This window comes from Carcharodon carcharias, chromosome 19, assembly GCF_017639515.1.
Source record: "Carcharodon carcharias isolate sCarCar2 chromosome 19, sCarCar2.pri, whole genome shotgun sequence".
NCBI classification, from domain to species: Eukaryota; Metazoa; Chordata; class Chondrichthyes; order Lamniformes; family Lamnidae; genus Carcharodon; species Carcharodon carcharias.
The window spans coordinates 17,310,020-17,432,030 of record NC_054485.1 but is presented as its reverse complement, the minus strand read 5'-3'; the positions used below and the strand labels follow the sequence as shown (position 1 = coordinate 17,432,030).

The 122,011-nt window shown below is 43.0% G+C and overlaps 1 protein-coding gene across 1 annotated transcript; it reads right to left on the bottom strand.

The window, feature by feature from the left end:
- Positions 1-349: 349 nt before the first annotated feature.
- mfsd2ab (major facilitator superfamily domain containing 2ab) lies at positions 350-60,114 on the bottom strand. Its single transcript, XM_041212090.1, has 14 exons — positions 59,938-60,114; positions 56,864-56,989; positions 55,594-55,718; positions 25,088-25,220; positions 22,733-22,811; positions 21,890-22,056; positions 17,473-17,563; positions 13,728-13,849; positions 12,000-12,083; positions 8,897-8,980; positions 5,889-6,001; positions 4,192-4,335; positions 2,484-2,660; positions 350-711 (listed from the first exon to the last, which is right to left on the bottom strand). The coding sequence occupies exons 1-14, from the start codon at positions 60,028-60,030 to the stop codon at positions 657-659; spliced, it is 1,593 nt and encodes a 530-aa protein (XP_041068024.1). The 5' UTR covers positions 60,031-60,114; the 3' UTR covers positions 350-656.
- Positions 60,115-122,011: the final 61,897 nt, after the last annotated feature.

The following is a 122,011-nucleotide window of genomic DNA, read 5'->3' as shown; positions in this document are numbered from 1 at the left end:
CAGTTTCAGCCTAAATTTTCCACAAACATGTCAAAACTGAGGAATTTCCTTGCATCAGAACGAAAGCAATTGGAGTAGGAATAGGACATTGGGCCCCGCGAGCCTGCTCTGCCATTCCATAGGATCATGGTTGATTTTCTACACCAACTTCAATTTCCCAAGCTTAACTGTATATAGAAACCCAAGTGTCACCCAACTGTGCTTCCTTACTGGCTTTCAGTGCTCTTACCTTGGATCTGCCGCCTACCTTCACCACTGGGAGAAAAAAAATCCAAAGGACTGCTAGAAGTTGCAGTCTTAGAATGAGCAGCAAGTCTAGAATAATTGGATAGCTGCCTGCCATTTAATGTTTTATTGACAACTAATATTTTAATTCAAATATATACAGTACATTAGGATTTCAACATAAATGTACATTATACTAAGTTATCTGTACACCTTTCTTTTTCTCTAAATCAGTACATACACAATGTACACTGTACAAATCCTGTGTTCAGTAAGAACAGAATGTAAACGTGTTATACAAAAGTAGGAAATTAGCTCGAACCTATTTTAGTTTTTCTTGGTCGATGTGTCGCTTTCACATTTTAAAGTAATGTACACTGTACACAAATCTCAAGCTGAAATTTTTATGTGCGTAAACATTTGGCCAGTTGTTATACAATACTGCAGAGCTCATTTGAATTTGTTTCTGTGTCTTGACCGTTGTCTCTGCAAAGGAGCAAATGAAAGAGCAATGATAAAAAGTATTCATTCAGGGCAAGGAATTGCATTGCAAGAGAGCCACACAGTGTAAACCAGCATTGCGGCCTCTCAACTGTGACTAAACCATTTCAAGAAGGTGCAGTTCTCCAATAACCAGGTCCTTTGGCCGCTGTGGAATTGTCCCTTCCCTTATCCCTATTTAGGTTGTCTATTAGATCCTACATCAGTTGGTATGGCCAAACATTGTTTTTACAAACATGCTCAGTTCTCCGAAATGTGTAATTCAATGACTGGTAAAGTCCAGTGGTCAAGTCAAGCTACTGGATGCAGTGTTTATTTGGTATTTTTGTTTTCCGTGGTTGTGATGACATCAGTGAAAACCACCTCTTCAATTAGGCTCAGGTGACTCTGGTTAACAAGACCATTGCAAAGGTCAGGCTCGCAACATTATGCGAATCACAGCAAACCTACAGTTTTGTGACTTAGTGGTATCAAAACAACATGTGTTTCCTTGTCCTTGAAGTCACCATCACATGACAAAGACTGATCTAAGGTCAAGTGGAAGCGTTATCCCAATCACAGTGAAATCCAATTGTGATCAGCGCCTCGCTCTCTACAAATGATCTGATGTATTTGGATTACGTCTTGTGTTACCTGTTAGGAGTAGGACAGTTCTTTGCTGAGCCACTGGGCAGGTCTACTTATAAAAGTAGGTGTCACATTGCATATTCCCCTGAAATTCATTGATTTGTGGTAGAATTTTCAGGTGAAGAATATCCCCTCTTTTTATGTGTCTACAGTGGAACGTTATTATTTTTTTAAAAAACAATTACTTTTATTTTTATATATTCCAGTGTGTAGACTGTCGAATTTTTACTTTAGAAATAATTGGCCTGGCATTTGCGATCAGTGGTGAGCGAACAGCATTCAATGTTCATTGCACATCTGCTTGCCTTTACAACATAACTCGCGATCAGTAAGAGTCAAAACAGCATGGCACCTTCTCCAGGAGATCCTGGACCTGTGTGAACAGGGCACACAAAGTGTGTCTTCTTAACCAATAGGACTGAAGAATCCTTACTGAGATACACAGGGTCTAAACCAGTAAATATTAATTAGAATAGCTAATTCAAAGTCAAAATAGGTACAGAAAATGAAATAAAGAGAGAGGGAAAGGGATGGGATTGAGAGAAAGATAGAAGAGACAAAAAATAGTTTTTTTTATATCTCCAAAAATAATTAAAATTTGTAGGAATGATACCGCACCATTACAAAAGTTAATTTTCAGTGTCAGAGGTGTTACTTGGCAGTAATTAAGGCTTATCACGCCGTTAAAAATTTACTTACTCCTAAATAGGCAAGCCTACTTTTTCTGGTGTGTTTACTGGAAATTTATTGTGCAAGTACCACTACTTCACGTCATTCCGCGTGTTTGAATGTCAAATCTCTCAGTGAAATACAGTTACAGAGGGCGCTTTTGGGGGGGGCCAGGGCAACTTGAATAGCAACTTCCCAAGTTCCACATTTAAACTGCAAACGTGCAAGTGGCCAGAGGCTTCTGATAAATTTACTCTTGAATAACGGTGAATGCAGATAGCCTCAACATTATTTTTGCCACAAAACCCAGGCTACAGTCGACTGCTGGCGTTTATAGAGGCATTGGTGTCAGAAACCCAAGGCTTTTTCTGTTGTCCTCAGCCAAGGGGGTATGGAAGACGTCAGCCCAACAGAAAGGGGAAAAAGCAAGAAATGCGCTTGAAATACCTTCGTAAACTCACCGTAAATCTTCAAGGGCTTTCTTGTTCTTCATTCTAATCTCTTCGTCAATTGGGTATAATTTAAAAATAATCAGTCCAAGTATAATAAGGAAAATGGGTGCCGGAGCGACCAACATCTTCAGGGTTAGATGCACTGCATCGGGCTGAGCACATCCCCGGGTCTGATAACCTGCAAAACTGAGAGAGAAAAAGGAAATGAGAAGATAGTTTTGCATTAACTGCTCCGGGTAACCAGTTGGGCCTTGCTAACCATGTTGTAGTTTTGAGAAAAAAAATCTAGGTCATTAAAAAGAAAATACAATTGCCACGCATTCAAGAATTGCCCAGTTTTGCTGTAAAGCACTTAACTTTCCATTGAATTGTCCAATAGGGGTGGACAGGTTTTAACCTTCCATTGAATTGTCCAATAGGGGTGGACAGGTTTTAACCTTCCATTGAATTGTCCAATAGGGGTGGACAGGTTTTAACCTTCCATTGAATTGTCCAATAGGGCTGGATAGGTTTTTGCCTGCAACAGGGCACAAGCAGGTTTTGAGAAAATGCAATCCTTTTTAACACAACATAAATCAGAATAGACACAGCCAGTTCCCTGAGCAATAAATTGAAATTAAAGGTGGTGTGTCAGACATGAAGGTAATGAGGAAGGTTCTGGAGAAGGGTCACACAGACTCGAAATATTAACTCTTGTTTCTCTCTCCACTGACGCTGTCAGACCTGCTGAGTTTTTCCAGCATTTTCTGTTTTTATTTTATAAAGGAAGATAATAAGAATGGTCAAAAGAAAATTACCTGACTCCATATAATACATTATTTACTAATAATTACCAGCAAGCATGATTTTAATTGATATGGGATATGGCAAGTTTATCTCTATCATTTATCTCATAAACATGATATAATGGAAAGACACAAAAGTAATAATTTGATACAGGGCGATTTTGAAACAACTGGGCAATCTACAGATTAATATAACGCGCATTTAAAATGTATTACTTCCAGCTAATCTTATTTAATTAGCCCAAATTTAATACACGTACAGGCCACATGGTGGCGCAGTGGTTAGTGCTCTGCTGCTTCACAGCTCCAGAGACCCAGGTTTGATCCTGACCTTGGGTGTCAGTGTGGGTGGAGTTTGCATGTTGTCCCAGTGTCTGCGTGGAGTTTGCATGTTGTCCCAGTGTCTGCGTGGAGTTTGCATGTTGTCCCAGTGTCTGCGTGGAGTTTCTGCCCGGTCCTCCGGTTTCCTCCCATTGTCCAAAGACATGCTGGTTAAGTGGATTGGCTACAGCAAATTGTCCCCCTGTGTGTGTGTGTGAGAGAGAGAGCGTGCGCCCTGTGAAGGACTGACGTCCAGTCCTGGGTGTACCCCGATTAGCGCCCATCCCCTGTTGGGATAGGCCCTGACTCCTCGCCACCCTGAATTGGATGAAGCGGTTCTGGAAAAGTGGGTGAGTGAAGACAAGTGGAACTGCGGGTTAAGACCTAAATCCATTCCTGCTGCTAACTCTAGCTTTGCTTTGGAGCCGACAGGTCAGCCCCCCTGAAGTGTCTTTTTAAATTTGCCTTTGGGGTATGGTTGAAACTGTCTAAGCTGCATTTATTATCCAGTTCCCTCTCTCAGGTCCAACTGCATTTATTGCCCAGCTCCAGTTTCCCCCTCACTCTCCTCATCATGTACTTAATTGCGAAAGCCAATCAAAGTTACTGACTCAAGGCTCAAAGTGGAGATTCCAAGGGACACTCCAGATGCAAACTTGGTGAAGAAGACGTAGAAAGAGTAAAAAATTGCTTCATGTCCCACCGACTCTGGGTTCTTCAGCTTGAAATCATCAATAACATCAGGTAACATAGACCTGTTAAGAGAGTAAACAGGAAGTCTGCTTAGTGTTGAAGAACTAGAACATTTAGAGAGAAGACACAAGTTTTAATTGCAATTTTGAAGCAGCAAACTATCCTGATGTATTTGCAAATGGTAAAATCATCCTGCAAAATGACACCAGGATCATTTTTTTTTCATTTTTCATTCACTACGAATTAAGTATAATGATTATGAACTTCAAACAGCGCCGTGATCATTTGCATACTGAAACCCTGATCTATAAAATCTGCACTGCAGAAACTGGTACATTTCACTACTATCCGGGCCACTCCATTCATTGTTCACCATGCGCCAGTCATTTAGCAATCAAAAAGAATAAAGGCTTTTATTTGTGGAGGTTTAAATAACAATTACCCTGAGCAATAGCGCTTTCCATATTTTATTTTCTATTTTATGGGCAAGAATTGTAATCAATCTTCACCCAGTTTATTCTTTCATGGGATATGGGCATCGCTGGCAAGGCCAGCATTTGTTGCCCATCCCTAACTGCCCTTGGACTGAGTGACTTGCTCAGCCATTTCAGAGGGCAGTTAAGAGAATGGGCCCGTTAAGAGACCAAATCAGTAATTTCCACACGGCTTCTTGCAATCTCCTGTTCTAACTCTGGGAAATCAGCCAAAACTGTGGGAGAAGTGGTCTTTTACGCAACTTATTGCTGTGGGGTCCAGAGTCACATGTAGGTCAGACCAGGTAAGGATGGCAGATTTCCTTCCCTCAAGGGCATGAGTGAACCAGGTGGCTTTTTAGGACAATCATAATCACCGAGATTAGCGTTTAATTCTAGATTTTATTTTGTTGAATTTAAATGGTGGGATTTGAACCCTGTGTACCCAGAGAATTCAGCTGGGCCTCTGGGTTAGTAGTCTAGTGACATTAGCGCTACGCCACCAAACCACTAATATAGAATTAAGGCTCTGATTTTGAAACAAAATCTGATTGATGACCAGGTATATTAATGATTCAGTTCCTTGTTGAGAGGGAGGGATCAATACCACTTAATGAAACCAGCATATTTAACGATGCAATGCAGGAGCTCTTAAACTTAGGGAAAGTAACAAGGGATAGAATTAGGAAGATTCTCTGATCTCCTGCTGTAACTTCAGCGGTGGGTACTTTGGGGAAGTTGCGTAAAAGACCACTTATACTACTTCTCCCCAGTTTTGGCTGATTTCCAGAGTTAGGGCAGGAGATTGTGAGAAGCCGTGTGGAGATTACTGATATGGATCCCTAACGGACCCATTCTGTTGCACGGCTGGGTCCTCATCACACTGTTGCTCTGGCAGCTGAATTATTGGGGCAAAGGTGTGGTTGAAGAAAGTAGATGATGACACATTGTTTGTGAAGATGCGATGTGCTTCATATGGTGGCTTCATAGGTCATGCTGCATATTTGTCACCAGGCCAACGCAAAAATCGCAATATAACCGGGCCATTGGCTTCGAAAGTAAGTTCCTCAGTTAGTTGGGGGTTCCTTCATATACCTGCTCGAGCAGGATTACAAAGCCAGTGAGTGCAAAACGTCACTTACCATGGCAACAGGAAAGCAGCAGCAACGCTGACCCCAGAAGCAAACGACACAATGTATGCCACGACCAGATTTCTCTGCACCAGAACGTTCAGGATAAGGAATGGGACAGCTGACTGCGAAGGGGGTGAAAGAAGATGTGCACACATTAAAACATGGAGGCTCTCGAGACACTGCTCAAATGGCTCTGTAAAAATGCACCGAGATTGCATGAAAGAGGAGCAATCTAAAAATAACTGCTCTAGAATTCTACAACTCCTTTGTGTTTTTGACCATACGTGGGCACACTAGCTGTAGTCTCCCCACTCCTAGGGCTCACAGGCCTTGATTTTTCCATCCATTAAAGTGAACGGGCATGAAATTGCCAAGTACCTGGAAAGCCCGGGCGACCACCTAGAGTTAGAGGAATAAATAGGACCCATTCTCTACCTCACACGAGTGTGCCCAGTAAACTGACCCATCCTGCACCGGATCAGGAGAACCATAAAAATAACTCTCTCTAAAGTTGATACTTCCTGGGGTTCCATTGACTGGAAACTTGCGTTTCCTCTGTCCAGCATAACGAAGTCCTAAGTACAAATATAATCAGATTCAGATCATTTGTCAGATTCAAAAATGTAGCTGGGATTGGCCGGGTGGTCAGACAAAAACGGCCCAGCTTTCAGTCAACTGATATGGCTGGGGTTGCCACCCCAATGACGTTAGCTCCAACAACATGTGTGGCCAGATCAACTTCAGTCACTGTGGCATGATGTAATCAGAACACTTTAGAACAAGCAATGTGACCTAGCAAAGTTCTGAAATATGGAAATCAGTGCATTCTAAAACATTACTAGCTTCCACGTAGACAACTGGAGATGGTGACACAGTGTCACACAATTCAGGTCATTGTGATCCAGAGTACAGCCATTGAGTACAACATCGGTGTGTTTTTTTTTGGGCTATGAAGTTTCTTCTTATCTTTATAGATTACAGGTTGTACATTATCTCCCTGTGCCACTATTTTTTTGGATGACCACACTGTGATGTTAAGACTGGAATCACATACTTGTTCAAAGTATGTTTACAAAGATATCGACTTTACTTCTCTGAAAACTCCCCGTTTTACACCCGATTGCTTCACCTGCTTGGCACAGAACACAGGAGGCCAGCGGAACACGGGTTTCAAATAAATCTTTCCTAAACGGGAACGCCATGCAGTTTCCTGAAACAGTCTGTGCGGTGCTAAGATTTAGAGGAAAATTAAAACCTGAATTGTGGTCAGATTTGAAAAGCTTGTGGCCCATTAAAGATAACTGGCCCCACGTGAATCTGTTTGTGTTATATATGGGAGCTAGATTTTGATGCTGGATTTGAAAGCACAACTTCACCTAGCATGTCATTGACCCTGAGAACGTTTGAACAGATTTTTGAACCACTAGGTAAATTTTGTTTAAAATTTAAAGCTAGCTTTCTTTCCAAACAGGGCTGAATGGGGGCGCAGTGATGCAAGGACAGCATCTAGGGATCAGAATTTCGGTTGCCTTCACTGATGCAGGCTGTGGGAAATGGAAGAAACTGTCACACCAGTTTGGGGCGGAGGTGAGGAGTCAAACAGAGCCACTGGAGAGGAAACCCAGTTAACTTTGTGTGATTTACAAAACAACTGATTATCTTGAAAAAGATTGAGGCTGACAGGAACCTAATTATAGGCTGGAGGCTCACGTGCTATCAGGCTTCAGGCCCTCATTTATCTGGACCGCTGCTGAGGTGCTGACACCTGCTGGGCGGACCCCAGAGGACCCGCTGCATTATTGGCACAGGCTCTCTTTGGTAGATCTTACAAGGCGGGGTGGTTGGGTGGGGTGTTGAATTGCGAGGGACCAGGAGGGGGATTGAGGGAACTATCAGGTGGGATAGGTAAAGAGGGTAGGGTCGAGTGGTAGCCAGGAGAGGCACATGGATTTAACGTGGGGTCAGGAGGAGCACTCCTATTTTTGGCAGCATTCAGTGCCCTTAAGCGTGCTGGTAGACCTGGTTTTCCTGAAGAAAGCTGGTCCAGCACCAACTGTGATCAGGACAAATGGTTCCTGCCCGCTGACTGGAGAGGCGTCAGGAACGGTGGGTGCACACACTAGGCCCGCGGTGCAGCTGCCGGCCTAGCCGGTAGCATCAGTCTTCTGAAGCACGTTGGGAAGGCTTTGTGGAAGTAATCCCTGGCTACTTCAGTTGATAGTTGGGGCTTTTTAAACTCAGAGTCACGGTTTCAAACCCCCCCATATTGGATGATTTTTTAAAAAATTGAATATTGTTTATCTATTAACCAAAGAACACATAACATTTATAGAAAGTTAACAAATAATGCAGGAAACACATACATTTTGACAAAGTCTTTTTGAGAAAGTCCTACTAAAAAAGCAACATCCTGATGCGTTTCTGATGAGAATTTGAATAATACTGACTGAAAAATGAACAGAACATTTTGGGCAACGATCAATCCTAACATGATTCTATTTCAATTTACCCCTAAAAAAAAAGCAGGTTTCGGTTTGCATCTCAAATCTTAACTTGGGATGTCTTGCCTAGTTGCAAATGATAAAGTCACAAACTGCGCCGGACACTGTAGCTGCACGTGTGCCCTAGTGTTGCAGCACAAATAAATGCAACTGCTTAACAGAGGGAAGATAAAACAGGCTCCAGCGGCCACTTGTTGTATGAGAAAAGAGCGCTGTTGACCTGTTTCGATCACGGGATCTGGATGCTGCTTTTACTGCCCAAACCACTTCCAGCTTGGAATGTGCAGGCGGGCTTGCTGGCTATTAACTGGCCACTTAAGGGCGTCAATTGGCCCACAGGCAGGTTCCCCTGCCAATGGTATAATTGTGACTGGGGCCGGAGCAAGCAAATAGGTGACGGGCACAGTACCCATGGCATTTTATGGGCACCTGCCAATCTACCACTGGGGAAACCATAAAATCCAGCCCAATACCTCACTGGCCAGTTCTACATTTTCAGAGTGCTGCCATACTTACCAAAATGCCAACATACACAGCCGTTTTCTTGCCAAATCTGGTCAAAAACCATTGCCAAAACGGGACCGTTAATGTTGCGGATAGCTGGAAAAGAGTGGAGATATTTCCCATTACATACCAGGATTGCACATGCTGTGTTCAGCTTCCATACAGGTGACTCCACCGTAGGATTTTTGTCTTTATTATAACTTACCACACATTCATTTACAAAATAATGCTCAAATTTCTAAAAGACCCGTCCGGTATAAGAACGTGCTCGTTAGAGAGTGTCCTTTTATTCATAAAAATCGTAATGTGCAGTGTACAGTCAGGCCAGGGCCAAATTATGCTGACAGTCACAAGCTTATAGTCACTTCAAAATTGGGAGCGATTACATCCAGTTCCACATACAGTTCACTGAAGAATTTCCAATTTTGATAAAACTACGATGGGATGAAAAGTAACAGTATTAATAAATGTAAAATTTCAACTCTGGCGATATAGAAGGTTGCTCTCCAGCAAGGGTGTTGGATACATTCAGTGGCACTGCTTCCTTATTGTACATCTGTCAGTGAAACATCTTAACCTTCAGCCCGCCAAATCATGAAGGCAAATTCATTCCTAACAGGGTCTGTCACATGAAGCAAAAATGTGCAGCGTCATCTCCAGGCAACTTGTGTGTGCATTTCAGAGGGTATCCAGAACTAGATTATTTAATTGACTTCAGGAAGGTGAACAGGTTTTACTTATAGCAAATTGTTATAAGTTCACCTATAAAATGTGGCTGCCCAAATAAAATTTGACATAGCTTTAAAAAAAGAAAATCAATTTTCCCTTCACTGTGTGAATGTTGGCGACCGTTTGAAAGGCAAACAACTTCCTTTTCTTCCCATGACCTCAGTCTATACCACACCTCTTAGAACGGTTCACTGCCTGCATTCCACCCTTTAGTTTCAATGCAATGCTTTTAGCAGGAACTAATTCAAAGGTAGGCACAACCTCCCCCATGTCTATAAGCACACAAGCTAACGCTGAAAGGTACAAATATAAATCTAACCAAACGCACTTCCCCTGGGAAGGTGGCTTTTTGAGAAGTGGTTTTCTTTCCAAAAACCCTGCGGGTGACATGACCATTGTAAAGCTATTACTGTTGAGAAGCGATAATGGAGATCAGAATACTGGAGGAGGGCTAAACTGTAAAGGTCTCCAACTTTGTTCCAAGGGGCTAATGCGCAAGTGTTCATGCACTTCAGCAGCCAGCTCCCTCTGTCTCAGTGTCCCTTACCCTGAGTTTGAATGATTGCTGGGGACCTTTATTCAATTTTCAATTCCACCAGCCACTTTTGAAACTTTTATTTTTACTGAAGGATCTGTCTATCACTCAGTGAAGTTTGCATAAAAGAATACACATGCACTTCTCCATATTGCGATGCCTGGGAAACAGCAAAACAAAGGCATTACTGTTCAGCTCAAGGACACCCACACTCTATTCACATTTCACTATCTTCCCAGTACAAATGCTTCTAGTTACAATAGAAAGAAATGCTGTTTGCCATGCAAAGTTGCTCATTATAATCTTAAAATTACTTAAGCAGCTTTTGAAATTATAGAAATGTCGGGACTTATAGAGACAAAAAAGCTAATTAAGCCGTGCTCTCCAATTCTGTGAACCTTCTCTGCCGTGTCAAATAATGCTTGTGTTTAGCCAGCAGCTGCATTTTTCTTAATCACTGGATAAAGCTGCACTTCTGTGTTCAACTTTAGATGCACCTTTTGAGGAGCATTATACTCTGTGTCTGGCTATAGAACCCCAGTGTACACTAGGAAGCAATTCTGATTAACAGAAAAAAAGGATTAGCAAAGCAGGCTCAGTTTCTCTGGATGGTGTTTCTGGTGAACACATTCAAAACCCACATGCTATTTGAAACTCTCTCATCTCCCTAACTGGTGATTGCGCTCTGCCTCTTCCCACAGGAGTGCTGTTTCCACCAACAGAGGCTTCAGGCAGTACCCTGCTTCCACTAGTGTCGGTAGCGCTCACACTCTGCCTCTACACAGTTTCAATGTTTCTAAGGACAATGTCTGTAGCTTTCACAAAAAAGAAAAACGTGCTTTTCCCCCCTCATACGGAACACTCACTATCTCAACAAATACAAACAGTGAAGTAGGAAACCTCAGACCAATGTACTCCACGAGCAAAAGGGTCTTTGGTCCCAGAAATGTTGTAAAGGCTTTTCAAACTAGAGTTTGGCAACTTCATGGCTGAAGCTGCACACAAGGAGCAGTTTCCTTTTTCTTGCCAAAATACATACACAACCTCAGTATTGTTCCCTTCCAGGACCTCTCCCACACTGCTGGACAGTGTCCACATCCATCTGTTAGCAAATTCTTCTTTTACTGCCAACGACAACATTTATCATTCTCAATTGTAACTAACTTCTCAAAAAAGGGATTGTACCCATAATATGATCAGTCTTTTCTCCTTTTAGTTGCTGATTGCTCTGCTGTATAATTTCTTTCATTTTATTGATGCTTCTGTGGTCAGGCCTACTTTGAATATTTTCCATTATTTTGCTCTAAATACTCCAACTTTCACACCCTCTTCTTCCTGCTTACAGCTCCAAAATTTCATTCTCTAATTTGAAGAAGAGTCATATAGACTCGAAACGTTAGCTTTTTTTTTCTCACCACAGATGCTGTTAGACATGCTGAGTTTTTCCAGCATTTGCTGTTTTTGTCTTAGATTTCCAGCATCCGCAGTATTTTGCTTTTATCGTTCTCTAATTTGTTCTTCCCCGCAACTTCTGAAGCTCTGGAATTTTTTGTTTTTATCTCCTTCAGCCTTTCCTTTTACCTACAATCTTCTGTAAAACTGAAGCGCGGGTTGACCTAGTTCCTGATTTGCTTCACCTCCTATTTCACTTTTTCAATCCTTATTCCTCAATAAAAGCGATTATGAGAAATGATAAGGGGAATCTCACTGACAAGGCAGGACTAACCTGCGAAGGTCTTCAATTCTGCTGCAAAGAACTAATGTTCACCCCATTGCAACAGCAAACTCGCCACAGCACAAGTCAAATGTGAAGTTGTTACTCCTGTACAAGAATGTGGCTTACATCCTTACCATGATAACCAGCAGTATATTCTGGAAGTCACTGGGGAAGCCCAGTGTGTAGGAGCAGTACAGGGCGTAATTCCCTTCCAGCAGCTAAAGGAAGAGATCATATTTTTCAGAATAATTTAAAATACAAAATCATGAATATACAATACAGGATAACAAGTATCTGAACCCATGAATCTCAAGCAGTACATTTCTTCACAGAAGAGTCAGGTGTATAGCTAAATAAATTTATATTATAAATATATAAATTTAAGGTTGCCCAATTCTCCTTCCATCTTTCTCCTCCCACTTCCTCATTTTAAAACTTGGAAATAATTTGATAGACATATTTTAAACAAATCCCCCCCTCCTTTTTTTTTTACTGCAGTAATCTCTTTACAGATTCACCTGTAACTCGTGCAGTGTTGTTTGAGGATCTGGCCAGTCAGTTAACTCTTCACAGTTTCAACAGTTACGCACCTGAACTTAAGACTTACTGCAACTATTGATTAACTAAAAACGTGAATTCCTAACAATGTCACTAGCACAGGGGAGTCAGCATACAAATGACTATGGGATTATTTGTGGCGAATGCTTTAATTTATTTGTGAGATATTCCCACACCTGACGTTCTGAAAAAAAAATAGGGAAGTGCCTAAAATACTGCCCCATCTCCAACTTGCCTTTCCCCTCCTTGAGCGTGGCATTGCTGCCCAGATCCATGCTCATTCTCTCACAAGTCTCTGCCTGAATTGCTAAAAACAGGTTTCCACCCCCAGCAGACCACTAAAACGGTTTGAATTCAAGTCAAAAATAACATTCACTATGACTGTGACCATGATGCTTTATTCCTCCTAAGCTTCTTCGACCTTTCAGCAGTCTTCAACTTGATTAAATGCATCCGGAGTTAGTTCTTGATCAGCCATGATCTGACTGAATGGCAGAACAGGCTCAAGGGGCTAAATGGCCTCCTCCTGTTCCTACCTTGTCTTTGTTTAACACTTCAACATCCGGATCTGTGGGACAGCCCTCACTTACCAATCCAATTGTAGCCAAACCATCGCTAACAATTCCCTTCCAGCAGCACTGTGGATGTACCAAACCACATAGACTGCAGCGGTTCAAGAAGGCAGCTCACCATTGCCTTCTCAAGGGCAGATAGGGATGGGCAATAAATGCTGGCCTAGCCAGCAAGGGCCACATCCTGTGAATGAATAAAAAAAAACAGTAGCTTGTCTTTCTACACTGTCACCTCAGAAATCCTGCATGGACTCATCCTTGGCCTTGTCCTCATCTACATGCTGTCCCTTGACGACATCATCACAGGCCTGCTTACAACGTATACTGATGACACCAGTTCATCATCTCTCTCAACCCCTCCATTGCCTCTATGCTATCAGACTTTTTGTCCAACGCATTGCCTTGGACGAACTGTAATTGCCTCCAGCTAGATATTGGATAGCCCTGAGCTCTGGTTTTTGACCCTTTGACATAAATGTCGTACCTTCTCCGTCCCACTTCTTGGTCACTGTAACAGATGGGCGCAGACTGTTCACATTATCAGCATCCCGTTTGACATGGAATTGAGTGTTCACCCTATGTTTCTCAATCACAAATACTGCACCAGCATTCCTTCTACACTTCACTTACGTGCCTCAACCCAGATCAAGACTGTTTAACAAATAAATTACATTTAGCAAGAACAATTTGAGATTTTTTTTGGACATTCTGTTCAGAAATATTATATCTTACCATAAAAGCCAATGATGTAAACAGGAAACCAATGATCAACTTCACATAAGGCCCATGGCTCATTACAAGTTTCAGTCCTTTCCAAAAGGAGTATGATTTCTGGGCCTTTCTGTTGCGTGGTTCTCGAAACAAAAATAAAGGCATATAACTAAAAAGATTTTTAAACCAGTTGTACGATGAAATTCTTAAAGTAATGATACATAATTTCCTTCTGTGCTATTTTAAAGCAGGTGTTAACCCTAAAGCTCACAAAATAAATTAGCACATGTTAAACATTCATATGAACAGCTTTGATTGTAATTTCTAATACAACTCACTTGTGCTTGTATTCAAATAGTACCCTTTCTTAGAAATTACTGCATTAGATCCTGAAAACCATTTCTCTAATTCTATGATATTAACAGCATTCTATTGAGGGCATAGAACAGAGTTAAAGTTATGCAGAGAGGGATTGACATTTGAGTACTGTAGTGATGATGGCCACTTTGAAATGAGTTCTATAATGAGATGAAGTATAAAGCAAGTTCTACTGCCCTGTATTATTCTTTATCACAGGAATTTCTAATCTTGAACGGTTAGTAGCATTAGAAAGGAAGCTGTTTGTCTTCTTGCTTTTTTCTCCTCTCCTTTGTAGAATCCTCAGTTTATCAGTCGCATGTTCAGGCGACTGTGAGATTGTCTAAGTATGATATTGTGGTCTAGAAGCAGCAAACACTCTCGGATCAGCTTGCCAATCGCCACACAATAACACACATTATGGGGAAATGCATCAAATTACTTGCTAGCAGTGTCATGTTGCGAAGAAATTGCTTGGTTGTGATTCTACTCCTGGCCGCCACACCTCCCACCCCCACCAAACAAAGTTTGCCAAACACGTTCTCATGAAGACAGTGCTATTTTGTAACAGTACTTTTTAATCACCAAACTTTATGTTCAAACAGAAGGGAAGTGGTTGCATTCTACTGGTTGTAGTGCTGCCAAGGCAGCCTAGGGGGAAAAAAAATCAGCCATGAGGTGCATTAACATTTTAGACCGAGAAAACAGTTTCTTATATGTAACAGAGCAGCACCTATAGCCTATACTTACTGTGGGTTAACAAAGTATTTGACTCGGCCTTTATTCATTAGATTGAATAAACACTCAATTAAATATACACTTGATTTGGTAGCGCAGTACTTGAGTATTGCTGAAAACACATTTTGTCAAAATTTTTTGTCTTGCACTCATCAGGGGAAGCAACAACTTTATACTGTATGAGAACAGAGTGCTGATTGGTTGGCAAGTGAACTCTGATTGGTAGAGGCATTGCCATGGAAAATGCACCAGTTAATGATGACTGCCAGTTATGTGCCAAACATTGTTTGAAATTTAAAATGGGCTGATTGGTCAAACCATTGCCCTGAGGAATGAACCAGCGAATGGCTATCACTTAATTTGTTTGGCTGACACAGACACAATGTGTGACATTGGTATTTTTGCGATTGTCCTGATGAGTGCAAGACAAAAAGCTTCGACAAAATGTCTTTTTTCAGCAATGTTCAATTTGGTTAGCATAATAAAACCAAAGCAATCTTGGAGCTGATTACAATAATTGCTCTTTTTGAATCAAATCCATTATGGATACAAATTCAGTCATTTCTCAAGTTGCCTGAGGCAAACCCACATTTGATAAAATGGGTGCTATTGTGCAACTGTTTATTACCAATGCCTCTTTTTTTCACACACTCAGATCAGTTTTGCACCACCTGATCCTGGATGAAAATAGCAGCTAGAGTAAGTAGGAGGAAACCAGCCGTGAGGAACTGCGAGCAAAATCGAAGACAGAAAAGCAGGACCCATAATATTTTCCTTGCTAGCCCCAAACAAAGAAAGTTCATCTACTTTAATAATGATTTAGACACAAAGGAGGAATTGAAGCGAATTGACCCCGGGAGGGGACTTTACTAAAAATGAGGGAATGATGTGTGAAGTTGCACATGCTCCTTTGGCCTGCTTGTTTTTTTCTCAATCCTTTTCTTTCCATAAGTGGTTCCTATTTCTGATGGAGTCAAGCGCATTGCCTGTTTATTTAATCTTTTGTACCAAGTGGTTGTTACTTTTTTAAACAAGCATTAGCTTTATGATTTCCCTTGTAAGGTAATGTCAGCTGACCAATTGGAAACCACAAGAAATTATAAAAAGCCATGTGAGGAGAAAGGTTTTATGCTTCCCTGATCCAATACAGCTCAGGTATCAGACGGCGAACAGTTTGTGTTTGTTTTGGGAGGTTATCAGATTGCGTGTACTTTTCCAAAGAATTCAAAAGGACCGTCTCATCCCAGTCCTGTGTACAGCAACTGAAAGGCTATTGACTGCAAGCTAACGAGGAGTTTCTTTTTTTGAAGTGCTCAACCTTGCAAAACATTGCACTCTGACACCGATTGTCACAACTGGCATTATGCAGGAGTTAGATAAGTGACCATGGCGGGGAGATTTTTCATGGCCACAGGGAAACAGCAGAGGAGTGGGACTAATTCGTTAGCTCTTTCACAGACCTGGCACAGGCATGATGGGCTGAATGACCGCTCTGCTGTATCGTTCTATTATTGTATGAGTATAAGCTGCCACAAGATAGTCCGTGCGAATGGATTACTGAATATGCCGGTCTGCAGCAGAACGCAGTAACATTCCTAAGAGCTCCATCACAGCGATCATAAATGACCAATCTTTGCTTTTTCTGTAATAGGGATAACTTCAGCACAAGGTAAAGCCGAACAGTAAAACCGTCCACATTAGAATAATCTGCACCCTGATATATTTATGCCTTATCCTTCATTTATTACCATCACTGGATATTTTTAGAATATCTTACTTCTTACAGTAAAGAGTTTAAAACTAACAATAGCAGCCATTAGCAGAACAAGAGACAGTCAGTGAGAGCTGGTTGATCTGGTTCCTTGGCCCCAATGCACTGAATTCAAAGTTCTTGTCCTTATTTATAAATCCCTCTAAAGCCTAACTGTGTCCTCTCTCAATAACCTCCTCTAGCCTATGTCCCAGCCTGCCCTTCTAACTCCGGCCTCTATTTTATTGCTCCTTCCCCTTCTGCTCCACCCCTGATTTGGCGCTGTGCTCAAATTCACAACCTAAAGCCCCTTAATTTGCTGTCATTCACTCTACGTTCAAAAGCCTCTTTAAAATCTGCGCCTGTGTGACGATGCCCCCAGGCAGTTCCACTAAACCTACGAAACCTTGGCATCTCTGGGCGGCTTTGTGAAGCACTTTGCATGTCACTGACTTATCCAAAGGTGCTGACATTGTTACCGGACTGTTTCTGTGCAATGTTTAATGCCTCGGTCACATTTGGAGCAGGGGTTGGGAGGGGCAAAAGGAAGAAAAATAGAACGTGAAAGAAAGATGGAGAGGAGAAAGAGAAAAAATGAAAGACAATGAAAAGTCCTGAATTTACTTTGGAAGCGTATCACTCTTGAAAACGGCATAATATTGGTCTCACTGAACTATTCCTGGAAGCTTTCTTCAAACAAGGAAACATCAGATAAACTATTGCAAACTATTGACTAGTAACCATTTATAAAATGGTCACAGTGATGGATGAGTTTTATTTATGAACTGGGAATATAAAGTGTTTGTTGCTATTAAAAGCAGCGCAATTTCACCTTGGTACATAAATGCAAAAATCCACACGTATATTTTTGAACATAGCTTCACCACTATATCAACATATTTAAAAACAGACAGTACTTACCATCTCTTTCCTGGACTCCAGCAAACAAAATTATGGTGCACAGAATATACACCCCGCCAATAACTCCTGCTGCCATCATGTATGCACTTTTCTGTAAAAGAGAAAAGAAAGATACCATTGGTCATCTGTGGTTTTCCAGGAAAGAAGTAAAAAATCACAAATGATAAATTTCTCTTTTACACACTTGGAAATCCAACTTTTAGTATGGACTGGCCTTTAAGAATATAGCTGGGACACACCAGTCCCAATTTTAACCACCCCCTGCCTGATGGAAACCAGCCAGGGACAGTTAAAATTAGGACAGAAACTTATCTCTTCTCGTCCTGCTGCCCTTCCTACCATGCTCCTTCCCTAAGTTTGCCTCTTCTCAGCACATGAGGGACAACTGCAAAAAGGAAGAGCAATATGCAGATCAGGGGCTTCATTGGAACCTGATCTGCAATTTTCAATGGCAGCCTGAGCAGCGATGACTTCCCATCACCTGAAACTTACTGGGTGAGGGACTATGGCTGCTCCCATCACCCAACCCAATGACACTTCCCCTCGATCATGTCCAGAACGCCCACCCTCTCATTTGACTGGTGGGGACTGAACCTCCTGCCGAATCCCTGTTCCTGCCTGCCGGTCAGCTAGTGGATCTGGCTGGGTTCGGGTAGGTAGCCATGGAAACGTATAGAAATGAGACCTGGCTTTTAAGATTGGCCAGGCCCCCACGACATTGGGCTCCCCCACCATTCCAATGCTCGCACGCACCATATCCACTTCTTCCCCCATTACAGCTGGGCCATTTCTTGAGATGAGCTCTGGACAGATGGAGATACACTCAAGGGTCATATTCTCTCACAGTGGTTTTCAAACTTTTCTATCCAGGCACATCACATAGGAATAACATGCTCACTCCTGGAAAGTAATTATCAACTATTCAGAGGAAAACAGCAACATCACTGTACTAAACCAAAACTGTACTGTCAGACAAAAAAAAACTCAATTTGCTGATGTTCAGCAACAGAAACATCATAATATTCCAACACGGTTTGATTACAGCAGGGGTCCAGAATCTACACAGTTCGAAAACCTATGCTACATAAGAACATAAGAAATAGGACCAGAAGACCATACGGTTTTTAGAACCTGCTCCACCATTCAAACAACTATGGCTGATCTTGGGCTTCAACTCCACTTTCCTATCTGCTCTTTGTATCCCATTACTCCCTGAGACACCAAAGATCTATCTACCCCAGGCTTACATATATTCAACAGTGGCACACCCACATCCCTCTGAGGTAGAAAATTCCAAAGATTGACAACCCTGTGAGTGAAGAAATTTCTCCTCATCTCAGTCCTAAGTAATCGGCCCCTTATCCTGAGACTACGCCCCCGTGTTCTAGATTCACCAGCCAGGGGACACAACCTCTGTTTCTACCCTGTCAAGTTCTTTCAGTGACTATTTCAATGAGATCACCTATCATTCTTCTAAACTCCAGGGAATATAAACTTTCTTTTTTATTCTTTTGCAGTATATGGGCATCGCTGGCTAGGCTATCATTTATTGCCCATCCCTAATTGCCCTTGAGAAGGTGGTGGTGAGCCACCTTCTTGAACCGCTGCAGTCCCATGTGGTGTGGGTATACCCACAGTGCTGTTCCAGGGGTTCCAGGATTTTGACCCAACGAAAGTGATGGAATGGCAATATAGTTCCAAGCCAGGACAGTCTGTGACTTGGAGGAGAATTTGCAGGTGCTGGCGTTCCCAAACACCCTGGTGTTCCCTGTTCTGTTGAAGAGTCATGTGGACTCGAAACATTAACTGTGTTCCTCTCCACAGATGCTGCCAGACCTGCTGAGTTTTTCCAGGTATTTTTGTTTTTGTTTTGGATTTCCAGCATCTGCAGTCTTTTGCTTTTATCTGCTGCCCTTCTTCTCCTAGATGGTTGAGGTCACAGGTTTGGAAGGTGCATCTTGTAGATGGTACACACTGCTGCCACTGCTCACCACTGGTGGAGGAAGTGAATGTTTGTGGATGTGGTGCCAATCAAGCTGGCTGCTTTGTCCTGGATGGTGTCAAACTTCTTGCTGGAGCTCCACTCATCCAGGCAAGTGGGGAGTATTCCATCACACTCCTGACTTGTGCCTTGTAGATGGTGAACAGGCTTTGGGGAGTCAGGAGGTGAGGAATGCACCTTAGCATTCCCACCCTCTGACCTGCTCTTGTTGCCACAGTATTTATATAGCTAGTCCCGTTCAGTTTCTGGTCAAGGATAACCCCCAGGATGCTTATAGTGCGGCATTCAGAGATGGTAATGCTATTGAATGTCATGGGAAGATGGTTGGATTTTCTCTTGTTGGAAATGGTCATTGCCTGATACGTGTGTAGTGCGAATGTTACTTGCCACTTGTCAGCCCAAGACCAGTTATTGTCCAGGTCTTGCTGAATTTGGACATGGACTGGTTCAGTATCTGAGTCGTTGTGAATGGAGCTGAACATTGTGCAATCATTAGCAAACATCCCCATATCTGACCTCACGGTGGAGGGGAGGTTATTGATGAAGCAACTGAAGATGGTTGGGCCTAGGACACTACCCTGAGGAACTCCTGCAGCGATGACCTGGGATTGGAATGATTGACCTCCAACAGCCACAACCATCTTCCTTTGTGTTAGGTGTGACTCCAACCAGTGGAGAGTTTTCTCCCATTCCTGTTGACTCCAGTTTTGCTAGGGCTTTTTGATGCTGCACTTGGTCAAATGCGGCCTTGAGTCTAGGCCAATGACTCTCACCTTACTGCTTGAGTTCAGCTCTTTTATCCATATTTGGATTGAGGCTGTAATGAGGTCAGGAGCTGAGTGGCTCTGGCGGAACCCAAACTAAACGTCAGTGGGCAGGTTATTTGAGCAAGTGCCACTTGACAGCACTGTCGATGACACCTTCCATCACTTTGAGTAAATCAGCAATCTCTTATCATAGGATAACCCTCTCAACCCAGGGGTCAATCTAGTGCACCTTTGCTTTACCACCTCTGTTGCAAATAAATTCTTCCTCGAATACAGAGACCAAAATTTCGCACTGTACTCTAGGTGTGGTCTCACCAAAGCCATGTACAAATGATTTTTATTTTTGTATTCCTAATGCCATTTGCTTTCTTAATTGTTTGCTCTACCTCCATGCTAATGTTTTGTGTTTCTTGTACGAGTACTCCCAGGTCTCTCTGAACATCAACATTCACAAGTTTCACATCTTTGGAAAAATATTCTGCTTTTCTATTCTTAAGACCAAAGTAAATTACCTCACCCTTCTGCACATTATACTCCATCGGCCACTCACTTAACCTGTCTTTATCGCTTTGCAGCCTCATTGTGTCCTCCTCATTGCTCACATTTCCACCTAGCTTTGTATTGTCAGCAAACTTAGATACATTACACTTTGTTTCTTCAGTTAAACCATCAATATAAATCGTAAATAGCTGAGGACCCAAGAATGATTTTTGCGGCACGCCACTAGTCATAGCTTGCCAACTTGAAAATATCCCATTAATCCCTACTTTCTACTTCCTCTCCATTGACCAATCCTCTATCCATGCTAACATATCACCCTCAACTCCACGAGCCCTTATCTTGTGTATTAACCTTTTGTGTGACACCTTAATGAATGCCTTTTGAAAATCCAAGTATACTACATCTACTGTTACCCTTTATCTACCCTAATTTATCAAATTGGATTCCCCTTTCACAAAACAATGTTGACTTGTACTCTAGTATTTCTAAGTGCATTGCTAAGATTCCAGTACTTTACCATGACTGATGTCAGGCTAACTGGCCTGTAGTTCCCAGTTTTCTCTCCCGTCCTTTCTTGAATAGCAGTAATTACTCACATATTCTAATTTTTATCCTTTTTATCAATATTTGGTGGCCCTTTGTTGGTTTCTAAAACATTCCCTATCCTGGGATTTACTACTAACCTTTGCAGCATTATAAGCCTCTTCTTTGAACCTCATACCATTCTTAACCTCCTTAGCAAGCCATGGAAGGACCTTTCTTGTTGAGCTTTTGTTTTTTAGTGGAATGTATTTTTGTTGAACATCTTGAATTGTTTCTTTAAATGCTTTCCACTTTTTATTTATCGCCATACCTTTTAGTTTATTTACCCAATCAACCTTAGCCAGCTCTCCCCCTCATACCTATGTGATTGGCTTCGTTGAAGTTTAAGATTCTTGTTTGTGATTGGCGTATGTCGTTTTCAAACTTAATGTGGAAATCAATTATATTATGATTACTATTTCCCAATGGATCTTTTACAATGACATTACTAATTAACCCTGCCTATGCTGTAACAAACCGTTACCAAACCTCCCCTCAAATTTTTAAAACATCTAATTGGATTTTGATATTTCTACCCTTAAGACCGGGAGACATGAATACGTACCAGCTGGCTGATTGACGTGTTGGGATTGTATTGTGTAGTGTTGACATCAATTGTGGATATTGAAGCGTTAATGCCATTTTCATGAATGCAAGGGGAATCAGCCCCACCTACAATCTGACCTTGTATTGCTGTTCCTAACACTGTTCCCAGCACCTCCACAGTCATACCTGTAAAAGAAAGTGGAAAAGTCAGTAACTCTACAGGAACCCATCTTCAAATACCTAGAAATTGTGAAACTAATAGGTTATCAGTTCAAAGTTCCCTCAGGATCATGTAGCCTTTGGATAAAGAGTGACCTGGAGGTATCTGAGGATCAATGTCAGTCTGGAGAGCTCCAATGTTAATCATCAGAAATATAAAGATTTTTCTGTTCACATTCACTGAATTTTCTTTCTAATCCAGGATTATATTTTAATATAATGGACACTCAGCTTTGGAGTTCAATGGCATTAAAAACCACAGAAACTATCAAGTTGAGTAATTGTTAAATCAGTTTACATTCTACATGTACTGTAAGTGAAAATAGCCTTACGCAGAATTCAAACCAACTGAGAACTGAGAGAACAAACCAGGTATTAAAAAAAAAGTTCATTCATAGAACCAGAAAACACCTAGAAATATTCTGCTCACTTGAGCTTCTTTAGTTTTACTTATAAGTTCAATTTTCCCAATTTTCATCAACAACTGAAGAAAAAACCCTGGCAGTCATTCAAACTTAATTTAAAAAAAATTAATTAAAATAGTGGACATTAATAGTCGTAGCAAAGCAGATGCTCCAATAAATCCGAATGGCTAAAATCACTGTTTGAAAACCTATTGATAAAATAGAAAAGGCTTACTCACGATAAGCTGTTGCAGAATCTCTTTCCTTTTGGTCTGTGCTTATGAACATTGTAAGTGCAGAGTAGGGTACATGGAAGCACTAAAGAAAAGATGGAAAATTTTATTTTTGAACAGAGCCATTTTAAAAAAAACACTAAGTTTGAATTTACCCTGCAGCATCTACACCACAAGAGGGGTAAGGAACAAAAGGTTAACGACAGTAATTTGAGAACCACAGCACAGAATTACATAACAATAAAAGGTTCAAATACAGGCGTAAGGTGAAAACACTTAAGGTAACATTGGATTAATCTAGAGTATTATCAAAATTTGAGTCAGATTTTCACGCAGTCATCCAGCCTCCGGAGAGCTTTAAAAATGGCAAGCCAGACCTAGGTATGGAAGTCCAGCTCCCGTTTCTGGTAAAGGGATATGAGGGGGGATGAGGGCTAGGGGGCCTAACAGCCTTTTACACAACTGGGCTGAAGCCTCAGAGAATGGAGCTGCCTCACCATTTGCCCACCTCCGTGGCTGCCAACAAACTGTCTCCAGAGGCAGCAGACCCGCATCCAGATCCGGATCCATCCCCCCCCCAATCCCACCCCATCCCCATCCCACCCCCCCACCCCAATCCCAACCTCCCCCCCAATCCCACCCCACCCCATCCCACCCCCCCAAACCTCCCTCCACCTACCTGGAACAGAAATATGGTGGCTGGGGCCCTTTTAAAGGAGACGGAGCTGCCAAGTCGGGAGATTTCCCAACTTGAGCTTCCCAACTCGATGGCGCAAATCCGGCCCCATTTAAACTAAGGCGAAGTATTGTTCTGTGCGTCTCAACAAGAGAACCAACAAGAGGCCTAGTCAGGTCCGATTAGTGATTTATTTTAAATGTTATTTTTCTCTATCTATTTTTGCATTGCTGACAATGGGTATTCACTGCCCGTGCCTAAGTGCCCTTGAGCAGTGGTGGTGGTGGTGAGCAGGTAGGTGAGTCACCTACAACTGCGTGGCTTGCTCAGCCATTTCAGAAGGCAGTGAGAAGTCAGCCATGTTACTGTGGCTCTGGGGTCACACTGGGGTTTGCCAGACCGAGTAAGGATGGCAGATTTACTCCCCTGAAGGACATTTGTGAACCAGAGGGATTTTTATGACAATCTGATAGACTGATGATCATTATTAATGAGCTTAGCATTTTATCCCAGATTTATTAATTAACTGACGTTAAATTCCTCTGGCTGCAGTAGTAGGATTCAAGCTTCTGAACTTGTATCTCCAGAGCATTTGTCCGTGCGTCTCAATTACTGGTCCAGTAACATTACACTAGGGTGCCGGCCCTCATAAGGAGTCAAGTGACAAGAACTTCTACATGCCGGAAACATTACATTTCATGCTGGTGCTGCACTCCGTGGCCCTTTCTAATTGGGGTGTTGGCCCATAGTCAGGAATAGCACATGTGCATTTATATACTGGGTTTAGCAGGGCAGAATAGAGGGATTGGTATGATGGAAATTGCAGGCTTCATCTAGTCCCAGCTATCAGTGGAGTATCATATTAACTCAGATCCTGAACGGAGAATCTATTCTCCATTTGGGAAGAGTTGGGGAAAAGACAGATGAACTAAAATTACAAGTGCTGAGACAGGCACTAACTTTGCATTCACCAAAGGTGTTCGCATTGTTCTGAAATCACTGGCAGGAGCTTCTTGCAAGTCAAAGCAGCGCAGACAGCCTGTCTATATAGACCCGTCATTGGAAAACACAGAATAACAGGGCGTCTGCACCATTGGCAAAATGTATTTTGGACCTTCCAACTTCAGGACATTAGAATAATTGGAAACATTATTCACACATCTGAAGTACTGAGTTTTATGTATTTCCATCAAGAAGTGTCACTTTCCCAAAAATCACAAGGTGCCCAACCAAAAGTAACACACAATGAGCCAAGGCAAGCAGGTGAAAAGGAATGTTTACAGACAAATATCTATGGATACAAATGATGTTACAGTGGGTTCATCTTGTTGAGTCAACTCCGAGAACTAGGTTAGTGCTTCTGGCATTGGTTATGGAATAACTCTGCTGCTGAATGCTGTATTGGACTGGATCAATTTCAGAGTCAGAAATGTCAAACTTTGGACGCCTAGAAATGGAAGCCAATCAAAACCCCACAAAGTAAATAGACATCACTATGTGCTGAGTTACCTTTACTGAATTGGATGAAAGCTGGATGGAAGCATATTTTTCAATTAAAAATAAATCATATCCAGGCCTGGTAGCAAAAGAACCTGGAAATAATTAATTAAAAAATGTGCTTTCTATCCTTTGTGTTGTTCAATCACTAAATGCATTAAAGACAACATCCCTTGATAAGTACTTACAGTTTGCAGCGTTTGGAACGAACAGTAGAAGAGCAAGTACCAAAGGAGTTTTCCAATCTCGGATATATTTCCATTTGGTACATACCATAAGAGAAAGTAAGTGGCGACTGCGAATGGTGAAGAGCAAATAATCCTGGAAAAATCAAGAGGTAATGCCAATATCAGAGCTTTTGAGATGTTCTATTGTACTTGTCATTCCCAATGCTGGCCCCATTTTTGTATTCACAATGCATTGTCCAAACTTGGCTTAGGTATGATCATCTTACACCAGATACAGGCAACATCAAATGCTTTTGACTGCAGAAAGCAAGATTAAGCTCACAAGGGTTTGACATTCAGTTAAGCTCTAGATGTCTACAATGCATTGTGGTGCCACAGTTTTTAAACAGAAAGATTTGCATTTATACAGCACTTTTCATGACCATATGACGTCGCAAAAAGTGCTTTACAGCCATTGAATTACGTTTTAAGTGTAGTCATTGTTGTAATGTAGGAAACAAGACAGCCAAGTTGTGCACAGCAAGCTCCCACAAACAGTAATGTGATAGTGACCAGAAAATCAGTTTATTGTGATGCTGATTGAGGGTTAAATATTGGCCAGATGACTAGGGATAGCTCCCCTGTGCTGCTTCAAAATAGTGCCATGGGATACTTGACATTCACCTGAGCAGGCTAATGGTGCCTCAGTTTAACATCTCATCTAAAAGATGGCACCTCTGACAGTGTAGCAGTCCCCCAGTGTTTCACTGGAGCGTCAGCTTGATGTTTGTGCTCAAGCCCTGAAGTGGGACTTGAACCAGGAGCCTTGTGACTTGGACCCCAATCCTGTATTGGACAAATGATCTATTGTGCCTCAGCTCAGTCCGTCTAATTCATTCCACATTTAGTCAGAGTAACAGCGGACGCGATAATGAACAGATCATTTTTGCCTTAGTATCAAGTGCCGTCTGGTTAGTGGGTTTAAGGTTCCATGTGGGTGTTTCATTACAATATAATGTTTCATTCAAAAGAGAAAATAGAGACTAGTCAGCAGGCCAGGCAGTGTCTGTGGAGAGAGAAAGGTCAGGTTAATGTATCAGGGCAGTGAGAGATGGGAGATGTTACAAATGGAACGAAGAGGAGGGGTTGGGTTACAGTGCATGATGGAATGACAGAAGTGATAGTGGGGTGACTAAAGGAAGCAATAGTGAGAGGAATGATTGGCTAACTTTTAAAAAAAATACTATTTAGGTCACACAAACTGCAAATATCTTCAGGGATGACTACACTTGGTCAGGAATAGGCAAACAAATCTAAAAAAAGAAATGCATAACTTTACAGGACATGGTGGTTACTTTGAGTCCAGTAATTATGTTTAAATATATCCTTTGCCTTTGGCCCTCCCCATCAGGTGACTGATGATAGCCCTCAGTATCGCCACCATTACACCCATCAGGTGATGCAGCCTTTGCTCCAATTTTTAAGACAGTCACAGCAAGCGCTGGAACAACTGATAAACCCCAAAATAGATGTCACTATGACAGCTGTTCTGGGCAGAGTTACAGCCTGTAACAGAATTGCTGAGTCTAGGAGGGTTTACATTAACAGCTCAAGTTTATTTGAAATGTGTCTGGCACATGCACCAATCCAACAGTTACTCTATATTTAGAAAATAAATGTTACGCTGTTTCAAGAATCTCATCTCAAAACCTATGCATGTTTCAAATCTTGCTCTCATTTCCTTACAGCCTATTTCAACAGCAAATCCAGCTTCGCAACTGCCACAGCTCCGAATATACTCGAGTACTGGTCAATCTCTTGTAAAAGTCGATCCCCAACTTTGGCCAAAAATAAATCATTCATTTTTCATTTTATTCATTTTTCATATATCTTGCGCATAAGTTGTAGCCCAAAATCCAAACTCTCTCTACTTACCACCCACCTGCCAAAGCCAAACTCGCCTTAGTGCAAACCTACTCATTGATTGAATTGTAGACTAGCACACCAGCGAAGATGGCCTGTAACGATTGTAAATTAAACCATTTCTTACTGCTATGGGAGTCATGGGACTGTATAGATGAATTAGTCCTAAGCGTGGGGAATCTTAGGGGTGGAGCTTTGTAGCCTTGGTCTTGGAACAAGCAGGTAGACTCATCTGGAGTCTGTAAATAAATTTTACTATTTCATACAAGAAGCTAGTCCTGCATTCCAAGTTTATTACACAGCTGTTCAGCCCCTCACGTTTGCGCACATCAACATGGGATTCACACCTCACTGGTGTGCACTGCGCTCCCACCAACCCCACCCTCTAATATGGCAACATGGTATTGCGAAGGAACAGTAGATACACACTCAGTTCAGACTTATAGTTATTGAAATTGCAGAGCAGACAACTAATTGCATCACAGCTAGAGAATCAAGATGTCAGAGAAGAACATTAGAGATTAGCGGAAGCTTTCTACATAACTGAGGCAGATAACCAAGAATAAATATGTAAACAGATTAAAGCCTAGCATGTGGCTGTAGTTAGAAAATAACGTCAATCAAAATCGCCTGAATGGATTCTTAGTTTCTCAAGGATCTGTCCGAATCTTCATCCTGAAACAAGGAAGAAAATTAGGCATTGCAGACTTTAAAGCCAGCCCTGGATGGTGTCCTGGGCTTATGAAGTGGAACAATTTTGACCTGTGACTGAAGACCAAGATTTCACAGCAGAACTTGATAACAGGCTTATCACATTTCAGCAGTTTTAATCAAACATCGACACAAGAATGGACACAGAATGGCCTGTTTTGTGAACGTGGATGAGATTTTGAAATGCCAGCCAGTCAAACAGTGAGCAAAGTTGGAGAGAAAGCTGCATTAGTGACACAACTGGCCATAAGAATAGTAGATTCACCGTTGTCCTGTTGTGCATGTCCAACAGGACGAAACTTAAGCCAATGGTGATACAGTGATCCTGCACGTTGAATAACATTTTGAGGAAGCACTGAGTGTGGCCAGGGCCCAAAATGTACTTTAGGTGGGCGACTTCAATGTCTACACCAAGAGTGGCTCGGTAGCACCGCCACAGACCGAGCTGGTCAAGTCCTGAAGGACATAGCTGCTAGACTGGGTCTGCGGCAGGTGATGAGGGAACCAAGAAGGAAAAACATACTTGACCTCATCCTCACCAACCTGCCTGCCGCAGATGCATCTGTCTTAGACAGTATTGGTAGGAGATGAAGTCCCACCTTCATGTTGAGGATACCCTCCATCATGTTGTGTGGCACCACCATCATGCTAAATGGGATAGATTACAAACAGATCTAACAACTCAAAACTGGGCATCTATGAAACGCGCTATGGGCCATCAGCAAAAGCAGAATCATACTCAATCACAATTTGTAAACTCATGGCCCGGCATATTCCCCACTCTACCATTACCATCAAGCCAAGGGATCAACCCTGGTTCAATGAAGAGTGCAGGAGAACATGCCAGGAGCAGCATCAGGCATACTTAAAAATGAGCTGTCAGCCTGGTGAAGCTATAATACAGGACTACTTGCATGACAAACAGCAAAAGCAGTGTACGATAGGCAAAGCCAAGTGATTTCATAACCAATGGATCAGATCTAAGCTCTGCTGTCCTGCCATATCCAGTCGTGAATGGTGGAGGACAATTAAACAACTCACTGGAGGAGGAGGGTCCACAAAAATCCCCATCCTCAATGATGGGGGAGCCCAGCATGTTAGTACAAAACATAAGGCTGAAGCACTTGCTACAATCTTCAGCCAGAAGTGCCGAGTGGATGACCCATCTCGGCCTCACCCGGAGGTCCCCAGCATCACAGATGCCAGTCTTCGGTGATATCACATATCATCAAGAAACGGCTGAAGGCACTGGATACTGCAAAGGCTTAGGACCCTGACAATATTCCGGCGATAGTACTGAAGGTTGGTGCTCCAGAACTTGCCGCACCCCTAGTCAAGCTGTTCCAATACAGCTACAACACTGGCATCTGCCTGGCAATGTGGAAAATTTCCACGAACGTCCTGTACACAAAAAGCAGGACAAATCCAACCTGGCCAATTACTGCCCCAAACTATCCTCAAACATCAGTAAAGTGATGGAAGGGGCCATCAACAGTGCTATCAAGTGGCACTGGCTTAGCAATAACCTGCTCACTGATACTCAATTCGGGTTCTGCCAGGGCCACTCAGCTCCTGGCCTCACTACAGCCTTGGTTCAAACATGGACAAAAGAGTTGAATTTGAGCAGTGAGGCAAGGGTGACAGCACTTGACATCAAGGCAGCAGTTGACCGAGTCTGGCATCAAGGAGCCCGAGCAAAATTGGAGTCAATGGGAATCAGGCAGAAAACTCTCTGCTGGTTGGAGTCATACGTGGCACAAAGGCAGATGGTTATGGTTGTTGGGGACCAATCATCTCAGTTCCAGGACATCACTGCAGGAGCTCCTGAGGATGACTTGGCCAAGTCATCTTCAGCTGCTTCATCAATGACCTTCCTTCCATCATAAGGTCAGAAGTGGGGATTTTCGCTGCTGAATGGACAATGTTTAGTACCATTCGCTACTCCTCAGATACTGAAGCAGTCCATGTCCAAACGTGGCAAGGCCTGGACAATATCCAGGCTTGGGTTGACAAGTGGCAAGTAACATTCGCACCAGGCAATGACCATCTCCAACAAGAGAGAATCTAACCATCGCCCCTTGACATCCAATGGCATTACCATCGCTGAGTGTCCTACTTTCAACATCCTGAGGCTTACCATTGACCAGAAACTGAACTAGGCTAGCCATACAAATACTGTAACCACAACAGCAGGTCAGAAGCTAGGAATCTTCCTGACTCCCCAAAGCCTGTCCGCCATCGACAAGACACAAGTCGAGAATGTGATGGAATACTATCTATTTGCCTGGATGAGTGCAGTTCCAACAACACTCAAGAAGCTTGACACCATCCAGGGCAAAACAGGCCACTTGATTGGCACCCCATCCACAAACATTCACTCCCTCCACTACTGATGCACAGTAATAGCAGTGTGTACCATCTACAAGATGCACTCCAGCAATTCACCGAAGATCCTTAGTATCTTCCAAACCCGTGACTACTACCATTTAGAAGGGCAAAGGCAGCTGACACATGGGAACACCGCCTCTTGGAAATTCCCCTCCAAGCCACTCAACATCCTGACTTGGAAATATATTGCCATTCCTTCGCTGTCGCTAGATCAATATCCTGGAACCCCTTCCCCAACAGCGCTGTGGGTGTACCTACACCACATGGACTGCAGCGGTTCAAGGCGGCAACTCACCACCACCTTCTCAAGAGCAACTAGAATGGGCAATAAATGCTGGCCCAGCCAGCGACGCCAGCGACGCCCACATCCCATAAGTGAGGAAAACCTTCGCAAAACAGCAATTACCAAAAGGAGTCGCCATCCATGTTCATGATAAAGAATGGAAGGATGTAGGTGGCTTGAAAACATCGCTGAGAGTTTCTGACCGTAAAGAAAAAGTCTTCTCATCTGGAGCGTGTTCAGCGTTGTTGTTGCTGAACTAGATCACAAAACAGTGATATTGCAATGATCCCTGGCAGTCTAACCAGCCTTGTTCAACTATTGGATGTCTCTCTAAACAAGACCTTCAAGGATAGCATGAGAAAAAAAGTGGAAGGAAAGGAGACATTCACCAAGAGAGGCAGCATAGGGGCTACAACATTTTAAAAAATTATTCATTCATGGGATATGGGCGTCGCTGGCTAGGCCAGCATTTATTGCCCATCCCTAATTGCCTGTCTTCAGAGGGCAATTAAGAGTCAACCAGCTGTGTTTTTACAACAATCGACAATGGTTACATGGTCATCAAGTTTCACCATCTGCCATGATGGGATTTGAACCCAGGTCCCCAGAGCATTACCCTGGGTCTCTGGAATACCAGCCTAGTGACAATACCACTATGCCACTGCCTCGCTAAACATTAGCAACCCTGTCTGAATGGATTGTAGAGGCCTGGGATGAAATCAGAATGGAGGCTGTCATCAAATCATTCAAGAAATGTGGGATGTCAAATGCACTTGATGGCACAGAACTTAATTATTTGTGGAAGGATGTGACCAATGACGGTACGATTGCTGATGAACATGATGTTGATGATCTATAGGATGATGCCATTCAAGAAGCAGATTGGGACATGTTATTTGGCCCTGAAGATGAGGCAGAGGAGGAGGAGGATTTTTATGGTCTTTAACACACATTAGGGCATGCCTTGCTACAAAGTAATACCCTTTTCTGTACCGTGAGAAAACTGAATGAAATTGTATAAATTTGTACGTATGGCTTTCATTTTTGATAAATGATTAATTTAGTGTACACAAATTAATGTCTGTCTCCATGAAGGTTATTGTTTATTTATACATTAAGAAAAGTCAATTAAGAAATACTTTCTGGCTCATGTGCACTACTTTTGGGGGTGGGGTTGGCAGGAGCAGTCTCAGACTTGGCAACTCTTGCGATAGTGAGACAACAGGAGAGGGTGGATTCCAACCCCTCAAAAATATTACTTCTGTAAAAGGCGACTCCCTGCTTTTTGGCTAAAAGTTTAGTCTTAGAAGCTCAACTTTTGCACAAGTATATATGGTAACTGAATGCTCACTCCAGACTGGAAACAGTATTAAATACACTGGGCAGAATTTTGCTATCCGCGAGCGGGGGGGGGCGGGGCCTGCTTGCCGATGCGTAAAATGATGCGGGGTGACGTTGGGCGGAACCCCCTGACATCACGCCGCCCTATTTAAATTTTCAGGAAGGTGGGGGCGCAGCAAAATCATCTGCGGGCCCGCCGACCTGTCAATGGCCAATTGAGGCCGTTGACAGGATCAGTTAACCAATTAAAGGACCTGCCCATCCAACCTTAAGGTTAGCGGGCAGGCCAGGAGCCCCGGCGGCTAATAGATAAAACATGAAACCTCATCCACCAGCGGGATGAGGCTTCATGCAGGGTTTTAAAAAGTTTAATGAAGTTATAATGTAAATTATGAACATGTCCCACCTCATGCGACATTGTCACATGAAGGGGACATGTTAGGGAATTATTTTTTTTCTACTTTTAATATTTTTCCAAGTGTCAGCGATCTCCCTGAGGCAGCACTTAGCCTCAGGGAGATGTGCGTTCTTTTGTGTGCATGCGCGAAAGAGCTCACTCTCATTCTGGGGAATCCCCCCCTACCCCCCCCCCCCCTCCCCCCGCACAGGAAGTGCATAGCGCTTCCGCCGGACGTCACATTGGGTGGGCCTTAATTGGCCTGCCCATGTAAAATGGCGGCGGGACCCGCTTCTCTGGCAGGGATCGGTTCCCCACCCACCAGAGATTGGGTCAGGCCTGCCCACCGGAGAGGCAGGAAATTCTGCCCACTGGCAGTAACTGTTGACAATAATGTTGTGCGTTAAAATTTAATGTGGGTGAGGCACCAATAAATTTATAACAGGTTAATTTAAAGAAGTCAATTTATGAGTAAGAATCAAACCTTTATAGATTGGCAGATTGCCACTTTTTTGCCCCCCCTCCCCCCCCATCCTTAACGTTTTCTTCCCATTCACCTCTCCCTAAGGCACAACTAACAGATCACTGATACCTTGTCCAAAGCTGCTATTCTTCACCAAGTTATTCAACTACGAATGGCACCACAGTCAAACCTGTGGTGTTCAGGTCAGAACTGGAAAAGGCACAAGCTTTTTCGCTGGGGCAAGTGAGATCAGTAGCACAGAAACCACCGCCTCTGCTAACTGACAGTGAAAATCCAAACCTGCGATTTTCAGGTCTGGTCCAGTGCTATACTGGGTTGGCGTTTGGACCCAGCAGACCGGCGCAGGGCCCGTTTTTATGGCAATGAAATAAACTCACTTGGTTCAGATGGGGGACAGGTCGTTAGAAAGTGTTTAATAAAAAAAATTAAAAGGCGTTTCATGCAGGAATTTATGGATCAAAATATAAGGCTTGACATTTCTGAACGGTTAACATAAAAAAGTGGTCAATGGAGGGTAGTATATTTTATGGTGGCTACATTCTAATTTAATGCAGACTGTACGATCAATCATAAAATCTAATGGCTGGGTTTTGACATTTTTTATTGCTCCCCCACCTCAAAGGTGAAACTTGGACATCAAGCTCTTTGTTTAGAACATGCTGTGATTCATCGCAATGGAGTGAGTTTAGTTGGTGAATGTGTAGCGTTGTAAACTCGCAATCTATTTCTTACCATAGTATAGAGGAGCCAGGGATTGGTAATAGGATGGGAAAGCTTGAGACAACAGGGAAACCGACAACAGAAATGGTATTAGCCAAAATTGATGTGCTTTTATATCACTGTTGATAATAAACTCAACAGCCAGGGCTGAGGGACTGAAGGGAACAGCGAGGAAAAGCCTAACTCTTAGGATCCCTGGCCTTTAGGAGCCAAATGAGAGAAATCCCAATTCTCAGTGTCATGGAATGACAGATTATCTTCCCTGTGTGCAGGATATCTTTGACATCTAGTCGGCTCCAAGATGACATGCCGGGCAGAGGAAGATGAATCACACCATCAGCATTAACAGTTCTGCAGTGCTCCAGGGTATTGTTCAGTTAGACTGTAGCTGGCCCGCCCAGAAAAACTTAGCTGGGAGATCTACACACCCTATAAGTTACCCTGTAGATAGAATAGGCAGATGTTTACTAGACAAGAAATGGCTGACAGTCAGTACACCGTGTTGGTTATGTCTATGTAGTGTGCACAGTCCTTAAAAGAAATGATCCTATTTCACCAGAATAACTCTGCATCTTCCTCTGATCAGCCCGTGTACCTACTTCTATATAACATTCTGAATGGTGCTGGGGTAGGAATCTGGGCTTGACCATATGTCGTCCCTGTAGTGGTGAAATGTTATATTTTTGTCTAATGCATTTCAAGAATGAAGAGCACAGCATTCCTGATTTACCAAACAGAACCTTTGTTTTAAAACTTCTTCATCATCTTTTCATAAAAAAAGAGGTTTAGGGGCCACCAGACTGAATCAATTAGGAAAGCAGCTGTCAGGTGAAAAAAAAAGCAAAGTAAAGTTTAAAGCAGTGTGTTGAAAGTGTTACCATATGAGCCCACGCTGCTTTCATGCTGAGGCACAATTAAACAGACCTGCTGCCGAAGGGCAGTTTAATCCTTACAAGTAATGACAGCTCTTTCCGTAGGCATTAAAATTTTAATTTTCCTGGGATCTTGTCACTGTTGGCAGCTACTTGGAAAATGTGCTCCTCCCAAAAGTCACGGTAGCTGTCTGCATTCCAGTTCAATGTAATTACATGGAACATACAGCACAGAAGCACAGGCCCAGCCAGTCCATGCTGGAGTCTCCCCACATTCTTCTTCATCCAACTCTCAGTATAACCGGCTATTCCCCTACTCTCTGATAAGCTTATCCAGCTTCCCCTTAAAGCCATCAGTGCTAAAGTGCTAATTTACCTCAGTAGCGAGTTCCCCATTCTCTTGATAAAGAGGTTTGCTAGAACCTTTGCTGAGGCAGGTCAATCTAGAATGTCGTATTATTCTCAGTTTTTGACCGGGATTATAGTGGGATGGCAGCCAATCTCTCCATTTTGTTTTTACGCAGAGTATTATTAAAATATGGAACGCTTTACCAGATGTCATTGCTGAGGTAGAGATCATAACATCACTTAAAACTCAGTTGGATTTAGTGAGAGAGAAGGAAAATTGGACGATATATAATGGCTCCAGTTGAAGTGCTAGCACCATCACAGGTGCGGTGGGCTGTAATTTCAATGCCCAATGCTATTGTGAGTTAACACATAGTACCAGAGCTGCTCATTGAACAGATAGCATGCATTGAATCCATTGCACAAGCGGGAGGAGACTTGGATTTACAGGCCAGTACCTCATGCACCTCGGATCCAACCCTTCTGGTATTTAGTGTACCAATTGGATTAGTCTCGCCATTCAAGAAGTAAATTGGACATGAAGAGAGTTCCTTTTATAATAAAGATTATTTTCTTCCTTGTCTCATGGCATGGAGGCATTATTTATCAAGAGTTTGTGAACTTTCTTCGTAAGAAAAAATTCAGCTCAAATCAGGATCACACTCCAATCTCACCCTCTGATTTTGAAAACAATGGCAGCCTTGACGGTATCCAGTGTCAATACATTGCACAACGTCTGGTAAAGTTAGACTCGGTGAATGATTTGTTTATATTCCCCACTAGATGGACAGCAAGTGGATATATCATAGTCACAAGCAATTAATACACAGGGAACCATGAAATGTCACAGCACATTCGGGGGAGAAATGGTGGCATCTTGGTAATGTCACTATTCTGGTAATCCAGAGGCCCAGGCTAATGGTCTGGGAACATAGGGTCAAATCCCACCATGGCAACTGGCTGAATTTAAATTCAGTTAATAAACTCTAGAATTGAAAGCTAGTCTCAGTAATAGTGACCACGATACTATTATTGACTGCCGTTAAAAACCCACCTGATTTCACTTCAGAAAAGGAAATCTGCCACCCTTACCCGGTCTGGCTGACAAGAGACTCCAGATTCGCAGCAATGTGGTTGACTTTTAACTGCCTTCTGAAATGGCCCAGCAAGCCACTCAGTTCAAGGGCAACAAGCTGATGAGCAACAAACCCTGGCCTGCCAGCAACACCCATGAATGGATTTTAAAAACACAAATGGGATTATTTTGGTAATATTTTTCACTACTCCAGCCACTTAGTCTAATACTGCTCTCCTGCTCACCATATTCTTCAACATTCATGTTTTTCAACCAACTATTTAATTCGCTTCTGAAAGAATTTATGAGTTCTGCTTCAGTTAATGGATTTGTGGAAGAGAATTCCATGCTGAACACCCAGTGGGTGAAGAAATATTTTCTAAGCTCCCATTCAATTACTTTTCTAGCCTCCCATTTAATTCTTTGTGGTTATATTAAATAATTTGACTGTTTACATTGACTGTAAGACAATAGTCACTACATATCATAATCTTTCATAACTTTGAGTACCTCTATCGCCAACTTTTGAACCTCTCAACTCCAGCTAAAAATGTCCTAACTTCTCAACTTTCATAACTGCAACCCTTCCCTTGATAATATTTTGGTGAATCTATGTTGTGTCACGACTCATTGGCGATAGTGCGCTGGAATGTCAAGCCCCACTGCTCCCTGAGCTGTGACAAATGTGAAAAAGTTTGATCGAATCACCAGATTGCCCCAATTCTACCTATCTGTTTAATTTAGGTTAACAGGATACAAGCACCAGGTTTGTAAACTTAATAAATAAATAACTGTTTATTGAACAAATTGTCTTTAACCAGTGGCAAAAGAAAGAAATATGAATTGCTAACTTCTAACACTATAACTTAAACTCTACCCCCTTCTTAAATCCCCATATAGACACACACACACACACAAACAAACACACGCACACACACACAGGGATTTAAGGATGGGATAGAACAGTTCAATAGCACCAATCTGGAGTACAGAATTCGAGGGGTTGCTTTTGGTTGATGTCTTCCAATTGCCTTTCAGTTCTTGTTGATGACACGAGGTGGTCTTCCAGGACTTTCAGTATTTAGGTTCACTGGTTCAGTAATTGCCTTTCAATGTCTCCAACAGTGATTTTCCCCTTTGCCTCATGATATGGGTTTTCAGAGAAAGAGAGCAGGTTATAGAAATATGAGAAAAGAGATTTTAGATGTTTTCTCTTTGCAGGCCAGGAGCTTTCTGTAGGATTACTGGAATCTTCCACACAGGAGAGAGAGGTTTTAGATCTTGTTCCTTTCAGGCTAGGAGCTATTCAGCTGCACTGCTCTTCACACAAACCCTAGTCACCTGGTCAGGAGCCAATTAAAATGCTGTTGTCAGGCAGGTCCCTTGGTCTAAGACTCCTTTCTGGCACCGTCCTTTTTTTCCATGGGGCACTCTGTTCCAGGACTGCAACATTGTATATATCTCTCATTCTGTTCCAGTGGACATGTACCTTCAGCCATTGCAATTTTACCACAGTCCGACAGAAAATAAGAGGATATGTTCTTCACAGTTGCTAATTGTAGATCAATTGTGTTTAATGTGTGCAAGTGGTGGGAGTTAACTGGGGCTTCACTTGTGGCCCTATAAGTCGATACATACTGAAACTGTGGTTGCTGGGTTAGGAGGTGCATGCATGTAATCTGTAACTCTGTAAATAAATGCTTGCAAAGTGTAAAAATTGGCTCCTGTTGTATCCTTCACCAACTTGCTTTCTGGAGCATAACATATGCTACAGTTTTTCCATTGTTTTTAAAGGTTTTTGTAATGGGATGATGATTGTATAAGGTAAGCCCTTCTGTTTACAAGTTAGCTGTGATGAAGACAAGTCTCCAAATTATTGGGCTGCAGTTATTTACTTGATGTTTCATTGCACAAGTTGACATTTATACACTGAAGTCACCCAAGCCAGATTCACTGGTCAGCTGTGGGGAAACAAAGAGTGCTGCTGCTGAGTGGCAATCCCCGCTGCCAACTGAAAACCTTCACTGATGTAAATATTTGATGGTACCTTTTTCTGCTTGCAAAACGTGGTTGCTTAATCTGGATGCAATAAATTTCAAGCCTACTAGCTTTGTATGTTTTACATTAACATCAGCATCTCTGGGGCAGTATCCATGTATCCACGTTTGTGGAAAACAGGATTAAAATCAGTCTTGGCTCCTCTCACCACCACCCCCCAAGCTCTGCTTCAGTATTACTCCCAGCAGCTTTTGTCAACGTTCCAAAGAATTGTGTGCAGCTGTGTGCTGCAGGCAAGAACTCTCCTGATATCAAGGGCCCTGACAGCAGCAGCGATCAATGCCCTTAAGGAGCGGCAACAACAGAATATAGAAGCCAGAATTGTAGCTTGGGGAGGAGGCAGAGGTTGGGAAGGAAAACGTAGTGAGGAGTATGCTAATTGAGGCATTGTGAACATACTCAGATCAATCCAAGCAATCAATTCAAGAGCAATTAGAGATGGGCTGGTCCAGCCAGCGAAGCCCACATCCCGTGAATGAATTAAAAAAACACACACACTCAATGTGCCAATAGTTTGCTCAGTTATGACTCTGCTAGCAAGGACCTTACCAATGTTGACATCAACTCAAGGCCTGGGACCTGGCATATGTGTCATTAATCTTGGGGGAGGAAGATATCCTCAACTCCCTTGGGCTACCTTAAGACCTCTCTTTGAGAGTCAAAGTTAAATGTGAAATTAAACGGTAAAGACCTGGCAATTTATGGGCTAACTCCAGAAAAGTAAATCATGTCAGTTGCTGGATTGAAGTAAAAACCCAACTGATTCACAAATGTCCTTCAGGTAAGGAGAGCTGCTGCCTTTATTTTGTCTAGCCTACATGTGACTGCAGTCCCACAAAACATGGTCGGTGCTTAATACCTTGTTATCTAGGGATAGGCAATAAGTGTCACTTCGGTAATGTTGCCCAGATTCGAAGAACAACTTTAAAAAAAAATAAGACTGGACCTGCCTTAAAATGATTGCATTGAGGAAGATGAGGAAGAGGAAAGCGAAACCAGTGCTGAAAGTTGCACGAGAATCTACTTGTTGAGAATGGAATCCTTTCCTGCTGATGTCGGCAATGTCATTGATCAGGGTGCCATGCATACCCACATGGGTGTAACCCCTGATGCCCTGGACCTTCAGAGATCCCATTTTCTCGAAACTTGTAAAGCCCTCTCAGACTAGCTCCGCTGTCCTTGGGAAATGGATGAAATTGCTTGTTCTGGCAAACAATCATCCTTGGCCTGCTTAATATATTTGTGCGTCACGATAATCCCAGCGATAACCTGAATGACTCCAAAGCATAAGAGCTCAGGGTTGTTGTGGTCTTCACAGTCACTGGCAAATCCACAAAGGTAGATGTAAAATTAGCATGCAGTGGTAGGAAAACCAACCAAACAATTCAACTTGAGTCATAAGTAAAATTACTGCAAGCCCTAACACTCTTGGTGCGGCCTCTTCCAATTGTCTTCTATCCTTTCTCCTGTTTACAGCAACCAATCGCAGCTTTTTTTTAAATAATGCTCAGAGCATGACTTGATACTAAATGATATGGAAATGGAAAATAATAAGAGAAATCAAAGTGGATGGCGTTCCAGCAGAAAAGCGCTCTTGCCCAATTTGCACTGCTCTGATTGCTTGTTGTACCAGCATCAGTCAGTAGGCCCAAACGCAGGCCCCGGCCTCAATCCTTGCCCATGCCCACTGCTGACTGGAGGCCCAGGAACAGAACAAGTTCATAAATCCATTGAGAGCTGCTCACTCATCAAATAAGGTCTGGAAAGCAAAATTGAGCTGCTATAAGCGAAATGATGGAGACATCCTTCACACCAGCAGTATTTGAGTCCATTCCTTTCCAGCCAAAATAGAGTTCAAACAGGGTGGCCAAATTACAGAGGAAGATTGCATTTTTTTTGTGATGGAAGAGGAGAATGAAGATAAATCTCCATATAAATAATACGTATTAAAAACATATATACACACAACACACCTTTGTTACCAGCAACAGAAAGCCAAGGATCACCTTTAGAAGACAACACTACCCCTTCACTAAGCTTGTGAAATCAGATCCACATCCACACTATAACTCTCAAGGTCACAGCTAGTTAACAAACAAGGCTTAGTAAAACAGCCTAATTCACATTCCGTTCTGGAAGAACGTGGAATTTGTATAAAATCTATAGAATGAGGGAAACCTTAGCCCAAACCCACTCATCGAGAAGCTGACAGGTTCGGGTGCAATGCTGGTCAATAAATAAATAATTTTGGGCGGATGTAAAATCATGTTGATTCTGATCCTGTTTATTTCTTATAACTACAGATCAGCTACAAAAGATTTAAAATGTCATACAAAGCGTTAAACTGAAAAAAATCTATTCCACTTCAGAGTTTGAAGTGAGAAGGAAGCTAGAGAGTTGACCGAATGAAGTATCGCTTCAAGCTACAGCAATGATGTGCGAAGTGCAGGAAAGGGAAAAGCCGAGTACAACTTTAAATAGAATTATCATTCCCAAGTGCCCTTTTCTTTCTCAGACCCTGGCTATAATGTTCAGTGTCAGCCCTAGACACCAAAACCAGCTCCACAATGGTTTTGGCAAGTTGTGCTTCTTATTTTGTAGAATATTGAATCCTTTGAAATTACTGATTTTCAAATACAATTATGTCCACAGGTTCTTTTTCTCTTGAAAAAAAAAGACCTGTAATCCAATTAAAATTGTAAAAATAAGTAACCACAGATGGTGGGAATCTGAAATAAAAGCAGAAAATATGAAAAGTATACACAAGAGATCCATTAGTGCCTGTGAAGAGAATGAGGGTGTAGATTTAAGACTGGAAGGGAGCGGTTTGATGGGAATGGACAAGGGGTTGGGGAGGGCGGGGTGGGGGGGGTGTCGCGGTTTAGGGAGAAAGCAAAAGTAGGAAGGATGCCAAACTTTTTTTTTTTGAAAAGCTGAGGTGAAAACTTGTAATAATATCTAATTGAGACAATTATCATACGTTAAAGGGAATAGGTGGTGAGAGTAGCTAAGTGAGGCAGTATAACAAAAGGTAAAAACTGTTTGAAAGGCTGGTGGAGGAAAATTCAATAATAACATTCAAAAGGGAATTAGATAAATATCTGAAATGAAAAATAATACAGGATTATGGGGAAAGTGCAGGGCGGTGGGACTAATTGGATAACTCTTTCAAAGCACTGACAAAGGCACCAGGAGCCTTTTTCTAGACTGTATCATTTTTGTTTGTTGATGCATGTCATCTTTCCAAAAGGTTCACTGCCATGGATCTCCACCTGTCTAATTACACATTCCACATAGGTCAACTGCATCCAGTCCATTATATCCACCATCCAATTTCTCCTCTGCTTCCTTTTCTGATGTTTACTGTCAATCTTTCCTTTCAAAAACTGTCTGCTCTAATGATGTGACCAAAGTATTTGTTATGCACTAATCTCCTCTCATCTCCGGTCATTTCCAGCCAATTCCTCATTAGTCTTTGATCTGTGTAGGATATGCAGAATGTCCTCCTATATGTTCACATCTGGAATGCATTCAACTTCTGAATAGTCCCTGTTTGATGTTCATGTCTCCAAGGTATGTATCATAAATGACAAAATGCAGCGCCTTGGAGTTCTTTTCCTGAGATTCAGGTTCAGAGTCTTTGATGTTAACACCTTATGTATCATTTTATGATTTTTTTTGTGGTCTGTACTTGCTGCCTCCTCTACATGATGGAAATCAAAGGCAGAGTGGGTGATCACTTTGCTGAAAGCCTTTGTTCTTTTTTCATTCGTTGGATGTGGATGTCACTGGCTAGGTGAGCATTTATTGCCCACCCCTAATTGCCCTTCAGAAGGTGATGGTGAGCTGCTTTCTTGAACAGCTGCTGTTAGGGAGGGAGTTACAGGGTTTTGACCCAGTGACAGTGAAGGTGATATATTTCCAAGTCAGGATGGTGAGTGGCTTGGAGGAGAACTTCCAGGCAGTGGTATTCCCATGTGTCTGCTGCCCTTGTCTAGATGGTAGTGGTCGTGGGTTTGGAAGGTGCTGTCTAAGAAGCCTTGGTGAGCTGCAGTGCATCTTGTGGATGGTACACACTGCTGGCAATGTACGTCAGTGGTGGAGGGGGTGAATGTTTGTGGATGAGGTGCCAATCAAGTGGGCTGCTTTGTCCTGGATGGTGCCAAGCTTCTTGAGTGTTGTGGGAGCTGCATTCATCCAGGCAAGTGGGGAGTATTCCATCACACTCCTGACTTTTGCCTTGTAGATGGTGGACAGGCTTTGGGGAGTCAGGAGGTGAGTTACTCGCCACAGGATTCCTAGCCTCTGACCTGTTCTTGTAGCCACAGTATTTATATGGCTAGTCAGCTCAGTTTCTGGTTAATGGTAACCTCCAGGATGTTGATTGTGATGATAATGCCATTGAATGTCATGGGGCAATGGTTAGATTATCTCTTGTTGGAGCTGGTCATTGCCTGGCACTTGTGTGGCGTGAATGTTACTTGCCAGTCCAAGCGTGGATATTGTCCAGGTCTTGCTGCATTTGGACATGGACTGCTTTAGTATCTGGGGAGTCGCGAATGGTGCTGAAGATTGTGGAATCATCAGCGAACATCCTTATGATGGAAGGAAGGTCATTGATGAAGCAGCTGAAGATGGTTGGGCCTAGGACACTACCCTGAGGAACTCCTGCAGTGATGTCCTGGAGCTGAGATGATTGACCTCCGACAACCACAATCATCTTGCTTTGTGCTAGGTATGTTGGCTTGATGTTGCTGGTGACATGGAGCAGAGAAAAATATTGGCAGGGTGGGGGAGGGAGGAGATGATTTGACATGGGTTGGCATTGTGACTGTGAACTCCAGCAGAACACGGGTTGTGATGGATGCCTGATGGTGGGTTTGCTGTTCGCTCTTCACTGCCTTTTGACATTTTAATATCTTTTGATTGTTTCAGCTATGCTGCGTCCACCAGTTTTTAAGCTTCTATTGGGTAACTAATCTTCCCCTGTCCCCAGACCTTGCTTTACTGAGTTCTCTTGAAGGGTTCACTTTCTGATGAAGGGACAGTGCCCAAAATGTCTTCCGTTGTTATTTTAAATGTAATAAAACGGTCAAAGGGTAACTCTGCAGAAAACGTACCAAGCATCAATAAAACTCCTGCTTTTCCATGCTGCACTGTGCTATGCTCCCTCAGGTTGTCCTATAACAAAGTCTCTGCAATGCATCTTTTTAGTTGCAGTCACACACCATCAGTTTTCAAATAAGTCAATTAAAGCGAAGCACATGGAGGCCACAAAAAGCAGATGCAGTTATAATACTATTGCTTAATTCCATTAGTCATTTCCTAATTTTCCCCTTTTATGTGGGTATGGTTTTCAAGTTATTTAATCACACTAATGGCCTTCAAAGTCATACTTATTAAACAGTTTTTTTTTAAAAGGTTTCAGGCATTAAAACCCTAATATCCTGAAAGTAGCAACTCTCTTCAGCTGATACAGAAATGTTGTTAAGAATACTACAGTTTTTTTTTTTAAATAGGATTAAATCTTTAAAAGTACCATCAAGGTATATTTATGGTAACCTAGCTAGCGAGAATACATGTTCAAATTCAACTCATGAACGTCACAGCTGCTGCAGGCTTGTAATGTTTGACCGAATGTAACCTTTGGCTGCTGCTATACATTCCGTGAACACTCCACTGCCGAGGGTCCTCCTTATTGGCTGATACTGATAGTGTGTTTCTTCATTTAGTCACATCCCCTTTCTCCTCCCCCCTCTTCTCAGCTTTCTCCTCTCACCGTTGCCGTACTGGAGGTCAAACTCAAGAACAAACCATATAGAGGGTCGGGGGCCTATGGAAAATGGCTCCCTTGCTAGACCTGCTGATGCAAAACATTTAATAAATCAAGCTGGGTGGAGTAGATTAATAAGTGTTATGCACAGTTGGACACTGCTAATTGAAGACTAACAAGTCAAGTGTCACTATGAACTGCCGCAGTAACAGATTTTGTGTTGCACACTACATTGACTGCAGGCAGAGAGAGTGCAGTGCTATTAACTCATCGTATCATGAGATTATTGAGCTACTTTAAAAAAAACCTATGGAAAAAGTTTATGTTGGACCAGAAGAATTATCAGAACTGGTTGCACATATTAAACATTAGAATACGCATTGCATTTCCCAGACCACACTATAAACGCAAGAGTTACTAAAACAGAGTTCCCAATGTCATTAAAAGAACTGAATGGCTGATATTTAGCCCGCATGAGTAGGCACTCAACGAAATTTTTTACAGCTTGGATCCGTTTCAGATTGTGGATGAAGCCAATTAGCTGGCAAAAGCATGCAGTTTGTTCTTTAAGCCAATAGCACTTTCCAAACCAGCGACCGATCAACGACAAAGGCAGCAGGCACAAGGGAACACCACCACCTGTAAATTCCCCTCCAAGCCGCACATATCCTGACTAGGAAATATATCGCTGTTCCTTCACTGTCGCTGGGTCAAAATGCTGGAACTCGCTCCCTACACCACAAGGAACTCAGCAGATCAAGAAGGCAGCTCACCACCACCTTCTCAAGGGCCATTAGGGATGGGCAATAAATGCTGGCTTAGCCAGCGACGGCCACACGGCAAGAACAAATAATTTTTAAAAATCCCAAATCCTCTCAATTTCTAATAGCAAACTTCAGGTCCCAGGTGCACATACGCTGCATGCTGTACCTGTGTCCCAGTTTCCAGCATCATATTCACCTGCTGAGGTGAGTTTCGGGTTCCAGAAATAATTGTTCCTTTGTGGAAGTCAAACTCAATCTACCCAAGTAGCTTGTGCACTTAGAAGACCATTTCTTTTAAAGCTTGCTGTGATTAGGTGCACTGGCAAGTATACAGTTAGTGCTTTACAAGCTAAAGATCAACTGGTGGATTTCAAATTCTCACTTCCACCACAGTGCAGTCATATCGGGAACTAGGTGCTTCCTTAAGATTGCCAAGGACCTGGAATCCAGTCTTACTGAATTGCAAAGCTGTAATTTAGGAATTAAAGAAGTAATTGTAACTCATTATTTAGCTTAACTGCACCTTCTTGAGTCTGTTACGGTGCCTTGAGTTTTAACAAGGCTCCAAATCAAAACTGATTTTTTTTTTAAACAGACATGTTCCAAATTTCACTGAGTTTTTGGGAGCCATATTTCCCCCCAACTTTATATTGGTTTTTGATGCTAAAAATGTAATTTGAAAAAACACCCATGTTTTGAAAACCAACAATTAAAAATGACTTTAAAGGAAATACTCTTTAAAAAAAAAAACTAATAGCATAACATAAAAGTTCTGTTTTTTGAGTGTTTAAATCAGAGCTTAAAGACTAAAATGAAAATTTACTTCCTTGTTTTATTCTTGACAAGCATCATATGAACCCCCTTGCCTCTTAATTTTATCTCCGAATATGCTTGGAGCAGTATTTTTTTGGGTCGAATCGGTTTCCAAAAATCTGCAAGTCTGTTAGTTCCCTGCAGTTAACATGTGCAGAAGCTAAACTAGATACTGACCCAGCCCCCACTATTCCGACATAACCCAATCCTCATGTACCACATAAGCTGAAATGTATACTGAAACATGACATTTGACTTAAACTGTGCATGAGGTTTGTTTAATTTCAGAATTGAAACACAACAAGTCTCTCAAGAAGAAAAAAGGGGTCCTGCATTTGTGTCATATGTTACTAATTAGACTGTGAGGTTACCCTGGTGTCTGAATAAACTCAAAACTATGTTGGTTGTATGACCCATTTTGAAACAGATACTCGTACTGCGTCTCTGGTCAAACCCTCGGAAACTGAGAGGACTATTGGGGATTGACGTGTCAGCTCTGGAAGAGTTGGATTCAACACATCATAAAAACTTGGCCTGATTATTCAGACAGATGTGACTCTTGCCACCCCTCTCTTTACCCACTGATACAGTAAACTCAAACCACTCATTGATTTGTGTCCACGGGATAAAATTAGCTGCACAGACTTAGTTAACACTTGGGCATTCCTCTGAAAGTCATGATTTGACTGCACTTGTATCTATTTGCAGCTCTGTGTGATACCTTTTCTGTGGGAAACTGGAGGTTCAGTGACAACTAACCGTAACTGCGGTATCAGTGAGGTCGCCTTATCTACTGTGCCGCATCTCAAGAAACTTGACTCATTGTGAATTCAAATAGAGCAGCAGCATATCTATGCGGACTTCGATGAGAAATATTAGACTGCTGTTTTTGTTAATTAATGTGTAACATAGCAAAACTTTTTTTGTTTTGGCTAAGAGAGTTCCCTCAATCAGACAGTACAAATATCACAGGCCATTCCAAGAAAAAAATGATGTTTCCCAGGCTTGTGATCATTGAAGTCAAAACTGAGGAAGAACAATGGCAGAATTCTTGGCTCATTGGGTGGGCACCCGGCCGACCTGAACGAGCGTAAAATGACGGGGGGTTGCCCCGATGTCACCGTGCACTGGCGCGATGGCGGGTGGGAGTCGGCAGCGCCCCCGCCCACAATGAAGTGGCCTATTAAGGCCCTTAATCAACCAATTGATATGAACGTTTTGCTGCCTGTAGAACTGTTCGGTCGGCGGGGCAGGTGAAAAGGCCAAGCAGCCTTTGCATTTTTGGCGAAACCTCACTCACGGGCGGGATGAAGTTTCGTCCGGTGATTGGCAAAAGAACTCTTTGCGCTCACGTTCCGGCTCAAGTGACAGAGTCACACGAGGGAACATGTTTTCATTATTTTAAAATTCTTTATTTTTATTGATTAAAAAATCATCAGCTCCCTGAGGCAGCTCTGTGCCGCAGGGAGCTGTAACTGTGCGCACCTCCCCCCCCACCCACCCACCCACCCACCCGCACACACACACATACAGGTTTCAGCGCTCGCACTCCTCCTGCCCCTACCCCAGCCGAGCGCGCCTTTCACGCTGGCCGGCCGGCTGTTAATTGGCCAGCCAGTGTGAAATTGCAGTCAGCGCCAAATCATGGGAGCTGGTCCATTTCGCGGCTGATTTGAATTTAAACCAGAATCTGTTTTTGGATCTGTGTGTGTGTGTGTGTGTGTGTGTGTGTAGGCAGGGAGTATAAATGGATTTTTTTTTTGATCTCTTGCATGTCCTACTGCTTTTCCAAAACTCCGTTGCCGGTAACACTCCTTCAATTGTTTCTCAGAGACGAGTTCCAGCAGTGCAAATTTCTTGAGCTGCGAAAGCAGCCACTGGAAACGCCAAGCACATCTCAGACACCCAATCAGGAAGCTGGAAACAAATAACCATCTGAAGCCCAGCCAAAGCCTCAAAATACATTTTTCATGCGTTGTTGATTATGGTAAATGGAGTCTTCTGTGTGACACCCAGCCCCAAATCGAGCAATGGTGCACTCTTGGTCTAGCATCATGTCTTCTTTCGAAAAATATTTCTACCTTATGTTTTGTTCCTGTGAAATTGTTGCTGGTCCAGTGCTCTGGAAGTTTTAAATGGAACTCGAGTAGTGAGGGTTTCCTTCGCTTGGAGTCTGTGGATAGATGGAAAATGCAATACTGGAAAGGGGCAGATGAGAGTTAATTTCCACTGGTCACAACTATTGAAGGGCACATCAGAACAAACGTCAGGTAGAAATGAGAGCGAGAGCGAGTGAGGGAGCTGGGGACAGTGAGACAGCCTGGCCTGAGGAACCTTACAGAGTTTGAACCAAGCCTGTGCAGATGGAGGGGTCGGCAGGCAGCCTCCATTCAGTAAGGATCCATGCATAATGTACTCACATAGAAAGGGTCATGCATTCCACCATGATGGAGGCAGCTAATGCAATGACTCATTCTTTCCTTTCTCACTTACAGATGCCAGCAGGAAGAGGGGAAGGCCAGAAGAGGAAGCTCTCCAGCTTACACAGAGGACCAAGGACATTGCGGAGGAGGAAGAAAGTCCAGCTGTAGAGCTGTCACAGCAGACAGCTGCACTCTGCATCAGCACAGAGACACACATCCTGGTGGGTATTAGACCTCGTTCAGGCAGGATCTCACTTCTGGTGATCACTACATGGTCACGCATCTGCAGTGGGAGGAGGCAGGGTCAGCCAAGCTCACCAGCACTCAGAGGACTGCTGGGGAAGAGGCATCTGCCTTGTCTAATTCGGATGATGAGTCTCTGGGATCAGACTTGCCCGAGATGCTGGGAATGCTGCGAGAGGCAGGGCAACATCAGGCAGAGGTGGTGGAGACTCCCCCTCCCCCCCTCCCCCGAGTGGAATGTGTGGTGGAGGCTCATCCGATGACATGGTCCCAATCTGTGCCCACATGGAGGTCTCCATGGGGAGGATGGCGAATGCCACGGAGAACCTCGTCCAAGTTTCTATCGGAGATGCACACGGACCTTCACTCCATCGCTGTGGCTATGCGAGGGGGGGTGATGGGGCACCTCGACATCCCCTCCAAGTGCCCCTTCTGCTCAAGGAGTCAGGCAGGGGCTCTTGGGCACCCAGAGAGAGGAGGAGCAGCTGTTAACACCTCTGGGACCGCCATTCAGGACTCTGAGGGTGCCTGGCCCTTCTGAATCCCCCTTTGCCTGTGACCCTTTCAGCTTCGTCCTCTATGACTGTAGAAGGAGCACCTGCCCACTGCAGGGCAGCCAGAGTAAGCCGTGGCCCTCCAGGTCTCGGGGCTCCAGAGGATGCCTGCCAAGGTCATCCAAGACAACTGGGCAAACTGGTCAGCAGGCTGTCTCCCCCGGTATCTGCGGCAGATACTGGGGGAGCACCTAGAAGGAGTGGTAGGGAATGGAAGGTTAAGAAGATATGATTTGACATGTGGTTGCACTATGATTGTTAACGTTCTTACACTTTTGTAAATAAACTACAGTTGCACTTCAATGAGGTCTAATGTGGTTTAGTTGCTATTCATAGTCCTTAACCTGTGAGGCACCCCCCCAACCCCCGACCAAACAACTTCAGGTGGACACTCCAGGCTGGATCCATGTCCCCCAGAAACATGCATGTGCAGGAAGGCAAGGATCTTTTCCAGGGCCCTTGCGAGCCATGTGCAAGAAGCCTCCCGTGCACGATGAGCCTTCGCCCTACACGTGCCCATCCGTTGAGACACCTTAGCATTGTCAGTGCCCCATACTGGGGTTTCTCTTCAGTTGTCCAGTTGAGCTGACCCGCTGCTCTGCCCACCCCTGCTGACCCGCCGCTCTGCCCACCCCTGCTGACTCAATTCCAATGCAGCATCTTGAGATCGCCTCCTCGAGGCTCTAGATAGTTGCGAGTGGCCGTGGCGAGTGAGATGTTTCAGGTTGAGTCCAACACCTTCCAACTTCCCCCTCACCACTCTGTGACCCACACTCTTCCCCCCCCCCTCCATAACCATTGGCCATCCTGGTGTGACCTTTGATCTCCCCACAACCCTCCTCCTTCACCTCCATCCTGTGCAGGAAAATGTCCGCATCTCCTACCTTCCCGAGGAGTCCAGCCCCGTGACAACATGCGTGACCCCCTCATCCTGCCTTCCCCCCCCAGAATTACTTCTCTATCCCCTCCAACAACCCTCAGCGTCCCAACACCCATCATCACAGGACCCTCCCCCCTCCCACTGCCTCTTCCCCATAAACTGGGCCCGTTGCTGGGAAAAAGCTCCGAGCTGTGAAGGCAGGATGCGGAAGTTGTAATCCGGAATTGCGGCCTTCAAGTGGATCAGAAGACTCCCTTCCCTCTCCATCCTGCTCCCTGGAAACCGTGGGGAGGCTGCGCTTCGACTGCTCGCCCACTGTGGGGCTCAGAAACTGGATGAATGGCTTCAAGGTCCAAACAAAACCCAACCGGCACTGCACGTCTCTCCTGCAAATGATGTCATTGCTTTTCTGCGCATGTGCAGACTGGTATTGGTGGCCACCTTGCGTGGCCATCTTGCATTGGCAGGAGACACAATGTTGGATTTATTTTTGTGTCAGTGTCAACTTATATATTGTAATAAATTAATCCATTAGTCTTAGCTTGAACTATATGATCTGTCAGCAAGGTGCTTTCCTGCCTATCAAAGAGAATTGGAATGCATGATGGGCTACCCACATATAAAAGTAGGGATGTTTTGTTACAGTTGTACAAGGCATTGGTGAGACCGCATCTGGAGTACTGTGATACAGTTTTGGTCTGCTTATTTAAGGATATAAATGCATTAGAAGCAATTCAGAGAAGGTTCACTTAATTGATACCTGGGATGGTTGGGGGTTGTTATATTATGAGGAAAGGTTGGACGAGTTTGACCTGTATCCATTGGGTTCAGGAGAATGAGAGGTGATCTTATTGAAACATATAAGACCCTGAGGAGACTTGGCAGGGAGGATGCTGCAAGGATGTTTTGCCTTGTGGGAGAAACTAGGGGACACAGTTTAAAAGTAAGGGGGGGGGTCTCGTTTAAGATGGAGATGAAGAGAATTTTTTTTCTCTTAGTGGGTCATGAGTCTTTGGAACTCTCTTCCTCAGAGATCAGTGGAGGCAGAGCCTTTGAATATTTTTAAGGCTGAGTGAGGTAGATTCTTGATGAACAAGGTTACCGGGGCTGGGAATGTGGAGTTGAGGCCACAATCAGATCAGCCATGATCTTATTGAACAGCAGAGCTGGCTCGAGGGGCCAAATGGCCTACTCCTGCTCCTAATTCGCATGTTTGTATGTCCAGAACAAAAGAGAGAGTGGTTGTTTTTCCTGCAGGACACAAGCTCCACATGTAAGGTTAGAAATTTCACATCATAAGATGCACTTGCTACCTATTGAAACTGCCTTTGGTATGACTGTAAACAAAAAAAAGAGTGCTGGGAGAAAGCCAGTATTACAGTTTTAGCTAACCACTAAATAAATTTTAATTTGGAAGGGAGGGACAGAATGGGAGGTCTTGTGGCACAGTGGGTAGTAGCTCTGCCTCTGAGCCAGAAGCTTCAGGTTCAAGTGCTATTCCAGGACTTCACAGCCATGGAAGGTGCATCCATAACATGACCAAACGGGTTGACGATCAACCTGCAAATCCTTCCAATATGCCTATGGCAGACGGTAAGAGCGGGAGAGACTCCTGGTTGATGCAGAGTGACACCCCTCAATCTATAGCCTCCAGCTTCAGGCTAGCGACCTGTTCCAGGAGAAACAAGCTACAGAAACAGACATGAGCACATGCATCATCTGACTTCATGTGTCTCTAGACACAGTAACCCCTCTCAGTCTAAGGGGGGAAAGAATGAGAGAGGAGATTTTCATGCCCAGCGTTTGTCTGAAAGCTGATTGAAACTATTTTTACCATGTGTGAGTGCAGTCAATTGCACTTGTGAATATAAAGTGGGGGAACCCCCGAGACAGGATAACATGGAGGCTTACGTTACGTACATCTCCTGAGGATCCACCGGTCAATTTATCTTTTATAGGCAAGGTTTGTTTTTGAGGAAGATGGCACCGGCCAATATAAATAGTAGAGAACAACAAACAGAGGTTGTAAGGCTCTGCTAGAATGCTGCTCTCCAAGGGCTGTATGTAAAAATGGAAAAAATGGCTTTAGAGACTTGGGAAGTTGCTGAATGGAATGAATCTTCAGACATTTAAATGCAAGCAGCTACTGGTCAGTCAGCAGGTACAACACTTCCATCGTTGTACCTTCAGCAGCTCAGCTCCTCCTGACCCTGAGACCATGCATCCAGAAGCAAACAAATAGTATTTTATTTCAACATAACAATTGTAAAATTGATGCAAAAACAAAATACAATTAAAAAAAAAAACATTGATTTCGGCACAATCCCAGTACAAGTAAACTAGAGGCAGGGCTGACATGTGGAAGGCCGGTTCAGAATTTCTGGCAAAGTTTCAGTTACTTTCAACATATCAAACAGTCGTCCACAATTTCAGATAAACTATGGTATTTCCTTCCAAATACAAATCTTTGAACTGTTGTGTGATCATTTACTTCAATAATAGTTTGCCATTTCAAGATTAAACTATCATGCTCAAATCAAATTGGAGATCAAGGTATGTGCGGAATAGTGCTCTTGTGGACGAAGTTCCCTCATTTTGTGGGGTTAGCAGTGAGGCATTGTTCCCTTCCAAACCGGCATCCCAAAGAAAGAAGTAGTCAAACTTTCGCAAGGGGATTCAATCCCAGCTGATAACCTTCCAGCCCATAATCTAGCACTCCACCAAAAGAAATGTCAAACTCCCTACAAACCTCCTTGCATTTCTATCGTAACTCACCTTTCTGAGGTGCTCCTCATGTAACAGAATTCTTAAAACACTTTTGGCAAAAGATGAACATCAAGCAATAAAATGGAGGCATTCTAGTGGAAAACCAAAGGCATGTTCAGATGGATGGAGTTTTATAAGGTTTTGAAGAGCAGAGCAAAAGATAACAAGGCAGAATGGTTTTGAAACAGACGTGCAGAGAGTAGGCTTGTAATAACTTAATGATCAGCCTCCAACAGGGAAGTGGACAAGTCTGGGTGGTGAACTCAAGAGTCAGAGGAACGTAAGGAATGCCAAAACAAAAATAAAAATACCTGGAAAAACTCAGCAGGTCTGGCAGCATCTGTGGAGAGGAACACGGTTAACGCTTCGAGTCCGTATGACTCTTCAACAGAACTAAGTAAAGGAATAATAATAATAATAATAAGGAATGCCAGTTGGATTAATGGCCGGAGAATCTTAGTCAAATAGGTTGGAATGAGACTATGGATATTGATGTTGATCTTAAAAGCAGCCCAGAATTCTGAATTAGGTGAAGAGTGGAGATGGGGGAAAACAGAGAAGGCAAATTGGAGAGCATTAGAATAAGAATTCGTCAAATGAATGAGGGTTTCAGTAGGGAGGTGAATGAGGTACGGATGTAATTGAGCAAAGTTCTGGTGGTTGAAGAAAATAGTGATAGCAACCAAGCTGATGAGAGGTTGAACAATGATGTGGACAACTGGGCTCAGCTTGTCCCAGGTACATGAATGCTCATCTTTACAAAGTCCTCCAGAAGCTCTGGGGAGAGGAGGGGGAGGCAGGGACTTGGTTAATTCCAGGTATCAGGCTACTTTGTGACCTTTCTGCTGCAGTCTGATTATTGAAATCTTAGCAATAATGCGTCATGTCAATTAATTTAACATCTCTCCAGGCTCTGTTAAGGGTTAAATCTCTCGAAGATATTTTATAACTGTGGTTCCTATTCATATGTTGCCAAATAAAATTCTGGATGGATGACAGAAGATTCTAATATGATGCATTTATTTTATTAATAAATGTACCAAATGTGATCATTATATAAGTGACTAAAAGCATTCACAGTTCCACAAGCTTACGTGGATCTGAGGAGAGTTTTAATAGTTTCGTAGGAATGAGTGAAGTGTATTTACTGAAGTAAAACTGCTGTTGTTTTGTCTTGCCAAAAAAGAGGGAACCATTGACTAAGCTTCACATTGAGGCACTGAGGGATGAGGCACAGACACGCCAATCAAAAAATTGAGTTGCCAATTTATTTCAGTCCGACTCCAGGGAAGAGGCCATGTTAGAGGCAATGTAACTGCATCATGTGACTGGTCTTTCGTGTTTGAACAACAAACATGTGCCAGGAATTAAATCCTGTTGTCAAATGTGCCAAGGTTTTGCTGGCAGTTGTGCAGTTTGCAGATAAAGCTCCTCTACAGCAATCCTAGTTGAGCAGGGGTTAGGCAGAAGAAATAACCACGTTGATATCCTGGCAGCATCCATTTTTATACCTTGCTACCATTAATTTTCAGGAAGAATTTGTAAAGGAGTGTTTACCTATTCCTCAGCCTGTGTGCATGCCAACGCTACCAAAAGGTACTGTAAACTCTTTTTACTGCTGACACATCGGACTGAATTTTCCCTCCAGGCCTGGGAAACAGAGGCCGGAATTGTTTCTGGGTCCCAAAACCGCCCCAAGTCGTTCCTTTCAGGATGCTGCAGCATGCTTTCATTTATTAATCCTTCATTCTAGTTTTTGAAGTATATGTTGTTCCTCAAACTTCTATAAAACACTTCTCTTTCTGTAATTTTGCCCAATCGCATCCTAACAACAACTCACAGTTATGTAGTGCCTTGAACATAGAGATCAGCAGGGGCTAGGCCATGGAGGGATTTAAACACAGAGGAGAATGTTAAATTTGAGTCGTTGTTGGACTGTGAGGCAACATAACTCAGTGGGCACAGGAGCAATGGGTGAATGGGACTTGGTGCGAGCTAAGATGAGTAGCAATTTTTTTGGATCTTTAACATTTCCACCATCACCAGACTAGTAGTGAGACCTGATGATAGTCAGCCTGTTGCATTAAGTCCATGGCTTTACTTAATATCAGACTGCTGCTTGGTATTTCTAACTATCAAAAGGATGATAGGATCATGATATTAGTGGCTCCAAGGCCAAACTGTTGTTGCCACCTAAAGACTAGTGCTCCATTAATATTAATTTTACAATTGAGTGCATCTGCTTAGAATTCAACTGCACTAAATGGAGTGACCCCAAGACTAGATCAAAGGGAAAAAAATTGCTGTTATCACAGTTGCAAAGTTAGAATAATGGTGAACAGGTTAATACCATGTCTGATGCATTGATCAGTCTTGACGTCTTAAGCAGAATGATTCACAACACCCACACACTGACTTGCAACCATGGAATCGCCTCAAGAGGAGAGATTACAAAGCTTTAGAAGCAAGTTAAAAAACTTTGTTTTTGAAGAAATGGCTCAACCATGAAGACAGCATTCTGATTCAAAACATATCTAGGGAGTAATTTTGCGCCCCTTCCCCTGCATGGAGAGCATAATATCAGCATAGTTGTGACGTACACTGTAGTTTAGAGTGGAACCCAGACCTGTCATGTTTCTAAACCATTTAAGTCAAGTTAGAATTCTGGTCTGGGCACAGGCCCACCCATGTTGGAGTGCCTCTTGGAATATTTTTGATCCACTCAAGAGAATTCCACTCAACATTCCCTTCTTCTGCATTTTCTCACCCACCTGGTTGGCCCAGACAAGTGTAATCAATCATTGTGGGGCTGGGCGAGGCATCAATTATCTTTAGAAGGTAGCTCCTCCATTTCCTGCAGGGAGTCTCAATTCTTTGAATATTTTAGTTTTGGGCCTCAAAACAGCCCTTAGTCTTCCCCTCATTTGAAGGGCCAGTGTGCCACTACCATTCTCCGACAGCAAAGCTGGGCATCTGCCTCTGTTGTGTCCCATTGGCACAGAATATCTTCACTGACATCTGGGGCAGAGTCACAAAGAGGTCAAACCTTGTCGAGTAGAAGTTTCATTCCATTGTAGTCTGGGTGGTTTAGGCTGTCATTGAGTAGAAAATTCTTTGTGTTTGCAAAAACAGAACTTTCTAACATTACCACTGAATTCAAATTATGAGTTCAGGGACATTGTAAGAGTCAGCTTGTTTCAAATACGGGGAGCAAGACAATATAAACCATTTATAGACCATATAACTAAATCCATAGACTATGACCTTAGTCACACCTCTTGCCCATATGCAAAATAAGACATTTTAAATCTGTTATAGTTACCCAGATTCTTACTGCAAACTTCTTCTCACTATTGAAAGACATTCTGTGGTTGCAACAGTAGCTTCATTATAGTCAGTCACAGAGCTGAAACTCTGAAGGTAAACCCCTGATAATCAGCACTTTTGTCAGTTCCCAGACATTTATAAGAATGAGGTTAGACTCTGATCTGCCACATTTATAGCATAACATTACGATCTGCATTGAAATGCAGACAATGCGACAACATTAAATAAGAAATGCATGGTCCATGCAAAAATGCAGATATAAGCTTGTATGGTCCCTTGTTTTGCATTTAGTGAATAACGGCACAGATAAAGGTTTTTCCACACCCTGCTGATTCTCATCAGTAATATACAATGTGAAACCCTCAATCACAAAAACCTTCTTACCATGGCAACAGTCTCCCGAATCTTGTCCATTTACTTCTGCTTATGAGAAAACCGACAGTTGGATCAGTGATGGCATCCCAAGCTCGGCCAATGAAGAGGATCAAGGATGCAGATGATGGATGAAGCTGTGTTAAGAAAATGTGGGACACAGCTAAGCAGAATAAAATAATTCATTTGTGCAGTAAAAAGTACATTGGCCTGCAGCAGAAGATAAATGTACTACACTGAACAGCACAAACGTTTGTATGTAGAAGACGTTCCATGACAGTCTAAATGTTATCTGTGACATTCAATTCATGGGTTAACTTACGATCTTAGTGAGCTTCTATAGGTGAACTTGGCTGACAAGATTGCTTTAGTTATTTTTCACTTTCCCACCAATATTCTCCCTTCCCCTAATGGAATTAGTTCCATGCTGAGATAGTGGTCTTTAAGTACTGGGTATCCTCTGGAACCTCAAGGACACAGCCATTATTCATGTGAGCCTTGAAAATGCGTGTTGCCAAGCTGTTTGATAATAGAAGCCTCACAGCCCAGTCTGATCCTGTCTCTAGTTGACCGGCATACATATTCATTCCCAGCAGGGATTCTTGGATAGCAATCAGGAGCAGGAACCTCAATTTCTCTCTTGCTAACCTAGGCCCCGAGGCTAACTGTAACAACCCCAGCACTGGCCAGCTAAAAACAAACTGCAGATTAAATCTAGCACATAATTCATCAAATGGCATAGTTACTCTTTGTATTGAAGATGGGGGTGGAGGAAGTGCTTAATACATATTATGTTATAAGGGCTAATAATATTTGAGAATTCCTCATTTAATTGAAATATCTTTTTCTCCCCCATGCAGAAATAACTCCACTCCGCGATCATAGTTGAAGATATTTCTCAGTTCTAAAAAAATTTTTCCGCAATACCTAAATGATGGGATTGCAAGTATTGATTCTGTAGTCTTTTGATTCACATAAACTTCAGCTTTACAAGACAGAGGTCACAGCATTTTGGGTGGTAAATAATGTATTGGTGCAAGCTTGTGGGGAATTCCATGCACAAGATTTGCAAATCCTAATAATCAACAAAATCCATCAGGTGTTTGAGATAAAAATCACCTTTTGATCTGTCTTGCACTATTTCCCTCGTGATAACTGATATTAGAAATGTGAACACTTACTATTTTACATCGCACTCTCATTTCAGTCAGTAATCATTAACCCGGCCTAATTCTTTGGCAAAAACGATGCATATCAATATTACTGAATCAGCAGGGCTTACTTGTGCTACATCCAACAGGTAAATTTGTAGGAAGAATCCAATGGCACATCCTGTTATCTGGTAGGGTGCTCCACCAATAGCATAACATAGCTTATTGCATACTGATAGATTCTTTCTCACTTCCCTCTGAAAGGAAAGAGTAAAATATGTTTAAAAAAATGAGCCATCACTTTTTGGGCTAAGTTTTCATCCCATTTACTGACAATATACAAACTGTTGATACGAGTTTAGATGTCAATTTGAATCAGTAACAGCTACTAATTCCACATTCTAATCAGCACTGACATATATGAGAACTATTACACTTAAAATGCCTGGTTTCACCTATGTTCCCCAAAATAATTTATTAGTCTATTATGTATGTTCTATTTTAGGGAACACAGGACATCTTTGGTACAATAATCCTCAATAACAAGCTCCACTTGGTAATGCCAACATCTGATTAAACCATACAAACCAAAAGTCCAGGTTTAACACCCAATGTGTGTTGAGTTAGGTGATGTCAGCCAGCACATTAAGTATTGTAGACTATTTGTAGAGTACCTTGCACTCGCTCTGTCCACATACTTACCAGTAATTAGATAATAATTATGTGATGTATTCACTATATTATAAACTCCTCCTGTCATTAACATGTCAAGCCATAAAATAAAAAGGCAAGTAATATACAGAATTTCACAATTATCCGAATCCAGAGATGACATACGGTATTTAGCATTCTCCAAGAGCAGAATCTTCAGCACTGTACTTGCACTGAGTTACATAGGCCTGAACGTCCCTGATTCAACTGTCAGTTTGTCTTGCGTGTCGGAGATTCAATGAAAATGGATAGCAAGGAGCAAATGATATTGGTGCGGGGGTGGGTGGGAATAGCAAGGATTCCTGCTCCTGCTTGCTATTCAGTAATGCGTGCTGTAAAATTGTAATGCCAGGCAAGAATGGGATGGGATACCCACCTCTGTCAAATACCCTGCCAACAATCGTAGATGAAGAATTGCCACTTGGATAAGATGTTGGCGATAGGTGCTTTGCATAATTATGGTGGGGGGGGGATGTTAAATTACTAAGAATCGCAGTTAGAATACAATCCTCTGCTATAATGCTCTATTTTCAGTATGATAGCAGACATACTTCTTTCTGGTGCTCAAAGTTGCAGCATGCTGGAGGCAGCATTCTTAATTCAGTTATAGACAGAGTCGAGAGCACAGAAAAAGGCCCTTCAGCCCATTGAGTCTGCACCAGTCAAACAAGTACCTAACTATTCTAATCCCATTTTCCAGCACCAGGCCTTGTATGCCATGGCATCGCAAGTGGACATCCAAATATTTCTTAAATGTTATGTTATGAAACTTAATGTTTCAGCATTTTTTTTTTAAAGGAAGTGGGCATGGATTATGTCAGAAAACACATATACCAGTTTAATTGCTCCAGGATTATACACACCCGACAACCTTGCGCTTTGCTTTGGTTCTAACCAGTTTTTTTTTGGGGGGGGGGGAGCGGGAGGAAATCTCGAAAGGAGGGTAGGGTCTAAAAGTGTAATATTGCCAGGGGTAATATTGGCAGGGGAATCTTGAATTCTTGGCTGCCCTGTGATAAAAGGGCTGCATCATTTACCAGAACTTCTCCGAAATCCTATACGTCTTACAAGAGCAAATGGATGGTTTGAAAAGTAACAGAATGGTCCTGGGGTGCAAGATCGCTACTTTGGATCCAGAAATAGATCAGCCATTGATTTGTAAACTGAGATATTCGGTGGCTCCCCTCCCCTTGCACTTTTTAAAATTATTGAGCTGTCTCTTGAGGTTTCCTCCCCGGAAATAAATCCGAAGAAAGGGGTTTTCTCAGATCTCCCTGAGTTTTATCTAAAGCAGTTGGTTAATTCCGCTCGCACTTCCTGCAGAGGGTGTTGGAGACCTCTGTGGTGCTTGGATCATGTACATGTTAAAAGGGCTTCCCTCTCTCTCTTTAGGGTCGCCTGGCACTTTACATGTGTCACCGCCTGCAAAATAAGGCTGATCCCCGCATGTCGAGGTGCAGTAGCTCCCGGGACTAACTTTGAAAAGTGCACTCACTACAAAAAAACACAAAAATGTAGAAATAGTTTAACTCCCTACACGGAGCTACAGGCGGATTCGTTTACAAACAGAGGGCATAAAACGTGTTTACTGGCAAGGCACACAGGAACGAAGGAATTGTTTGCAATGACCGGGGTGGTTTGGTTTCTCACTTTCCGAACAGTTTGCGAGTGAGGTTGGTCTGTCGGGGGATGAATGGCCAGAGACAGAGACAGACACACCTCTAAATAACAGGCCAATCAAACAGCCAAATACAGATTTCACAACTAACACATGGCAGCGCCAGTCACGAGACCATTAGTTCTCATTCCCTTATATGAATCGTTAAATTAACCCCCCATAATTCCTGAACAACCCCCCACACCACCACCCCCCCCAAAAAACTCCCTCTTTAATAATTAGGAGAGAATATTTCAACCAGTTTTTCTCCACTTGCTAAGTACAGCATTGGCGAAAGTTTCATTTCGTATACTTCATTTCACCCCTCCCTCTCTCCCTAGACAATTTCCAATTGACATTCAGAACTTTGAATTCGCTTATCACACAAATTGACATTGAGAGTCTGCCAGTTCATTGTGACTTCCAATGAGAGAGGCAATAAAATGTGTGTGTGTCTGTCTCTCTCTCCACAAATCGATCTGACAAACTGACCAGTTTTAAATCTAATTCGGATTATAAACCGAACAGCTGGTTGACTGGTGTTTTAAAGGTAAAAGCAATTTGGAGTCGAGACGCCTGGAAACCGAACCCAGTGACTTTCAAGTAACAATTCTGCCTCTTTAACTGGCTGCCTTTGAACACACACACACACACAAATCCCACACAAAAGATTGTCTGATTTTTTTTTCATTAAGAGTGTTCAGTAAATGCCGTCCCGTATTCCGGGCCAGTACTTTGTCGGTGATTATAACTTAGTTTTTTTTTTGGAATCCTGTGAAGTTTGGTGAGGGGAGAGCCCGAGGACGCGACCCCCTTGTCCCCCCGCCCCACTTTTACCTGTTTCAGTCTCCGCTCCTCCGGCGTTATTGTCTGGGGCTGAAGGAAACTGGCCGCGGCGCTGTAAGTCTCTCCACCTTGTCCCTTAGCCATAGTCCATGCGAGTGTGTTTAGCTACAATTCGTCATCGTAGATTTAGTTGAATGGACCCAGCTGTCTTTCTTTTCCCGCCCATTGCTGCGCTACCACGTAAGCAACAAAGGGTGTGATCCTTTTCCCTAATCCACCACATCGGCTGATGGCGTGATCGGGAATTGCTCGGGTTCCCTAGCTTTGTAGGTCAGGGAACGTTCATTCATTCATCCAGGGATGTGGAAAACATCCTTTCGCTGGGAAGTAAAACGTGTTGGAAAATTGCACATAGGTTCTGTCAAGCTTCGGGGTGGGGTGGGGGGGGGGGCCTTGATGGCCCTGCAGATGTCTCAATTCAAAAGGTCATTCAGTCTCATGCAGGCTTATATTTGCCGATTTGCCTCGTTTTTCTTTTGCATCTTTTGAGCCTAGAAGTTTGGAAAAGGGCCCACCCTTAGCAGTGTTGCATCTTAAATTGTAAGATCTGGTAGCATTACTCAGTGATTTTCAAACTGGAGTCCATTGAGACCTTACCGTGTAGGGTTGCCAACTGGTGATTAAATGTAAACACTCGGTCTGTCTGCAAGCATGACCCAGACCTCCCTGTCGCTTGCCATTTCAACACTCCACCCTGCTCTCATGCCCACATGTTCATCCTTGGCTTGCTGCATTGTTCCAGTGAAGCTCAACGCAAACTGGAGAAACAGCACCTCATCTTCCGACTAGGCACTTTACAGCCCTCCGACTTAACATTGAGTTCAATAACTTCAGATCATGAACCCTCTCCTCCTTCCCCACCACCTTTCCAAACCCCCTTTTTTCTAATAATTTATGTATATATTTTTTTAAAATACATTTTTCTTTTCCCACCTATTTCTATTATTATTTTTAAATTTATTTCCATCCATTGTTTTATCTCCAACTTTTAGCCCATTTCGATCCCTTCCCCCTACCCCACCCCCACTAGGACCATCTGTCACTTGCTAAACCTGCTTTCTACCCTTAATGTCACCATTAGCACATCCTTTAGCCAATATCACCACCGTCAACACCCCTTTGTCCTTTTGTCTATGACATCTTTGGCAATCTCTTCTTTGCCTCCACCTATCACTGGTCCTCTATCCAGCTCCACCTGTCGCACCCCCCTCAAACAGCTTATATTTCACCTCATTTCTAGTTTTCTTTAGTTCTGATGAAGAGTCATACAGACTTGAAACGTTAACTGTGTTCCTCTCCGCAGATGCTGTCAGACTTGCTGAGCTTTTCCAGCTATTTTTGTTTTTATTTCAGATTTCCAGTATCCGCAGTATTTTGCTTTTATCTGAGTGATTAAATGTATTTCTGGAGGTTTCATCACATGACTTGCCCCACACACCAGCCATTAGTCAGCCAACACATCCACCTCTGTGAGTACTGTCTTCCTACGCCAATTGGAAAGCAAAAAGACTCATTACCCAAGATGCTTGATGTCAACCAAACAGTCTTTTTTTCAATATCTTTATATCTGGAAGAGAAATGTTTTTTTAAAAAGAATCTTTTTTTTAAATGTCCCTAAGATATTTCTCCAGGGCTGAACATAAGAAATAGGAGTAGGAGTAGGCCATTCAGCCCCTCAAGCCTGCCCCACCATTCAATAAGATTATGGCTGATCTGCCCCAGGCCTCAACTCCTCTTTCGTGCCAGCTCCTCATAGTCCTCAACTCCCCGATTCATCAAAAATCTATCTACCTCCTCTTTAAATACTTTCAGTGATCTAGCCTCCACAATTCTCTGGGGTACAGAATTCCAGACATTCACTACCCTCTGAGAGAAATTCCTCACGTCACAGTTTTAAATGTGTATCCCCTTATTCTGTAATAATGTCCCTTAGTTCGAGATTCCCCCACCTGTGGAAACATCTACCCTGTCAAGCCCCCTCAGAATCTTGTACGTTCAATAAGATTATCCTTCATTCTTCTAAACTCTAATGAATAAAGGCCTAAACTGTTTAGCCGTTATTGATAAGTCAACCCTTTCATCCCAGAAATCAGCCAAGTGAATCTCTTTTGAACTGCCTCCAACGCCGGTATATCCTTTCTTAAATACAGGGACCAAAACTGTACACAGTACTCCAGGTGTGGCCTCACAAACACCCTGTACAGTTGTAACAAGACTTCCCTATTTTTAAACTCCAACCCCTAGCAATACAGGCCAAAATTCCATTTGCCTTCTTAATTACTTGAAGCACCTGCATGCTAACTTTTTGTGTTTCATGCACAAGAACACCCAGATCCCTCTCTGTTGCACTTTTTTGGAGGATCTCTCCATTTAAATAAGTCTGCCTTTTGATTCTTCCCACCAAAGTGCATGACCTCACACTCTCCTACATTAAACTCCATCTGCCAAGTTTTTTCCCACTCACTCAACCTGTCTATATCCCCTTGCAGATTCCTTATGTCCTCATAACAATATGCCCTCCCACCAATTTTTTGTATCATCAGCAAATTTGGATACATTACACTCTGCCCCCTTCCCCAAGTCATTAATATAGATATTAAATAATTGAGGCCATAAGACTAATCTTTGTGACACTCCAATAATTATATCTTTCCAACCTGACTAATCCCGACTCTCTGTCTTCTGTATTAACCAATCCTCAATCCATGCCAATATATTACCCCCAATACCATGAGTACCTATCTTGTGCAATAACCTTTTATGTGGCACTTTATCAAATGCCTTCTGGAAATCCAAATACGCTACATCTACTGGTTCCCCTTTATCAACTCTGCATGTTATATATTCAAAGAACTCTAGCAAATTTGACAAACATGATTTCCCTTTCACAAAACCATGTTGACTCGGTTTGATCGTGTTCAGCTTTACCAAATGTCCTGCTACTTCTTCCTTACTAATAGCAGTGTCTTCGAGATTGATCTTCAAATCTGGAGACTCCAGGCCAACCCTGGAGGGTTGGCAACCCTATCCAGGAGGATAAAATAATTCAATGATGAGTTTGTTGTGAGCTAGGAGCCGGGAGTGGAGTGCAGCCACCTGGGGACCTTGTCCAAGTGAGTGGGTTTTGAGTGAGTTAAAACTGGGTGCAACGTGTGAGGCAGAATGGGATAACATGTCTCACTTCAGAAAGGACCATACATGGATGAGTACTGAGAGTAGCACAAAGATCACCAGGCAGAATTAAGGGTGGATGGTGGTATAGTCGTAATGTCACTGGACTAGTAATACAAAGGCTTGGGTTAATGCTCTGGGGACCATGGGTTCAAACCCAAATGGTAGCTGGTGGAGTTTGAATCCAATTAAGTTTAAAAAAAATCTGGAATTGGTTCAGTAATGGTGACAATGAAACCATCGCTGATTGTTATAAAAAACCCACCTAGTTCACTAATGTCCTTTCGGGAAGGAAACCTGCTGTACTTACCTGGTCTGGCCTACATTTGACTCCAGGCACACAGCAATGAACATTAGAAATAGGAACAGGAGTAGATCTTTGGCCCCTCGAGCCTGCTCCGCCATTCAATGAGATCATGGCTGAACTTCTTGTGTTTCAATTTCCATGTTCCCATCTAACCCCGATAATCATTGATTCCCTTGCCTAACAAGAATCTATCTATCTCTACGTTAAAAATATTCAATGGCCCCGCCTCCACCATCTTCTGAGGCAGAGAGTTCCAAAGTCACACAACCTTCTGAGAGAAAAAAATTCTCATTTGTGTCCTAAAAGGGCAACACCTAATTTTAAAACTGTGCCCCCTAGTTCTGGATCACCCAGAAGGGGAAAAATCCTTTCCATGTCCATCTTGTCAAGGCCGTTCAGTATCTTGTATACTTCAATCAAATCACCCCTTACTCCTCTAAACTCCAGTGGAAACAAGCCCAGTCTGTCCAACCATTCCTCATAATACAACTCCCTCATTTCAGGTATCAATCTAGTAAAACTCCTTTGAACCGACTCCAGTGCATTTACATCCTTTCTTAAATAAGGAGACCAGAACTGCACCCAGTATTCGAGATGCGGTCTCACTGATGCCCTGTATAACTGAAGCATAACATCCTTACTTTTATGTTCAATCCCTCTCATAAATAAAGGATAGCATTCCATTGACTCCTCACTGCCCTCTGAAATGGCTGAGCAAACAGCTCAGTTAGGAATGGGCATCAAAGGCTGGCCTTGCCAGCAATGTCTACATCCCCAAGAAGGAATAGAAAAAAACCTACAGGTAGAAAGGCTGGTGGTGTGCACCAGGTGAGTTTAACTTTGTTCAAGAGAGCTGTTTATGTGCCACACACTGTGCAGTGAGAGGCAGGCACATCAAATCCCTGATATCTGTAAGTAAACACCCTGTTTTCTTAAAAGCATTACTGAAGCACTCCTTACATGCAGCAGTTTCATATTGTGAGTATTATGTAATTACATTTAGATGGGGGTCCATGATTATTAATCCATTTGAAAAGTGGTCCTTCAACCAAAAAATATTTGAGTCAAACTGGTGTAAGTAATTAGAGATTTATGTAAACTAATTATTAAATTTTTATTTGTTGTACTGGAGGCTCGATATTCATAAAACATTTTTAAAAATTTTGGACAGCCTTTTGCTTAAAAAAATGTCCTTTATTTCCAAATGCTTAATTTCAGATTTTCAATGTTTGCAGTTTTACAACGAATCACCAGATAACCATGCTTGCCTTATTTATTTCTGGCTCTTATAGTCATTTTTTTCAGTTGTAAAATACACTTATGCATCAAAAAATTAAACCATTTGTCATACAGCTTAAACAACATCTAAATAATGGGAATTGTAGTAATTTGGCAGCTTTTTGGATTAATAAAACAGCCTCACTATTGAAGATAAAGATAGACCAATGTGTATCTATCGGGGTTCACACTTCAAATGCCACTTTGCACAGAAATCTTTTCTGTTTAAACAATGATAGTTACTAGTGTTAATTAGCTGTTAAAGGAAGGGAAAATGATACTTTTGAGAGGCATCACAGATGAATACTGCATGGCTGTTTTGGCCAGTGTATTACAACTGGCTCTGAAGAAAGATCATACAGACTCAAAATGTTAACTCTGCTTCTCTCTCTCCACAGATGCTGCTAGACCTGCCGAGTTTTTCCAGCATTTTCTGTTTTTGTTTCCGATTTCCAGCAGCTGCAGTATTTTGCTTTTATATTATAGTGTGGTGTTAGTGTGTGTTATGGACAGGAAGGGGTTTTAATTTAAACACCCTAATTTCTCTCCTCACCACCTATCCATAAACAGAAAGGTGTTTTAGATTTTGATTTCCCCCTTTATAAGCAGTGGCGTATTTTCCAACTCCTCAGTTTTGGTGTGATCTAATCCTCTATTAATAATTCCACAGCAAACTTGAGATAGAGTAAACTTGGGGGGTTAGTTTATTTTGCACACATTCAAAACACAGGAAGAGGGTTCACAATGTTCCCCCCATCTCCCCCACCTTTTTGCATTTATACAGTAAAGGAAGGATAAAGAAAAGAAAGAGGTACAGGGCAAAAACCACAGAGAAAATAATAACTCCACCAAAATGAGAAAGTCCAGAGTCCAGAGTCAAAAGTTCAGTGGTATATTCCTCCACAGAGGCTGAAACCGATGCTGGATAATCCACTTTTCCAGTAGAGATGACTTCCATAGTGAGATGGGCATGCAGAGGCGAATTAGTCTTGTAGGTGATGATGTAGAAGTTCCACTAGAAGCAGTGTAGATGGGGGCCAGGTATTCAAAACGGGAGAGAACACTTTTTTTCTGCGCTGCTGCTTATTTGATGAGATGTCAGATTCTGTGGCAGTGCAGTAGGACAGGGTAACTGGTTCTCCGAGCTGATGGGGGGGGGGGAGGGTCATGTGACATGACTCCCTCTTCTCCATTTTGGCTGTGATGAAGAATGTATATTCCTTGGTCTGGATTCTTGAGATTGTTAATGTTTCAACCATTAAGAATTTCAAAGGACTTTTCAGGATCCTTTGTCCTATCAGACTGGTAGTCTCCATTGGCCAGGCCTGGTTTAAGAAATGTAAATGGCCTTGTATAATTCCCTTGGAATTTTGTCTTTTGTAGCTCACTGGGTTGTTGGTATCCCTTCAGAGATAACAAGGTCTCAGCTTCTCTGAATGCCAGAAAGTTTATTTTGTTTGAGTCATAGCTAGCCATGGCGTCAGTCATTTTAAAGTCTCTGTCCACGTGATGATATATAACATTATGGATACTGAAGGTTTTGGGTTTGTATAGGAGTTTACAGAATACTTCTACCAAATGCTTGAAGCTTCATACTGGAAAGAAAGATAGGGAAAAAAAGGAGGTCCACAGTTTTAAGATCCTGTGAATATTGAGTTGGAATAACTGAGAGTGCAATGAATCATGATTTCAACACTGTAAGGAGGGTAGAACGATACAGGGTAGTAGTGCTTTGGCAGAATAGATGAATTAAGTAAGGAAAGTTAAGAAATCGACTAACCATAGTAAGAGTGATAAGTTAGGGACAGGTGGTTGTGAGAGAGGTTGCACATTATAAAAATGCTTTAACAGTATTGTATATGTGAAGCTTTAAAAATTAATTTTACTTTTCTGACAAAAATAATTTTCATTGGCAAAGATTTAAAGTTACACATGAGAATTGTTGACAAATTCAGAACTTGATTTCAAATATGAAACAATGCATTTAAAAATTACATACTGATTACTCTTAATTGATATCCATATTTGATTGAAAGCTTTGGGTAGAAGCAAGCACCCAGACTTCAAGGAGCTAAATGCCCTTATCGGTACTATTGGCAAAGAGTCACAAATGCAATGCTATAGTTCCAACAAGCTGATGAGAGGTGTATATTTAAACCGGCTCTAGCTTCGACTGGGCTTTTCTTAATCCATTCTTGGGATGTGGGCATCGCTGGCTAGACCAGCATTTATTACCCATCCCTAATTGTCCTTGTTCAGAGGGCATTTAATGGCTTTAGAGAGAGCGAACAACTGCTGAGGAGAGGAAAATAGCTTGGTGCAAAAGAGGCAATCACTTGTGTTGTTGCAACACATATATATTTGCTGTAAAATTCGCAGCATATGTGTAGCTTTACACTGCCCACATCATTCAATTTATTCTGCCTGTTGATTTACAATAATGCCTTATGTTTGTGGCTTGATTCTAAGAAGGGGCCAGGGAAAGGCATAATATGGTACTGCTGTTTTTTCATCTCTTTCCATGTCTGCATCCTGGGAGCAATATATATCTTGTGCATTTTTAAAAGGCTATTTCCAACCCTGATGATCTTCTAACACCCAGAACACTGCTGTGGAGACCCATTATATGGATCTCACTAATATTTACTGGTGTTGCCAATTGGAGCAGTGGTTTTAGAGCCTTGATGTATTAACATACAACTGAGTTCAAATCTCTCCACATATGCAAAGTACATTGATTAGGTATTGGTTGTGGAAAATTGGGCTTATTCTTTCTGTCCCCGACCCAGGGGCATTGAATCCAATTGAAGTAACCCAATTACTGTTGGCTGAGGTCAACCAACTCAGTACAGACCAGAGAGTAACACTCAGACCTTCTTATCCAAATGCTTCAGGACCACTCTAGGCAGTGCATTTTCACACCAATGGTTCAGGGGGAATTACTGCACATTTTTAAAATTAACAAAATATAAACTTAGATTAGCAAATCTGCTATCTCACCGGGATCACGCTTTTTATGTGGACAAGTGCATTGCAGTTATTTGCCAGCAGGTCATCGGTGATTGGCAGCTTCCCTGTACCTGAAAATAAGTGGGGCACACTTGCAACTAAACTAGCAGTTGGACCTCTTAGCATCTTGCTCTGTACCTGCCATTATGCGTAGGGAGGGGAAACGTGGAAGATCTTTACAAAGGCACATTGTGTTCCTCTAAGCATGCATGCTGCTATCATTTTAGAAAAACAGGACAATCCATTTTTTTTTAAAGACAGGACAGGACAATCCTAAGTGCTTGCAATTTGTTTTTATCCCGGTATTTGTGTGCCTTTGGGTTTTCCGTTTTGATTTTTGATTTAGTTGCTGCCAAAACCCATAGGACCCGCACCTTATGATTCCTGGAACATTGGAAAATCTTTAAGAAACGTTGCTATAAGTAAGAGCAATAAACTTTTAAGTTGTAAGCAGTGTTCAGCAACCAAACATGTTGTCAATGTCAAAAACAGAATTACCTGGAAAAACTCAGCAGGTCTGGCAGCATCGGCAGAGAAGAAAAGAGTTGACGTTTCGAGTCCTCATGACCCTTCGACAGAACTTGAGAGAAGGGTCATGAGGACTCGAAACATCAACTCTTTTCTTCTCCGCCGATGCTGCCAGACCTGCTGAGTTTTTCCAGCTAATTTTGTTTTTGTTTTGGATTTCTAGCATCCGCAGTTTTTTTGTTTTTATCTACGTTGCCAATGTCTGTGGCTGGACACGTTCACTGAAAAGATAAATAACCCTTTGTCTTTTTTTCTTCAGTTTTTGTTTCCTTTAAAGATGAGGAGAATGAGTCCGTAAGTTCCAACAGCTCTCTGGTATCTTACTAAGATGGGCTTTCTGTATATATAAGTGTAAGTAAACTGTGTACACGGCTGACTATTCCAATTCCTCACATTGGGAGTGGATTCCATACACACTCAAAATTCATGGGCATATTTCTTGTTTTCCCCCAATCCCCTTCCCTGGAAGAAATATCAGATGCCAGCCAACACACATTAAACAAGGCCACTCTGCAGCAATAACACTCTGCAGGCAGTATGAACAAGGTGAGAGTGGGACTTTCTCCTCTCAAGAGCTGCTGGCTAATCAGATTGACTGGAAATTCTAGTCGTCCCAACAGCGCCAGAACTCAGCAGTGGGTGCTGCCGGGACTGCAAGCAGGTCCTCGGGTGAAGAGGACATGACCACCAGAGAGACAGGTAAGTCTGGGGTTTGGGATGGGAAAGGATCCAAAGGAAGGAGTGAGTGGGTGGGATTTTGAGGCCAGGCAAGGAGGAAGAAAGGGAGGCGAGTGCCCCTAATGCTCACAGGGCACCCCCAAAGGAAATATCCCACCCTTCCTTCCTGCCTTTTAAGCAATTTGCTTTAATGATGTGGCCTGCCCACATCAACCATATTATGGCATGGGCAGTGGTGATGAGTTGCCTCCTTGAACCGCTGCAGTCCATGTGGTGTCAGTACACCCACAGCACTGTTAGGGAGGGAGTTCCAAGGTTTTGTCCCAGCAACAGTGAAGGAACGGCAATATAATTCCAAGTCAGGATGATGTGTGGCTTGGCGGGGAACTTACAGATGGTGGTGTTCCAATGCATCTGCTGCCCTTCTTCTGGGTGGTAGAGGTTACAGGCTTGGAAGGTGCTGTCGAAAGAAACTTGTTGTATGGCTGTGGTGCATCTTGTAGATGGTACACACTGCTGCCTCTGTGTGTCAGTGGTGGAGGGAGTGGATGTTGAAGGTGATGGATGGGGTGCCAATCAAGCGGGCTGCTTTGTCCTGAATTGTGTTGAGCTTCCTGAGTGTTGTTGGAGCTGCACTTATCCAGGCAAGTGGAGTATATTCCATCACACTCCTGACTTGTGCCTTGTAGATGGTGGATAGGCTTTGGGGAGTCAGCAGGTGAGTTACTCACCGCAGGATTCCCAGCCTCTGACCTGCTCTTGTAGCCACAGTATTTATATGGTTAGTCTGGTTCAGTTTCTGGTCAATGTTAACCTCCAGGATGTTGATCGTGGGGTATTCAGCAATGGCAATGCTATTGAACGTCAAGGGGAGATGGTTGGATTATTTCTTGTTGGAGATGATCATTGCCTGGCCCTTCTGTGGCATGAATGTTACTTGCCACTTGTCAGCCCAAGCTGAATTAAAAATGATGGGTGGGCTGCCGATTTTGGCGCTCCTGCATTATGGGAGACAGCTCAGGGGTGGGCGGGAAGATGCTGGGCTTACCACTCCTTTTATTTTACGTGCCTCCACTGCCAAAAACACACCCAGCGGGGGGATTGTAAAATCCAGCCCCCTATTACCTGTGATCGCCAGCAAGAGTTACAAGATCAGGATCAAGAATAATTCATTCCCAGGTACAGTTAAGCAAACTGAAATCAGCTACCACAGGCTGAGTAAGGATCAAACCTGTGACCATGCATGGACTGTGTGGCACAGCACCGCTCTGAACATTACATGTCCTTTTAAAGCAAGCAGGATATCTCCCCACTCTGTTTAGCTGATCCTTCTCCCAGCAGTTGCCTCTCTTTCTACTGTTCTTCTTTAAAATTGCACAAGTGCGTATTAGTGATGCAGACACACTGTCCAATTTCTCTAATCGATCTGGTTTTCATGCATTTCGTAGTTTGATTTTATAGAAAATGGGAGTGGAGTAGGGGAGTCCTGCCATTGTATAAAATCATTACACCGGTCCAGATCCTCATTTATACTGAAAAGTGCCCACGGACAAATAAATCCACTGAGAATAAGCACTTGTTAACCTGGGTCAGTTCAACTCCGATGACATCAGAGCAACAATAGGTCATGTAACGCTGTGTCATGTTGTTGCTCTGTAATCATACCCCTTATCTTTTTTGCCACTGGACTGATAGTATCCCTTTCAATAACTAAATTTTAACAGAAAATAATAAAAGTGGTGCAAACTAGATTTTCTTGAAAGAGGATTTCTCTCATCTGAAGGTTGGTTTGATCTGTATGAAATCTGAACGTACTATTTATCATTCTGTTCCTAATTAAGCTTGACTTTCAATGAAGATAATTTTTTTTATTGCAATTGTTTACTGGCCTCATTTAAATGTTCCATTTTTAATGGTTCAATATGCAAGGTTCAATGTACGCAAAACAATGTGTTGGTGCATGAAAATTGCACCATGGCTTGGTCTGTGAGTCACCCTGGCTAATCAGGCTGCACTTGGCATCATCATCAAGTGGCAGCCGAGCCCACCCCGAACAAAGAAAAAAAGTTCATTAAAAATTAATCGCAACTCAGTCGGCAGCTTAAAAACCCCAGCAAAGGCCTTGGTGATTCGACACTTCCCAGACCTAGAATATTGCGCTGAAGTGGGGAAGGCTCTAACCAGTCGATCCAGGAAGCTTTTGCTGAAACAATTTAAATGCTGAGATCCTGGACATCATTACTGCAGGAGCCTGCCAAAACTGGCAAGCACAGGGAAACCCTTTTGTGAAGCAGCATACAGTGTTGCTCATCTTGGATTTTCGGAAACCTTTGAAAGCTGAACCTGCAATTTAAAAATTTTAACTGTGGGTCAGAAATCCACTCTTCCAGATCAATTTGGACTTATCCAAGGCCTAGAACAATCAAAAAGTTGGAGAATTTGTGAAAAGGGAGTCCTTAGATACATGATTGTTTCAGGTCTGAATAAAAAGATGGAAACTGAACAGGGTAACACACTGCTTTATTCAGTAGGCCTGATCGCTGATGATATAATAGCAGACAAGAAATCAACACATCATCTGCAAAATTTGATGAAGTTTAAAAATAATTCAATGCTTATTTTATCAGAAACATCAAAACTATTAAAAGGGCTAAATTTAATAAACGTATCCAGCAGCCAGGAGAACCTGTTGACTCCTTCATTAACGAGCTATGCAGAATGCCTGAAAGGCTGTGAGTACGGTGACCTGAAGCTAATCGGATAGGATAGCTGTAGGAGTGGTGGACAACACACTCTCAGACATGCTTCAAACAAAGGAAGATCTAACCCTTGAGAAAGCCATCCAGATTGTCAGGCAATCTGAAATCCGTTTGCAGCACAGATCCATATTAAAGAGAGAAAACAAACCATGGTACTAAGCAAACCCCACTGTCCAGCTAATGAAACAGCACAGAAACAGGGAAGCAATACCCTAACTGACCAGTTGAGTGACCATGCCAGCACTGTGGAGCAAAATGACCCCACAGGTGTGATCAATGTCCAGCAATTTCAGTCCAGTCTTTTCAATGTTGTCGAATGGGACACTTGGGAAGCTATGCAAAGCCAAAGCAATAAAACACACAGAAGATCCCAAGAGGATTCATGAGGTTGGGACTGCACATCAAGAGGACATACAACCATGCTCCTTGGGTGAGGTCAAATTTTCGTTCTGGAATGCAGACTTGGTTAATGGCTGTTTCACGAACTTTGACGTGGACGCTGGAGCCAGTGTTACAGTCCTACTGGACAAAGAGCCGTGGCAGAAACACCTCTGGCTACAAACAACAGACACACTGCTTTGCAGGCCTGGAGGAATCCAACTTCCAGTCATAGACATGATTCTGGAACCATTACGGTGCGGTGGCAAACAAATCTTGGAGCTGATGTATGTCATCCGTTACCAGTCTTTTTCTCTTCTGAGCAGAGATGCCTGTGTAGCCTTGAATCTCTTCAAAATGGCACAAGATGGCAAGATAACCACTGTCATAAATTATACAGAGCTGCAAGTTCCCGAGAGCTCCAACAGGAAAGACTCTGTCGACTGGGACTTAAGCTCTGAATTGTCTTCTCTCTTTGCAGAGCAGGTTTATCCACTTTTTTTTTTACAGGCGCTGGAAGCCCCACATTGGCCAGATCAGCCAACTACTCAGATGGTTACCATGACACCTCGAGTAGATGACAGTCAAGTGGGGAACCAGCCATGAGAAGAGCCTCAAACTTTGGCTCCGATGCCAGTTGGAGAGAGAAACCAAGACCACAGAGCAGATGCTGCAATCGCCAGCCAGCATGGCAGTGCATAAAAACGATGCTGGAACCGAGCAGCAGCCATCCATTGACAGCACATCCCACAGCCAAACACAAAGGTGAGCTTACTAACAAGTCACACCTTCCCAACAGGAAGAGCCACCTTTCATCCCAGCATGTGTGTCACAATGAGCCACACAAAGGAAGAAGAGAAAAAAAACACACCAGAGGCAAGCCCAGAGTCCATCTGCCCTGTAAAGAGGGGGATAAACCAACCACCATCTATCACTACAATTTAGAATCAACAGATGCCAAAGAATGGAAAAAGAGGATAACAAGACACTCTGATGCCAGAACAATCTCTGATTCAATAATTTTACCTGCAGCGACAGAGCCTGCCACTCCTTTGACAGTAGCGAGAACAAAATTTAAAAAAAAATTCTTTCATGGGATGTAGGCTTTGCTGGTTGGGCCAGCATTTATTGCCCATCTCCAGTTGCATTTGAGAAGGTGGTGGTGAGCTGCCTTCTTGAACTGCTGCAGTCCATGCGGATTAGTACACTCACAGTGCTGTTAGGAAGGGAGTTCCAGGATATTGACTCAGCAACAGTAAAGGAACGGTGATATATTTCCAAGTCAGGGTGGTGAGTGACTTGGAGGGGAACTTCCAGGTGGTGGTTTTCCCATCTATCTGCTGCCCTTGTCCTTCTAGGTGGTAGTGGTCGTGGGTTTGGAAGGTGCTGTCTAAGGAGCCTTGGTGAATTCCTGCATTGCATCTTGTAGATGGTACATACTGCTGTTGGAGGGAGTGGATATTGTGCCAATCAAGTGGGCTGTTTTGTCTTGGATAGCTTCTTGTCAAGCTTCTTGAGTGTTGGTGGAGCTGCACTCATCCAGGCAAGTAAGGAATATTCCATCACATTCCTGACTTGTGCGTTGTAGATGGTGTACAGGCTTTGGGGAGTCAGGAGGTGGGTTACTTGTTGCACTATTCCTAGCCTCTGACCTGCTCTTGTAGTCACAGCATAGAAAGGTTAGTCGGCCTCTTGACTGCCTGACCCTATGCACTCAGACTTGAGGGGGCAGATAGGTAGTAGTAATGATGTAATAAATGGGGTAAGCTGGGATAACTTGTAAATATTTTGGATAAAGACTTGGGGGAGGTGTAGTATAAGGGTTGGGAACATAAGGGTTAATGTGGGACTGTGTACTGTACCACCCACACAATGATGTAAGAGAACACATGACCCGTGTCAGTGTAGTGTTGGGCAGAGTTGTGCATAGAAGCAAGAATGGAGACAACCCCTTTACTGTACCGATGGGCAGAATTTTGCCCAGGTGGGCTCGGTGGCAGGGGTGGTTGGGAAGCCGTCCTCTGCCCGTAAGTGGCACTGCACCACGATTTCATGCTGGCGGGCCTTAGTGTGAAACGCGAGCGGCAGCGCTGAGCGCCGCCTGTGCAGGGCGGGCAGGGGGTGGAGGGGGGGAGGAGGGTGAGCGGGCTGAGTGTGAACTTGACGCATGTGCCTGAGTGAGAGCTTCATCATCTCCCTGAGGCACGGAGCTGCCTCAGGGAGATGGAGCCTTTTTAAAAAAGAAAATGAAGTAAATAAAAATGTAATAAAACATGTCCCCTCATGTGACCCTGTCACGTGGGCAGGGACATGTTATTAATTACATTTTAAAAACTTTCATTTTATTATTATTTGCTTCAGGAAACTTCACGCCGCCCATGGATGAGGTTTCCAAAAAAATGCAATGGCCACTAGGCCTTTTCGCCTGCCCCGCCAACTGTTAGGTTGGACGGATAGCGGAAAAGATTAATTTAATTGATTACTCAATGACCTTAATAGGCCTTTTAATTGTCAATGGGCGCGCTGCTGACTCTAGTGTACACCTGCCGACCGAACCTTCGCCCAACTGCGCGTTGATGTCAGCACGCTCGGCCAACGTCAATGCGCGTCATTTCATGCTCGAGCAGGTTGGGCACGCACCTACCCGCTGAGCAAAAATTTCTGCCCTATGTATATAGTTTCTCTAGTAGTTCATAAATACCTACTGCTGAACTACCTAAGACTATAAATACTCTAATAAGACCTACTGAACTATGCCTAACACCTTACAACATTAAGATCTGCTAATAGCTCAGGAATCAAACCTGATGTGTCTGTCTCATTTGACACGTTTGTCACTGCTAGAGTCTAATCAGGGCTCTCCTCCCATTATGGTGCATTTGGTGAATATATTGTCCAGTGATGAACCTACCTGTACAGACCAGGAGGATATCAGGTTTGATCCCTGCCCTGAACTCTTAGCCTCAGTGCCCCTCAGTTAGGGAGAGGAAAAGACTGGGGAAATTTAATCATTTATTGATCCCTTTTCAAAAATACGCATGTGTCAATGAGAGTTAGTGCAGGATTGTGCATGGTGGTGATCATCCTACATATGTAAATCATCCCCTGACACTTCATGTAATGTTTGGTGATACTTAGCGGCTTAAATCTGATGAACAAGAACTTGGACAGGTCTATGCCTGAGAATATCAGCTGTGCCTCAGCTGGTAGAACTCTTGCCCTTGAGTTGCAAGGTTGTTGGTTCAAGTCCCACTGCAGGACTTGAGTGCAGAAATCAAAGTTGACACTTCAGTGAAGTACTGAGGGAATGCCGCACTATCAGCATTGGATGAGATGGTAAACTAAGACCTCATCTCAGGTAGATGGAAAAGATCCCATGGTACTATTTCAAGGACGAGCAGGAGAGTTATCCCTGGTGTCCTGGACAATACTTATCCCTTAATCAATACCACAAAAACATATTATCTGGCCATTATCACATTGCTGTGTGCAAACTGGCCGCCATGGTTTTCTACAACTGAATACACTCACTTCATTGGCTTTGAGATGTCTGGTCATTGTGAAAGGTGCTATATAAATTCAAGTATTTTCTTCCTTTTACAAATAAAAATACACAGAAACAGAATTTTAGTTTCACTATTTTGCAATTTATACCAGTAGCTTTTTTTTATTATAGAACATTATTCCTGATGTTACAAATAATTTCCATTTAAACAACCTTTAAAGTACATTGTGTTTACATATTGTTTTGCATTGCATTCCTTTGCCGGCAGTATATAATTATAAGCAGTTTCTAGCTAACCTATATAGCTTCATGGTGGTGTTCAGTGTTGACTAACTCTTGTTGTTAAGGTCTTGTTGATTTTCTGTTAATGAGTTTGTTGCTATGTGCCTAACAGGAATGACATTCATGCCATTGGTGTTAAAGCAGAAATAGAAAGCAAATCCTGGAAAACATTTCCTCATTCAATTTGAATGAGCGTGTAAGTTCTCTAGACTGAGCTACTTTTCAGGATTCCTAGATCCAAACTGTTATGATTGTCATGGAAGATTCTATGTGCCACCATCTGGTTGGATGCAATGTTGAGCGGCCATTAGGCACAGGAGTTTCACTCTTACTGTTCTTCATCTTTGTTATGACACAGCCAATGGTAAATGCTGAGTTGTTCAAATTCCAAAGGGAAACTTGAAACAACTGCCACAACATGTTTTGCAGTTTGTATAAATTTCAAGATGTGTGTCTTGAACTCAGTAGTAATATGACCACCAAGTCTTATAGGTTTTATAAAACTAGATTAAACATTTATTAATAAGAGAAATGATTTTTAAATACATACATAGATCTACAAATTACTATGATAACTTCTAAATCCCCTAATCAATCCAATTCCCAGTTGCACTTTTTTTAAGGCAACAGGAAGACATGTAGATTTTAAAAGACCCAGGCAAAGAAACATGATAGCCTGAACAAGTCGAATTCAAAGTGAGTTTTCTTAACTTCAGTCCTGTGAAGACAGCAGCTTGAGCCATAGATGCTGAAGGCTTCTCACACTTGCAAGATCTTACAATGTCTTCTCTTACAAACAGCTTTCTCCTCTTTACACTTTTTCCTCTTTGAATGCAAATACCCATTGTTTCTTTGTCTTTGGACTTTATCTTCCTGATAATAACCTCTCATGGCACAACATTTTACCAGTAATCTTTGGGAAAAATAAGCACACTGTTTCTAAACTTCACTTGGCTATGTGACACATTTCATCCCTCCTTTGAAAACAATCTAATTAGGTTTATTTAAAAATGCAAATGTTCCCTTGATGCCTGTGTTTCTAAACTTTCCTATGTTTACCTAATTAACATTTCGAACCTAACTTCTCTTCTTATATCAAAGCACCCAGACTAGCTGCCTCTAATTCAATGAAATCCCTCTCTCTCACACACACACACAGACACATGTACACACACAGAGACACATATAGACACATAGGTACATCCCACTATTACTCTATTTTACAATAAATTCCAATAGTATTATATTATATCTTCCTGACAATCTTTGATATGGGTTTTGAAGAGACAGTGCAACTAATCTTTGACTTCTGCCTGTTCACGCCTCATTTGACTGCTGATGAGCTATGGGTACCAAATAGGTGCACCATTGCAGCTTACCAATTGTGGGCAGATAGGAAATGGACTGGCTCCCACACTGATAGGTCAGATCTGGGGGAGGTGAAAATCTGCTTCTGGTCCCACCAAAAATGGTGGGCCTAATGGATTAAAATTAATGGTCAAAACTAGCTTGGCCACTGAAATTTTGGGCAAACACTTTTTCTTGGGAAAGCAGCATAAATATTACATGCAAACTAAACACTATTTTCCCAAGTAGAGATCAAAAATGATCAATAGATCAATTTATACGACTAGAAAAGTATTCCATTGAAAATTTATTAAAGGTTCCCTAAAGGGCATGTGATCCACACTGTCAAATTTTCACCCATCAAGCATGATGAAAATGTACCCCCATCAAGTTTATAAAAACAAAAAAACTGCGGATGCTGGAAATCCAAAAGAAAAACAAAAACAGAATTACCTGGAAAAACTCTGCCGATGCTGCCAGACCTGCTGAGTTTTTCCAGGTAATTCTGTTTTTGTTTTTGTTTCCCATCAAGTTAATATTCATCCTAAATTCCACGTTCCTTTCATGATCATAAACTCTTTGAACTTCCTACATGTAAAGCGGCAATATTAAAGAGACCCATTTTTGGTGTAGATTTCATTCCACATGCAAAAGCTTGATTTACCATTGGAATCCCTGTCAATCCCGCCTCCCTCCGTCTCTCAGGTCTACATTCTACCCCACTATTTCACCCTCAGTTTCTGCCACCATTCCCTCCAGCATTGTCCCCCCAGATTCAAAAGAGTCGAGAGAAGACCAGCCAGATGTTCTAATGGCGCTGCACACCGATTACAGTGCCATACATTGGAGAGGATGCATCTCTTTCCCCACTCTGTTCAGTTTGCAAATCAGAGGCCACATTATCTGCATCCTGAAAATATAAATTCAATTAAAAGAGTTTGGAGAGACAGACCTTGAAAGCAAGTAACTGGCGATGAGTGAAAATCCCTCTCAGAATTTCTTGATGTTTACCAAAGAGGAGGTATTTGCCAAAGCTATAGTAAACAAGGAGGTTGTTGTGATACTGATGTGATAAAATCAGATAAAAGGAAGATACTAGAAAGGCTGGCAATGCTTAAAATGGACAAGTCACCTGGTCAGGAAGGGAACTTTTCAGAGCTCTGAAGAAGAGTCACATGGACTCGAAATGTTAACTCTGTTTTTCTCTCCACAGATGCTGTTAGAGCTGCTGAGTTTTTCCAACATTTTCTGTTGTTGTTGTTGTTGAACAAGAAGAGTCACCTGGATCTGCATGAACTAATAAAGGAACCAGCACAGATTTTTCAGGGTGAATCATGTTTGACCAAATTAATTGTGTTTTTTTGATGAGATAACAAAGGGGTTGGTGGAGGGCAGTGTGTTGACATTGTGCTTATGGACTTTCAAAAGGCATTAGATAAAGTAAGACGTAATAGGTTTGTTAGCAGAACTGAAGCTCATGGAATGTAAGGGGCAGTAGCATCATGGACAGTAAATTGACAGTGGATTAGAAAACAGAGAGTTGGAGTGAATGACTGCCTTCCTCCAGTTTGAAAAACACCCAGTGGTGTTTCTCAGGGTTCAGTACAAGGATCACTGCAGGAATGGTTGCATGTTGATAATGTTGTTGGACTAACAGCCAAAAACTGCTGTTTTTGATATATGTTAATGCTTTGGACTTGGGAAAACAGGCCACAATTTTGAAATTTACAGATGAGACAAAACTTGGAACTATAGTAAACAGTGAGGAGTATGATAATAGGCTTCAATAGGAGATCAACAGGCTGGTAAAATGGGCAAACTTATGGCAAATGAAATGCAATGCTGAAAAGTGTGAGGTAATACATTTTGATAGGAATAATGAAGCGATACAATACATGTTAAATTGTACCAATTTGGGAGGAGATCTGGGGTGTTTGCACACAAATATCTGAAGGCAGAAGAACAGGTTGATAAGCCCCTAAAGCATATTGGATCCTGAGCTTTTTAAATAGAGGTACAAGAGTACCAAAGCCAGGAAGTTATGCTAAACTAGTATAAAACACTATTTCAGCCTCAGCTGGAGTATTGTGTCCAATTTTTAGAAAGGATATGAAGACTTTGGATGAGGTACTAAAATAGTTTCAGGGATGAGGAATTATAGTTACATGGATAAACTGGAGAAGCTAGTTTTGTTGGTAATCAGTTAACAGTGCAGGTATAAAAAATACAACACTTATTTAAAAGCTTGTCTTTAAACAAGAAAAATTGTACACTGGTGTTCATACTGATGTAGTACTGTTCAATAATCTTAACTGAGGATTTTGCAGAAATGCCTTAATTTATCTTCACACAGTAATTTAGTGTGCTTCAACTGCACGAAAGCACATCTGTGCAGGGATGCCCAGGGGCTATCCCATTCCAGTTAGGGTACGTTCTGGTTGGAATAGATGTCCTATATAGTTGGGAACCAAAACGGGTGTGCCCTCGCTGTCATTCTTCCAATCGTTTTTATATATTTGTTTTTCTCTTCAACTCCGTTAAGTGACCTAATTTCTTCATTGTGCGAATGTTGATCTAGCTCTGCCTTTTTTCTGTCTTTTCTAGTTTTAATCTCAACTCATACATCAAGCACTCTGACATCAGTGGACTTCTGATACTGTTGATAAAGACTTGTTCTCACAACAACTAAAATTATTTTATTTTTCCTTAGTTCTGTTGAAGAGTCATGCGGACTCGAAACGTTAACTGTGTTCCTCTCCACAGAAGCAGCCAGACCTGCTGAGTTTTTCCAGGTATTTTTATTTTTGTTTTGTAACTAAAATTAATGGTGCTTTAAGTATATACCTTTTGATATACAATTCTAAGTGTTAACTGATCACAAAGCTGGCTCAGGAAGAAGATCTGGATAGCGTCTTGTGGTCATTTAGAGGTCTGCTTTGAACGGTGAAGTTTACAGAATTTAAGCCATTGATAAATATATTGAGCACATTCTAAAAATCTGGGCAGGACTGCTGAAAATTCTAGGCTAGAGTTCTAAAGACTTGACTTATTAATAATTATAAACATTAAAAAAAACCCATAAAATAGCACAATAGAATACTGTAGTACTGAAAGAGATTATTCAGCTCATCACGTCTGAACTGTGGAGGAAAATGAAGGGATACATTCAGTTTAATTGCTGTATCACAATCAATGTTTGTTGTTTCTCTTGGTCCTCACTCATTCTTGTATCTTGTGTGTTAATCTACCTCTCTAAGGCAGCTGAATCTTGGCAGAGAGAAACTTTCTCTTTTAAGAATCCCTTTTTAAACTGAAATATAAATGAGGTAATATTTTCAGTTTCATATTAGCTGTAATGATGGTGGGGGGGGCTTACGTCTGCACTACATGAAGTGCTATGTTTGGTGTTGGAGTCAATCATTGAAGCTAAGTGTTTAAAAGCTTGTTTGCACTTATACCATTTATCAACACAGGTGAGTATATGGTGAGAAAATTTAAATAAAATGGATAGACATGTAAATTCAAGGGACACGTTATCTTCTGTAATTTTATTTTAAACAATGATTTGGTTGTTTAACTATTATCATGTCTTTAAACCCTTATTTTCTTTTGGTATTATCTCCAGAATTGTCATTGTTATTCTTAATTTAAGTTTATTTTTGCTCTAATTTTTCCCTGGTTTTGTGCTTCGGAAGGTGAAGATTTCGAGTTCTGGCGAGTGGAACATTTTTTGGCTTCCGATCAGGTGGTCCCAGGTCAAATGTCCTGCTTGACCGATGTGAATTTAAGCTCCTATTTTATTTCAATGACGTGCTTTAACCTGAATTTCTAACAGATATCCATATTGCATCAGTACAAATCTTTCCATTTCCCTCATTAGTCTGCCGCAGCCACTGCCTGAAAAAAGCAGCCTGGGGTGGATTTCCATTTTCACTGCCTCAGTTGTTATCTGGTGAGTGAATCACCAACCCCTCCACCCCCCCCCCCACCCCAACCAAACCTCACCCTCCACCTTTATAGAATCTGCCTACTATTGTTCCATTCAACTTTTGGAAATTGCCACAAATAGTTCAGCATCACAATTCGGAGACCAGAATTTGGCAGTTTTTGGCTCCCTTAATGAAGACTAATATTCTTTAACGCCCTTGCATCAAATTCCTTATGAACCTATCTAGAATAACCTCCATTAACATAGGGGAGAGAGGAATTTGATACAAATGCATGAAACATTTATTTGACAATACTTTCACCCTAAAATATCTATGAGAGAAGATTTCAACTTGATAAATCCTGGCCTTGAGTCTGTATTGACCGTTGCACACTGAGGTTTTATGCCATGTCTCCAGTTACTGTTTTAAACCATGAGTGTAACGTAGCATTGGTTGCTTTATCCAATACTTGCTTCTTTTATATTGATAACTTGCATGTGTGATGTGTCCGGGGTAACAGGAGATTGAACTGCAGCAAACAGCATTTAAATTCATTTAGGAAAGTTCACAGAAAGGCTGTTTGCTTGAGGCAGTTGCTAGAACCCAGGTAACTAACTGCAGGGATCATTTTCATGACAACTCATACTGCTTCCTATGAGCACTCAGATCCGGTGGTCACTCACTCACAGCAACAAGTTTCAACTCACAGATTCATGTGCTTGGATCCGTTTTATCAACAGATCTTTTGTCACTGGAATATTCTGATGCCTACTAACCTATGGACAAGAAGATGTCTGTCCATTATTTCAAACAAAATCATAAATACTATCTTTGTACAGATATTTATCATTTTTACTACAAACAGAAAAAACTAAAGAGTTCTTTCCTCTGTCAATTCTAAAATGTTAACTGTTGTTGGCTTGGGTGTCTCATGCCATTCTGGCATTTCGAGACTCCTTTCTTGTCTTTTACAGGGAGGGGCTGTCTGTTACAGGGAGGGGCTGTCTGTTACAGGGAGGGGTTGTCTGTTACAGGGAGGGGCTGTCTGCTACAGGGAGGGGTTGTCTGTTACAGGGAGGGGCTGTCTGCTACAGGGAGGGGTTGTCTGTTACAGGGAGGGGCTGTCTGCTACAGGGAGGGGTTGTCTGTTACAGGGAGGGGTTGTCTGTTACAGGGAGGGGTTGTCTGTTACAGGGAGGGGTTGGCTGTTACAGGGATGGGTTGCATGTTTCAGGAGCAGCCTTGTCGACTTCAATGGAAGGCGGAACTTTTAGACTAAATGGTTGCATGACCCAGGAAAAAAGTGTAAATAATGAGCAGAGTACTGAACCGATAAAGAGCTCTTGAGTACAAATCATCTCCAACTTGCAACTTTTAAAATATTCTTTCATGGGATATGGGCTTCACTGGCTCAGCCAGCATTTATTCCCCATAAAAACAAAAAAACTGCGGATGCTGGAAGTCCAAAACAAAAACAGAATTACCTGGAAAAACTCAGCAGGTCTGGCAGCATCGGCGGAGAAGAAAAGAGTTGACGTTTCGAGTCCTCATGACCCTTCGACAGATTCCCCATCCCTATTTGCCCTTGAGAAGGTGGTGGTGAGCTGCCCTTTTGAACCGCTGTAGTCCCTATGGTGTAGATAGATGCTGTTAAGGAGTGAGTTCCAGGATTTTGACCTAGCGACAGTGAAGGAACGGCAATATATTTCCAAGTCAGGATGCTGAGTGACCTGGAAGGGAACTTCTAAGTGGTGGTGTTCCCATCTATCTGCTGCCCTTCTCCTTCAAGATGGTAGTGGTCGTGGGTTTGGAAGATACTGTTGAAGGAGCCTTGGTGAGTTCCTGCAGTGCATCTTGTAGATGGTACACACTGCTGTTACTGTCCATCAGTGGTGGAGGGAGTGAAAGTTTGGGGATGTGATTCCAATCAAGTGGACTGCTTTGTCCTGGATGGTGTTGAGCTTCTTGAGTGTTGTGGGAGCTGCACCCATCCAGGCAAGTGGGGATTATTCCATCACACTCCTGAACTTCTGAAATGATCTTTTGATTGGTCACTTTACACCCTTCCGTACTCAACATTGAGTCCAATTTCAGATCATAAACCCTGCCCCTGTTATCTTTTAGATTTTTCTGTTTTTGATGGTCTTACGTTCCCATTTACGCCTCCTCTAGATCCATCTATTTGTCCCATTATCATCCCCCTTTGCCTTCCACCATCGTCCGTTTTGACATTTTACCTTTCCTGCTGCTCATCTTATCACAGACTTTCCCTTTTGTTCTTCCCCATCCTCCCCTTTTCCCTCCATCTATTTTCTTAAAACCTAGTTCATCTCTAACTTTTTCCAGTTGTAGCAAAACAACGCTGACCTGATTGTTTCTCTCTCCACAGATGCTACCAGATCTGCAGAGAATTTCCAGAATTTTCTGTTATTATTTTTTTAATAATGGATCTCTGAGGTGACAAAATCAACATTATTTTAGTGCAGTAAAGAAATGTAAATTTGACATGACTTTGAAGTCATCATGAGTTGCCTGAACTAGAAGGGAATCTATTAAATAAAATGTGATGCATATGGTCATCACTTTGGATTGCTATTTACTCTGTTGTGGAAGTACTCTGCTTTCTTTTACCCCTACCTTGCAATGCTGGAATATGTGGTTAAGTCTTGATCCCCAGAGAAAGTGGTCAACTCCCATAACAACCTTTAGGGTTGCCAAACTGTGATTAAATGTACTGCTGGGGGTTTCATCACATGACTTGTCCCCACACTCCAGCCATTAGTTGGCCAACACATCCATCCTTGTGACACACTGCCTTCCTACGCCAATTGGAAAGCAACAGAATTCATTAGCCAACTGGATGATGCTTGACTGTCAGCCAAATGGTCCTTCCCCCAACTCCCCCTGAATTTTCAATACCTGGTAATGAGAAACGCTGAAAGAAAATGACAACTTTTTTTTAATGTCCCAATGATTTTTCTCCAGGGTTGCACACAGCCGTGTCCTGGAGATTGATCTTCAATTCCTGGAGACTCCGAGCCAACTCTGGAGGGCTGACAGCCCTAGGAATAATGGACATCTGAGTGTAAACACAATGCAACAACCTCACTGAAGGGTTCAAATTAGATTATAAACTGGGATTGCAAAGTGGAGGTTTAACGACTGAAATGGAATAACAGCTTTGAATTATTTGCTGGGTAAATATTTTTAAAAATACTTGCATTGATAGATCACTTTTCATGACTACAGACAATTAAGAACTTTTGAAGTGCCATCGCTGTTGTAATGTAGGAAATGCACTAGCTAATTTTATGCACAGTGAGCTCCCACAACACTAATGTGATAAAGAGCAGATAATCTGCTTTTTTCTGTTGATTGAGGGATAAATATTAACCAGGACACTCTTGCTCTTCTTTAAAATAGTGCCATGGGATCTTTTACATCCACCCAAGCAGGCAGATGGGGTCTCAGTTTAACATCTCATCCAAAAGACAGCACCTCCAACAGTGCAGCACTCCCTCCGTACAACATGGGAGCATCAGCCTTGATTTTTATGTTCAAATCCTGAAGTGGAATTTGAGCCTTGAGCCTTGTGATTCAGAGGTGAGAATGCTACCAACTGAGCCACAGTTGACACATATATATGTAGGAGGCAACTCAAGTAGGTGTCTTTAGTTCATTTCTGTCCTATTTTGTCTGCGCTGATCTGTGTTTGTGCACAGTAACACTTATTAAGGCTCCTAGGTGAGGTGAGAGTGACTGTCCTTGAAATCAAGGCAGCATTTGACTGAGTGTGGCATCAAGGAGCCCTAGCAAAACTGGAGTCAGTGGGAATGAGGGAAAACTCTCCGCTGGTTGGAGTCATACCTAGCACAAAGGAAGACGGTTGTGGTTGTTGGAGATCAATCACCTCGGTTCCAGGAGTTCCTCAGAGTAGTGTTCTAGGCCCAACTATCTTCAACTGTTTCATCAATGACCTTCCTTCCATCATAAGGTCAGATGTGGGGATGTTTGCTGATTGCACAATGTTTAGCACCATTCATGACTCCTCAGAGAACAAAACAGTCCATGTCCAAATACAGCAAGATGTGGACAATATCCAGACTTGAGCTGACAAGTGGCAAGTAACATTCACACCACACAAGTGCCAGGCAATGACCACCTCCAACAAGAGAGAATCTAACCAACACCCCTTGACATTCAATGGTATTATCATCACTGAATGAAAAAAATTTGAAAGATAAGCAATTATTATGACATTTCCAGAATTTATCAAGTGATAATCAATAGTTGATTACTTGGAAATAATAGTTTGCATAAATTTTGTGAAAAGATTTCAGTGCTGTGATGAAGTGCATTGCTGAGAAATCTCTGTGTGGAGGATCTTTCACCCTTAAGTAGGTGAGGCATTGTTAGTGAACACTGCTATCATCTGAATGTTACTCAATCATAAGCATTAAAAAGATATACAAATCATTGAAATAATTACATCTGGGTTATCTGGAATGGCTGCAGACACTATATCCTTTTCTCATTATTCCAGGAAATCCATGATGCAGATAAATAAACTGGTTTCGTAAAGCAGGATGCAATGAACAGAAGGTTTGCATTAAAAGCCAAATAAGTGCAATGTCTGCTTTGCATATCACCTAGGTGTAATGAGGTAATTTACGGATAGTCGAAACTGGCTGCTGTGATGTTACAACTATGCTCCGCCCTCCATTTTTCTCACTTTTCCTGAAAGCAAAAAAAAGAACTAGCATTTATGTTGTAACATAACAAGATAATTACAGATAACAAAGATCAATTGGACCTCCTTCAATTCATCCATTCAGAAACCCCTGTAATCATGCCATTCAGCATCTAATTGGTTTTAAACTCTTCTTAGGTTTTTATCTCCATTATTTTATCTGCAAGTCCTTGCCTATTGTTGATCACTTTTTTAGTGTAGAAGAACCTCTTGTTCAGTCTTAAATGACTTTTTACTAGTTGAACCAGAGTTTCCTGCTATACTCTCTCAAATTTTATTTATTCGTTCATGTGATGTGTGCGTCGTTGGCTAGGCCAGCATTTATTGCCCATCCCTAATTGCCTTTGTTCAGTGAACATTTTAAGAGTTAACCACATTGCTGTGGGTCTGGAGTCACATGTAGGCCAGACCAGGTAAGGATGGCAGATTTCCTTTCCTAAAGGACATTAGTGAACCAACTGGGCTTTAACAACAATCGACAATGGTTTTATGATCATCGTCAGATTTTTAATTCCAGATTTTTACTGAATTCAAATTTGACCATCTGCTGTGGTGGGATTCGAACGCGGGTCCCCAGAGCATTACCCTGAGTCTCTGGATTACCAGTCCAGTGACAATACAGAAAGATTCTGGACTAACTTTTTCCATACCATTTACAATCTATAATTTCTATAAGGTTACTCCTCAGATGGAGTTTTCAGCCTGAAAAGACACTAAGAGCCAGAGTTTTGTTTGCCCTGATTTTTGGATGTTGCGGGGGTGGGAGGGGTCATGATTCATAATGTGTGTGCGCCCGTTCAGAATGAGGTGAGCAACATATAAATTCATGTACCCATTTCACCTGCGTGATTGTCAAGCTAACTGGTATGCCTCCAACATCGATCTCTGCTTCTCAATGCTGCCCATGGGCTCTGTGCACAGCAGGAGAGCCCAGCAGCATTGCCTGTCAGTAATGTGGTGAAGACGGCTTGCTCTTTCTTAAAGTCAGGCTGTGCCTTAAAAGGAAGCTGGAAGATGAGGTTGTTGTGAAGGAAATTCTTGGAAACTGAACGCCAGGGCAGTTGTGGTACTGGAGGCATTATTGGTGCAGTTGGGCAGGAGGGGAGATGCCATGGTCCTGTGGGGTGGGGGAGGATGGGTGGCAGGAGGTGCAGGATACCCTGAATGACCACCCTCAGAAGGGAGTGGGAGCATGTGGCCTGGAAGATCAACTCCTGGAGTCTGGACCCCCAAGGACCTAGCAGTAGTGCCACCAAAACACTAACCTCTCCCACTGCTCAAGGCACCACACTCCCATCACTCATCCTTGGCATTCCCTGGCACTCAGAACTCAGGCATAACTTGCAGACACTCCAAATCACTTTCACACACCTACCAAGGCTGCCAGCCTCATATCCACCTCTCACTGCCTCCATATATCTCCAGCTGTTCAAATCTGGCAGGCAGTTCACCCAAACACAGTGCTACACAACTACTACATTCTGCTCTCTCTCTCTTGCAGGACAAGGTGGGAAACAGAAGAAGGAAGCAGAGCTGGTGGGAAGCAAGGACACCTGTATCTCTGATGCCTACAGTGGGGGTAGGCATGAATGTGGGGTTGAGGCCACAATCAGATCAGCCATGATCTTATTGAATGGCGGAGTAGACTCAAGGGGCTGAATGGCCTACTCCTGCTCTTAATTTGTATGTTTGCATGTAGATGGCTGCTGGGTGCGATGGGGTCTACAGCATCTGACATTGCTGAGGACATTTAGGATGAAGGTATGTTCCTGTTTTATGCCCCTTCTCAACTCCCAGCTTACCCACCCACCTTTTTATCTGGTATAATCAACAAACTGCAGATGGTGTGGCCATGGAAACCCTGCTTCCCATCTTAAACCCCCTTCCACACCCCAACCTTCCGCTTTCAGACACCCTCAAACGACTATCTGCTAATCCACAGGAGCCTCGGGAGGAGGGAGTGGAGCAATACTGACAATCGCAGCCACCAGTTCAGATATTAGCACCCCATATGTACCCTGGAGGCTAGGAAAGAGTTGGGATCGGCTTGTAGCGAGTCACTGAGCATGAGTGGGCTGTAACTGGGTTAAGAGTGGTTTGTTTGCCAGCTCACTGGGAGGGCAAGGTGGCAGACAAGCACTGTTGCAGAGATTCCAAATGAGGAGCTTGATGGGGTGGTATACAGGGGGGAGTGTGGAAGGGACGTGCACACTGAGATGCTGTATGTATTGACTGGTTGCCAGGCAACTTTCTGTCACCATCAAGGAGCATTGGAGTTTGGCTCCAACCTGCCAGAAGGGATGGCTCAAAGATTTCCCTCACTGCAGCCTCTGCACCATCTTCCTGTTGTGCTGCAGACCCAGAGGCACTGTCAGTGCTGCTCCTGACCTGTTGCAGCCTTTGTGCACACAGGTCACCTACTCTTCTGCCATCCCCGTGAGGACAAGGCAACACTCTCTGGCAAATGGTCAACGCCTCCAAAAACACTCCAGAGTGCTTCTAGGCACTTGGCAACTGAAAAAGTTCCTAAAATTTAATTTGCCTGGAGTTGGGATACCTGACCCTTTAAATAACTCTAATGAAGGACCCATCTTTTGGGAAAGATGGGTCTCCATGTTTGGAATCTTGGTGCCCCTTCAGCTGATTTGGGCTGTGTAACATCAGGACAGTGCTAATTCAATGTGTTTGGGTGCGCAGAGGGGTATGAACTTACGTACGTCCATATCCTTGGTGAACCCTGCATGGGGTGCACAGGTAGCGGTTGGGGGATGTAGCCTGTCCCCAGCAAAGCCAGGTAGGCCCTTGTAGTGCTTCTACACATATGAATTTCATGCATGCCCAAGTCTGTTCTATCTTATAATTCACAAACCTGTCATTTGGGATTAGCTTTATGGCTCTTCTCCGCATGGTCTCTAGTGCTTAAAATGTTTCCTCATTTCTTGGCGACCAGACTTAGATACATGATTGAAGGTGCAGGCTGAGCCACTCATGACCTGGGCTGCCATCCCTTCCCCCACTACAGGCAAAAGATTTTTGGATGGGCTCAAGTTTATGTTGGGGGTGGGGAGGCAGTGAGGTGGGAGGCTGGCCAGGGGAACATTGGAATCATTGAGTTTGGAGGTCATAAAAACATAGACGAGTGTTTCAGGAGCAGATGAGCTGATGCTGGAGCTGAGTTAAGTGATATGAAAGACGTGGAAGTAGGTGGTCTTGGCGATGGGAAGGATATGGGATTAGAAGCTCAGGAAAGAATCAAATAAGATGTAGAGAATGCAAACAGTTTGGTTCATGCTGAGACAGTGGCAATGGCGGGGATAGAACTAGTGATGAGGGAATGGAGTTTCTACTGGGTGCTGAAGCCAATGTTGTTGATTTTCCCATTGTTTAATTGGAGGAAATTGCAGCTCATTCAGGACTGGGTGTCAGACAAAGTCGAGGGTTTGAGAAAGCTAGGAGAGAACATTTCTCCAAAATGATCATTCATCATTTAGGCACATGGATAAAGATTGCCAGTGGCTTGTTCAACAATGGAGGGTTTTACATTGCCAAATCAGATTCTGTTATCAAGCAATATCCACATGTATTTACCAACAGGAAGCACTGGGGAGCATTTAGGAATGGATGACCTTACTGTTTCTTTCCCATTCCCAAGTCCAGAAGAACTTAAGTACATTATAATTTCAACTGTTGCCTCAGGTGGGATCAGATACATAGAATAAGGGGTGATGGTAGCATGCTGGTATTGTCACTGAACCAGTAATCCAGAGGCCTAGGCTAATGCCCCAGGAGACATGGGTTCAAATCCCACTATAGCAGCTAGTCATCACCAGTTCAACCATGTATCTAAATCTGGAATGTAAAGCTAGTCTCAGTAACAGTGACTGAAACTACCATCGATTGTTGTAAAAACTCACCTGGTTCACTAATCCCCTTTAGGGAAGGAAATCTTCCATCCTTACCTGAGTCTGGCCAACAGCAATGTGGTTGACTCTTAACTTGGCAAGCCACTCAGGTCCAGAGCAATTAGGGATGGGCCAACAAATGTTGGCCTTGCCAGTGATGCCTGCATCCCATGAAAGAATAAAGGAAAAAAATAAGACTGAGAGTTGGAATCTGGTCTGTCTAGCTCCGTACCATACCTGTCCGGTGCCCATTCACAAGTTTACTGAGGTTGTCCAACTGTCCGACCCTTTCACAAGTCCAGTTTTTCAAACTTGTCTAAAAAGCAGGGGTGTATGAAGGAAACCCAGCACACACTGACTTATGCTTTCCTGGATATGGATTAGTTTTATAACTTGAGTCAATTGGTTGGGCAGGGATTTTAGTGAGAGTCCTGACTTCACCTCTGAATCTCAGCTGACTGGCTCATCTCTAGTTGTGGCTGGAGGATAAATATTTGCTGTCAGTCTCCTGCACTCAAAAGCTTTGCTGTCTTAAGCAGCCATTTAAATCTCAAAAAGTCTGTTTTTGCTGGCGATTGTGGGTCAGAGTGAACTTGACATCTTTCTAAATTTGACCTCAAACAGGCAAATAACTCCTGTGCACTCTGCACAATACTGGACCATAGTGTATATGCACACGTATACATTTAAAAAAAGCTTGTGATGATGTGTTGTTGATAATCAACAGTGTAAGTAATGAACTCCACACAACTTGGTAATGTCAGTTTGCCTCTTGGAACTGGATTAAAATATCAGAATTCAGCACAAACAGTATCAGGGTGGCCGTTTGTCCCAGTGCTTTATTTCAGTGAATTTTTTTGCCGTGTTTTGTTCTCTTAGTTATGTTCATCCTATTGAGCCTTTTCCAATTCTAAGTCAGACATGAACTGAATTTAAGTAGAAGTCAAAGTTCACCGTTGCTCTGTTAAAGTTTAATACCTTGTAACTTTGATTTTTTTTGTCTTTGTTTAAATTATGTTTTTAGTTTTGGTACTTTGAATTTTCTAGTTTTGACCCCTTCTTTTCTGAACACGTTGATTAATGTTGGCCTATAGTTTACATTGGGATATATTATATGTTCACCATGAGTTACAATTCAAGGCTAGGGTGTGATTCACTATGTAGGATAGTTCATGATGAGGTACAGTTAATGTTGAGTTACATTTAGGTACAGTTCACATTGGTACCTCTGGTGCCTCATCAAAATGGCTGTTCTTCATATAATGCCTAAGTGCCTGTGAGTTATTTAACTAGGCAATCATTGACTGGACCCAATCTTGTCTTTATTTGTATTCTATGTGTGTACGTGTTCTGACAAGAGTAACTGGGCCGTGATCACTTATGGGAATGTTGGTTAATTTTTATCTCCTTAACCCAGAGGAGGGCATGGACTGACAAATATATCTTTCAAACTACTGCTCCAACAATTAGTTAAATGAGCACATACAATGGCTTCAAATTTGGTGCCTTCCTGTATATATGCAGGTGATTTAATTTATTCTTTCCAAGGAATATGGGTGTTGCTGGCAAGGCCAGCATTTGTTGCCCATCCCTAATTACCTTTGAACTGATTGGCTTGCCATGTCATTTCAAAGAGCAGTTAAGAGTCAACCACATATAATTTGCTCACTAATCCATAGGCAGCGCTTTACCTGTATATATGGGTGATATATGTCTTGTATATACGGGTGATATATTTACTCACTAATCCATAGGCAGAGCATTTCCTTGAAAATAATTGCGGTGTTCATCTGCATGTTTCTTTGGCTCAATTTGATCTAACTTTGCTTGTACTGCACAGTACTACATCCTGGCATTGCCCATTTGATAAGTTATCTGCTAATCAGGTCAGTAAACAGAAGATATGAAAGTGCAATCATCACCTAATCACTAATTCTGTCTGCGGTTAAAGTGTACAATCAGCACTAAAAAGCAAAAACGATGCAAAAGTTACCTATTGTCAGGAAAATATAATAATTTTCATAATGTTATTGGAATTTATTGAAAGGTGTGTGCTTGTATGTGTGTGATTTAATTGAATTAAAGACAGCTGGTCTGAAGGCTTTGATGTACCAAGAAGAGAAGCTAGGTTTGAAATGTTAAATTGGTAAACATGGCTGAAATTTTAGAATGCGAGGTGTAAAGGGAAAATTTGCATTTTTGGATAAACCAGAGTAATTTGAATTTCCAAAGAGGTGGTGAAATGTTACACTTAGCCAGAAGAAGCCAAACACTATTTATTTTTTCCAGAGCATCCTGATAAAATTGGTAATATGAAATATTTTTATTATTAGAAAAGTGGAGTTGAAAAGACATATTGGGACAATGGGGTTTACATTCAAAAAGGAGAAACCTGTACAGAGGAGATGGGGTTATGTGTGAGCGAAGGAATTCTAAGATCTAACAAGTGTGAAAAGCCTCCAGCCTCTAAGCTTCAAGGTGCTGTCCACAAGAACTAAAGTGAAGAAAACTCATTTTGAATTCAACTGTTAAGGGTATTGTTATTTTGCCTAAGACTTTTAAAATCTATGTGCTTTACTGTTGCCTTAATGGAGGTGTAACTGGGAGCTAGATTAACTAGGGGAGCTAGGAGGTATCATAGTAATAATTTGTAAACCTATGTATGTGCTTAAAATAATTTTCTTTTATTAATAAAGGTTTAATTTAGTTTTATTAAGAAACCTATAAAACATTGTGGTCTTATTACTACTGAATTCAAGGCACTCATCTCAAAATAAATACAAATTGTAAATTAGTTGTGGCAGTTGTTTCAAGTTTCCCTCTGGGATTTGAACAGATCAGCATTTACCATCCACTGTGCCATAACACCTAGGCAGTTGGTTTAGCTTATACTACCGTACAGTATGGCTGTTCGGAGTGTGATGCGTGGTTTTGGGAGTTAATGCAATTCTGGTTTGCTATATTTATACTACAGATAGTGTGTAAGAACAATTGAAATAACTTGTTAGGTGAACATGTGTAAACATGCAAATAATTAGAAACTGGAGAGACAACTCCCAACAGCATGTACGAGAAATATCCAGAGCAATATTGTGTTACCGTTATTTACGAACATACAAATTAGGGGCAGGAGTAAGCCACTGGTCCTTTGAGCCTGTTTGGCCATTCCATAAAATTGTGGCTGATCTGATTGTAACCTCCCATCTGCCCCGATAATCTTTCATGCCCTTGTTTATCAAGAATCTATCCTCTGCCTTAAAAATATTCAAAGACACAGCTTCCATTGCCTTTTCAGGAGGAGAGTTCCAAAGACTCATTACCCTCTGAGAGAAAACATTTCTCCTCATCTCGGTCTTAAATAGGCGATCCTTTATTTTTAAACTGTGACCCCTAGTTCTAGATTCTTCCACAGGAGGAAGTATCCTCTCCATGTCCACCCTGCCAAGACCCCTCAGGATCTTAAGGGTTCAATCAAGTTGCCTCTTCCCCTTCTAAACTCCAATGGATATAAGCTTAGCCGGTTCAACCTTTCCTCATAAGACAACCCATCCATTCTTGTAAACTTTGTCCAAACTGCTTCTAACGCATTTACACCCTTTCTTAAATATGGAGACCAATACTGTAAGCATTACTCCAAATGTGGCCTCACTAGTGCCCTGTATAACTGAAGCATAACTTCTCTACTTTTGTAATCAATTCCCGTCACAATAAACGATAACTTTCTATTAGCTTTCCTAATTACTTGTAGTACCTGCACAGTAAGCTTTTGTGATTCATGCACTGGGACACTCAGATCCTTCTGAATCTCCAAGCTCTGCAATCTCTCACCATTTAGATAATATGCTTCTCTATTATTCTTCCTACCAAAATGGACAATTTCACATTTGCCCACATTATACTTCATTTGCCAGGTCTTTGCCCACTCATTTAATACATCTATGTCCCTTCATAGGCTCTTTATGTCCTCTTCAGAACTTACTTTCCTACAATCTTTGTGTCAGCAGCAAATTTAGCAACCATATCTTTGGTCCCTACATCCAAGTCATTTATATAAATTGTAAAAATTCAGGACTCAGCACCAATCCCTGTGGCACTCCACTCGTTACATCTTGCCAACCAGAAAAAGACCCATCTATGCCTACTCTGTTTCCTGTTAGCCAGCCAATCTTCTATCCATGCCAGTATGTTACCCCCTACACCATGAGCTTTTATTCTTTGCAATAACCTTTGATGTGATGCCTTATCAAATGTCTTCTGGAAATCTAAGGACAGTACATCCACTGTTCCCCTTTATCCACAGCACATGTGACTGCTTCAAAGAACTCCAATAAATTGGTTAAACATGTTTTACCTTTCACAAAACCATGTTGACTCTCCCTGATTGCCTTGATTTTCTCTAAATGCCCTTCCATAGCATCTTTCATAATAGCTTCTAACAGTTTCCCTTTGACAGATGTTAACCTAACTGGCCTGTAGTTTCCTGCTTTCTATCTCGCTCCCTTTTTGAATAAAGGAGTTACATTTGCTATTTTTCGATCTAATGGAACCTTGCCTGAATCTAGGGAATTTTGGAAAATTAAAACCAATGCATCAACTATCTCACCAATCACTTCTTTTAAGACCCTAGGATGAAGTCCATCAGGACCCAGAAATTTGTCAGCCTGCAGATCCAGCAATTTGCTCAGTACCATTTCCCTGGTGATTGTAATTTTCCTGAGCTCCTCCCTTTCATCCATTTCCTCATTTACAACTATTGCTGAGATGTTACTTGTATCCTCTATAGTGAAGACCGATGCAAAAGACCCATGTTTTATAGGACCAGTGCTCACTTTGTTAACCTCTTATTGTATTTAAATATCTATAGAAACTCTTACTATCTGTTTTCATATTTCTAGCTAGCTTTCTCTCATACTCTAAATTTCCCGCCCTTACTAATCTATTTGTCTTTCTTTGCTGTTCTTTATATTCTGTCCAGCCTTCTGACCTGCCAACCATCCTTGCACAATTATATGCTTTTTCTTTAAGTTTGATACTGTCTTTAATTTTTTTAGTTAACCATGGATGGTGGGGCTTCCCTTTAAATATCTGCCTCTGCATCTCTATTGGCCTATCCCTTAACTTCATTTGCCAGTTCACTTTAGCTAGTTCTGCTTTCATGCCCTATTTAAGTTTAAAATACTAATCTTAGACCCAATCTTCTTTCCCTCAAACTGAATGAAAAATTCAATCATATTATGATCGCTGTTACCTAGGGATGCCTTCACAATGAGATCATTAATTAATCCTGTCTCATTGCACAATACTGGGTCTAGTATAGCCTGTTCTTTGGTTGGCTGAGAACGTGCTGTTCTAAGAAACTATCCCTAAAACATTCTATGAGCTCCTCATCTAGGCTACCTTTTCCCATGTGATTTATCCAGTCTGTATATAGATTAAAATCCCCCATGATAATTGCCGTACCTTTCTGATGAACCCCATTATTTCTTCCTGTATACTCTGACCTGTCAGTTTTTTTTTGTCAAATCGTGCGGTGTAACAATGACACTTAATGTTTCAAAGAAGTTTATCTCTTGTCTTCCTCATTTTTTTCCCTTACATCCCTGGTCTGTTCATCACCCTGTTCAGCATTCCAAGCTACAATTGTTAATTCATATTTCCTTCTATGTTTGTTGCATAATAACACCCTTGTAATTACATCCTTATCTTTTCCATAAGCCTGTATCTTTGCTGGGGGGGGGAATCCTGAATTGCTGAATTTGGAGGATCTGTCATCAGCTAGATGGTTTGATACATTTGGTTTCATTTTGGTTCCATTCATTCCAGTGGTTATTTTATATCATCATTGCCACTCAATGAAATGACAATGCTGCAGCCTGTTCTGCGCTTTCAAGTCAGTCACTCAGTTTCTGCCCTTTGTCCAATGAGCAGAGTGCTTGTGGTCACCTGTACGTTGTGAATTTTCAGTTGGGTAGATGGAAAGGAAGAGGATAAAAGACTTGTCACTTGCCTTTCATGTACTGATCTTTCTCTGGTAGTGGACTAAGGCTAAAGTATTGCTTTATCCCTCCATTGGTTCTCCAATACAAACCATAGGCTCATGATTGGTGGCCTTTGTCAATGTCTTATTAATTACATTGTTAAGGTTTAATGATAATTACATTGTTAAACATGTGATGGGTATTTGCACACCTATAAATGGGGATAGCTGGGACACTGGGAGTTGGAGCACTGTTGTCTGTGAACTAAGTCAGTAAACTCTCCAGCAAAGAAAGCAGCTGTGTCTTTGTTTTAACTTCACAAACTGGCGTGGATCTGAGTAACAGCCTTGTTTTGAAGCATCTCTCTTACAATAAGTTTATCAATAGACTGTTCATCCAATCGTCTCGCCTCCTTTTCTCTATGTTATAGGGATAAATGTCTAACTTCTCCAGGGCTTTAGGTACCATGGTCCCTTCTCCGGCTCTTTCATCTTTTGATATCAATGCCATTTCCTTCACCGCTACTTTCTAAATTTCAAACATCTGACTACAGCTGAAAACACAACAGAGGCAGACTGATTTCATGAAAGGGTACAGGATTCCATGAGATCCTCGCAGAAAAGGAAGAGCACCATGGAACCATGCGCAGGACGCTCGGATATAGTCAATCTGCCCTTGATCACAAGACAATTAAAGTAGAGGAAGGTCATTTGGCTCATTTTAATTTATAAAATTAGGAGCACCCTTTAGCAGTCAGTTTGCTAGGGGGTTACATGGTGCTTAACCTCTCCAGGTTATGTCTACTTAAAATACAAAGCAGGACTTGGGGACTATGAAGTGCAAAAGAACTTCTTCAAGAAATCAAGTATCAATGAATAAGCAAGGCTGCAAATATTATATTATTATTAGTATATGGTGTGGGGCATTCCTCTACTTAATCCAGGTGCAAACAGACTGATAATGAAACACAATGATGACACACAGAGAATGCCATCAGCTCTCACAAGCCTTAGTTTCTCAACTTACTTATGTTCCTCATTCACCTCATTGTAGCATCCAATTATTTCTTAATTCACCTCCATTACTCTGTTGGAAAATATGTCCATGTATTAATCATTCATCATGTGAAGGTGAATTTTCTGATATCAGTGCTAAATATTTTTGAGTAAAAATGCGGTGGTGGTTTCTGTTCTGTACGGTCCCTGTTTTTATTGACATCTCCATTTTTTCTCATCTCTGGAAAGGATTCCAATTAACATAGGAGACCAATGAACAAGGAAATGGCTTGTTAGGTGTGGAAAATGAAATAATTATTTCAATGCTGCAATCAATACATATGAACTTTCTAAACATCTTCCTTTTCTTCAGAAGAGTTTCAAACTCTAAATCTATTAGTACCAGCAATGCAACATCCTTTTCACCACCTAGACATGGGAAACCTGAGCAGAATTAATAATAAGGTGCAGTAATTTGCAGTGGATGTAGCAACAAGAACATACTTTACATATGCATCCTGCGAACAACTTTGCATAATTCCATAAGTAAGTTGAGAACCTAAGGCTTGTGAGAGCTGATGGCATTCTCTGTGTGTCATCATTGTGTTTCATTATCAGTCTGTTTGCACCTGGATTAAGTAGAGGAATGCCCCACACCATATACTAATAATAATATAATATTTGCGGCCTTGCTTATTCATTGATACTTGATTTCTTGAAGAAGTTCTTTTGCACTTCATAGTCCCCAAGTCCTGCTTTGTATTTTAAGTAGACATAACCTGGAGAGGTTAAGCACCATGTAACCCCCGAGCAAACTGACTGCTAACAAGGTTTCCATTTACATTGCGATACTTCATTCAGTGATTTTCCGGATTCTGTTTACTAGGATTCCTCACAGTTGCATAGCAGAAGAAAAGACCTTTCTCTATTGTGCTTCATTTTGCTCCTCTGTTCCTCCATTTTGTTGGCAAAATGTCAGCAGACCTAAAATTTCTGTATGGTTGGAATCCCAACCCCAAGTTTCAGACGCCCTGGGGGTTCTCGCTTCTTCCTTCCACCACCACTCTTCTCCGCCTGGCCAGACTTGTTCTCTCATTGAACAACTACTCTTTTCACTCAACTTACTTCCTCCAAATAAAAGTTGTTACTATGGGCTACTGATCCAGCCGAGGCCCCAAACACTCCTTCCAGGTAAAGGAGCGATTTATCTGTACTTCAATTTACTGTGCTGTACTCGCTGCTCACATTGCGGTCTCCTCTTTGTTAGGGAGATCAAATGCAGACAGAGTGACCAGTTTGTGGAACACCTGCCGTTCAGCCCGCAAGCATGACCCCGAGCTTCTGTTGGCCTGCCATTTTAATTCTCCATCTTGCTCTCACGCTGACATCTCTGTCCTTGGCCTGCTGCACTGTTCCAGTGAAGCTCAACGTAAGCTTGAGGAATGACACCTCACCTTTTGATGAGGCACTTTGCAGCTATTTGGTCTCAACACTGAGTTCAACAATTTCAGATAATAATCTCTGCACCAGGGCCAACCCCTTCTCCTTTGCAGGTTTTAGTCCTTACCTTGTTTTCCTTGTTTTTGATTTTTTGGAAGGCAGCGGTTCATTATTCTGCCATTTACACCTCCTCTGGATGCATCTTTTGTTTCTTTACTTGTCACTGTTGCCATTCCCTTTGGCGCTGCCCCATGATCTCTCTTGTCATTTAATATCTCTCATCTTCCGCTCTAGCACAGACCTTCCCTTTTGTTCTTTTCCACCATCCGAATCCTTAAAAGTTATTACGTTTCTAAATCTCCCCCGTTTGGGTGAAAGGTCACGACCTGAAATGTTAACTCTGGGCAGAATCGTCCCAGATTGGCTCTAAGTGAGGTAGCAGACGGGTAAAATGTCGTCTCGCTGGCCAGCTGCAATGGTGGCTTTTCACACCGTATCATCCCAAACCCGTCGCATTAATTGTGCGTTCCCGGGAAACACGCCGTTTCCACGGCGGGCTGGCTCTCACTTACCCACCCACCAGCACCTCACCGCTTCATCGCGCCAGGCTCTATAGTTTAAAGTCTAGTCACGTGTACACCTCTCAGAGCTTCCAGCCCACAACTGCTGCAAAGGAGAAATGGTCTTGAAAGACAAAAAGACTGCAGCCCCCCCAGGTTCAATGACACATCCCTCCAGCCCCTTTTGGATGCAGTGGAGGCTCGCTGAGATATCCTCTACTCCTGCTCTGGCCGCAGGATGGGCAGCTACCTCACTAATGCGGCTTGGGAGACGGTGGCGGCGATGGTCGAGCACCGATGCCCTGCAAAAGAGGACAGCCACCCAGTGCTGCTACAGAATGAATAGCCTCATCCGTTCCATCAGGGTAATTCACTCTTTTCTCGTCACTCTCAACTCTCACACTCCCAAACCCATCACACATCCACAGGGATCTCACACCTCAAGGGACAAAACCACCAACACACGCCCTCACATCTCCATCAGGCTCATATCCTCTGGAGCTCACACCCTCCTCCTCTCCATGGCTCCGCTCACCACACAAACATTCCCCTCAGTGCCATGTGTCCTGCTCACACTCTCCCCATCTGTTTTCATGTAGGAGAAGCCTGCTCACATCAGCAGAAAGAGGTCCCAGGCCAGGGGTGGAGTGGCCCACATTATGCCCCTCGCTCACTTTGAGGAGTGTGCCATCATGCTAACTGGTGAGGACATGGACAGTGCCTGTGGTAATGGTGAGGTCGGTGGCGAAACACCCATCTGAGGATCCTGCATCACATCATCCCTCTCTCAACACAACTGTGAGTGCTCTCTCTCTCTCTCCTGCTTTTGACTCTGCTGCTGTGCACTACGTATCTCTAATTTGGTTCACAGGGAGCTCTGCCAAGCGACCGACACCCTCAGCCAGCCGTTCCCCTCAGCTCCATCCATGTCCTCACCTCCAGCCAAGTGGGGCACCTCCTCCATTGAAGAGCTGGAAATAAGCAGCCTGGGAGACCCTCCAGCTCAGAGACACACTCCTCGGTGCAACCTAGATCGGGTTCACAATCTAGTGGTCACCGCACGGACATTTGTCCGCAGGAGCAGGAGGCAGGTTTGTGCAAGCTCCCTGGCACTTGGAGGACCAATGGGAGTCAGGCATCTGTGAGGTCCGAGTTAGGAGACAGGCCTCTAGATTTGGCCTTCCGACTCATCCTGGAGAGTCAGCAGAAGGCGTGGGAACATCACACACAGCCGTTAGAAGCCTTCAGGCGAGTGGCACGCGAGTCAGAGGAGTGCATCCGCCTGCTCTCTGATGAAGTGGTGCCCACATGTGCGTGTTTGGAGGTCTCCAAGGGGAGGATGGCGGACACCATGGGGACCTGGTCCACCAGGAGGCGGAGGTGTGTGCAGTCCTGCAGTCCATCGCGGGAGCTGTGAGCGAGTTCCTCTAGTGGTCACGCGAGAGGGAAAGGTGGCATCTTGACGTCCCTCCAGGTGCTCCTTCCCCTCAAGGAGTCAGGCCGGGGCATCTGTGCACTCGAAGGGAGGAGGAGCGGCAGCTGGACACTCCTGGGTCATCCACTCAGGAATTTGAGGCTGTCCCCTCAGATACCCCTTTGCCTGTGAGCTCCTCAACCTCATCCTCTGTCACCGCAGAGGGAGCAGTTGGCTAATGGGTGATTCTGGAGGGAGAATGCAGGGCCTTTTGGAGCCTCGTGCAAGCACTCTCTCCCACACTCACGGATCCTTCACATACCACACTCACCCCAATGTCCTGAGCATTTTCAGTGCTGCCCGCTGGGGTTCTCTTTCAGTTGTCCATCTGATCTGAGCTGCATCTCCAGCCACCCTCTGATCACACTCCCATACAGCGCCTGATCTCGCCCAGCATGTCTGTTGCTTCGGTTTTCATTTGGACGGCGTGGTCTGGATTCAGTTTTTTGTGCATTCCCCCCGTCTTTTCCCCTCTCCCAGTCACCCATTTCCTTTCCCCCATCACAGTTGACCCCTCTGGCATCACCCTCCACCTCCCCTCCGTGATTTACCAGCCACAACCCTTTTCCTTCGGGGATGTCCAGGTGAACTTGGTTGTTTCCTTCCTTCCTGTAAATCCCACTCCCACCCACATTCACCTCCCCGACTTCCTCCTTCCCTCCCCCAGAGCCCGTGTCTGCCTCCGAGTCCTCAACAACCACCCTTGCCATCCCTTCTACCGTTACTGTCGAAGCCTCACTCTGCCCTTGGTCAGTCTCAACCTTCCTCTGTGCCACACCCACCCTCAGTTCACTTCCCAGGAGGCAGGAGGCAGTCATGGACCCATGGGACCCCTCCTTGCACGTTCACTTGGACACCCCCGGAACCCCTTCCCCCACAGGACGTCCTTCTTCCCCTCCCACCACCCGCCCAGACTCCCCCCAACATCCCGCTTAGTCCTACCCCATTCCCGAATCCCTCAGACACCCTTCCTATTTCTGCTAATCCTTCAACCCCTTCCTGACTCCTTGATCCAGTCTTACCTCTTCCTCCAGCTTTACTTCTTCCCCCTTCCTGACTCCCTCTGACATCCTCACTTTTTCCTCCAGCTTTACCCCTTCCCCCATCCTGATTCCTTCCTCCACCCTTACTCCCTCTCCTCTCCGCACTGCTTCCTCCCCCCAGGCTCCCTTCCCTTTCCGCACTCCTTCTTTCCTCCCCACCCCTGGACTCCCTCCCCTCTCTGCACTCCTTCCTCCCCCTGGACTCCCTCCCCTCTCTGCACTCCTTCCTCCCTGTGGATTCCTTCTCCTCTCTGCACTCCTTCCACCCCTTACACCTACCTCCCCAGTTGCCATCTTCTCCCCTGTTACCACCTCCTCCCCATATTCCCTCCCAACCTCACCTGCCTCCCCAAACCTCATCCCCCCCAACACCTTCATTCCTCCCCTCCCAACCTCACTACCGACACCTCTTCCTCTCCCATTTGATCCTGGACCTTCCTCTCCCACCCCCTCGACCATCATCCGTTGTGAGCATCAACGGTGACTTTCCAACTTCCGTGAGCTGCTTTGCAGCAGAGCCTTGCCCATAAGAATCCACCCAACGTGCCATGGATGTTCCTCCAGGATCCTGTTGTTGTCGAGCTTCAGCTTCCTCCGCTCTTCAGACGTCCACAATGTCAGCCAGGCCTTGGCGGTAAGTCCCGACTTCTGCACGTCACAGTCGTCAAGACACGCTCTGCACCGGCGTGTATTCCCGCGATGTGGGTGGGCGATCCAGTGGGTGGGTGGGTGGGGGGTGGGGGGGGGGGGGGGTGGTGGCAAGACGAGTTCAATGGGCCGACCTTATAATGATATGTTGATGTATTCCAGTGAGGTTTCCAATGCCCGATGGTGGGGAATGCAGCTCACCATTGGCGGGCTGAGCGGACGATCGCAAACTGGTTCACCACGTCGCGAAACCGAGCTTTTTGGCCTTCTCACCATATTGTCCGCTCGAGCCACCGAACACGCCCGACACCAGCGGGCACCGGAAGACACCGGCCTCTGTTCCTCTCTCCGCAGTCGCTGCCGGACCTTGCTGAGTGCTTTCCCAACATTTCCTGTCCTTATTTAAAATTTCAGTACGTTGACCAAAGATTTGAATTTGCCCAGTGTTTTAGGCCTTTAATTCTTACGCAAGCAAGTTTGGAATTTAGCTGTTAACATAATTCTTTATGCAATAGGAATGCTTTACATGGAAACTATTTTAGTTAAAAAATAAAATACGCTACACGGACTAAGGCCGGAAATTTTCAGCCCCTCACGCTGGAGGGATTTTCCGGTCCTGCCGATGTGAATTGTGGGGGGGGGGTGCTCATCGGCCATTCCATTGGTGGGGGGGGCTGGAAAATTCCAGTCTACGAATCTGAAGTGATTCGGATTGGACAGAACGCAAAACAAGGGGAAAAGGTCTTTTGACCCATCCCCTGGGATTAGATGCATCGCCTCCTGAGCAATAGGATTGTGATGGGGCAGCATGTTGGGAACCTTTGCGTTTTGCCGCTGAGTGACTGAACTCTTTGACAGCACCACCAGATTCAGTTGCGGCATTTTGGTCTATAGAAACCAGGACGGAATTTAATGCTCCCCCCTCCCCGCCCCCCAGAGGCGGGTTCGGAGGCAGCGGTCACGTATAATCGGGCAGGTAGACGCTGGGCGGGGACCCCTGCCGGCTTCCTGCCTCTACCCCCGCTTAAGTCCGGGCGGGAAGGATCATGGGCGGCCCCCGGTCCCAGCTGCTAATTGAGGCCCTCGGTCCTCATCCCCCCCGCTCCTGGTATTCAATCAGCAGCTGGAAGGGAACTCGCCATGCGGGTTTGGGTTTGTTTGCGGCCTACCAGGGGATTCCCTCGTTCAGCTGCACTCAGTGCCTGATCGAGGGGCCTGGCATCGGAAAGCAGCGAGGTGGGGGATGGGGTGGGGGTGTGGCGGGGTGGGGGAGGGGGGGTATAGGGGGGGTGCGTGCTGAAATGCTGACATCTCTCCCCCTGCCCTTTCTTCCGAACCTTCTCCTCACTCTCCCAGGCCTGGGCTCAGACCCCTTGATGATCCTAGGCTTCTCCCTGGTGCTTCACCGGCGGTAGTCAATTATGTCCCCACCCTCTAACCATGGTTGACCTGAAAAACACCTTGTGTTGTGGCATCAATAGATGTGGCCAAGATAAGAAAATGAATATTAAGATGCTGCTTAACCAGCAACATATAAGTCAGTGAGCATATGGGTGCTGGTTAATCGGGCCTTGGTCCAAGTATGAACACAGGCAGCAGAATTTTGGCGGATCTCAAGTTTACAGAAGGTAGAATGTGAGAGAGCAGCTAGAAGTGCATTGGAATAGTCAGATCTAGAGATAACAGAGGCATGGGTGAGGGAGCAGCAACAGACAAGTTGAGGCAAGGGCGGAGTTGGGTGATATTACAGAGGTGGGTATTGGCAGTCCTTGTGATGGCGCAGATATGTGTTTGGAAACTCACCTCATGGCCGATGTGATACTGAAGTTGCAAACTATCTAGTTCAGCCTCAGGCGGTTTACAGGAAGGGGGATGAGGTTAGTAGCTTGGGAATGGAGTTTGTAGCGGGGTCAAAGACAATGGCTTTAGTTTTTCCTAGATTTATTCTGTGTATCCATACTGAATGTTGGAAAAACAGTTTGGTAGTCTATTGACAGGGGAAGAATTGAGGGAGATGGTTGTGCAATAGGGATGGGTGTTGTCAGTATACATGTGAAAACTGATGCAGTATTTTCAGATGATGTCACTGAGGTGCAGCATGTAGATGAGAAATCGGAGAGGGAAATTGAAGGTTAGATCACTGGGGGACAAGAGGTAACGGTGTGCGGGAGCTGGAAGAGTAACCGTTGCAGGTGATACCTTGGCTATTGGTTAGATAAGAGTGGAACCAGGCAAGAGCTGTCCCACTCAGCTGAACAATGGTTGGGGGGGTTGGGGGGGTGGTGGGGGCAATGGAGGAGAATGGTGCAGTCAACTGTGTCAGAGGCTGTAGACAATCGAGAAAGATGGAGAGAGATCATTTAGCTTGTCACCCTCACCTGGGATGTCATTTGTGATTTTGATAAGAGGTGTTTTGGTTCAGTGATGGGGGCAGAAATCTGGTTGGAGGGCTTCAAACACCGAGCCCTGGGAAACATGGGCACAGATTTGGGAGGCAACAACATGTGCAAGGAAGTTGGAGAGGAAAGGGAAGATGGTGACTGGGTGGTAGTTTGCAGGGATGCTGGTGTCGAGGCTTGATTTTTGTGAGAGGAGTGGTGATAGCAGATTTAAAAGAGAGAGAAACGACCCCTGAACAGAGAGAACCATTAACTGCAACAGCTAATATGGGGACCAAATTAAGTTGGGACGTCAGCAGTTTAGTGGGAGTAGGAGAGGGTCTTGTGGGCAAGATGACTGGGAGAGCACATGAGATAATTTAGACCAGAAACGAGACAATGATGCAAGTTCAGGGCTAGGGTGGGGAACGTATTTGAGGAAGTTTGGTCTGGTGAGCTAGGGGCAGGGAGAGAAATGATAAGGTCAAGGATTGGATGGTCTCCACCTTAGTGACAAAGAATCCATGATATCCTTACGCTTATTGTTGGAGGAGGGGGATGGAGGGACAGAGGTGAGGCTTTTAAGAAGCATTCCAAGAAGATCCTGGAACGGTCAGCAGTTTTAGCAGACGAGAGCAGGACCCGATAGTGGTGTATGTGGTCCTGTCAGATATGACGTTGAATGGCCAAACCAGTTGTTTGTCCTAATGGCCAAGAAATGTAATGGTTTTGCTGGGGACTATGACATCAAAGCTGGAGTTGATGGTGTGGTTGAATTAAGTCAGTAGCTGCAGAAATGTTGTGGTGAACAGAGGGTCAAAGGTTAGACAGTAGGAATTTTGAAAGTGCAGTTGGGATAAGGAGTTAGGATTAGTTATGTAAATGGAAGAGGATGACATTATTACTATTATGTGGTGGTATTGTCACTGGACTGGTATTCCAGAGACATAGGGTAATGCTCTAGGCACCTGGGTTCGAATCCCACCATCGCAGATGGTGAAATTTGAATTCAGTAAAAATCTGGAATTAAAAGTTTGATGATGACTGTGAAACCATTGTCGATTATTGTAAAAACCCATCTGGTTCACTAATGCCCTTTAGGGAAGGAAATCTGCCATCCTTACCTGGTCTGGCCTACATGTGACTCCAGACCCTCAGCAATATGGTTGACTCTTAAAATACCCTCTGAAAAAGGGCAATTAAGGATGGGTAATAAATGCTGGCCTAGCCAGCATCCTATTAATAAATATAAAAAAAAGTTCCCCAGAATCTTATGGAAACAAATGCCAATAAAAGAGCTGTTGTCCTGGCTGGCACTCCACATTTGTAAATTATCTGTTTATATTTAGAGTTTACAAATACTGATCAAAATGATCTGAATTCCAGGAGGCTGATCCTTCTGATTCACATAGCTTACTTTCTGTCAAATATTGTGCACCAAGGCATGTTCTGTCGGTCTAAGTGCATCTCCGATTTAATTTTGTATCATTCAAAAGTAGAAGTGAATAATAAGATAGTTGGAACACTTTCTTTGTGCATCTCTCCATTTCCCATTCTGGACTCACCGTGAATTTTCAAATGAATCAGTCAGGTTTGTGTACTCTGTCTCATTTAGAAGCAATTCATATTTATAATTTTAATTACTGTAATAAAATGTAAATGTTTCAAAACTGCCTCTTATTAAATTATTCTAGAAACAAATGAAGTGTGACTGGAGTCTTTTGTTTTTATTTGTATTCTCCCGAAATCTGGGAAGGGCCCTGCTAAACAAATCTTTAATCTCAACAGTGAGTACCCATTATCATCTGTCTGCTGTCTGTGTTGATACTACTTCAGCTTTTATCAAATCCAATATCACTGTGTTTCAATCATCCTACTGTAATCTGGGATTTTTAGCTCGTAGACCACAAACGAGCCATTTTCAGATATTCAAGTGACAGCTGTCAGTTTTTTTGTTTTCTGAAAGAATATAAGTTATCATTTATAGAGGCTTGATGCTTTGTTTTGACTCAAAGGAATTTAGGAGAATGCTTTGGAGTATGTTTGTACTTCACACTTGTGTGCCAGAATCAATATTTCTTCATTTCCAATATATCATATTGGGTTGTGGTCATTCCCCTCTTGCTCCATTGATTCAATGTTCTTTTAAAAATCCATGATGTAGACAGATGTAACAGCCCGAACTATTAACTCTGTTTATCTCCCCACAGATGCTGCCAGAACAGCTGAGTATTTCCAGTAATTCTTTGCTGGTATTTCAGATTTCAAACGTCCACATCATTACAGAGAGGTTATTGTGAAAAAGAGAATGCATTCTTTCTCCAGTTGCACCATGAGACTAGTAATGACACTAATGTCACTGCTGGTCAAACTGATAAGTATTTGGTTCATTGTTTTATTTCTCTTTGTTGGCTTCTAAATTAAGATATGCGGTCTTTCCCATATCTCAGCCTCAAAAGAAATATAGACCATGTGGTCAAATTGCCAAAATATTCCCGAGCATGCTTCAATAATTAATTTTAATGGTGTCCTCATTTGTGACCATATTTTTGTCAGAGAATAGTTTAATTCCTTTATTAAAAGAACACTGAAACTTAGCTGTGATGCAATATTAATACATTCACCTGAGAAGACATCCAGAAGTTCTGATTTCTAGCAAAAACATCAGTTGCTGTTACAGAATCACAGGGTTGTTACAGAGCAGATGGAGGCCATTTTGACTGGAACTCCCTCCCTAACAGCGCTGTGGGTGTACCTACACCACATGGACTGCAGCGGTTCAATAAGGCAGCTCACCACCACCTTCTCAAGGGCAATTAGGGATGGGCAATAAATGCTGGACTAGTTAGTAATGCCCACATTCCACGAGTGAATAAAAATTAAAATTTTGCCTATTGTGTCTGCACCGGCTCTCCAAATGAGCAACTCACCTAGCTCTATAATCCTGCCCCATAACCCTGCACATTCTCCCTATTCAAACAATAGTCCATTTCCCTTTTGAATGCTTCATTTAAATCTGCCTTTGCGTTCATGGGTACTTTTCCCAGTTCAGAAAGCCACACCTTTTGTTTACTTGAAAATGAAATTCTGCGTTGAAAACACATAGCAGGATTTGTGACGTGGAAGCATGCACATGATTTATCGGGCAGAATTTTAATGGCATCCTAGGGCGTGGAAGAAAAGCAGGGGGCAGTGGGTGCCGGAGAATCGAGGGGGACCACGGTGGACTGGAACCCTGGTGATGTGATGTCGGTTCCGCGTTCTACCAGTGGTGGGAAATCTGCAAGGCAGCGTTACCATTACAAGGAGGGAAGGCAACTGAGCTCATTGAGAAGGCAATTTACTCTCATTTACAGGCAACTGTTTGCGATTTTGTTCAGAGTTTGGAATTCAACGAGTGGCCCTTGGGGATCACATACCTTCAGATCCCTGATTGCTCGGGAGGAAGATCAGAAAAGCAATAGTGATGGGAGATCCAGTGAATCCAGGGTGGAATAAAAGCAGAAAATGCTGGAAAAACTCAGGTCCGGCAGCATTTGTGGAGAGAGAAACAGAGTCAACATTTCGAGTCCTTATGACTCTTCTTCAGAGCTGAAGAGAGGTAGAAATGTGATGGATTTTATACAAGTTAAGAGGAGGTGGAGCAAAATAGAAGGTCAGGGATAGGTGGGAGCTTAGGAGGGATTGGACAAAGATGTCATGGACACAAAGGGAGTGTTAATGGCAGTGTTAAAGACCAAAGAAGGTGCTGATAGTGGCATAAAGGTAAGATAGCAGCATGTGTTAATAAGCAGAACAAGGGTCAGTGCTCTATGAAAGCAAAACATAGGAACAAGTGATAGATGGCCTTGTGGGGGAGTCTGGGGTGGGGGGTTGGGGAAAAAATTGGATTAAAAAAGGGGTCAAGATGGTGGGGAGAGTTCTTGGTCTGAAGTTGTTGAATACACTGCAATTAGAAGAAGGGATGGTGTGGAGGGTCCTGAATGGGCGCTGGTTTCAATAAATTATTGGAGCTTTCGTTGCTTAACACCTGAAGAGAAGAGAAAAAGTTTCTCGTTAAGGTGTCGGATGAGACAAATAATGAAATGGAACTGGGGTCAAGGACAGCTGTGAGATAGGGTGAGAGAGGTCGAGTGCGTACATATGGTGGTGCATGGCACTGAATGTGGGTCTGAGAATGGGTGACAATAGCAGTTTGAGCAACCCAGAATGGTATGTTTCTCCCCGATGCCAGGGTCAAGGATGCTATTGAGCAGCTTCAGAGAGATCCTGAGGGAGTGAGGCCAAACAGCCAGCAGTCGCGGTCCATATCGGTACCAACAACATAAGTAGAAAGAAGTGTGTATGGCAGATGTCGGGTTGATAATGGTGAACTAAAAATTGTTAAAGAGGAGGTACAGGTAGACAGTCCGAGGTTGCTAGTTTTGAGACAGAGTCTGTGCCGGATTTTGGAACTTGCCGGTTTATGGGGGGGGGGAAAAAAAATCGGAGTCTTAATTCAATGAATAGTGACAGATGAGACGAAGAGAATAAGTTTCTTTAGAATACATCTTGTCATTTTTTTTTCCACCTGAGGTTTCTAAAACTTTCTAGAACACCTTCCTGCCTAGGAGCTTCACCTGGGTCTGACGTATTGGAGGTTTCTGCTGGCTTTTTGTCATGATTGCTTTAATTTTATTACCGTGCGCAGTGTGTCACTATCACTGCTTGTATCAAGATTTCTAGTTTATTAACCTGCGCAGGGTTATCAGTTTTGTTCGTGCTTAGGGTCAGGTTGGGTGCTCCTACGCGGGGTCAGGTGGTTGGTGCCAAGTCGGGTCAGGGGGATCAGGCTGAGCTGGGTCGGGTGGGCTCAAGGGTTGCCAGGTCATTCAGAGCACGGGAAACGTTAGGTGTGGGAAGCAGATACCTACTGCAGCACGCCACCGCACCGATGCAACTCCCCGAGCAAACCAATATTTTTTTTCACTCATTTAACAGGGCTAAAAGTTTTTGCATGGCTTACTTAAAAAAAAAAGCCTGGTTTCCGGACACCGCCGGTTCTTGGACACCCGAATCTGAGGTACTGTACTGTATCAGAAAGGCTGGCTGCACTTGAAATTGATGAGTTACCAGGTCCAGATTGGATGCATCCAAAGATGCTGAGTGAAATCAAGATGGTAATTGCAGAGGTACTTGCCATAATCTCCCAATCTTCCTTAGATACAGGAGTGGTGTAAAGGACTGGAGAATTGCAAAAGTGATCAACAAAGGATTTAAGGAGAAACCCAGCAACTACAGGCCAGTTTGTTTAGCCTTGCTGGCGGGAAAGCATTTAGAAACAATAATGCAGGACAAAGTTAACAGTCGTTTGGACAAATGCGATTCAGTAAGGAAAGCCTGCGCAGATTTGTTAAAGGGAAATCATGTTTAACAAATTTGATTGAGTTGTTTGATGAGATAATGGGATTGATGTGGTGTACGTGGACTTCCAAAAGGCATTTGACAAAGTGCCACATGAGAGGCTTATCAGTAAAGTTGAAGCCTATGGAATTTAAGGAACAGTAGCAGCACAGATACAAAGTTGGCTGTCTGACAGGAAACAGAGTGGTTGTTCAGATGGCTCAGATGAAAATGATTGTTTTTAGGACAGGAGGAATGTATACAGTTCCCCTGGGGTTGGCACTAGGACCATTGCTTTTCTTCATCTATATTAATGACCTAGAGTTGGATATGCACAATTCAAAAATTTGCAGATGACACAAAAATTGGAAGTATTGTAAACTGTAGGGAGGATAGAGATAAACTTGAAGAGGCATAATCAGGCAGACGGAATGGGTGGATATGTGACAGATGTAATTTAATGCAGAGAAGTGTGAAGTGATACATTTTGGCAAGAAGAATGAGGAGAGGTGACATAAAATATATAGTTCTAAAGGAGGTGCAGGAGCAGGGGTGCCTCAGGGTATATGTGCTGGCATTTTCTATTTTTAACTTTACCTAAAGAAATGATAGTCCACAGAATACCTGGACAGTGTAACTGTCATGTTCTGGATGTTGTGATCCGCTGCATAGTTGACTATCTTTTTTCAGGGTAACTGTCACAGTGATAGCTGCAGAAAGTCCCTTGAGTTCACATTCCAGGAACCTGACAGAAGGGAAGGCCTCCAAATGGAAAAGCTGTTGGAACATGATCAAACAAAGGAAAAAAAACGGCATAGCTCAGTTTAATGGAGGTCTCGTGATGCAGTGGGTAGCATCCCTACCTCTGAGTCAGAAGCTCTGAGTCCAAGTTCCACCCCCGGACTTGATGACCAAGGAAGGTGTGTTCATAATGTGGCCAAGAAGGTTGAGCATCAACCTGAAAATCCTTCCAATGCACGCCATCGGCAGGTGGTAAGAGCGGGAGGGATTCCTAAGTCAGCTTTGTGATGGAAAGAAAATTGGCACCTTTGCTATCTGTAGCTCCAGATTACAACATGCACGTACATGTTGTCACAGGCGCGTGGACTTCCTGAGTGAGCTGTATCACACCACCACCAGTCCATTTTAATTATTTTGTTTTCCTTGTGTGTTTGTTATGATGCAAACTTTATTTTAGTACATGCCCTTGAGATACTAACAGATGGTAACAAAAATATTTTCAAAAAGTATTTTAAGTTTTCTCATGGGTTCCTTTCTACGCTATTTATTTTATGATTGCTCTTTCTAGATTCTGATTCTTAGTAGGTAGTTATTATATTTGCTTTCTCTTCCTTCATTGGGAGAGGCCATACTTATTCAGTTGTCATTTTCAATAACATACATATGACGCTTGAGTCAATCAGGTATGGCTCCATTTTACCTGAGTGACAGATGTGATGTTTTCAATTGCAACAGATAGCATATCAGACTTGTGATCGACTTTGGACTTTGATGGATCTTTGGTGCATTATTTGCTGTAAGTTGATTAGTTCACTGTTTCAAAAGGGCAGGAATGTTTAATGCACGATACGTTCTTTTGCTGATAAGTTATCTATCTCGCACTTGCCCCACTCATCCATTTCTTCTGTGCATGCAGACTTATGAAGGTTAAGCAACACGGCAATTTTAAAATAGGCACCCTTGTTTTCAAATCCCTCCTTCACCTCGTGCCCCCCTCCCCCCACCCATTTCTTGTAATCTTCTTCAGCCCTACAACATTCCAAGATAACTGTGCTCTGTCCAACATGACCTCCTTGAACATCCCTGATTTTAATCACTTCACCATTGGCGGCTGTGCCTCCAGCTGCCGAGGGCCTAAGCTCTGGAATACCTTCCCTTAAAGCCTGTCTCGCTACCTCGCTATCATCCTTTAAGATGTACCTTAAAAGCTTGAGCAATATCTCCTAATATCGCCTAGGCGGCTCGGTGTCAAATTTTGCTTTCTCACGCTCCTGTAAACTTGGGATGTCTTACTACATTAAAGGTGCTATATAAATGCAATTTGTTGTTGTAAGAAATCAGTGAATATGCTGCAACACTCTGTAGCCAAGAGAATTTTCATTGTTAATACACAAATCAAAAAAAAAGACAGACAATAAATCTAAAAGGAATAACTGAGAACAAGAAATGGGGGTGGAGGGAAGAGCAATAAGGACAAATATTGAGAAGGACTAGTCAAAGATAAGATAATATTCTGGAAAAGGTCTTCATTAAACAGGAAGAATTGGACAATTGCAACTGAAAAAAAAACCTAGCAATTTTTGAGAAGTTAAACCCAGCTGTAAAGATAATTTAGCAGACGCTACTTCCCAGCAACAATGTATTTACTGGATTATCTTTTTACAGGGAAAAATATATATTTTAACTTTAGACCTTGGGGAAAAAAACAAGTAAAACAGTAGACATTGTACAGTTATAAAAATGACTATTATTTTAGCTAATCCTTTAGTTTGACCCATATGTTTCAGAAATAATCTCCAGCAATGTTTCCACATTCCAGTCCGTGCCCATAATAAGATTGTATAAAGAAAATTGCAACTTGCAATTTGAAATTAGTATATTTACCGAAATATCAAAATTGCAACATTACAGTAAATGCAAATTGCCAATGGCTCTCTTGAAGGGTTTGTGCTTCAGGCTTACAGAAATTTAGTAACACTGAAGGCAACAAAACAAAATGTGAGTCTGATAACATTGTTTTATGTCTTTGTGTCATATCTAACAACGACAGGGCTTTCTGCCTTGAAGTTTATCAGATAATTCAGTTTCTTCTAGTTCCCATACTCAGGTGAATTGCTTTAGGAGCAATACTATTTACTTAAAAACAATAACAAAAATATCTGGAAAAACTCAGCGGGTCTGACAGCATCTGCGGAGAGGAACATAGTTAACATTTTGAGTCCGAATGACTCTTCAACAGAACTAAGGAAAAATAGAAAAGAGGTGAAATATAAGCTGGTTTAAGGTTTCTATTTTTCCTTAGTTCTGTTGAACAGTCATATGGGCGTGAAACATTAACTGTATTCCTCTCCGCAGATGCTGTCAGACCTACTGAATTTTTCCAGGTATTTTTGTTTTTGTTTTTGATTTCCAGCATCCGCAGTTTTTTGCTTTTATCTTACTATTTACTTAAAGTCATTTTTGCTGATTGTGTTCAAGATTACTCGGCTCTTGACTCCTTAATTATGTGGCTTCCGCACCTAGTCCTAGCACAAAAATACTTAATTAAGATAATTGGACGCCTTCCAGAGATCATATTACATGCTTAGACCATCACAACATACTGTGAGTAACAGGAAATTTTAAGTCTTGCTGTGAAGGAGTCACATTCTGGTTGTGCTCATAGGATGGGTCTGACAGATTTACCTCAAAAATCTAGCAAGGTAAATCTTCAGCTGTCAAAATATATTTGCAGAATCACAGAATTGTTATAGTGCAGAAGGAGGCTATTTGGCTTGTCACACCTGCACTGGCTCTCCGAATGAACAATTCGGCCAGTGCCAGTGCCATGACCATGGATCCTATCCCCGGATTACTTATGGACATATTGAACTTTGAAGTAAGACGTATTTTTTGAAAAAAGGACATACAAGCAAAAACTGGCTGAGGCTCTAAGGTAACATGAACTCTCTCCTCCATCCCCACCCCCTTTCCGATTTCCCTTTTTTCCAATAATTTATATAGATTTTTCTTTTCCCACCTATTTCCATTATTTTGAAATGTATTTCCATCCATTGTTTTATCTCTACCTTTTAGCCTATTTCAATCCCTTCCCCCCACCCCAACCCCACCAGGGCTATCTGTACCTTGCTCGTCCTGCTTTCTACCCTTAATGTCACCTATTAGCACATTTCTTAGCTAATATCACCACTGTCAACACCTCTTTGTCCTTTTGTCTATGACATCTTTTGGCAATCTCCACCTATCACTGGCCCTCTATCCAGCTCTATCTGTCCCCCCCCCCCCCCCCCCCCCCCCCCCCCTTAAACCAGCTTATATTTCACCTCTCTTCTATTTTTCCTTAGTTCTGATGAAGAGTCATACAGACTCGAAACATTAACTGTACTCCTCTCTGCAGATGCTATCAGACCTGCTGAGTTTTTCCAGGTATTTTTATTTTTGTTTTTGTGCTATAAGGTAACTGCTTGTTGGAAAATTCCTATGTGGATTACTTGACCAACTGGTTCAAGTAATGTCGCACCTAAAAGATGTGACATGGCCTACTTCAGACAGAGGCATTTCAAAGGAAAAGATACAATGCAAACTGAACTATAATCTCCTGTGGTTGTGGAGATAATGGAAAATGATTACCATCTCAGCCGAATCCACCTTCTGTTGAGTTATATCCCAGACTGTGAACATGAACTGAGTTGGAAAGAAGACAGATCTGGGCAGAAAACATGTTTTTCCCTTCCAGGAATACACAAGGAAAGGTATTCAAAAAAACCAACTGCAACCCCAGTTCTGTGTGTTAGTCTGGTGTTCTGCTCTGGTGTGTGTGTGTGCTGTGGAGGTCACAGCTGAAGAATGCCAACTGAGCATCCTTGCACTTGCAGCTAATAAAACTCTCTCTCTTTGATTGCTGGAAACAAGTCAGCAAAGCCACAGTCGAAAAAGAAACAGGACAACTCCTTTCAGCTAACCTGCAGAAGTAAGAATTTCCAAACCAACTGCTCAACTGTCAAAGTCAGCTCTACCGGAATCATCCAACATGACGGCCGCAATTATTTCACCATCTACTCCTCACAGACAAGCCAAAGGACTGATTCGTATAACTTGTTTTAACTGTTATTTTAGGACTCAATTTCTCATTTCTAATCTGTGTGTATGTGCGTTTCCTCAAGCTTAGTATCTAAGAAACTCATTCTTTCTTTGACTTGAGACTGCCTGGTTAAATTGACTCCTTTTAAAACATAAATACTTTTGGACTGAGAAAAGGTATCCACAAGGGAAGGGATCCTTTTTAAATTAATCTTGATGTGACCAACCAAGGGAGTTGAATAAAGAAGGGGAGCCAATTCATCCCTCCTCACCTGGACGCATAACAAATTGGGGGAACCTTGCCCAGGGACGGATCATAACACCATTCCCCCACCTTCTCTCTCTGAACCTCGATTGAACCTGCCTCCACCTCACTTTCAGGCAGTGCATTGATGGGAAGGTTGACTAAATGGTGCCAGAAGGTGGCATGCCTAACATCTTCCTGCCACCATGCCATTTTGCCAGTGGTGGGACAGGTGGCAGATGAGCCGCCCGCAGAGAGCCCAGTTGAGCCACGTAAGTGGCCAATTAAGAAGAGGAAAACGTAAGGACACAAGAAATAAGAGTAGGAGTAGGCCATTCGGCCCGTCAAACCTGCTCTACCATTTAATAAGATCATGGCTAATCTGATTGTGGCTTTAACTCCATTTTCCTGCCTGTTGTAACCCTGACTCCCTTGCAGATCAATATCTGTCTAACTCAGCCTTGAATATAAAAACAAAAAAACTGCGGATGCTGGAAATCCAAAATAAAAACAAAAACAGAATTACCTGGAAAAACTCAGCAGGTCTGGCAGCATCGGCGGAGAAGAAAAGAGTTGACGTTTCGAGTCCTCGTGACCCTTCGACAAGTTCTGTCGAAGGGTCATGAGGACTCGAAACGTCAACTCTTTTCTTCTCCGCTGATGCTGCCAGACCTGCTGAGTTTTTCCAGGTAATTCTGTTTTTGTTTTTATATCAGCCTTGAATATGTTCACTGACCCAGCCCCAATTGCTCTCTAGCATAGCAATAGATGACGCAATTAATGCCTAATAGTGTGGGAAATGAAACCTGTAGGTGCTGGGGCCCTTGCTGTTTGTGGCCAAATAAATGATTTGGACTTAAATGTATGGGATATGATCAAGAAGTTCGTGGATGAAACGAAAATTGGTAGGGTGGTAAACAGTGAGGAGGATAGCCTTAAACTGCAGGAGGATATCAATGGACTGGGCAGGTGGGCAGAACAGTGGCAAATGGAATTCAACCTGGAAAAGTGTGAGGTAATGCACTTGTGGATGGTTAACAAGGCAAGGGATTACACTATGAATGGTAGGACCCTGGAAAGTACTGAAGATCAGAGGGATCTTGGTGCTCATATTAGATCCCTGAAAGTAGCAGGCCAGGTAGATAAGGTGGTTAAGAGGGATATGGGATACTTGTCTTTATTAGCTGAGGCATAGAATACAAGAACAGGGAGTTTATGCTGGAACTGTATAAAATGCTGGTTAGGCCACTACTGGAGTACTGTGTGCAGTTCTGGTCACCACATTATAGGATGGATGTGATTGCATTAGAGAGGGTGCAGAGGAGATTTACCAGGATGTTCCCTGGGCTGAAGGATCTGAGCTATAAGGAAAGATTGGATAGGCTGGAGTTGTTTTCCTTGGAGCAGCGAAAGTTGAGAGGGGACCTGATAGAGGTGTATAAGATTATGAGGGGCATAGATAGGGTGGGCAGGGTAGGAAGGTACTTTTTCCATTAGTAGAGGGGTCAGTAACCAGGGGGCATAGATTTAATGTAAGATGTAGAAGGCTAAGAGGGGAGTTGAGGAGAAATCTTTTCACCCAGAGGGTGGTGGGAGTCTGGAACTCACTGCCTGAAAGGGTGGTTGAGTCAGAAACTCTCGTAAAATTTAAGAAATATTTAGATATTCACTTGCATTGTCATAGCCTCCAGGGCTATTGGCCAAGCGCCGAAAAATGAGATCAATGTAGTCAGATCTTTGTTGACTGGCACGGACATGATGGGCTGAATGGCCTCCGTTTGTGCTGTAAACATCTATGAGACATTTATTTCAGACAATCAACAACAATTCTGAAGCTTATCTCTGAAGCCGTCCTTGGAAATGTATCGCTGTTCCTTTACTGTCGCTGCGTCAGAACGCTGGCACTCCCTCCCTAACAGCACTGGGGGTGTACCCACACCACATGGACTGCAGCAGTTCAAGAAAGTGGCTGACCATCACCTTTTCAAGGGCAACTGGAAATGGGCAACAAATGTTGGGCTCGCCAGCAATGCCCATGTCCTGTGAAAGAATAAAAATGATATTAAAATAAACTCTGGTAGGAATGCGCTTTTCATAATTCTTATTCTCATTGTTTTGTGACAAATAGTTGGCAGATGTTTCTTGGGCTACTGAATTATAAGCGGTATAGCAGTGGTAATTTAAGCAGCCCAGTCAAGAGTAAGCACAAATCATGCAACCAATTAATTTGACAGCTAGATTTAAAATACAAGAGCGGTGTCGACAGTACAGTCTAATCTGTTAGAAATAAAGATACTTCCTCAATGCAAGTATTGTGTTTTAGGGCAGAAAAGCTTGGACTATTAATCAAAGAAGTTATGAAAGACTGAGACCAGGATGGCAAAATCTTGTTGCACATTAATGCTTTAATTACATACAACTGACAGGATGTGGTTTCAATCTGTGTTTCAGCTGCCACACTGCAGCGACGTTTAGGTACGGCCCTAGGAGGGACAACCATTCCATGCTGCTCTTGATTTCCTTCTCATTGTTGGCAAAATAGAGGCTTCACTGGGGGCGGAGAAACAGAGAGCGTGGAGCCTTGTGAAGCTCCCGGGAATGGGAGGTATGATGGGTGGGGGGGGGGGGGGCCACTTAATTATGCGGGCGGCCAAAATTCAGCTTCCCGGCAGTGGGATGAAACTACTGAATTCAGTCGGTGAGAGATTCACGGCAGGTTGATGGCAAGTGCTGGGAACCTCTTTTTATGCATTTGCACGTCATGCATGCTCGTTAAAAAGCAACCTCCTAGAATCAAGCATAGCTTTCCAATTGAGTATTGAGTGAATGATAAGCACGTGCCTTCAGATTCACGACTGCTCAAACATGGTGCGCAGCAGGCATGGTCATCCTCCTGGTGGATTTGGAGTGAGTAGGAGCTGCTTTTTCTTCTACAGGGAGCTTTGTTCAACGACTGGAGAGGAGGCATTGATAATTGAAATTGGATGGTGGCAGTCAAAGGAGACCAGGCCATGGCTGACTGAGGGAGGGGTGGGGGAGAGAGGTGGCAGCCCAATGAAATCTTGTCAGGGGCAGAGGTGGGAAACTATACTTAACAGGGAAAAGGTCAAGGTCGAAAGACAGTAGGTTAAGCATAATTGTGGAGAGATCAAGAGTTATAAGGGGAAGATGAAGTCCTGAGAGTCAAGGGTAACAGGGGGAACATCAAGAATGATAGATGGAGGTTGAGGATGATGAATGGAAAGTCAAGGGTAACAGGGGACAGTTCCACTGTGCCTGGGGGAAGCTTGAGGGTCAATGATAGCTGGTCAAGGGTGATGGGGTGGGTCAAAGGTCACCAAAGGCAGGGCAAGAATGATGGAGCGAGGGTCGAGCGTCACGGAGGAAAGGTCAAAGGTGATTGAAGGAGGGTGTAGGATGATGGCATCCAGGTCAGGGTCATGGTGCGTGTGTCCATGGACATGGCTGCGTCAACAAGAATTTTCTGCAGTGAACCTTGAGGATGGAGTTGACCACAGTGGGTGGGGGGTGGGGTGGGGGTGGGTGGAGACCAGGGTATGGCTAGCGCTAAGTATAGGGCTCCTCATTGGTTAAAAGTGCTTAGGACAGGAGGGAGGGCCTCCTGCTGCCAGCCCTGGGCCTGCTGTTCCTGGACATCCTGGATGAGAACCTGCAGGGAGGCATGGCTAAACCATGGGCCACTCTTTGTCTGCGCTCGGACATTGGCCACTTCGATAACGGGGCGGCAGCAACTCCAAGGATCTATAGTTGGAGAAGGGGTGGCAGCAGCTGCAGTTCCCAAAACCTCCTCTCAGGCAGTGAGAATGATGCTCCTGGCTTGCAGGGAATGAATGCCTGTCTGCGTGCCCTTTAAACATGGTGCACGGACCTTCGACCCATGAGGTAATGGTGGGTCATCAACTTCTTGCCTGCCCCCTGCCCCCCACCATGATTCGCCAAGCTCATTATGCATGAACACCTAATTGGCTGGCCACCGCTTGATTGCGTGTAGTCAGCTGTGCTGCCCACGAGCGGAGGTGCTGTGCACTTCTGGTCCCTCCGTTGACAACCCCGTCGCTACCAGAAGATTCCGCCCAGAGTGTGAGAGCGACATACATTGAGTGAGGATGAGACAGGCAGAGTGTGAGAAAATCAGAGGGAAAGAGACAAACAGGAGTGTGAGATAGGCAGAGTGTGTGAGAGACAGGGAGAGACTGAGAAAGAGTGACAAAGAGGAGTGAGAATGAGACAGGCAGAGAGAGAGAGAGACAGAGAGACAATCAGGAGTGAGAGTGAGACAGGCAGAGAAGAGAGAGAGATTGAGAGAGACTGAGAGAGAGACAAACAGGAGTGAGTATGAGATAGGCAGAGAGTGAGAGATAGAGACAAACAGGAGTGAGTGTGAGACAGGCAGAGTGTGAGAGACAGGGAGAGACTGAGAAAGAGTGACAAAGAGGAGTGAAAATTAGACTGGCAGAGAGACACAGAGAGAGAGAGAGAGACTGAGAGAGACAATCAGGAATGAGAGTGAGACATAGAGAAGAGAGAGAGAGATTGAGAGAAACAGAGAGAGAGAAACAAACAGGAGTGAGAGTGAGTACAGGCAGAGAGAGAGACGCACACACACACACACACAGAATGAGAGAGAGAGAGACAAAGACAAACAGGAGGGAGAGTGAGTACAGGCAGAGAGAGAGAGATGCACACATACACACAGTGAGAGAGACAGAGACAATCAGGATTGAGAGTGAGTGAAGTGGAAGTTAGTCTAACTCTTGACCAAAGAAGGTGTATTGTGTCATGCGGTTATAGGAGAAAGTGGAGAAATTAGTCAAACAAATTATTACTAAAGGACTAATCCTACCTTAAGAAAATATGTCACCAGATTAGTCAGAGGACTAATTGTATTATATTTAATTTTAAAGAGAAAGAGACACGAACTTCAGGATTATGATAAAAGCTCCAGCTAAGACAATAGATTCATTGTTTAATAGTGTGGCTTATTTGGAGACAAGTGGACCATCAATGCCATCAAATTTCAGTTGCATCAGAATTCTTGAAATGGGAGGATTAAACTGGAAATCAGAAAGAATAAAGGTAAGGCTGACATCAATGAATTATCAATGTATCTTCCCCTCAGTTATCCTGGGTATTAAAGATAGAAGATAAACAAACTGCAAAGATACTGGGTTTAATCAGACGGCAAGAAGAGCCGAACAAGGAGATCTGATAACAAATCAATATGAAAAAGATTCTGGTTAACTGAAGCTGAATGTCATCTGTTTTGCTCCATTTTGGTATTCGCCTGTAAGTAAAGTTGTTATTGACTTGTAATGTATCTCACTAAGGGCAGAATATGGATTCTGGATTGTAAGGCACTAAGGACATAATGGGCCAAATGGACTCCTCTTCTGCTGCATGTTTCTAGGAAAGATAATGCATGAGATGGCCCAGATTTTCATGGAGGTGGAACGACCCTGGAGCCCTTAAAAATGGTGGACATGACCCAATTCTGGGATTTCCCACACCCTAATTTTTGCTGGCGTGGGATAAGGGGTGTGGGTAGCGAGCCCACGTCCTGTACTCTTGACCTGGCTAGCTCCATTGTGGGGTAAGGCATCTCCTAGCTCACAGTTTTTGTACAGTGGGGCTCCATGACTCATGGTTCACAGTCCCTCCGAGGAGGACAGGTGTGAGAACTCTTTTAGCCGAGCTGGGGATGGCCTCATTATGCATGCTTGCTGAGAGCCCAGACTCATAAAAGGATTATCTCAGCAGAAGGTTCTGTTTTGACAACTGAAGAGAACTGTTGACTTTGCTTGACTGACATCTTAAGTGGTTAAAATAAGTCATTATTTCTATGAAAACAAAAAAACTGCGGATGCTGGAAATCCAAAACAAAAACAAAAACAGAATTACCTGGAAAAACTCAGCAGGTTTGGCAGCATCGGCGGAGAAGAAAAGAGTTGACGTTTCAAGTCTCAAGTTCTGTCGAAGGGTCATGAGGACTCGAAACGTCAACTCATTATTTCTATGATCTCTTTTGTCAATGTCTCAATGTTTATTTGCACAAGATTAAGAGGTGTGAAGTGCTTATTGATTCTTCAATGTTCATCTGATTAGCACTCTTATAGGGTGGTAGGGACAGCAATTTATTTTCAGAGATTCTGCATATTGGGTTAATTTCTTTTTATTCATTCATGGGATGTGGGCTTCGCTGGCTGGGCCAGCGTTTATTGCCCATCCCTAACTGCCCTTGAAAAGGTGGTGGTGAGCTTCTTGAACCACTGCAGTTCATGTGGTGTTAGGAAGGGAGTTCCAGGATTTTGACCCAGCAACTTATTTCCAAGTCAGGACGGTGAGTATTTATACACAATTGTTGGTTTTCTGTTGTAATCCTAACATTGTGTTAGCAACCAAGAGGATCAATCATTAGCAATAAAAGTGCAGCAGTAATAAGCTTGCAGATAGGAGTCAAATTTCAATAGAACCTGTGTTGATTATTATTCTACACCCCCATGGTAATGAGCACTATATGTTCATACCTTCACCCAAAGACTTAACCAGAGACATTTTGCACTATATGCTGTGAGGTAATGGCACAGCGTGTAGAGGAGCTTGTGTTAAACGCAGATTAGATAAAATTGTCAGGGACATTGACTCTTATCTATATTATGTGGTATAAGAGCAAGATGTAGCTGGTGCAACTGTAACAGGGTAAATGTATCACAAATCTGATGACCCTGGTGGTTGCCGGGTGCATAGAAAGACACAAATTGTAACAATGGGTAGGTTGCAGTACACTCTCAGCAGGTTATGGTCAGCTCTGAGTCCCAAATAAATCTCAAAAGTATCCTAATGTCATATGGCATGATGTGTGGCTGGCAATTTTTAAAAATTCTTTCATGGGATGTGGGCATTGCTGGCAAATCCAGAATTTGTTGCCCATGCCTAATTGCCCTCGAACTGAAAATTTCAGAGGGCAGTTAAGAGTTAACCACATTGCTGTGAGTCTGGAATCACATGGAGGCCAGACCGTGGTAAGAATGGTAGATTTCCTTTCCTAAAGGACATTAGTGAACCAGATGGGTCTTTACTACAATTGATGCTAGTTTCATGGTCACCATTACTCAGACTAGCTTCATGTTTCAGATTTATTAATTGAATTTAAATTCCACCAGCTGCTGTGGTGGGATTTGACCCGCATTAGCCTGGGCCTCTGGATTACTAGTGTTTGGATACAATGGTCAGACTGTATTTCCACAAATGATAATAGACT

Excerpts from the sequence above, each read along its gene's own strand:
- mfsd2ab (XM_041212090.1), bottom strand. The coding sequence starts at position 60,030 with ATGGCTAAGGGACAAGGTGGAGAGACTTACAGCGCCGCGGCCAGTTTC. Across the intron at positions 25,221-55,593 it reads TTCGGGAGACTGTTGCCATG|GATTATTTGCTCTTCACCAT; the intron begins GTAAGAAGGTTT and ends TGATTTTTCCAG. Across the intron at positions 17,564-21,889 it reads ACACGTCAATCAGCCAGCTG|AAAAGTGCATACATGATGGC; the intron begins GTACGTATTCAT and ends TCTCTTTTACAG.